The sequence below is a fragment of the Podarcis tiliguerta genome (assembly GCF_965153285.1).
Source record: "Podarcis tiliguerta genome assembly, chromosome: 1".
Classification (NCBI taxonomy): Eukaryota; Metazoa; Chordata; class Lepidosauria; order Squamata; family Lacertidae; genus Podarcis; species Podarcis tiliguerta.
Window position 1 is genome coordinate 59275637 of NC_139534.1, and position 144179 is coordinate 59419815.

The window sequence follows — 144179 nt, forward strand, 5'->3', positions numbered from 1 at the left end:
TTTGCTGCCACAGTTCTTAGCCACAGTAATAAAATAAAATAAAATAAAACGTTCAGTAGCACCTTAGAGACCAACTAAGTTTGTTCTGGGTATAAGCTTTTGTGTGCATGCACACTTCTTCAGATACTCTTCTATCTGAAGAAACTCAGTTGGTCTGTAAGGTGCTACTGGACAATTTTTAATTTTATTTATTTATTTCGACTGCGTCAGACCAACACTGCTACCTACCTGAATCTAGCCACAGTAAATTAAAGTTCTACATAGGATGGATAAAAATCTTTGATCTGTGGGTCCTGCCCCAACCAGCACACGAGCGCTGCCCGGTGGCGGCAAACCTAGGGGGATGGCAGCCCCCTCAACATTGGGGAGGGCTCAGCCCCCTACCCTACGCACATCATGTCAAGAGAAACCTTGCCGAGTTGTCCAGCAGAGGGCGCACAAGATACCCCGGACCAGCGTGATGTTCGAGGTGTCTTCTGGATAGCTCATGACCAAAGCTTCGTGATTGGCTAATTCGAAATAATCATATGAGGAAGAAATAATGAGCTTCGGACTATATATTTTGGCAGGTGAAGGATTACATATGTCACGGAGGTATTCATTTTTATATTTAAATGCAGGGCGTTATAGTTGACTGATGATCTTAGAATTGCATTTAAGATTTAATAATTTGCTGCAACTGAGCGTAACGTGCAATGCTTGCTAACTGGATTTATTAAACAGCATAGATCTGCAGCACAGTGGCGCCAGTTCTGTATTTGTAAACTATGAGGCTGAAGTCTGATGAAATAATATTAGATGCACTGGGATTAATAGAACTAGTCACGAGGTCTAGATTTATTTTATTTTATTTCCAAGGAAGCAGACTTCCTTCTTTTCGCTTGCAGAGCATGTTTTTGTTTGTTTTTGCTTTGAATTTTCCACAACAAGGGAAAATCATAACCAGCTGTAACATACAACAAGAACATGACTAGCATGAACAATAGCAGTCCCTTCAATCTCTCAATAGAAGGCTATTTCCTACAACTGTAGGCTTGACCATTGATATAGGATTGTTAGAGAGGCTGCAACAATAACTGAGTACTAGAGGACAAGGCAGGCAAAAATGTAACTGGAGAATGCGGGCATCGATCCCGCTACCTCTCGCATGCTAAGCGAGCGCTCTACCATTTGAGCTAATTCCCCCTCATGCTGCAAGCTTTCCTTTCAGCCATTATAGATCATTACTCAACAGTGAGCGTCTGAGCTACGATATAACGTTTTATCCGACTTGTTCTTGCGGGAAAAGAACTTCGTCGCCAAACTTAAGCCTAGTTAAAACAAACGAAAAGCAGAGATAAGTAAGTTCTGTCACCCAGCGAGGAGAAGCCACGCGGGGCTGGCGTGGGGAGAGAGAGAAGGAACGGTCTGTGGGGGAAAAGGACTACATTTCCCATGAAACCTCACAGCGCGCATGCGTAACGTTTTCCTTTAGCTCGCCCGCGCAGGTTCTAGGCCCCGGCGGCGAGTTCCTTCAGAGAGAGAGACGGGGGCGCGTGCGCGTGTGTGGAGCAGCTGCTTCGCATTGTGCGAGGCGGAGACTGTTTGTGCTGCCGCTCCTCTTGGCGCGCGCGGGCGCGCGCACACACACATACAGAGCGGCGGCGGCGGCAGCATCATCCTCTGCCAGAGGAGGATGAAGAGCGTGGCGAAGGAGGAGGAACGGATTCCAGCAGCCGGTTCGGCGCGCGCCCACCGCCCCACCGCTCTGAGGTAAGAAGAGGGGAGCCGGCGCCGCTCACTCGGGGGCGAGCGAGGGAGATGTTTCTGGGTCCTCCTGCCGCCGCCGTCCCTCGCAGAGAGGGGCGCGGGAGCCGCCGTCCCGCGGGCTCCGAGAGAAGGCGACGGGTGTGTGTGGTGTGTGTTGTGTGTGTTCGCCGCTACGAAGGGCGGGCTGTGCGGGGATGAGGGCAGGAGGCGTGCGCGCGGGGTCTGTCGAGGGGAGAAAGGACTTAGCGGGATAAATGCATTATCGTGTGTATGGAAGCGGGAGGGGGTGGTCTTGGTTGACAGGCGAGGGGAGGACTGTGCGGGGCCGGCTGCTCCCTTCCCTGCGCCTGTGTGCGCTATAGGGTGGATGGGGGGGGGGTTGTCATATAATAGTGAACGGTTCTCGTGTTTTAGTTGTGCCCGGCGACCAGAGCGCGTGTTTACGTGTGTGTGTGTGTGTTGTTGGGTGGGGGTGGGGAGTCGGGTGCACGCGAGGCTAGGAGGGTGTGCGCTTCCATAGTGGGAGGATGGAATTTGTGTTATCTGGATGTTGGCGGACTTGGGGAATTGGGTGTGTTGTGCTATTGTGCATGTGGAGCGCAGTCCTGGGGCTTGGAGAGCTTTTGTGGGATTGTGGGTAGGTCTCATCTGGCTTGGGCTGTGGAGAGTGGAAAGAAGCCGGGATTGGGGGTAAAGTGGAAGGAATATAAGTTCATTGTATTGTCCCGGGAGGCTATGAATGGACGAAAGGCAGATGATGTTCAGGGACGAACTGCTCTTTTCTTAAGTAGATGCTTGTGACTACACGCAGCAAGAGCGAGGAGGAGACAGCTAGAAGGACCTATAGTTTTTCCCGTCGAGTTGTGACCTTTTCTGTGCTGTAGTTGGCACATCTAGAAGGGATTGTACTGAGTTTATTAAATTCTTATTACAGGAATGATTTGTCAGGGGTAGATGAGAAAGCAGAAGAATAATCTGCTAATTTTCCCTTGAAGGGAAGGCATGAATGGGGTTTTCAGAGCATAAGAAAAAAGAGACTGCATTCTCTTCTCTGAACACCCAGAAAATAATATGTAGCGACAGTTCCCCTCAAATGTGCAGGGTTCCATGTAAAGCACATTTCTACAGCCATAGGTGAATTGTTATTTGTTACCTTTTTGCAAAGACCAGCAAACTGCAGTGGGTAATCAAACCCTCCTGCTATGTGAGAGGGCTTGGTCCAGGTGTTTGTCTCTGTGCCAGAAAAGTCCAAGCCAGTATGAATACATACATTCAAGCAGTGGAAACTTTAAAATGGCTCATTGTCTATTTCGATGCTTAGTGGGGCTTTCATTTCTTCCTTTGACTAATAGTAGGCTCTGGCTTTAGTTGAGACATTGCTAAGTAATGGAACCTACATTATACAGTTCTTTTTTCTGTGGTTGGAATAGTTGCATAGAAAAACTGTTCACAAATAATGATACTCATCCACTGCAAACCATTTTAATATAGGACACTGTTGCAGTATGGTGTCAAATAGTTCACAATTGTATAAACCAGGGTGGGCAAAGCTTGTAAATTGGAGGGAAAACACACTGAGGACTTTTAAGAGAAGATTTGAGTTGAGGACATCTCACATACTTTATTGTGACTGAGGTCTTTTTGATACATTATTACTTTAATAATGGAATAAGCACTGGAGGTAATGATATGGAATATTTGAGCTCATGAACCAAGGGTTATTTATTAATGAAATCCTTAAAAACATGGAGTACAATACACAGTAATAGGATAGGTACCAAATACTCTGGCATAATCCAGTGAATTTTAGTTGTCCGGATCTGTGAGACAAGTTAAGTGTGAATATCATGCATTGATTTCACACATTTTGAGACTGTGAAGCAGTCCACATGCATACATCTAGCTGTTTGCATTCACACACATCTCTTTGATTACGAGGTCATCAAACATATTTCCTTTCATAACAACATTGCTTTGGGGCTGTGCACTTATTTACCCCAAGCAACTGGATTTTGGTTGGCATTTGTAGCAATTCTCATTAGCCGAAAGTCTACATGTTGCTGAGTGTTCTGCTTTGTGTTTTCTTACCTTGCGTTTTGATAATGGATTCTGCATTTAATCATTTCCCCAACTTCTTAAGTAGTCATCCCTGCTGTGCAAAAGTATTCTTGGCAATTGGTTTTGAAAAATTGTGCAGGCTTCATTCCATTAACATCCTAGCAATCTTTTTGTTCCCTTTTATCTTCCCTCCCTTGTTCATGTGGAAGACCTTATCGATTTATGTGCATATGTTTTTCTTCCAATGCATCAGAGCATTTCCTACATCTTCTTACTTTTATTGTGCATGGTGATAACTATACCTGGGTAATGTTTCTCTGATGTTTTCAAATCACCTAAAATAGCTTTATGTTTAATGAAGCAACTCTTTGAACTCTAAGTAGCCATGAGCACTTTGGATCCATTTTGCTTGGACAATATTGGATTAAGAGGCATTAGGTAATTACTGCATAATATGTGTGTTTTCTGTCACTAGGAGTTCTGAAGTCAAAACCAGTTACATGAATTACTGTAAATGATGAACTGTAAATGTGGCAGGGGACTTTGAAGGGATTAGCTTACTCTTATCATGCTGTTGCCTCTGTACATATATGGCGACTCCTCTGCCTTTGGACTTGCAGCGTCCTTTTGCATTATGTGATGCAGCTTTATAGCCTCTGTTATATGCTTGATTTATATAAAAATGCTGCTTTCTGTAGAAGGAAATGTAATTGGAGGAAAGCAATAATCATTTTGATGTCATAACATTCCTGGTAGACCACTGTCTTGATTAGTTTTACTGTTGGAGACAAGCTGCTTGTTTGTAGAAATTGCCTTTTACATCACAGCATGTGCACATACATGAGTTAAAACATGGATTATTCTGCACAGAGTCCACCCTCTGGACTTCTTTCACAGGTAGGAGTAACAATAAAAGACTGCTACCCTATTGCCAGTCTCTGTTGTTCAAAAATGAATGAATGAGGCTCCTAATCATTAGTGGCTTAGTTAAGAAAAGTGGTCCCAAAGAATGAGGCATTCAAAATGGTTGTGGTGAGGTATCTTGCTGGATCAGCAAAAGCTGGTGAAAGTTTGTTATGTCATTACTAGAAGTTTTATTAAAAGGCATTGTCTTCAATTTTCGTACGAGTTTTGTGTTCATTGTATAGGTCATGGTTATCTTTTTAGGATCCTTCCAAATGAAGGCTTAATACTACAAACAGGCCAGGTTGTTAGCAACTCCCCCCTCCCAACATCAGATTTCCCATTGAAAGGATAAATTGGATTAAACTGGGGGGGGATACAGGTTGACATTTGGGTGACAGTAACGTGTGGATGCTGTAACAATTTACATGCATGAGGAGTGTCATATCCAAGATTCTTGGGAACCTTGGTAAAGGTGCACTCAGTGGGGGTTTTTAATCTCGAAAAGGAAAGCTGTGCCAGCCAAGAATACTCTCATGCTGCTTCCGAATGCTCTTGGTGCACTGTGCACAGGGGATGACTGTCCCATTTTTGCCACATGAGGTGAAACAGAAAGTTGCTGCCGCTTCCCCACTGAAGCCAGGGTGCTGCTGTTGCCTCTCCTTGCTTTGCTGGTGGCGGGGGGGGGGGGGCAGACGGAGGTGCCTGTGGAACTTCAGTGCAGCCATGGGTGCCTCCCACCCTCTCCTGTTGCTGGAGCAACAGCAAGAGCTTGCCACTGCTTCTCCTCCCTTCTCTGGCGATGGCAGTGTGTGAGCTCAGTGGCAGGGAGGCACAGCTGCGGGAACTGCCACCCCTGGACTCCGTTGGGATCCTGCCGCTTGAGGCAATTGCCTCAGTGTGTCTAATGCTGATGCCGGCTCTGGCTGTGCATAATGAGAACAGCAGAGCTCTTGCAATGGTGGACACTTTGTGGCCTTGTGTTTCTGACAAATATATGACATTGCAACTCTCTAGAACTGTCTTTGCTTGGTTCTTGCTGCTCACTGATAGAGGCTTCCTTAGATGAGAAAATTTCAGAGATGTGGAAGCTTCCTTGCCCTCTAATTGTATGGGGTACAATTGTATTTTTTCCTGTTGTGTGATGATCCCTGGCAATAGTAATAATAATGATAGGTGGGTGATATATAGACCTACTCAGAGTTAGACCCATTGGGTTGTATCCAAAGTACTGCTATCGAGAACGTTAGGCCAGCGCAATAATTTCTCCTTATGTGACAGGATGATCTCTCCATCTCTTTCCCCTCACCCTACAAAATCTGTTCTGAAGGTTTTCTAACTCTCCAGAGCAGATTTGGGGATTGTGTGGGGCATGTGCAGGGAGAGGAAAGTGAGGAAATCCTGGTGCTATTCCTTGTTCTAACACAACTATTTAGATGAATACTGTACCATGTATTGCAATAAATGGATTTCACCCTATAATATATATATAAATCAGTATCTTGGGAGGCAGTTGAAACCAGAAACAAAGTTATTAAAAGAACTATAAGCACTGCTCCACATAAATCTGTATTCCTAGTGTTACAAGTACGTGTTAGACGGTGGCTCTAGCATCACTGGGGATGAGCAACACACTTCCCACTGTTCCAAGCCCAGCACTGCTTGAAATTTTGTTTTAGTTCAGTAAAGGTTGAACATATTCCTAAAGTTTACTTATTCCTAAAAGTGTAGTAGTGGATTTGGACAGCATGTCTATTTTGTTTCCTTTGTTTCTGCCCTGGTTTTATAACATATTTAAAACTACCCACAAAAATGAGTAATAAGGATATGAGTATAGTTTACACGATTCCAGCAAATATTAGCATGAAGTGCTAAATCTGTACAACAGTTTTTTGTGTGTTTTTTTAAAGTGTCTGCTAATTCTATTAATGGCACTGTAGTCTGAATGATACAAGACTTATTTCCAGGATGAAGTTAATATTTGGACTCAAAGTGAAATTATCTGCCTGCTTGTGGTCTGGTGTTAATAGAGGATAACCGAGAGCTCTTTTCTGTGAAGGAATTTGTGAAACCTGATTTTGGGTATAAGTGTTAGCTTTGAAAAAAATGCTGGCATTGAATTTATTGAATTATGAATCCACAGTTCAGTTGACAATTATTTTTAGTAATGAAAAGGAAGGTTTTTCGGAGTTTAATAAATAAAGAAATTAAATACATGAGTGTATTTTACATGACTAGCAGATGTTTAAGGGAAATGGCTTTAAGAAAATAAGCATTGAGAGAATGCCTGATTTGGATTTATTGTGAATGTCCTTATGAATCCAAGATACTATGAAGTCTTGAATTGCATAAATACATAGGGCAATTAGCTAGGTTTTCCCCATAATAAATGGGAGTTAGAGTAACACACAGCACAACTACACATCTTCCCTCTGCACATTTGTAATTGCTAGTCTTTTGTGGCAGTTTGACTATTCCAAAGGAGTTAGGAAATATAAAAATTTAAAAGCATTGTCTTAGTACTGGAAATAAAAGTGGAGCATTCTTCTCTTTGTCAGAATAATTTGATTTAGAATTTTATTCTAGCCCTTTTGCAAACCATTAATAGCTTTCACTCAAATCAAATACTTAGTCTTGACAAGGATGTACACATGAACCATCAGGACCCTCCACTGTTGAGCAGATTAAGCACTCATTCCTTTTAGTGCAGCACAGAGTTTCCCTGTTTTGGAAGTTACTTGGCTTTAATCCAGGGAAATTGTCCTTGAAGCATGTGGTATCCATTGCAAGAGGCCCAAAGGATATATAAATCCCAGATGGAGTTATCGTCTATACAAAATTTCTTCAGACAAAACAAAGGAATATAGTCTTGATTGTGGTTCTGGATGGACAGAACCCAGCCTTATTTTTTGAGCCAGTTTTCCTTGATGTTAACACCATCATTTAATGCAGGTCTAGCTACTGCCAAATATACTCCTGTATAATGTACTGCTCAGTCTAGCTCCCCTCTAGGTTGTTTCTGTCCTGTTGTTTAAAAAGGAAAACTGGTCTCTCTCTCTCTCCCCCACCACCCAGTTTTCCTCTCTTTATATATTAAAAATTATTAATCTATTCCTTAGAAAATCAGGAGGCAAGAGGGACAAAGCCAACTCTACACATAAATTTAAGTCAGCTACTCAACTAATGGGAAATGTGCCCTGCTTTCCAACTGCTGAAGCTCTCTCACTGGGTCTAACTATTGATGTAGTTTGGTATTTCAATTTAGAGCTTGACATGTGGGAATTCTTGAACATTTCCAGTTCTAAAGTACATCAGACTAGAAACTTGTTAAGATCATAGCTCTGGAGCTTGTTATACAAATGTCATGTTCATAGAGCTTCAGGGATAAAGCCAACATGCTGTTCACAGATCATGGGGGGGGGGGGGGAATTCTGACTCTTTCGTTGTGCTAGATAGATGTTGCTCCCACTCCACTGGGTGAATTCTGTAGCTAATATGGTGAAAAAAATACTATATAATTCTGTAATTGATTTATGATTGGACTGGGACTTGGTGCATGAACTCAAGCCACTTCCAGCTCTCTAAGACACAGGCTCTGATGGGAGAGGATGGTGAAGATTGAGGCTGTACTGTGTAATGGATATCAACATCATCTGCTATGCACAGGACTTTTTTTCAGTCATGTGGATCTGTGAACTTCTGAATCTGTCTCCATTGATCTGAAATTATACAAATTCCTTCTTGTTTGTACACTTTTTATTTTTATTATTAAATTCGTATATCTGAAAATCACAGAATAGAAAAATACAGAATGAGAATACAAAATACATAACAAAACAAAAACAAAACCCCCAATAAACCCCTGTGAATATCAGTATACATTCTGATAGCATTTTTTATTTTGATTTTACTGAAACTAGGGAAGTAACAGATGGCTGCAGAGTTGTGCCTGGATGGCTTAACCTCTTCCTTCTTTAGGGAACAACTGTTATCTCCTGTTGTTCTCCCTCAGATCAACCAAGAATGTCCTCTTTGATTATTTCATCTCTGCTGGTTGCGGAGACAGGACTTCTCAGTGGCTTGCTCACAACTACATAACGCCTGTCTCTTAGTTGCTCCCAAAGGCCGGGCTCTAAGAAGTTTGAGATGGCAGCTGGTGAATGTGTTTATGTAGGAGGTTTAGTTTAGTTTTACTTACGTTGAATAATAACATGATCAACAGCGCATGCAATTTCTTAACTTTTCTGAAGGCATGTAATTAAATGTCTTATATTTTCCCTTTGAAACCAGATGTTTTGGAGGAATTAAAACTGCTGCAATGGTTTTCAAGATTTCGATATAAATGTTGCCTGCTTGCTTTCATCTTTCCACATTCATTATTTTGGGGGTTTTTAGTGACTAGAAGCTAGTAACACTGTCCTTTTGGCTATCTAAGCTTGCTGTGTAAATTATCAATATAGACTTGGGAGGTCATAAACCATGACTTGCCAAACTACTATGGTATATGTGGAGTGCAGACAACAGTGAATAACATTTAGTTTTCTGTTCATTCAGTCCTACACGCTTGCAGTGCGTAAGTGCTTCAGGATGAATAGTTTTTGAGCTAGTTTGTCTGCGAATGTTAGGCTCTTGAGTGTAAGGCTTAAATATTGGAGGTGGTTTATGTAACCCAAGTTATTAGTTGCACCTAAATCACATGTTGCATGCTTCATACTAGAGAGGGCTATAGGAAGTGGAAATATTTGGCTACATATCTGATAAAAATAGTTGCAGGAACCGCTACAGCTACATGAACTGCAGCTCTGAAGATGTTTTAGCTTCTCTAAATTTAGCTAGTTCCTCATTTCTTATTTTTTATATGATATCTGACTCTTCTTAACTCCTTTCTGTAGAGTCTCTTTGCTGAATGAAAGGTCCCCACTGACTTGACAGTGCAAAAGGATTAAATTACAAAATCTTGTGACAGGGCACTCTTCATTCTCACAGAATTTAGAGATTCAGGATTGAGGCCAAGCTTGCCAACTGAATTTTCTACAACTAAAGCTGTGTTTTTGATGCTCTCTAAGTTACTGGTACATTTGTGTGTTCAACCAAATTAATTCTTAATAGAGGCTCATCCAGAGGGTGGCTGGAGCCAAATCTTTTCTGCTTGCTTTTTATTAGCATGGAGCTCTTCACTTCTAAGGGCCAGTGGCTCCAACTGTCGTCTTCTTATGGCTGGTTGCATAGGGCAAAATTGTGTGGTGTAGTGGTTAAGAGCGGTAGATTCATAATCTGGGGAACTGGGTTCGCGTCTCCGCTCCTCCACATGCAGCTGCTGGGTGACCTTGGGCTAGTCACACTTCTCTGAAGTCTCTCAGACCCACTCACCTCACAGAGTGTTTGTTGTGGGGGAGGAAGGGAAAGGAGATTGTTAGCTGCTTTGAGACTCCTTGGGGTAGTGATAAAGCGGGATATCAAATCCAAATTCTTCTTCTTCTTATGTGTTTCACTTCCATTAAACGAAAACATTGTGTTTACTTTATTTTGTTATGAAAGCCTGACTTCTGAAATCGGTTTGCTATACATGGGAATTGCCAGTTATGCAGGGGTTCCTTTCCCAGCCACTGCACACATCACTGGGGTGCATGCAAGTGGGGATTCCCCCATTCTGTCCCAACCCTCCCCCCTGTTGGTGCCAAAAACAGCATGCACAAGTCATGTGCATGAGAGAGGAGTTTCCTGAATTCTGATAAATGATCCCACACTGTTTTCAATATTTATACACTTTTTATTGAAATGTTCCTCTGTACATAATGTACACAGTAAATGAAAGAGTAAGAAGTAATGTCAGATATAGTTCAAATGTTAACAGAATTGATCAGTGCTGTGCTTGAAAGTTGGCTTATTTATCTGATCTCTCCCTTCAGAATAAAAGTATCATTTGGCAAGAACTGAATCTAGCTTAGGCAGGCCTCATGATGTTGGTTTTTACTGCTGTTTATTAATTTTGACCCCCTTCCTCTTCCAAGCATGCATAGTATGCTTTTAAAGAAATCCTCCTGACAAACCCGCAGGTAGGGTTAGGGAGCTATTTCTACAAAGTCATTCAATGAGCTTTGCTGCTGAGCAAGGATTGGTGTCTCTCCCCGCCAATGCCCCCAAGTCAAATACCCTAGGGGCCGGACCTCTGTGGTTCTATGAGCCACACAAAGTATATGTAACTTTAGTGCAGCGATGGGAAACCTGTCACTCTCCAAATGATGACAGGCTACAACGTCAACCATCCCTGACTATTGGCTATGTTACCTGTCGCTGATGAGAGCTGGAGTTCAACATCTGGAGGGTCATGAATTAGCCACCCCTGTGTATTAAGACCATTCCTGCCTGAGAAGGTGATTGGTAGCATATTTCAGAGTTACTTGTAAATGGCATTCTGTTGAAAGCTGGGAAGCACTGTATATCTGGCAGTGGCAATCATTGTTGCCTTTTCCACTGTTTCTAAGTGATTCCTCATCTGCTGCAGTAGGGAGAAAGGTTGTGAGATTTATTCTCTTGGTGCTAAAGAACAGTCAAAACTACAACCATGATAACATAAATTACACAATGCAGTACTTAGACCTTCATATTATTGGGTCTTATAAACGTGCAAATATGAGGTACTTAATCATGCCGCAGAGTAATTCCTAGGCTACTTTCACAGAAAATATTGGCAAAGCACATTAAGTACTCATGCAGAAATTATCCAGGCATAATTATTTCATCTCTGTACTGCTCACACACAGAAGAGTGAATACAAATGAAGAAAGAGAAAAGTGTATATATCCATTTGAACAGTGCTTTCCTTCAGTTATCACCAATGGAGATAAAGGGAAGAAGTAGCTTCAGTTCTATGAGCATCTTTGTGAATGGTATCTTGAAGTGGTGTGCACAGAGATTTGTTTGGGTGATTGCCAATAAAGGTGCACGTATATGTAAGAATTGCAAGTAATCTGAGAACAAATGCAATGTTAGAGTAAGAGAGATCAGTGTCAGTGGCGAACATTGGGGTCTCAAATTTCAGCAGTACCCTGTGCAACACCAACATTCGGCCCCCTGCACCCTCCATTCTACATCATAGTTGTGGTGCCCCTGAGGCTCTGTGCTCAGTGCAGCTGAACCAGCTGCTCTCCCCTAAATCTGCCTCTGTCAGGATTATGGTATCAGATTCATGGGGTTGGAATTCCAAGTTCTCATTTTGAAAAGTAACATATTTGCTGTTGTATCATTGTCCTCTGTTATCTAAAAGAACACATGTATCGCCTCAATTTCATTTGGGACTAGAGATATGTACTTTTAGCACCTTTTAAAAAACTGTGTGTCTTATAGAGGTATTTGACAATAATATTTAATACCATTGCAAAAAAACCTATTGAGCAGACTTCCTTCAATGATAATGTCATGAGATTTGTTTAAGAGTCCTATAGAATACAGGTATATAAATCAGAATTCTCTCTGCATAAATAACTTGTGATACTTTCTCCAGGTGACAAGTTTTTGCTACATTATGTGTTAATATTAATCTCTCCCTAGTTCAATAACTATTATGTATAAAGAGCCTTGTGTACTGTGGATGGAAGATTACAGGAGCAGATGTTAAAATCTAGAGGATTTTAATTGAAATTAAAGTTAAGTTAAAAAGTTAGCTGATGTTTTGGGGGAGGGTCAGCTATACAGTGAATTAGTAGAAAGTAAGTTCCCTTCTACTGAAGGGAATATTGTTAGAAAGTGGTATAGGGGAGAAAGAGTTTATGTGGCAGAGAGAGCTAGAATGTACTGCAGTTATTAAACAGTTAATGCAAATCTGTTATTAAAACCCCACCAAAATAACTTCATGATTTTCAGAACCTTTCTTTCTAGCCTGAACCATCTCAGCAGGATTCACCGGTGATGTTTTATAACTGCATCACCTGTGATGCTTGGATTGTGCATTTGATGATGGCAAGGAAATAATAGAATCATAGAGTTGGAAGAGACCATAAGGGCCATCGAGTCCAACCCCCTGCCAAGCAGGAAACACCATCAGAGCACTCCTGACATATGGTTGTCAAGCCTCTGCTTAAAGACCTCCAAAAAAGGAGACTCCACCACACTCCTTGGCAGCAAATTCCACTGTCGAACAGCTCTTACTGTCAGGAAGTTCTTCCTAATGTTTAGGTGGAATCTTCTTTCTTGTAGTTTGGATCCATTGCTCCGTGTCCGCTTCTCTGGAGCAGCAGAAAACAACCTTTCTCCCTCCTCTATGTGACATCCTTTTATATATTTGAACATGGCTATCATATCACCCCTTAACCTCCTCTTCTCCAGGCTAAACATGCCCAGCTCCCTTAGCCGTTCCTCATAAGGCATCGTGAAATGATGTCTTTTCAACCTGCATCTGTGGTACATCCCATTTTATTTAGGTTAATTCACTTCCTAGTTCCCATTATGAGGGCCTATTCCGCTGCAGCAGAGGCACTGCTTCATCTGAAGTTAGATGACAACACTGTGTTATATTCAACAAAGTTGTCCTATTAGGGCAAGGCCTGTGTATTGGACTTCCTCTCCCTCTGTCTTCCCCAACATTTGCTCAGATTGCAGGGTTGCATGGAGAGCGGAGAAAGAGAAGTCCCATTGCTTAGATAGGTATCTTTTCAGTTACAGGACAACCTTTGATGTTACCAAATGTGTTTGAAATTGCAAACCTATACTGTACCTAGTTTCCTGGGTGTTCTGAATAAACATGTATAGGATTGTACTGCAACTTCTTTATGTAGCACCATCTAAGATGAGTACAAAGGACCTAGTGAGATCAATGAAATATTAACACAATGCATTCATTTTGTGGCTTAGAGAGGTAGACTGATGGGCTGTTCATTAATCTTCCATTCTTGATAGTCATTTGGTTTTAAAAATTGGCTTCTTGTACCAGACCATCATGTTCACCTTAGATTCTGACCTCTGTATGCTGGTATGAAGCAGAATCTCCAAACATACCCCAGGAGAAGGGGCTGGACCAAAGTCTTCATCCAGATAACAGGATTAAAGGAAATAAAAAGCTGAAAGCAGAATAATGGACTTGGAGTATATAAAAGGGAAGGTAATAGAGTAGCACGTCATGAACAAAACAGATGGGGGTCCTGCACAGCATTAGCTGCCGCGGATCTGATATAAATGAGGAAAAGGTGAAGAACCACTATGCTCACCTTGATTGGCAATTCTTGTGGCAAGGAGATTGGGTTTTAATCTTTTCCAGTTCTATGAAATAGAGAAGTGGGGGGCGGGGAAGCAACACATTCCTAATAATCAAACTCCTACAGTGTAGTGGCTGACATTGGGGGTAGAGAGAGAAATTGGCATTGTGTCTACAATCATAGTTTCTCAGGTGGAAGGAGTGTTGGGGAATGGAGACAACTGTGTTAGTGCCATGCATTATCCTGAAACAGTTTGAATTGTGCCAATGGATGCCAGACACTTAGATCAGATGCTGCCTAAGAACATATTCCCAGTATCACCCCTGATATTAAACTGTAGAGTGGTGCTATTCTGTGCTCTTAGAAGAACACACTGTGCCATTTGGGGTTGCAATTTAATCCCCCCCCCCCAGCTGTCCATTAAAGGCAAATTCCTGCAATATATGCTTGGCAGGGGGTTGGACTCGATGGCCCTTGTGGTCTCTTCCAACTCTATGATTCTATGATTCTATGATATGTGGATGTGTTAGGAAGGGGACACCATCAAACTATAGTTTCATGTATGAGCCTTGTTTTCAGATTTACTAGTGATGCATAGAGAATCTTCAAGCATTGCAGCTGGTTCTCCAGGTGTAGTTTCAGTTTTAGCAATACCTTTTCTGTTTGTGCCATTTGTTAATGTTAACATCATTAAAGCTCTTGGTTGAATTATATGGGAGGCAGAGGAAATATTAGCAACATTTTATTTCCCTTGGTGGTCACTTTCACTACTTTTTCTTCAACATAATTGGAAATCTGGTCTTTTCGGGACGCAGGAGAAACTTGCACTCAGCTGCATAGTTAGTATTGTTTTAATGTTGGTGCATTAGACAACATACTGTTTTAATGCACCCATTTCCAAAGTGTGGAATGTTTCCACCATTAAGCGTAACATCAATAGAGAGATACTCATTTCACTGACACTAAAGCAAATTGGATTTCTGCAGAAAAAGAAACAATTTGCCACTGAAATGGATTTGTCATCCTATTATTTTCATGTTCACTGTGTGTATATGTGTCTGACTCATTCTCAATAAAGTGATTAGTCTCACTTTGGAGTGTGCAGTCACTTAAGTTTGCACTTAAGTCTTACATGCTGTAGCTTGTGGCTTTCCATACTCCTTCTAATCCACTAGAGAATGATACATTCATGATGTCTACAATATATAAAAGTGTTTTTGTGGGGGGTAGTGTATCTCTGTTGTAAGAATTGGAATAGAATAAGGTTTTCATGTAAACATTTTTGCTTAGATCCTGAGAAGTGTCAGAAGGAGTGGGCAGAGGGTGACTTTCTCATTCTTGCTGAGCATTCTGAAAAATCTGTCCTGAGGGCCAGGGAACCTTCCTGAATAAGGCGGGGTGACTGAGGATCATGGAAAAATATGCAGAGTTATTTTTAGTGAGAAGGCCTCCATTTTTCTTGAGGTAGCCAAGAAGTAGTGGTAGGGGGCATGACCCTTCCATAGGGTTCTAGCAGTTATATAAGAATTGAAATAACCTGACTCTTCTTATGCAACTTTTCTCTGAAGCATTTCAGTTGCTTCCATAACCATGTTTGTCATGTGATAATTACTGCTTTCATGTAACAAATTGATTGGGTTGTATCCAACAGTCATTTTGTTTGCACAAGGACTTTCACCTGTGCAACAGAACTTCCCCAACTTCTCTTCCCCACACGTGCCTCCCAGATTTGTTCTGTGGTTTCCCCCAACCCTTCTGAGCAGATTTGGATGGTGGCATGTGGGGAGAGGGTAAGTTCTGATGTGCAAGCAGAAGTCCTTGTGTGAGTGGGGCAACTTCGCTGGATAACCTGTTTGTAGTGTTAGAAACTGAGATATAAAAGCTAGGAGGTAAATGGCACCTTAAACCTAGGTTATGGGCACCACAATGGAATGTCTAGGCACACTTTTTATAACAAGAATACAAAGCTTAAAATGAATGAACTGCAGCTAAAATCTTATGTTCATTTTTCACATGATCTAGTCCTCATCTGAAGACTGCAAAAAACAAAGCCATGCTTCCCCTGCGTGCCCCCTTGATATTCTTATGAGGGTCCCTCAAACTGCTGCCTTTCTGTAAAGCCAGCTTGGAGGCAGAACCTATCAGCTTGCCTGGTGCTGCAGTGATTTCTTGGAAGTCAAGCAGGCAGGAATTTCTCCTCCCACGCCCTCAGCGTCAGCAGTGGCAGTTTTAATTTGAAATCGTAGGCACAGTACTGCACCCTGAGCTCAGAAATTGCTCACGCTAATGAAATTCCCAGTCGCAAAATGTGCCTAGAACAATGGGAGCTTCGAATGCTGCCTGTTTGTATATAATGGGTCTTGTGGTTGTAACATGAACACTGTTGTCTTCAGAGGTGAAGTCATTGGTTGTAATTGACTTTTGATTCCTACTGTTGTAACCAGGGACAACCCTACCATTAGGCATGGTGAGATAACTTCCTCAGGCAGCTGCTTTTGAATGTCATAAAAAGGCAGCAAATGGATAAATTATTTAATTTGTTGAATTTTTACTGCTAGTGAGGGGGAGATATGATTGTTGGATTTACTGCTTAAAACGCCCAAATAACTTGGCTGGCCACAGGTGCACGTGACTTGTAGCAGCAGCATGTCTTGGTCTGGGCCTGGCCACAACTGGTCATGTACATTTTGGTTTACAGACTTGTGCTTTCCCAGGTTGGCTTTTGCATGTTCCAGCATACAGTGAATGCAAAAGTGTTGGTTCACTTGCATGTTTGCTTGCTTTGCATGTTGTAACACGTGAATGAATCCTGAAGTAGGCAGCTTTTCTATACACATTTACCAGGAAGTAAGCCCCATTGAATTTACTGGAGCTTAATTCTGAGCTGACATTTGTAGGATTGGACTAAAGCAAACGTGCAGATTATGAATACTTTTGTTATGAGGATATTTACATCAATTCAGACATTTGAAAATGTAGCAATCTTGTAGTTGTGGTGGGGCTGGACATAAACTCCGCTTCCCATATGATATTACAAGTATCCCTGCTTCAATTTATTGTTTAGTAACACAGAAATCAGAGGTATGCAAATAATGAGGGTACATGTGTATGTCTCATCTTTCCTGTTACACTGGTACCTCGGGTTACATACGCTTCAGGTTACAGACTCTGCTAACCCAGAAATAGTACCTCGGGTTAAGAACTTTGCTTCAGGATAAGAACAGAAATCGTGCAGCGGCAGCACAGCGGCAGCAGGAGGCCCCATTAGCTAAAGTGGTGCTTCAGGTTAAGAACAGTTTCAGGTTAAGAACAGACCTCCAGAACAAATTAAGTACTTAACCTGAAGTACCACTGTATATTGTGTTGTGGAGTGGAGTGCACACATGGAAATTTGCCATTCACCCATAAGTATGGGATTGCTGTATTTAAAATGTTTGAAGTGGCCCTACATTCCCTCTACTAAACTGCTCTGCCACTTGAAACAGCTTTGTCACGATTTCTTAACACAGTGCAACACTTTGAAGTGTCTCTTTATTTTTCATTTGATAAATGTGTCTTAGCACTCACAAAAGAGTTTTTTTCCCTTGGTTCTTAGCCTCCTGGTTACACTTTTGTGGTTTTGTATACTTTTGAACAGGATGTAGCAACTGAACTTGATGCGGCATCGGATGAAGCCTAGAAGTATCCACAAATAGAACATACTTTTGCAAGCAAAATGTGCAGTGAATAAAAAAGTAAAGTGAAACACATGTTGCAGTTGCTTTGTTTGGAGGTAGCTGGAAATGGTTGCTCCTCAAATGATTGAAAAGTTCAAGTCTCTTTGCACTTGGAGTGAAATTCCTGTTGATTACTGGAAGTCCTTGCCCCAGTTCCACTGAAGCTAGTGGCAAACATTGTTGAAGTTGGTTACTAGCTCCCTGTTCCTTGTTTCTACAATAGTTTGAAACACAGTTCAATCTGAAAACATTAAAAAAGAATTAAAGTTTGCATGTCCCTAAACCCCAGCATCATATTTGGCTGAGGTCCACAATAGATTTTTTTATGCAATCAAAGCTGTTGCAATTGTGCAATGCTGTAGGACAACTTCATATTCATTTTACCAGTATGGTCAGCTTATTAACAAATGCTGCACCAGTGAACTTGTGAAAGAAGATCCATTCAATTTTCTGTATTTGAGGTGAATGGCTTCATGTTGATGAAGAAAAAGGTTCTCATTGACTCCAATTTATGCAACCTGGTTCTTTAATGTTGTATGGAAAAGAATTCCATACAGCGTGGGATACTTCTAATCCTGTATTAATGTTCCCTAAAGGTAGATGATGATGATTAAGTGAAGCAATATTTCTTGTAAACCTGGTTTGGTTAGAAATGGTGTAGGGCACTGAAGTTTGTTTTGTTGCAATTTCTTATGAAGAGTAGGAGCAGGGTGTGTCTGTTCTCACTCAGTTCTAAATGTGGTTCAGTATTCTGTGTCAATCTTGATGTGCTAAGCTTGGGGTTTGTTCTAAGAGCTGAACCAGCAGGAGTCTGAAAACAGTCTGAACCAACACTCCCAGGTAGGTAAGCCCCAAAGAGTGGGGAAGAACACATTTTGTGAGTTATTTGATGTGGATTTAATAGAAATAGTTCAGAATCCACAAGTACATATTTTCCCAGGTGTCAACATCAACTTGAATTTATGTCCAAATTGCATCACTGTTTCATTCGTCCAGTAGCTTTCTTAAGCTACACGGCACAAATTGTTTAGCTGAAATGGCTCTACCAGCGTCAATAAAAAGAATAATTAGGTTTTTAAAAGTTGGCCCTGTACACATTTCTGTTTACCCAAGGTACTGCACCCAAAGTACTCCCAATGCTGGTTTGTAAAGCAGTGTTCGTTTGATGGCCACAATCCATATCTATCCTGTTGCTTCTGATGGAATGCTGCATTTTGATGCATCTCCCCCCCGCATCAATCCATATTGAGAAAAAGTTTGAGCTAGCTGTGTTTTAAAATAGTAATTACACAGCCATACAGTAGATTGATCTACCATGAGTCCTGCAAGACTCATGGTTGCTCAGCTTGTCAGTGGCTGAATTGCTTTACTTTAGTAGTTCTGGCAAGGTGTCCTCTAAAGCAGCTAGAGGTAATTCACGAGAATCTACCAGGGAGTACTGCACAGTCCTCTAGTATACTATGGGGACTAGCTTGAAGAAATGCTGCAAAATATAAAGTATACAATAGCTCTTTAGATAGGCACATTTTATGGTGGTGGAATTAAATCAAGCAAATGGTAGGGTTGGTGAGGGGGAGAAAGGTTTAACATTTGTCATCTGAGATTATAAACCTGTACTATTTACACTTAATTTACAGAGAGAGGAAATACCATAAAATAGCTAGAACACGTAAACTCAAACATGGACTGCTTTGGATATATGGAACATGGGTTGAACGGGAAACCTTGGCTATGGAGGAGACGTTTTATATTTTTCATTTGTAGCTGCCTTGTACCATTCACCTAGGAGTAAGCCACATTGAACTTGATCAGACTTACTCCTGAGTAAATATGAAAAATACTGTAAAAAAAGAGAAACAACAGCATGAAACTTACATATGTTAACTGATGCTTCTTATTAACGTGTCTTCAGTGTAACTTATTTATAACTTCAGACACATATGTGTGTAGAAACTGAAGGAAAAGATAGCTGTGTGCCACTTGTGAATTCCGGTTGCTTTTTTCTCTTTCAGAACATCTGCTAATGCTATTTGCAGTTTCTCTTTTGTGCTATACTACATTACTTGTAATCAAAGCTGTCCTGATATTTGCATGGCTACATATTTGCCACACATTCTTCATAGTGTGCCAGTCAGAAGGATCACCAAGAGACCACTGAAATGTTGGTTGCTGTCAAGACAGGAGAATTCCTACGTGCACCAAGAGTTCACTACTGTTGTCTTGGGGGGGGGGGGGGAATTAGATCATTCCCTTACAGATTACATTTAAATAATGATGCACATAATTTTTGTTAAGCAGGTAAATTACATGATGCCTGTTGGCCAGTCAAGTACAGTCGTACCTCGTTTTGCGGCCAGGATCTGTTCCGGAGCCCCGGCCGCTAGCTGAAAAGGATGCAGGGCAAAGCACTACATCTGTGCGTGGAGCAGTTTGCGCTTCTGCGCATTTGTGATTTAGCACTTTGCACATGCACCAAACCTGGAAGTAACCCATTCCGGTACTTCAGGGTTTGCCGCGGACGTTTGCTGGTATGGACGCTAGACAAGGCGGACGTTTGCGGAGGTATTACTGTAATGGATGTACTGTATGTTTTCAGGACCACATGTGAACAAAACTAAGTGGAAGGCAGGGATTTGGCTACTGCTGTGCTTTAGTCACCAGGATTTAACAGCTCAGCCTTACACAGCTGCAGTGCTAAGTGAATCAAGCATGCTTTGTTCTACATAAAGTGTTGTTAGAATCCAGTTAGCTTAAAAACTGAGCTCCGTGGAATTACCCAGTTATTCCCAAGAATGTGTGTATGTCACTGTATTTTAGGAGGCAGCTGAGGATGAAATTGCACCATTAACAAAAGCAACCAAAAGTATTATATGAGAGACTTTGGGAACAAATGTCTCAATACATACATCAATACCTCGGGTTACATACGCTTCAGGTTACATACGCTTCAGGTTACAGACTCCGCTAACCCAGAAATAGTGCTTCAGGTTAAGAACTTTGCTTCAGGATGAGAACAGAAATCGTGCTCTGGCAGCGCGGCAGCAGCAGGAGGGCCCCATTAGCTAAAGTGGTGCTTCAGGTTAAGAACAGTTTCAGGTTAAGTACGGACCTCCAGAACGAATTAAGTACTTAACCTGAGGTACCACTGTACCATGCTGGGACGCTAATGTGAGAATAAATAGCTATTTCAAAGTCTCACCCCCACCCGCTTCCCAAAGAAACAATGGTCAGTGTTGTCCTGTATTGATATTCCATAATTTATCTTTTCTTCACAGTAGTAATCTTTTCTATAAAGGACAGAGGCACCCATAGAAAGAGTTGCAAGATTCATGTTATGGCAATGTTCTCATGCCAAACACTTCATCGGTAGAGACTTGATAAGGAACGGGAATTCCTGCTCCGTCCTCTTGCATTCAGCTGATGAAAAAGTAAAGAACATTAGGTCCTTCACTTGAAGTTATTCTGCATTTATTACCTTGTTTCTGTAGTGTTCTCCCTCACTCAGGGCCAAATTAAACATTATGCAGAGTTCCATGTGACTTTCCCCTGGCATTTTTTTTTTAATTTATTTTTTTTGGAGGCTGCAACCGGGAGATGAGGAAGAGTAGATGCACTGGCTGTGGAGAGTCAATCCTTTCCTTTTTTGATATTGTTTTTCCTCCCCAGATTACCACCAAATCACCTTTTCTGTTTTTTGGGATAGAAGATAGGTTCGTACAAACTTTGTAGCATGGAAGGGTGAAGAACCCTATGCTCTTTCTCCACTCCTACTTGCAGCCTTTAACAGCTGCTTTACATTTATTTAAAAATGTGGAAACTTACATAGAATTATCAACAAAAGCGTAGTTTAGTTCTATGGACTGCTTCCCTGTTTTTTAATGCTGTGTGTGTCTCCTCGAAAATGGTATTAATTTGTTTCCATAATCTTAGTTCTTTGCAATGTGTCTCCACGTTCTGTCTACAGTTAAATCTACTTCCATAACGTTGCAACCTAGACTGAAATAGCCACCCCTCTCTGGTGACCAGAGTCATTACTTTTCTTTGGTAACCCTCTGTTGTGGACCAGAATATTCAGAAACACATATAAGGAGACTGTGCCCCCTTTGCTTGAATTTGCTTCTTAAAACCAAGAGTAGTTAGTTAAGTTAAAGCTAACTTTAAAGGGTTTTTAGTGAAATAGCTAGGGATGGGAACATGGCTTTACCGTAGATAGAAAGTTCTCTGAAGCAGATGTTAACTTGGTTCCTTGATAGAACCTTTAAGCACTTCCTATTTATGTTATATTTTCCCTGATGTAACCTAAAGGGAAAGACCTGTGTTTCTATCATTCAAGGCAAGTCCTCTGGAATCATGGCATTTTGCTTTATTTATAGGAGTTTTCTAAAGTGCTGTTACAAAAATATGTACAATATAGCATTGCATATCCTTTGACCAATGAGGAACAAACTACATGTGACCATTTAATAGTGTGATTGCCATTAATATCCAGGTTTTTCTTTTTTAAGTTTATAGTAGCAGCAGAATTACAGAGGAGGGGAGCCATTAAACTCTATAACCCTCCTCACATGGTCTTTACAAAAAATTCCTCTCTGAAGCTGCTGTTTACTTTTAGAAGGATTAAGGATTAATGTGTTTCACTTTAAAATGTACATGTAAATTGCACTCATGCAATTAATGTAGCATTTAATTTAGCCCTATAGTTGTATAGAGCCCTTCCTTGCATTGACATGTCTAGCATGAAACTTTATTAATGTATTCTGGATGTGTTGAAGCTCTTTAATTTAATGTCAAACGTTGCAGACTAGATGCATCTGTCTAAAAATGTGTTCAATCAGAGAATGAAAGAAATGTAGAAAATCGCCACAAATGTTTTCAGCTGCTTCCCTGTGGATATGGTCCCTCTATGACCTCTTGATGATTTCACATTCTTGAACCAAAGGCAAGGTTCACAACTGTCTATTTCTTCTTAGAAGCTGAATATGTCATCAGCACTGACTGTTATTGTTTTAAAACACAACTTCCCTCTTCCTACAGTTTCAATAAACTTCCCCCATAGTGTGTTAGAGTCTTCACTGTGGTTTAAAATTTACCAAAACCTGAATCCATGGTATCAAAATGTGACTGTGTGTCAGTTTGTTTGTGTGTCTATACAGTGGTACCTCGGGTTAAGTACTTAATTCGTTCTGGAGGTACGTTCTTAACCTGAAACTGTTCTTAACCTGAAGCACCACTTTAGCTAATGGGGCCTCCTGCTGCCGCCGTGCTGCCAGCGCACAATTTCTGTTCTTATCCTGAAGCAAAGTTCTTAACCCGAGGTACTATTTCTGGGTTAGTGGAGTCTGTAACCTGAAGCGTATGTAACCTGAAGTGTATGTAACCCGAGGTACCACTGTAAATCATTCAATCTAGTAAGTAACGGAATTGGTTCCCAGTGTGAACATAAGTTTTTGCCTTGAGGCTGCCCTTGCCATAACCTCGTTGTGGCTTATCCTCCTTGAATATTGTCACACTCTGCACAGGGAAAGTGTTTTTTTGTACTTTTCCAAGTTGCAGTATGAACTGCAACAAATGGGTCATGGTAGGTTTCAAAAACACATTGCGGGATATTTTGTATATTTGTAATAATTTCTTGCAAGATTACTTCAAGACAAAATACAGATTACAATTAAACTATTTTATTGAATTTTTTGTCTTGATTTTCATAGTGCAGTGATCCCAGAGCGGGTCACATAATAATTTAAAAAATGATGTTATACATAACTGTCATATTACATGAACAAAAATAAAATTCCCAACTGTTCCTCCAACAACACAACCAACACTGGCTGCACTTCCCCACTACAAGTCTAGATAAATTGCTGAGTTTCTAACAGGTGCCTAAAACCAAATAAAGTTAGTGCCAGTTGTACTTGATGGGAAAGGGAATTCCAAACCCTGGGTGCTTCCACTGAAAAGCTCTCTCATCATGTAAGTTTTACCCTTCCTTTCCTCCCTTATGCAACCTCCAAATCTGCTTCTGAGGATCCCACTACCCTCAAATACATTTTGAAGGCACATTGGGGGGGGGGGGTTTGCTAGGGGAGGAAAAGAAGGTGAAGTCCCATTGTAATATCAGATGTCTGGGTCAGTCGCACAGTGACACTTTTGGAGTTTACCTTTTTTTTTTTTACAGAATGCAGAGAAGCAAAATGCATTACTATAATGCCAAGCTATTTTCCACTACTTGTTCTCAAAGAATAAAAGTTGCACTTTTGGTTTGAATATTTTTTTATTTGTATTAAAATGTTCACAAATATAATTTCCAACTCTGTCCTCCTTCTCTTTGCTTTAATGGTAGTTGATCTATCTGGTGCAAAGGTTACTTTGACTGTTCATTTGAACAGTGTGGCTAGATTTTTCCTTCATCAGTCTGATAATCCTCCAGTCCTAGGGGGATTTCTGGATGTTTATTAAAGTAGAAAAAGCAATTTGGGTTCTGGGACGCATTGAACTACTTATGTTAATTAGAAATTCACAAGATGTGAATGAATCCTAAGTGCATACAGCAGTGTGTATGCTGTAATTGGTTACAGAACTGAAACTTTTTCCTCTAGAGTAGTCAGCACTTAAAAGCTCCTCTCATGTCTAATTTCTAGGAAAGAATTCTCTATGCTAATTTCTTGTGTGTTTTGTATTTTGCACATTGCTTTTCGTTTGTGCAATCAAATCCAAGTTTGGTTACCATTATTGAGGCTCAAATATGATGGCACATTGCTAACGGAAAGCATGTTGACATCATACGCACAGCAAAGAGAAGAGGTTTCTCTTCCATTTCTGGTAGATGGGCATTCATCATTTTTCTGTGTTCAGTCTCATTTGGTACAAAGCAGAGATAGAATTGAAGCATGGTGCTAGTGGAGCTGCTTTTTCTTTCGGTCTGAAAGGAGGCAAGAACAGCACAAAAACCATTAATGTTGGCAACATGCACAAATCTCACAGAGTATGCTGGTTATTTCAGCCTTAGGAAAGCTTTATTGTAGAACTTGGGTTGTACAGTGGTACCTCAGGTTAAAGTGTGGAGGCATGTCTGACTACATTCAGCTTTCCCTTGCCTCTGTATCATGAAACCCAAGAGGACATGATCACTTGCTCCTAAGGATTCCAGTACTTCATTTTGTATGTTCAGTTCCTCCGTGCTGGTGAGGTGCAAGATAGACTGTCTCCCTTGTTGCTTCTTCCACCTTCTGGGAAATGAAATTATCAGCAAGACAATGGAGGAATTTGTTGAAATTTGGGACCCCTCCCCATACAATGTTTTACCAACATTGAACTGAGTTTCCTACAAATAGAATTAACAAGTTGTTGGCTGATCAGCTTCCTGCCTTCTAGTGGATATAGGGAGAAATTCAACCTTGCGCTAAGACAATTGTTCTGTCCGGACGAGCATTTCAGCTTGCCAGAGGGAACAATTCTGCCTTTTCTCCCTCTTTAATCATTCTTACTATTAAAAGGGAATCTACTATTAACCTGAAAAACTGTTGTGCTAGATTGGATTACAGATTGAAAAGTGAGACATGTTTAAGTGAACCATCTTTAAATTTTTTTCTTGTCAAATATGTACATGTATATTTGGACCACCATCACATGTATGAGGCCTGCATACTGACATCCCCATAAGAGTCTGAAGTTGTGAAGAGCTTTCTTGTTGTCAGCCCCACTGACTGACAGGGGAAGGGCAGTGGGGAAAGCTTGGGGCCCACTACAGTATTGTCTGAATTGCTGTGTTGTTATTGCTCCCTTTCATACCTACTTAAGAAATAATGATCTAGGGAGTAATATTGTATGCTTTTGTTTTTTAAAAAAACTATATTGACTTGATAGACTGGGAAGTAGCATTTAGCACCTCTGCTCCAAAACTATACTCCTAATTAATTCTTCACCTTGAATAGCAGTAGGTGTAACAAGTGGTTGTAGGGCTGGATAAGAAGGGACCATAACATGTTTCAATAGCATCTGGTGAATGATTTTCATTACACCAGCTGTGCAATGACTACCCTTTAAACTCTGTCATGCCATCTTAATTTCATAAGCAGAACATTGTTCAAAGGAGCATTACTACATCCAGACAAGCTTAATGATCTGCATAGGCTAAAAACTGAGCCCATTTCCTGAATTAAAAATCAAAATGCTTATTACATTTAGGAGACAATTACAGGTTTCCAGCAGAACATATGCTTTTCTTCAAGGAAATATATATATTAAAATCAGAAAGTGGGCATTACTTGGATATTATTACTTGCTGGTTTATATCCTCCCACCCATTTTACTTTAATCAGATTACTTTAGGAAAAATAGTTAACTCTCAGGAGTCTTTTCCATTTGTCTAAAGATTCCATATATATAAAGATTCCACATTATGTTGGGAGGATCCTACATGTGTTTATCTGGAGAGAAGATGCCTCGCTGCCGGAGAAGCTTTCCAGCATTTTGCTTTGCTTTGTATCTGAAATAGTGTATATGTTGTTGTTCAAAAATATTTCTGTTCCACCGTTATATCAATAAGACACCCAAGATGGCAAAAACAAAAACCCATGCACAATCAATAGATCTCTCATAAAATTAGCAATAAACCACAAGCATAAAAAGCCAAAGACATAACAGCAAAATTATTTAAAAGTAAAAAAGGTAGTTGCAGATTGATTATATATGCAGGAGCAACAAGTAGCAGGTCACTAAAGTAACCTGCTACTTTACTTCCGGAGCACCTGTGGAACGTTGGAGACGCAAAGTGATTAAGGGAGTATTAGCGTCTATCGCACCTCCACCTTCAGGTCTTACAAGAAGGCCTGGTGCGATTTCCTGGGCTTCAGGATGGGGTTATCCGGTACCGGACCTAGTGTGCCACCGTCCACCGACGACGTCCTAAGATACCTTTCCCACCTTGATGATCTGGGTCGGGCCCCAAAAACCCTTAAGATTCACGTAGCTGCCATTAGCTTCTTCACCAAAGCCACGTTTTCGTCTGACCCAGGCAGTGACTTCCTAGTTCGCCGAGCCATAGAGGGATGGAGTAGGCTGCAACCTCCAAGGGCCAGGGGCCGTAAGCCTATATCGTATGGCTTACTTTCTCAGATCCGTTTAAAACTGAGGTCCATCTGCTGGTCCAAGTATGAGGCCCGCATGTTCTCCGCAGCATATGCGATTGCATTTTTTGGGGCCCTGCGCGTAGGGGAGGTAGTAGCCGAGGTTAGTGCAAACGGCTCATGGTGCGGCCTTCTAGTGGAAGACGTGCAACTGGGGGATGGGTCCATGTTGGTGCATATACGTCAGTCAAAAACAGACCAGGCGGGTAGGGGAGTGCTGGTGAAGTTGGCAGCATCAGCTGAGAAGGGCCCATGACCGGTAAAGGACACCAGACGGTTCCTCCACCTCCGGCCTCCCGGCCCGGGCCCACTGCTGGTACATGCAGATGGGTCCCCTTTACTCAGACACCAGTTCACGAGGGTGCTACGCAGGGCCATTGGCGCTTGTGGGTTACCATCGCACGATTACGCAGCCCATTCCTTCAGGATCGGCGTCGCAGCAACAGCGGCTCGTCTGGGCTTGCCAGTAGACAGGATTAAGGAGATGGGCCGTTGGAAATCCGATGCGTATAAAGCCTATATCCATTAGATTGCGTTTACCCATTACCCCGACTTACCGTTCCTCTTTTCCTTTTCATCCTCAGCTGCTGTCAAAAAGATCGTGTGGATTTGTGGCCACAGTATAGTTCACTGGGCCCGCGCAAGTGCATGTGGTTCTGGCCTCACCACTAACCTTGGGCTGTATCCTGGAGTACGTTGTTTCTGGTTTTCCAGAAGAGGCATGCGTTGGCAGGAGCTTATGCCGTTGTTGAGGGAGAAAGTGGCCACGTTTGGCCCTCCCGACATCCTTATTATTCAATTGGGGGAGAACGACCTTGTTGATAGAAGAACTGCGGACTTGTCATGGAACATTCGAAATGATTTGAATGAGATTGCTGTCTTGTGTCCCGGAACAATGGTGTTCTGGTCCTCCCTCCTGAAGCGGATTGTTTGGCGCGGAGCTTACAGTTGTATGGCCATTGAGAAAATCAGAAAGACTTTGAACCGGGCCATGTCCCGTTGGGTGCGCTGTCGGAATGGCCAAGTTATTGTGCATGATCGTATTCGGATTGGCAACATGGACTTGTATCGAGATGACGGGGTTCATCTCTCAGACCTGGGGAATGACCTGTGGCTTGACAGCATCATCGGTAGTGTTAGGTTGCAGCTGTGAGGGTATTGGCGGCGAGCCTTCGGCTCGGGTGGCGGTTAGGCATTGGATTATTGCGTGATGGTGTGTTGGAAGGCTAGGTGTGGCCATCGCCTAAGCCTTCAATTTTTGGGTATTCCGTTAAAGGAATTCGGGGGTCGTGTATTCTGTCCGATGCCTGCTTGGCGGGAGGCCATGGCACGACCCCCGTGACGTCAGGGGAGAGCTTTAGTTGTATTATCATCAACAGGCTCCGCCCACTGGTGATTCAACCCCTGTGGTGGACATCCAATGCCTAAGCCAATACCTTTTTCACTGCTGTAACCAATAAAGTTGTGGCCTTTTCCATGCCCATAAACCATATATCACGTGTCCTTGTCTATTCATTTCCACGGCGCGGGGGTTGGGTCCTCGAACCACAACATTATTTTCTTTATACCAGAACGTGAGTAGAGAGGAAAATAAATGGGTCTTCCAAGGCAAAGAATTTTGAATTCCAAGGCAAAGAATTTTGAACTCCTGTGTGGTCATCTGACCCCTCTTTGAGGGCCAAGAAACATGGAGCAAGGCCTCTTATAATGATCTGAGTGATTGGCAAGCTCTTATTTGGGGTCTTTCAGATATCCTAGGCCCAAACCATTTACGACTTAAAAGGCTTGCACGTAGTTACATTCATGTTCTTTTTAAATAAGACCTGCTTAGGCCAAAACCTTTTTTCCACTATAGCCAGGAAGATAGTTGTTAAACTGAGGCATGTTCTCCATAGCTCTTGGCATAACAGCTGGAAGGTTTTAAGGATTTAACTTGTGCTGAATAGGCCAAAATTTGCAACAGTGTAGCTTTAAATAGGAAAAGCAAGTGTTTCCTACTATGCATGTTAACAAAAGGAAGAATAAGACATTGCTATTTTGGAACGATGTTTTTGGAATTCCTTCCAATCCCTTTTGTTATTACCGCTGTGATCACTTGGCATGCACCCTTAGCCCAATATTATTTATGAATGAGTTAAAAAGCATAAATCTTAATACTCACTACATGTATCCTTCCATTGTGAGGATTGCCCATTTCCTCCTAATCTCTGCATCCTGATCAATAAGAGGAACTCTCCTCTAGTTACTACTAAGCTTATTTGACAATCTTTGGTGAAGCACTTTATCAAAAGCTTTTCAAAAAGACAGAGTCTACTAGATCACCTCTATCCACATGCTTACACTTTGCTACCACTTTGGATTACAACAGTTTTGGATTACAACCAATTTGGGGGGGGGGGGAGGCCCCATTGGTGAAAGCACGCCTTGGGTTGCAACCTGTTTTGGTTTACAACCGGACCTCCAGAACGGATTATGGTTGTAAACCAAGGTACCACTGTATGTCTAACCCATTTGAGTTTTTGAGCAATACTAATTCTTCATCATTGGGATGCGGGTGGTGCTGTGGTGTAAACCATTGAGTCCAGGGCTTGCTGATTGGAAGGTCGGCGGTTTGAATCCCCATGACGGGGTGAGCTCCTGTTGTTCGGTCCCAGCTCCTGCCAATCTAGCAATTCTTTTTAAGAATTGGTATTAGATTGGCCACTTTCTGGTCCTCAGGTATGGAGGCTGCTCTTTTCAGTAGTAGCATCCAGGTTATGGAATGCCTTCCTCAGGGAGGCTCACCGGGCTCCTGTCCTGGCTCAAATTTATTTTGGCTCCAGGCAAAACCGTTTTTGTTCCCATGGTTTTAAAAATCTTTCTGTAGCTTTTAAATTAAATATAGCTTTTTATGTTTTATGCTCTGCTCTTCTTTTTTGGTCTTAATTTGGGACTTGTTTTAGTCAAAGTTTAGTTTAGTTTAGATCTGTGTCGATTGTTTTGTATTACTCTTTTTATTGTTGCCTTTTAGCTGCTTTATTTTTATTCTGTAAGGCTCCTGGAGAACCTTTGTTATAAGGCAGCCTCTAAATATAAAAAATAAACAATGCTTTATAGGCATAGTGCCAAGAAATGTGTAGACTTCTCAGCAGTGGCAATAGTTTGTCTGATAAGACCCATATGCTATTTCTTTTCAAAGCTATTGCTAACATGTACATTCTTGGATTTCTATCAACCTACTATAGCTTTTCTGTAAAGTATTCCTATGAAATACTGGTGATGGCTCTTTCAGTCAAAGCAGGTTCATAAGAGTCCAATATACTTACAGGAATAAACCTTTTTATGAGACTGCTTAAAGGCAAAATGCACACATTGAGCACATTACATTTTCATTTTCAAGGGGCAAAGAAGACTGGTTTTTTTTAAATGACACAACATGAAAGCTGATTTTTCTATGCTCTCTTTCATTTTAGCTGCAAGTTCTTTCATCAAAAGGTAAAACCTCTCGTCTGAAACTTTATCACTACCAGACTGCCAAATGTCAGGGGCAATTGATGTTGTAATTAGGGTTTTTAAAAGGCTGTTGTGGAACACTGAAATGTACAGTGAGGTCACTTGTATTTCTAAAGTCTGGTGTCTGGATATCTCCTTTTTGCATGAAACAACTCTAGCAAAATTGTGTGGTCTTCATGTAACATATATTTATAGATCGTATATAATTGAACATCAATCTATTACTGAGAATATTGCCACTGCAGCTGATGGATTGTTGTTGCCTTTAGTGCTGATGAATTATTCTTTTTCCTTGTAATGCAACATAGATCACTGGGAGATTATATAACCTGTCTTACACAAGTTGTAGTGTGTGAGAAGAGGGATATACTGTGTTCAGTGCATGGTGATTTGGGTTGTTAAATCATGCTTTGCAGTGTACGGCAAAGTAAAAACATTCAGAATAAAATTGCAATGGCTTTAATGAAAACACAAAAGCCTCACAAAATTACTAATACTGTCAGTCACAAATAAAATTTCATAATCATGTTGTCTAGCAGTTAACCAGGAAAAGTCTTGCAGAACAAGTAGGTATTATGTTTTTTTCTAAATTCAGGGCCTGTCAGAAGAGCTTCCCTCTTTGTGTTGGACCCAGGCAGTGTTAAACTTCAGTAGATTTTTCTGCAGTACTTCAAATAAAATTTACCAGTGTTGTTTATGTATAATACAATAGATGACAAGTTGAAGGTCAGAATCAGCACCTCAGATTGTGCACAGAAGCAAACCAGTGACCCCTGTAGTTGCCTCCAATATTAATTGAATATGCTTCTACTCCTTATACTAAGTTTGTCAGGCCATGAACTATAGGCAAGGTTTTGCTATTGTTTTATTGCTTGTGTTTGTCTGAAGGAGACAAACTATGAGTCTAGGTTTGGATAGTGCTAAGTGAGACCATGGCTTAGCAGCAGGGCCATTAGAGGAGTGCAGCAACTGTGAACTTCACTCTGGAAGCCCACATTTGCTCACTTGTATGAAGCCATGGTTTGGCTTAGTGTTTTGAGCAAACTGGGTCTTTAAGTTGCTTTAGTCAAACCACCACCTCTTAATCTTAACCCTCACCTGTGGTGCAGGGAAAATCATATTGATCAACCTTTATAATATTGTAAAGGTTACTGAGAAAATGTTTAATGCACTATTTTAAAACTTCTAATAAAAATGGTATTTTAATACTAAACAATGACCACATTGTTACTCAATGCCTCCTGCACCATCCTGTAGACATGGGATGATAAATAGAACCTGACTCTCTATGTAGTAGGAGATATGGGAAAGGCCCTTATTTGAGAATGTGTTTTTCCAGTCACCAGGTACAAAGCCCAGACTTCCAGTATGTTATAGTGCTCTGCCTGGACCCCATGGCTTTAAGATGAGCTGCAGCTTAAATAGGGAAGATACCATGTTAACCTGCAAATATTATTGCTAACATGTATTTTTCCTAAGAAACAATGTTTGTGGGTTTGTTGTTCTAATGGTGTTTGATCCCTTAAGGCTGTACAGTTGAAAGGAGGAACCTGATGACAGCCTAATAAGCATGTAGCAGAGAAAACAGACAGAAAAACACAGGATTCTGAGTCATCACTGAAGTAGCGTGGAAAGCCAGAATGAATTGATATCTTATTTATTTTTATTTTCAATAATGTATATCCTGCTCTTCCTCCCCAAGGAGATCAGAGCACTATATAGTAAAACAGTAAAAGGAATATAAAATGTAAACAAATGATAGAAAACAGTGAAACTTGGACAATCTCAAGAAACAAGGAAGGCTCCAGAGTCTGATTTAAAACAACAATTTGAACAGACCCCCTGAGTGTAAACAGTGAAGGAGACATGCATCACAAGTCCTTTAAGCTGATCTAAATAGTTTAAATGTTTCTAGGAAGGAAGCAAAAAGATAAATTATTTGCAGGTAATTGCATAATTTGAACTTGGACATTAATCCTAGGAACAGGATCCGGAGAGTGGTAGAAAAGGAACACAAATTAACAATTCCAATAAAATGCCTTTATTGGTTGTTTAGCAAAAGCTTTCAAATAACAAAAAACGGGGGGCTGAATTTAGGGTTTGTAACAGCAACTCCATTAATTTAATACTTTAAAAAAAACAAACTCCTATTTTGAGGCATCTTTATAGAGCTTGCGCCATATTGCGGAGGAGGAAAATGAATTGCCTATCCTTTTCTTGACACCCAAAACTTCCCATACCTCTATGCACATGGGAGTGTGTTCTAAGTGCATTGTAGCATACAACGTGTTAAGAAGAGGTACATCTCTGTGGCTCACAGCTCTGGTTGTATATGCAGAGATCCTGGAGAGGACAAGATATGAGTGTGTGGTCTTCTGAAGGCACAATGCTCTCCCATCTATGTGCTATGGATATATTTTAGTATTGCTTTCAACAAGGTCTGTAAACACTGGTGACAGCTCTTGTTCTTTCAGTATGCCAGTGTATGCTACCCCATTAAATATAAATATATAAATAAATTTTTATAGTTCCCTAGTGGTGCAACAATAAAATTGCTAATACATTTGCAATGCAAAGCGCAGGCCATTATGGTTTCAAATTGGTTGGGGGACTGTGTGTTGAGATTCCTGCATTGCAGGGGGTTGGACTAGATGACCATCAGGGTCCCTTCTAACTCTACAATTCTATGATTCCATCAGTGTATCATTCTGTATAAATATATAAAATACATAAAAGGGGGGAAAGGAAGACCGAGATAACTGTTGACCAGTGAGCTTGACATTGATACCAGGAAAGGTCCTAGAATAGATAATCAAACAGCTGGAAAGATTTGGACGAATATGCTAGTTCTTGAGTTTTAGCCCATCTGCTGAAGAGGCTTTGTTCTCGCGAGCAGCTGGTTACTTGCTGAATCTTACTGAAGCAGCTGGGAGAGATTTCTTTTACAGGGCCTCCCCTTTTATTGTCTTCTCCATTTCCGCTTCTTAGCATAGATGGGTGTCCTTTATTCCTACCATAGCAGCATATGGTACAGAGGGTGGAAGTATGAGGCATGCTTGCCAGAAGTGAGTGGTACTGTGTCCCCAGCTTAGAATTTTCTGGCAGTTTGTGCATTCAAAGGCTTTCTTGTATGTGACGCTAATACTTTTAGTAGTGTTTTAGTGGGACAGACTGTGTCTTAGTGCTCTTTGGAATGTATATGGCCTCTATCATAAATTTATGCATAATGGTTAATTGAAATTTCAACTTTGCTTTCAGAAAGCTGTAAAAAACATTCCAGGTACCTGGACAGTGTAGCATTTTCTAATCCCATTTGCTTACTCAGTTATTCTGGAGAAACCAGACAATATTACTTCCATGTTTTCTCTGTTTTCCCGTGTTTTTCTCAAGTGCTCACTTGCCTTGATTTGTGGGACTTTAAATATATTCAAGATTACAGTGTAGACTGGTGTCATTGTCTAACTTTCTACACTGGTGTGGCTGGTGACAGATACATGTATTCTGTATTGCATGCTCCTCTGCCATGTACTTTAAAGCAGTGTAGTCCCTTCTGCCATTGCATTTCCCATTAAAAAAAAATGTCTTTGTGCAGAAGCTCAAAAATCCAACATCAGCAGGGGTGGGGGAACCTGTTAATGCATTAAAATGCAACGGTACAGGGCTGCTTTTGTGCATGTTGCACTTTTCAGGTACCTAGAGGGTTTAGGATATTGCCCATCTGTGTGGAATAGGCCCATCAATACCATGCCACCCACAGTTGTAGTTAAGACTGGCATTGTTAATGAAGATAATAGTGCTATATTTAGCAATGTGTAACGCACTTATAATTCCGTATCCAGCTGATTGCAGCAGAGCAGGACTATATAATGCTAAAAGGCTCTAGTGCAGGCATTCCCAAACTCAGCCCTCCAGATGTTTTGGGACTATAACTCCCATCATCCCTTGCTAACAGGACCAGTGGTCAGGGATGATGGGAACTGTAGTCCCAAACCAGCTAGAGGGTCAGGTTTGGCCATGCATGCGTCTAGTGTAACAAAACTGTACATCCTAAAACTGAGGATTGCAATAGTGCGTTGCTAATAAGTTTGATTTAGCTTTTTCACCTTCACAGTCATTTAAAACAGGCGGTCCCCTAATATTGGCAGTGTATGCTTTTATATTTTAGATATCCTTGCTTGTTTCATGCTGCATGTACTTATTGCAGAGCAATTAGGCTAACAGATGTTCCATGTATTGTCAGGTCATAATTAGTCCTACAGTTCACTGCAAGTTCAGAGCTCTAACACAGACCATCTCTTTTAATTATGTACTTCAAAGAAAGTCAATAGCAGTCATGTATTTTTACATTTTTATCCAGATAACTGTCTGTTCATATGCATTATTGCATTAATTACCATGAATATAAAGAGATAGATAACCTCTCAGGTCGTGTATCCATAGCAGTGACCAGAGGAGGTATGACCACTGGAAGGAATGCAGAGAGAAGAAACACTGTGATGCATCTGTGGCAGCAAAAAACAGATGCCTTCATCTGCCCCAGCTGCAAAAAAACAACAACAACATGTCTCTCTCATATCAGCTTCTACAGCCACAGTAGGCACTGTAACTCTTCAACAGTTTGACTACACCCCCAAAGGTGCACTCCTCCATTGTCTGCTGAGACAGATGGATGCCAACAGGGAACTTTACCCATGTTATTTTCACTTACAATCACCTTCTTGACTTGTTTGCAGTTCTCTTCTCCTGAAATGCAGACTGTAGGATAAAATCTTATTTTTTAGAGACAGTCCTTAATTTGACCATTTATGACCTATTCCATGTTGCTGGAGTTTGGTTCACATCATGGATGTTCCTCAATTGTGATACTGCTGCTGCTGCTGCTGCTGCTGCTACTACTACTACTACTACTACTACTTATACCACCCCCATTCCAAAAAAACTATCATTTTTGAACAGCTGATCTAGTTAACTTTAGCTGGGGTTCAGGGTGGATGGTGCTTGGGGAAAACTGCAGGGGGTTACCAACCAACAATACATTCACTGTGTTGCTAAAGTGGCTTCTAGCAGCATTGAGTGCATGGTAGTCAACTACATTTTTGCTCTAAGGCTAGGGATTCCCTCCTCTCACCCCCCCCCCCCCCCCGTGTACCCTGTGCTGTTCCCAGGTCTGCTCTGGTGGGTTGGGGTATAACCCAGAAAAGATTTTGGAGGTGCACAGTGGGAGAAGAGGAGTAGATTGTTCCATTGTGCAAGGAAAGAATCATTGCACTGATAGAACTCTCTGCTTAGTGCTGCATTGACTACAACCCCTTATGTGTGGACCTTTCCATGTTTCTTAGAGGTGCTGATCCTGACTGGCAGATATTGGGGAGGACTGGACAAAAAACTTTTTGAGACCTAATAGGAACTCTCAAAGAGAGGAGAGAGCCAAAGTTCTGCTTTCTCTCTCCAGGATTATCTGTGTATAGGGTTGCACTTTTAGTTATACAGTGGTACCTCCGGTTACAGACGCTTCAGGTTACATATGCTTCAGATTACAGACTCTGCTAACCCACCCAGAAATAGTACCTCGGGTTAAGAACTTTGCTTCAGGATGAGAACAGAAATCGTGCTCTGGCGGCACAGCAAGAGGCCCCATTAGCTAAAGTGGTGCTTCAGATTAAGAACAGTTTCAGGTTAAGAACGGACCTCTGGAACGAATTAAGTACATAACCAGAGGTACCACTGTAGCAGGGAAAGGCAGCTGGGAGATGGCACAAAAGATTTGGTGAAAAATGTTAATTTTGAGGAGGTATTTGAGCTTCAGTGTGGCTATACCAGTGAAGTGGCTACTGTATCCTATAGCTCCAGCACTGGCATATCTTACCCCTTAAGTCTAATTGAAATGCCACATTCCCTTGTTTACTGCTCTCTGAATGATGGGTGGTGGGTGGTGCCTGGAATTTTCTGAAATGTATGTATTTAAAGTAAACTCTTCCCCATTGGCCAAGTAGCTTTCCGGGGGCTTTTTCATTTTGCTCTAATGTAGTTGTAGTAAGCCTTTTAAAGAATGGCAGACCTTTTGGTACCATGAATCCTGAAAGGATCTCACAGATGCAGTCCACAAAAGGCTTGTCTTTTTTTTTTTAAGCATCAATGTAAATTCAAAAAAAAGATTGTTATCATCTTCTACAGCCAATGTGACTGAAAACACCCCACCGTTAACAGAACAGACAGTTTGCCAGACCTTAACGATAGGTTAAAAAAGAGAGAAGACAACATCTGTTAAGCAGACACAGTTTAGTGGTGTCAGATAATAACTAAAGCTCATCAAAAGGGCTCTATTATCAAGTTACCTGCCAATATGTCAGAATTTTAGACATTGGTCAGCATTGTAAACTATAAAGGGAAGAAAGAAGTGGATGTGTATTGAGAACCTTGCTTGTAGTTGCTGAACTTCTCATGGGTTAAGACAGTGGTTTTCAACCAGTGTGTCGTGGCACCCTGGGGTGCCTTGCATGATGGTCAGGGGTGCCACGGACAACACTGGCCCCTGTCCGTCTTCCCTTCCCTCCCTCCTCTGATGCCCCTCTCACATCTCTGCCTCCCAAAGGCTTGCACAGCTGTTTGTTGCAGCGACTCTGGCTACAAGCTCCCCAGGCAAACAGTGCCTCTGGGGCTGGCCAGGGGGTGCTGGCTGACAGAAGCTGAGATGACCTTAGCAAGCAAGCAAGCAAGCAAGCAAGCAAGCGGGTGAGGGAGCCCAGCTCACCAGCCTGCCAGCCCTTGCTGTTGGGAAAGGACAGACAAGTGGGAGGCTGGGCAGGCAGGCAAGTGTTGCACTGGCCTTTCTTGTGCTTGCTGTGTGCAAGGTCTGCCTGGGAGCTAAGTGCTGGCAGTAAATGCAGTATGTAGCTTAGATTAGAAGCTTCAAGTTTTAAAGGTAGACTTGGTGGGGGTTTTTTAAACAAAGCCATGGTTCGTTCTCTCTCTCTCTCTCTCTCTCTCTCTCTCGTTCTCTCTTTTTAAGAGGACTGTTTGTTCCTGGATAACATACTCATTACTACATAGTAAGCAGAGCAACAACAAAAAACCAACTGTTCATATTGTGTTTCCCCATCCTAGCTATATGGGAGGAAATGAGAGAAGTACAACACTAGTGTTGAAGTATGTGCTAAAACACTGAGTATTCCTTTGAAAGAGAAGTTTGTTTGATCTGCCAGTGTAATAGAGTGCCAGCACATGGGATTTTACTGTACAGGACAGACGGCTTGTATTGGCTCTACTGTCAGCTCTCATTTTCACACAGCTCAGAGACCATAAATAAAACAGACCCCCACTGGCAGGATGTCCTGGTTTTAACAGTTTCAGATGGGAGCAGTGTCTGCCCTGAGGCACTGAGATGCTTTGCATATTGGGCATTTGCTAGATCCTGCTGGGCAGAGGGAATTCCATTGATTCCATTTTAGTGTCCATCCTTTCATGCAACAGTAGAAGCACTTCTGTGTTAATGGTTTGGCATTTATTTATTTCATAAAATTTATATAGCACTTGACTGCTGAAAAAAAAACTCAGAACAGTTTGTAAACTTGTTATTTATTTATTTATAAACATAGTTATATACAACTGTATCATAAAGATACATCACAGCGGTTTATATAAAAACATAAAACCAAATGATTAAATTATAAGAAGTTAAAAACAAGTTAAAAGCAAAAATAAATTAAAAGCTCACATTCATAGACCATTGTGGGAAACGTACTCTTAATTGCCTGCAGGCGTTTAAAAGCTGGCACCTCAGGTGCCCATTGAATGTCTATTGGCGGGGTGTTCCACAGAATTGAGACCATAATCATAATAATATTATAATTTATTATTTATGCCCCACCCATCTGTCTGGGCCACTCTGGGCGGCTTCTAACCGAATATTAAATACAATACAGCATCAAACATTAAAAACTTCCCTAATCAGGGCCGTCTTCAATTGTCTTCTAAATGTCAGATAGTTGTTTATTTCCTTGACATCTGCTGAGAGGGCATTCCACAGGGCAAGTGCCACTACCGTGAAGGCCCTCTGCCTGGTTCCCTGTAACCTTACTTCTCGCAGTGAGGGAACCGCCAGAAGGCCTTTGGTGCTGGACCTTAGTGTTCGGGCTGGATGATGGGGGTGGAGACGGCTCTTCAGGTATACAGGTCCGAGGCAATTTACACTAAAGGCCATGACACTAAAGGCTCAGTTTCTTGCTGTTGTCAAACATGTCTCAGCAACTTGGGGAATGACCAAAGATGCTCCTGCAGATGATCTTGGTGAATGTAAAGGTTTCAGGCTATCCCTGAGGTATCCTGGACCCAAGCTGTTCAATGCTTGTAAATCAATATAAGGTCCTTCAACCTGACTAAGTAGCAGATGGGCAGCCAGTGCAACTGTTTTAACAATGGTGTGATATGTTCTTGACCAGAAGCTCCCATCAGCAAACTCGCCACAGCATTTTGCACCAGCTGGAGCTTCTGAACCAGACCCAAGGGCATCCGCACATAGAGCACATTACAGTAATCTAGCCTTGAAGTTACTAATACTCCAGAGTTTCTCCTGCTCCGGAGGGTAGGACCCAAACCAGTGAATTCAAGTAACAAGAAAGGAGATTCCAGCTAAACATCAGGAGGTGTTTTCTGACAGTAAGAACTGTTTGACAGTGGAATGTCCTTCCCCAGAAGGTGGTGGGCTCTCCTTACTTGGAGGTTTTTAAGCAGAGGTTAGATGGTCATCTGTCATGCCTGATCTCGTTTTCCCCCATTTTTTCTTGTTTTTTTATTTTTAACAATTAATGGAATACAGTGGTACCTCTGGTTAAGAACTTAATTCATTCCGGAGGTCCGTTCTTAACCTGAAACTGTTCTTAACCTGAAGACCACTTTAGCTAATGCGGCCTCCCGCTGCCGCCGCGCGATTTCTGTTCTCATCCTGAAGCAAAGTTCTTAACCCGAGGTACTATTTCTGGGTTAGCGGAGTCTGTAACCTGAAGCCTCTGTAATCTGAAGTGTCTGTAACCTGAGGTACCATTGCAGTTGTAATACTTAATGAATCAATAAAGAGCATTTTTTTTAAGAGAGAGAGAGAGAGAGAGAGAGAGAGAGAGAGAGATTCCTGCATTGCAGGGGTTTTGGCTACATACATTACCCTCGGGGTCCCTTCCAGCTCTATGATTCTATAAATTCTATAAAACGTCCTGACAGTAAGAGCTGTTCGACAGTGGAATTTGCTGCCAAGGAGTGTGGTGGAGTCTCCTTCTTTGGAGGTCTTTAAGCAGAGGCTTGACAACCATATGTCAGGAGTGCTCTGATGGTGTTTCCTGCTTGGCAGGGGGTTGGACTCGATGGCCCTTGTGGTCTCTTCCAACTCTATGATTCTATGAAATGTATGGACTACAGTGGTCAAGACTATCCCTGTCCCAGGAATGGTCATAATTGGTGAATGAGATGAGTCTGGTAAAAGGCACTCCTAGCCACAGAGGACCCTTGGCCCTCTAGTGACAAAGATGTATCCAGAACTGCCCCCAAAATACACACTTGCTCCTTCACGGGGCTTGCAACCCCATCCAGAAGAGGTTACATGGGAAGCACTCACCCACCCAAAGAGGCTCCATCTTCCCAGGATTCAAACACAGTTTATTGGCCCTCATCCAGTCCATTACTGCATCCCCACACCCATTGAGTCCAAGGAAATTCCCTGGTTCAAGCCTGTGTTTTTCTCTAGCCCTTTGCTTCTTGTTTTTGCTGCAGAGACAAACCTCGTGGAAATGAATTTAAGGGCTTTGATCTTTGTGCATTATCCTGAGATACTTGTGTGTAGTCTGGTCCTAAGTGTTAAATAGTAAAGAGGGGTATGATTTCTTGGTTTGGGGGCTGAGGTTTACTCAGTGATGTGGGGTGGGTGGGGGCAGAAATAGTATATTCAATTGACAGACATGTAACTTAGTTTTGTTTGTATGTCAGAAATGAAGTTATGCAAAACTAGCTCCTGAGACTGGCAGAAATTATGAAGATTATCAATTGACATTTTCTGTGATTGAGGTTCTCCACACTTGGCACTTCTTCTTGAAAGTGCACCATGCAAGCTGTTTCTCCAGAAGGAGCCCAGATAAGAGTGTATTAGCACAGAATGGGATATACAGTATTCAGATCCATCGCACTAAAATTAGTTCTTGTGCTAGATTCAAGCAGCTTTTATTGAAGAAATGTGCTAGATCTTTTGTTAAGCACAGTGTATTTGGGTTGCATCCTGCCCTCTACACCAGGGCAAGAGACCTTATATCTATATGGCATAAAGGGAAGGTGTAGTTTGCCTCTACTTCTGTATCACCTACAACTACTGAATGGATAGTTGAATGGATACCCTATACAATAGGGTATAGCTATCACCATGAATTTGCAATCCCTACAGATATCCTGTAGTTTTAGTCTGGTACTTCTTGGATGTTAAATGACATTCTATATACCGTATTTTTCGCCCTATAGGACGCACCTTTCCCCCTCCAAAAATGAAGGGGAAATGTTTGTGCGTCCTATGGGGCAAATGCAGGCTTTCGCTGAAGCCTGGAGAGTGAGAGGGGTCGGTGCGCACGGACCCCTCTCGCTCTCCAGGCTTCAGGAAGCTCTGCGCAAGCCGTGGGAGTTGCACGGGGGCTTCGGGTAGCTCTGTGCAAGCCGCGGGAGCCCTCCCCCGGCTTGCGCAGCGCTGCCTCTTATCCCAAAGCTACCCGTAGCGACTGCTCAGCGCGCTGGGGCTTTGGGATAAGAGGCAGCGCTGCCTCTTATCCCGAAGCCCCGGCGCGCTGAGCAGTCGCGCCGGGGCTTCGGGTAGCTCTGCGCAAGCCGCGGGAGGGCTCCCACGGCTTGCGGAGAGCAGCCTGTTCTGGGGGCTGGACAGGCCCATCTGCTTCCTCCAACCAGGTCTCTGTCACACATGCCAGGTCAAATCCTCCATCCACAATCAGGTCGTGGATGGCAGTGGTTTTATTCATCATTGACCTGGCATTACACAGCAACACCTTCAGGTTATGTGGGTTTCCCCTATTGATTCAGGTATCCATCCAGTCAAGGCCAGACCCGGAGGCAGGGATAGTCTTCAAACAACGACTAAACTTGCCTCCTGGGTAATGACATGGTCTGGTCTTAGCGTAACTCTGCCTCCTGCCCATGATCACCAAGATCGGATGTCCCAGTGCTTCCCCCCCTGTGGAACTTGTCCCAGCCATCGTGTTGGCTTGGGCCCCACTCCCAGGCAGCCCTGATCCCGCCCCTTAAAAACAAAACACAAACTATACAGAACCAATAAAACAACAACAACAGCAAAAAAAAAGGAACGGAACAATTATACTAAAATTAACCCCCAACCAAATATCCATCCCACCCACCCACCCCCAACAAAGGGAAAAAGGAAAAAAAGAAATAAAAATTTAAATTGCCACTGACTGCTTGAGGATATTTTAAAGCACATTAACCACCTGGAACAGGGAAGCAATGGCAGAACACTTCCCACACTTCCCCAAAAGTTTGTTCCAAATAAGGGCCTGGGCCACACCCCCTGGGCCAGTTGGAAAAGGCCCTGGAAGGGAGCAGGCCCTGCAGTCCTCACCCAGCAGATAAGAGCAAATGCCATGCTAGCCTCAATTATCCTGAGTGAAAATTGCAGGCAACAGGGCCCCAAATATGAGAAGAGCACTACAGGGTTGAAGGGGCTCAATTGTTGGGCAGTGGAAGCTAGAATGATGTAAAGTAAGTCTTCATGTGAAGCAACCAGTCATTATGAAAGCCCTGTCTGTCTATGCCCCAGGCTTACTTTCTTCTTTGTGTATGCAGTTTTAATTCACTGCATTTTGTTCAGAACCACTTTATATCAGGTTCTCAGCTTCTTCCTGTATTAGAGCCAATTCACACTACATTTTGATGAATTGAGAATTTGCACATTATCTGATTTGGCCCCCCCAAGCACAGACGTCAACCATGCTTTATAGATCTACAGGGGGTGGGGTGGAATTCGCATTCATTAATTTCTATAAGGATTGCAAGAGCCCAAACTCCTTCATCATAGTCACTTACAAGTTGGCTCTAACCCTCAGATATGTCCTATCTACACCAATAGCACACCAATTTAGTTTGAGTGCATGTGTTTGTGTGTGAGTTTACTGTGTAAAAGAAGCTGCCCCGCTTAATTGGCTGTACTGAAGAAGCAGATTCTGTTGCAGTCAGGTTGGTATCAAATCTGGGCACCTTTTTTCCACATCATCCTTAGAATCCCAATATGTACAGATTAAAAATTAAAAATGAGCTGTATTTTTTTGGTAATCACTTCATAAAATATTGAATGCTTTTACAAAAAACAATTTCCACAATTTACCTTAGGCTGCCAGATCAGTAGTCTGAAGGACTTTCTGAGAACTGTGATCTGTGCAAGCTGTGGTAGCTTTTTATGGTTTGGGATATATTAGGCAAAGTGATGACATAGTGGAAAATCCATCCAGTGTAAGTCAGAGCTAAAGTTCCCACAGGAAACTTAGAGAGGTTCTTAACTAACTGTAAGCAATCTGTAGATGTGTATGTTTCTGCACATATGTATATACACATCTTGAAACTGTGTGGTTGCTTAGCTGCTCTCTTAGGTTTTGGAGGATTGTAGTGAAGGACGATAGACATGGGATACTGTCCTTCTAAAATATTATCCATCCACCAAGTACATGTGGACTTTTGCAAATAATTAACCTTGTGCTGGTACTGGCTTATTTCCCTAAACCATTGTTAACACTAACCACAGTATGTGCAGATTTGCACATAAGAAACCAGGGTGAATTGATAACAAAAGCAAATGCTTCTAGTTTTGCATCCACCTCAGAGAAGGGGGGCAGAATAAGAGCATGAGTCTGGTGCATGTAACATTGAACTTTAGTTTAGCATTACACGCAAGTACAGGAATTGTTTTCTTTTATAAAATGTTGACAAAGATATTTTATTAGAATTGCTTTCATATACTATTTATATTTAAACGAGTGATACATAGTGAATGTAGTGTGCACACACTCAGAGGATGACCTCCAAACTATCCTAAATATCTTTGCAGAAGCTTACGAAAAGCTTGGCCTATCACTCAACATCCAAAAAACTTGTTGCTGCACCAACAAGTACAAAATAACCCCTCTGCAGCGCCACAAATCCAACTCAATGGTGTAACGTTGGAAAATGTTGATCACTTCTCCTACCTAGGCAGTTACCTTTCCACAAGGGCCAACACTGATGCCGAAATCCAGCATCGCCTGAGCTCTGCGAGTGTGTCTTTCTCCCAATTGAAGTGCAGAGTGTTTGAGGACAGGGACATTCGCAGGGAAACCAAAATGCTTGTTTGCAAAGCTATTGTACCACCAACCTTACTATATGCTTGTGAAACATGGACCACGCATAAACACCATCTCCAACTCCTTGAAATATTCCATCAATTGTGTCTCTGAAAAATTTTACACATCACTTGGGAAGACAGGCAAACTAATATCAGTATGCTGGAAGAAGCAAAAATCACCCGTGTTGAAGCAATGATTCTTCAACATCAACTTTGTTGGACTGATCATGTTGTACAGATGCCTGATGATCGTCTTCCAAAGCAACTACTCTATTCCAAACTTAGAAATGGAAAGCGTAATGCTGGTGGTCAACAAAAGAGGTTTAAAGACTGTCTCAAGGCAAATCTAAAAAAAAGTAGTATAAACACTGACAACTGGGAAACACTGGCCTGTGAGCGCTCCAGTTGGAGAACAGCCTTTACCAAAGGTGTCATGGGCTTTGAAGACACTCAAACTCAGGACACAAGGGAGAAACATGCTAAGAGGAAGGCACGCTTGGGAAATCCACAGCGTGATCAACTCCCGCCCAGAAACCAATCTCCCCACTGTGGAAGGACGTGTGGATCCAGAATTGGCCTCCACAGTCACCTATGGACTCATTGTTAAAACCGTGTTTATGGAAGACAATCTTACTCGGCTACGAGTGATCACCAAAGAAAGAAAGTGAATGTGTATGTATAATTCAGAACTTAAACACTATTTTTCATCAACTGTGATGTAGCCCCAAGAGTAATGCTTTCATTTCTGTTTTTAAGGCAAAGCTCAACCTACATCTGTTTCTAACCATTGGCACTATTAATTCTATTCCTTGCCTATCTTATCAATGCTTCTTCTTTTTTTAATAGACATACCAAATTGAGGGGGGAAAGAACAACTTTGGTTTGAAGTGTACTGCTGTTGCATTCAGCTATCACTGGTTCAGAGTGTTCATTCACTAGTGTGTAGTAAAGTAGATTTCCACAACTAGAATTTACTTGCAATATTCAGACTGCACAGCTAGTCACACATGTGTTCAGTCACTGGGCTTTTTGCCTTGCTAATATCAGCTGTCTTCTATGGTGGTTAGTACAGAGAGATTTTGTAGTTGTTGTGGATAGCTCCCTGAAAAGAAGAGCTCAGTGTCATACATTTACCGTACATTGAAAAAAATACCAGAAATGCAGAATAAATCATGCATGAGGTGGTGTGTGGTAGTGTGCTCTGGTCCATTTTTAAAAATGGTTTCCCCATACCCCAAAAGAGCAAGAGAGGAGATCTTTGTGTTCTATCCATCTACAGGAAAACTGTTCCACAGTTGCTAATTTGAAAGGTCTCTAATATGTACTGCAAAGTTAAGGGTGATTTGACTGTGCAGATCTGACCACAGAAGCATTTAAATTAGCTTACTCTGTATCAGGCACATTTGGTGACAAGTAAAGCAAATTATTCCTCTGAGATGCCAACAATGAACTAATGTCTCAGATGAGTTATCTGCATTCAGTGCCTGCTACTGTCTCTGTGTAGATTGTCTGTGCCTCATCCCTTCCCCCAATAATTAATTATAGAATACATTGCTTCTGAGGATCACCAGTCTCTCTCCAGATGCCAAGGCACAAATCCAGCTATTATACCAAAAGTGACACACTTTGATAGCCTAGGGCAGCATTATTGTAGACAATTGCTAAGGGTAATAGTAGCTCATTAACACCTGGCGTGGGTTTCACTTTCTGTCCGTCCCCCCCACCTCCATAAGACAAATAGCTTGTTTAGCTACTTCCTATATTAGAGAATCACAGAGAGAGTCATCAAATACGATACTCACCCACTTCTGTTGCCTGCTATTCTCCTTACGTTTTTAGAGCCCAGTGATAGTGATCTCTCTGGGCATTACTTCTACATGTTTTTAGTAATGGAGAATAGTCATGTATTTTTATGTTACCTAAACTTCTGTATTTGCCTTTTCAGCCAGACACCATGTGCTGCTGGGAAATGCTCTATATTTAGATATGATATTGCAGAGATGAAGAACCTGTAGCCCTCCAGATATGGTTGGATGCAACTTCCATCGTCCCTGGCTACAGGTCATTTTGACTGAAGCTGGTGAGAATTGGAGTCCAGCAACATCTGGAGGATTACAGGTTTCTCATCCCTGATTTGCTGTGGGGTGAGTGTCATTGGCTGCCAATTCATTTCTGGACCCAGTTCAAAGTGCTGGTACTTGATCAGCACTCAGACCCTTACCTTGGAGAACGCCTTTTTCTCTATCTGAGCATCAGGGTCACCTGGAGCTATGTTTGTAGCAAAAATTATTTAGCTTCCTCCTTCCTCTACCTCTGGAGGTTGGTAAAAACATTGCTTTTTCATAAAGCCATTGGGAACTGCTGATAACTGATTGCTGTATTTTTATGATCTGTCTAGAACACATGTCTTGGGTACTTCTTCTAATGTTTTAGTGTTGGATTGAGTGAGAAATGCTTAAAGCTTCCTGCCAAGTTCGCTTTCTGTTCTAAAATAATGTGGATATATTCTAATCCAAAATCAAATGAATGCAAATGAGAAATATGTTTTTCCTTTATGTTTCTATTCCTATTCTCTCTTTCTGATTCCCTATAAAACATTGTACTGTACAACATACTGTAATCTGGCATTAAGTACATGCATTCTGTTGTTTGTTCTTCTGATGTGTTTACAACTAAAATTCTTATTTGAATTACAGTAATCCAAATTACTATATGAAGAGGTGGGGACAGGTCCAACACATATGGAATAAAGTTCATTCTTTTTGTTTGCATCTCCAACATATGTTCGTGTTGTTTTTATATATGTTAGCCAATTTACATGGAGTTATATACCACAGGAATATAATCTTCATGAAGTTTTCTTTTATTAAATAACAGGCCATGAATTTTAAAACTATTTTCCACAATCTTTCCCAATCTTCCATTAGGATTGGGTATCCAAAATCTTGTGCCCATTTAACCATAACCTCCTTCACTTCTTAATCTTGTGAGTTCCCAATATAATAATAATCTATAGGTTTTTGATAATATTTTCTTATTATTTATTAATACTTATCTCTCTAATTTTGATAACTGTGTCTCAAATACATTTTTTGTCTAATTTGAAGATTTCCTTTAATTGGTAATATTGTAGCCAATCCAAATCTAATTGTTTGAGTTCTTCATATTTTTAATTGATTATTTTCCTCTTCTAATATGTCTTTATATGTTGCCTAGTTGCTGTCCATGTTTTTCTTTTTAACCACAATAACCTCCAAGGGTGATAGCCACCAAGGTGTATTTGGTTCTAGTAATTTTTTATATCTTTCCCAAACTGTGTATAATGATTTTCTAATTATATGATTGAAGAAGCCTCTGTCTACCTTTACTTTATTATACCCCAGATATCTGTGCCAGCTGAATCTATTATCCCACCCCTCCATATCCAATATATTAATATTTTTCAAAATCATTCAATCTTTCATCCAACAAATACATATAGACTTATAATATAATTTAAGATCTGGTAATGTAAAACCTCCTCTATCCTTTACCTCGTTAATAATTTATACTTTATTTTTGGTTTATTTCCTTGCCATATAAACTTTGCCAATTCATTTTGCCACTCCTTGAAACAACTTGTCCCACCTATTATTGGAATCATCTGAATTAAAAATAGCATTTTGGGTAGCACGCACATCTTAATGGTCGCGATTCTTCCCCATAATGATAAATTTAATCTACCCCAAATTTCTAAAACTTTTTTTATCTCCCTCCATGCTTTCACATATTCATCATTAAACAAATTTATATGTTTTGTAGTGACCCAAATTCCTAGATATTTGATTTTTTTTTTTACTATTGATAGATAGATTGTATCTCCTGTTTCTCCCGCTCTTCTATATTTTTCACTAATAATTTCGTTTTGTTTTTATTCACTTTAAATCCGCGAGAAAGCAGATTTAAAGTTTGATTGTTTCTCAAGACAGACACACACAGAGAGAGACACACCTTTTTCAACTTATAAAGCAACTTTGGGGGGAGCCAATAACAAACAGAAATGCATCTGAGTGCGTATACGTGAATGCCTTGTTCTCTTCCTGCCCAATGTCATTGAGTTGCCTTTAGTCTGTTTTCCAAATGCATGTTTCAAGGGAGAATCCAAGCTGTGTCTAACAGAAGGTTGTTTCCTAGGAGATGGAGGGAAAATCCAGATGCAGTCAGTAGTAGCATGGAAGAAAAACAGTGGGAGATGGGGTATTACACTCAAAATAGTTACTTGAAAGGGTGTAATGAAATGATTGGTTTGAAGTCTAAATTTCATTGGTGTTTGCTCTATTAGAGCTTGTATGTGATCCCACTGTCTTTTTTCATTAGATTTCAAAATGCACTCAGCTTGTACTTGCTTCCAAATGTGTTTTGAATTAGGCTGTATGTCCCATTGATTTCCATGGGCATTTACTCTAGTGCACTGTGTTGAGCACAGGGATGCCAGGGCTAATTTTACAGTAACACTAGAGCAATTTTCTTTATACTAAACATACTGTAGTATTTACAGTTCATTATGCTTCTTTACAGAAGAAATTGAAATGTGTTGTGTTCTTGTGGCTCATACAAGCTGTTTAGTAACACGGTGCATCCTGAAAAGTCTGTTCTGCTTTCACTGGTACACTGAACCGCAAAGTGCTGCAAGATACTTGAACAAGCTTCTCCTCTAAAAATACCATAAAAGGCTGTGTCCTTAGAAATTGGGCATGGGATTTTTCCCACCCACATTACTTCAGCATGATTCACTTGGCTGCTGAAACAGTTTCTGAGCTCTGGTGGTTGTCCCATTAACATTACTATAAGAATCTATGCTGGTTAATGTGGGTGGAAAGGGAGAAAGAGGGGGAAATAGGAAGAAGTGGTCATAGGCTAGTGAAATGACTTTTATAAAATCCAGCTTTAAAATGACTGTTTTTCTCCATCTAACCCCACCTTGGAATGAAAAACCGCACCTCTTGGCAACAGTTCACAACACAAGACAATAGCTGAATTTAATCTCTACTGTGTGAAATACTAAAAATACCTTCCTTCTTGGAAAATGTAACCATTTCCATTTGAATATGATGCTCAAAGAACACTATCCCCTTTAACTGTCTTTGAATAGTAGTTAACATGAATCTGAATCCTTGTCTGGCTTTTTTCATCCTTTCTCTCACAGCTCACAATATTACAACAGTTAGTGTTAATCAACACACTTAAAATAGACACCTCTTGTCTTTTAAGAATGCCCCTTTGTCTTTGGACTCAGATCAAATGTTTATGATATGCTGTAAGAATCTGAAACTTATCACATACACATGCATTCTGTTTCTATTTGTATGTCTCAATTAGGTTTAGTTTTAGAGGTAGTACTTAGGCATGAAGATTTTGCTGCAGGTGAAGTTTAACCACAGAATTCTGGAGCAGGAGAAAACGCATGCTAATACAATCTTTTTTAAAAAATGAATATTTCACAATGAAATTTGGGGGTGACCTTGGGCTAGTCACACTTCTCTGAAGTCTCTCAGCCCCACTCATCTCACAGAGTGTTTGTTGTGGGGGAGGAAGGGAAAGGAGAATGTTAGCCGCTTTGAGACTCCTTCGGGTAGTGATAAAGCGGGATATCAAATCCAAACTCTTCCTCCTCCTCCTCCTCCTCCTCCTCCTCCTCCTCCTCCTCCTCTTCTTCTGTCTACCACTGTCTCAAATTCCTCTAATATTAAGTAATTTGTAATTGGAATATAGAAAACATTATTTCATCCGGTATGGAATTGCCTTGCTTTTATCACTCACAGTTTGCAGAAACTCCATGTGGTGTCATCATCCACTTCTAATCACCCCACATTTTCCCAGTGCTTCTATCTTTTTTATTATCACAGAAAGTTTGACATCTATCGACTGCTCTTCCAGTCTTCTCAATCACCACACATGTCCTTAGTGCTACTCTTCCATCTTTAAGAGGGGGCGTTTTGAGATACCACAACTTGGCATGCATACACTATAACCTTAGTGGTAGGCATCATTTAATAACATTGTTTAATCTTTCCCTCAAATAACACCCCAAGCACTTACCTGGATAAATCTCTTTTTCACGTATTAAATTTTTAGTAAAATACTTCTTAAATAAGAGTGCTCTACAGTAGTTATATAATGTTATAATATAATGCCAGTTTAAAAAGTAGAGAGAAAACAATCTTTCTGGTTTGCCACTATTTTAGAAATATGCTCTTCCACCTATAAAATCTACACTTTCAGAAAACAAACTTTAAACATGTTTCTTGAAATTTCCTGGGTAGTAATGGGTAACCATGCTTAAATGAGGACAGTAATTTACTTTTTTTATGGATCATTTGGATTCTCTGCCCCCCTCCCCCCATGACTGCTTAGAGGCCTTTCTGATCCCCAGTAGCCATTTCATGCCCACTGATCATAGTGGGATGAACATAAATGAAAAGTGCAATATGTTTATTAGTGTGGAAAATCCACTGCAAATCTGCTGATAGTTCAGTGGAAGAACAGTGATTTAATCATGCTAGGAGCCACCCATCAGGAGCAGCCCAGGATAGCTTGGCTTATGATACAGAACATGTTGGTCTAATGATCGTTTTATTTTCCTTAGCATTCGCATGAATCAATGTGTGTAATTTGATACTGTCACCGGATGTGGGGTAAGCATAAAAAAGGGAACAGGGAAGGGAAAGGGCAAACTAGGGCTTATGACTTATAGCAAAACTGTTGTGCACGTTTCAAATGGAAAGAGGAATGCCTCACAGTTTCTTATCTGGTGGGAAATCTTACCATGTTCCTCAATGCATAATTGTATTTAATTTTTTGTTTATTTAAAATTATGAGCTTTTGGCACTCAAAGCAGTTTACAACAATAATGAAAACTACGCAGCAGTCACTGCAAAAATAGAATACAGTTAAAATCATCTTAATTAAAATTGAGAAAGCAGCTAGACAAGATCATGTATGCCACAGGTTACTACAGCCTCCTCTTGGGCTGTATTGCTTCATTGTGCATTGAAAGCTGCAGATCTGCACTGTATAATTACGTAAGCATTCAGTCATTGGTTTGACTGAATGAGACAGAGGTAGCAGTAGCAGTAGCAATGTAGGTGATGTAATCAACTTCTGTTGATAAAAGTGTGCAAAACTTTATATTTTGGAAGAGTGAGAAGAACGCAATTAAGGACCAAAGACCTTTACATGTTAACTAGTAGAAATTTGTCCTCTTGGGGGTTTACTGTTCCAAATGTATCACTTCATGTATCTGATGAAATGAACTGTATTCCACAAAAACTCCTGCTGTGATAAATTTGATATTCTTTAAGGCGCCATGAATCTTTTTGTTATATTAGTTGTCATCCATATAGAAACATGTAAGCTTGGCCCCTTGACTTTCCTATATAACACGTTATCTGCTTTCTTGTGTCTCCCTCTTCAAATGGTGAACATAAAATATGCTTCTGCTTTTACCTTGTGTTGGATGCAAAGGAGGGTTGTGCCACAGAGTGCTCTAGCTAGCCCTCAGAGAGATAAGTTGGAAGGGACCATGAGGGTCATGTAGTACAACCCCCTGCAGGAATCTTATGCCCAACGTGGGAATCGAACCCATGACCCTGAGATTACAACTGAGCTATCCCAGCTGAGTCACTTCCACATGATCTGCTGAGCATTTATTCTGATGTGTGTATGTGTGTGTCATACAATGACCACATTTTGAGCATTTGTTCTGATTTGTATGTGAGGAAGTTGTGTGTCAAGACCCCAAGGCCTCTCCCCCCCCCCCCATGAAGAATAATGACACATGTACACAGTATATTAGGTTAATGGTTATTGGGCAAAATTTAGGCCACAACTTTATTGGTTACAGAATGTGAGTGGCATTGGCTTAGGCACTGGAAAATGAACAAACTCTATCTGACTCCTGCCCGTCGTGCAGGGAGTCCTGTAAGGGTAAACCACCAATAGGGGGAGCCCCCCCCATGTGCATCGACTCGAACTCCCCCATGGTTCCCAATGGGGTTGTGGCGTGGCCCTAGCCCCTCCATGGACTTCGGACAAGATCCACACCCCCGGACTCCTTTATCGGAATACCCTTCAACATGGAGGGGCAGGTGATTGCCACACTTCCCCTCCCCCAACAGAGTCATACCAATGCCTAACTGCCAAACCTTACAAAGTTGTGATGATTGCTATGTGGTAGGTGAAAACCAAATGGCCAGTGCCAATTTGCCAGATGGAAAAAATTCCTACCAGGCCCCTCAACGGCAACCAACCGCAGTCCATAGCAAGGCCAAAACTGAAAAACCTGGAAAAGGGGAGGGAGGGAGATTCGAGGATATGAGCCAGAGGAAGCTCCCTGGCTCGCGCCGGTGATTAAATGCAGCCGGCCACACACCCTGGCCAGCCGGATTGGCAGCCAGGCAATGATGTGGCTGGGTCCCCCTGATGACGCGGGATGTTCTTCACGTCCCGACGCCAGCAGGCAGCCATGCGGTCAGACTGCAACCCCGCCCTGCTTGGAAGCGGAGCGGATTTGTACAACACCACATCAAGCAATTGTTATGTAACACTTCCCAGTGCATTTTCCTATTGCTTTTCTTACCACAAAAAGTCCAGTTTTTTAAAAATAGCAGGTGGTTGTGCAAGAGTGCCAAATCCACTTCAGTAGCGCAATCTGAATTTGCTTGCATGAGATTGAATCTCACCTGTGACATAGCAGCAGTCTGCAAGTTGCATCGGTTTGCAAGTTGCTGTAGGTGGACAGGTGTGGATGAAAGGAGATGGATATGCCCTTTATACAACATCTGATTCAGGGACCTATATGCCACCCCCTTGCAGCTATAATATCTGTGTTGGAGGGCAGTTTGTATCAGGTCAGTGGAGGGGGTGGTCAGAGTTGATTTTTGCTCCTTGCCCTGCAACCCCAATCCAAATTCCGCTGGTTGCTTTTGAGATAAATACGTTGGGCATTCTGTTCAGTACACTTGTGTACTGGGGCACTCTCATTCTTCCTGTTTAATTTTATGAATATAAATAGGCTTATCAACAAGCCTTTTAAGTTGAGATATTTCCCTGTCTGCATCTGTATTGAAATTGTTCTAACAATGTTTTATTGTTTTATTGCTTGTTTGCTGCCCTGAGCTCCTTTGTGAGGAAGGGTAAGATATACATGTAATAAATATATAAAAAATAGTAGTAGTTGTACTAGTAACAGATTGGGGGTACCGAATGTGGGTGCTAATATCGTATAAAAAATTAAATGGCACTTAAAGTGGATATAGTAAATGAACAAAAATAAATGATCTCAGACTCCATTCATTTGATGTAGACTTGCTCTCCACCCTTTCCTATTACCTTCTGGTTTTTATTCTTATGTTATTTGCTGTCAAACTATGAGCCCTGTTCTTATCAGTCTGTGGTTATTTTACAGGAAATAGTTGTACATCAAACAGAAAAGAAAACCGTGCTTAATAATACAGCTACTCTGCCTCCATATTAACTGCTTGTGTGCTTAATATTATGTATTGTTAAGTTTTCATTAAAGCTCACTCTTGAACAGTGGATCCACTTTCCTAAGAAAGCTGACTTGATGCATATTTGTTATTGAATGGTTATTGACTATGGTTGTTGTTTTTTCTAATAATGGGTTGCCTTTTGTAGCAGAGAAACTTGCAGGTACAGATCCTGCTGCTCTGCAGCATGGTTATAGCTGGCTCAAAGATATACTGCTACTTCTGAGCCCAACAAGATCAGGTGGTCTGAGACACAAATAACATCCCACCTGGTTTTATAGAATGGTCTTGCTCCTTAGTTTGACCAGCCTGCTGTTGAGTATAGGTAAAGCTGCTTACAGTCTTCCTAGAAGCCCTACAGGGACCACTTATGAGGCCTTACTGAAGGGACTTGGAAAAAGTTTGCAGTGTGGCATGGAGATCAGGTTAGCAATGTGGGAAATGTCAGAAATTCTATTGGCATAGCCAAGTCCCTTGCAGGAGCCCAAGCAGTTTTGCAAACTTTGTAGTGTGTATACTAACTCTAAATGTTGCATTTGTTTATTTTGTATGCAAGTCCTCCTGACCTCCTGTTTGTGGTTTCTTAAAAGGAAATAAATAGTTGTGTTTCAAACCAGAAATCTAAACTTAGTAACCTGGATATAGAGTTCCTTTTGCTTTTAAGTGCCTGACTACAAGTGTGCTGTAGAGCAGGCTGTGCCCCCACATGGTTGCTTGGGTTTGGGGAGGAACAGGTGGTAGAAACTATAGCTGCCTCATTGCTGACTGCAGTAGGGAATTTAAAGGTTGTCCACCGATCTCTGGATTGTGACTTAGTAAGCCTAATAAGGCATGAGACCCTTGGTTCTCCTCTCTCCTCACTGCATTGGCAGAGTTAGAGGAAATAGGACAGTATGTTCTGTCCTATTAAACAGCAGGTTCCTGACTCAAAATTCTAATTTTGGTTTTGAGTCGAGAGCTGTATAATGGAGAGATTTCCAATCACACTCTGTGATTGCAGAACACATAATAACCAGTTTGAATGTACCCTGCCCCCCAGCAGCTTATATGTACAGTTCCTTTTTTTTAAAGCTGCTTTTGATTCTGGATGTAATAACACAAGTCCTGCACTTTTTGCAAGACTGGCACTTATTTAAAAGAGGCTCAGATTGCCATGAATGTGTGAGAAGCCATGAAAGTCACACTAGAACTGGTTGTCCAGAGTTCAGCCATGAAGCTCACTTGGAGACAGGCACAGTGTCATAGCCTAAACCACCTCACAGGTTTTTTGTGAGGCAAAGATGGCGAACCATGTGTGCTGCTTGAGCTCCTTGGAGGAAAGGCAGGATATATAACTTAAAGTGAAACAAACAAGTATATGAGTCTGTATCACATCATCACTGATCTGCTGCTACAAATATTGGCTCATTGCTCACCATTCCCCATGTTGGGGAACAAAGCAGCCTGCAGTTGTTTCCCTAGGATGGGAGGAGGTTGGAACTTCAGGGCACTTCCTTTTGCAGGTGCAACAGGAGGGAGAAGAAGAGGTAGAATGGGAGGAAGCAGCTCCCTAGACTACCCACTACTGCTGTGCCGCCACTACTAAAGTACCTCCTGGGATAGAAAGCACCCTGCAGTTGCAACTTCTTCCCTAGTTCTCCCAACAGGAGGAGTGGGGAAGAGCAGAGGAAAGCAAAGAAGCAGCCAGAGAGTGCCTGCTGCATTTCACAGCATTGTATTCACTGGTATACTGTAGATGCACAAACTTTTTTTTTTTAAAAAAAGAGCTAAATGTGTTCACAACGCATTTAAATTTCTCTTGAATATAAGTCTGTCTTGGGTTTAAAAACATTTGAGAATGTCATTTGTGGCACATTTTATGTTTGCTTTTTGATCACTCAGCATCACTGTGCACAACTAGGCTAAAAGCCTTGTCTGTACCAGAAAACTTGCTTTGCCTTTGACATCACCTTTTCTTATTTTTAAAGTACTATGAGATTTTATAACTGTAGCTCTGTTTAGAAGTCTCCTCCAAGCTGATTCTTATTAGTACTAAAAGAACAAAAGGGGTTTTCTTTTTCATTCTCCATGGGTGTTTTCCTGCCTTGATGCTTTCTAATGTGCCTGGAGAACTTAAAAGAAAAACCTGTCCAATCCTAATTCAAAGCTTAGACTCTTTGTTCTTACACAAAGGACAGAGTTTGTCCCCAGCTCTTGGGCCTCATTTTTTTTTTTTTTAAATCCTTTTAGGCTGCCAAGCAAAACCTCACCTATTATCATCAGTAACTTTACTTGTTAGGTAGTTGTTAATAATATAAAGCCTCCTGAAAATAGCAGAATTCCCCTTCATCTGTCTCCAGTCCATGGCAATTGAAGGAGCTTTTTAGGTGACAGGCAGTATGCTATTTTGATACCTTTAGTTCCTGGAAGCTGGCAACAATGTGAATAAACCAAATAGGAAATCTTATTTCATGTCAGAGAGCTACAAACGTAGCCCAGGTGATTGACTCTGCCCTTGGAAATACCTCTCTGGCCAATCTGTTCCAAAATGCTTGAAGAGTAAGGCAAGGAGAAGAGCACTCTTCCCTTCCCTGGTTTCTCCGCACCCCCCTAACAGACGGCTAACTTCAGACATCTGTCTTCAGCTAGAAAAAGCACCTTGATGATTAATTGTTGAATAACATACTGTGTGCAGTTGGAACAGGAAGTCCATACAGATATTCTACAAAGCAAACAATTGTTCCCAATTTGAGACAAGCTAATTTTATTTGAGCAGTACATTTGGAGAAGGGGAGGTATCTGCCTAAAACTCTATGTGTGTGACCACTGCTTGCTGAAAGGCATCATCTTCACCATGGCATGGTGTCCCTGCATTTCATAGTTGGCGTTTTCCTTTTATGATATATTTAGATTGGTCTCAATGCTTGCATTATGGGGCAAAGGGTAGAAGATGTTAAGTAAATCCACAAGCCTCATAATCCCTCAGCAACTCCCACTGTGTTGGATAATTTGTGTTCCCCGTAACTTTGTAAATAGAGCAGTGTGGGTGGTTGGGGGCAGCCTCTTCTGGCCCCCTTCCATTTAAGCTGTGATTTATCCAAATGTTTTAAGTATTTGCCATATTAAACCATAAATGCAGTTGAGTAGTGGTAAGCACAAAGTGATCATGTTCTTTGAACAACAACCACCCTATATTTTCTAACAGCCTCATTTTTACCAGGTTCTATAGTACACAGATATGGGTTTTTTCCATGCTATTTCTGAGAGCACCTTTATAAATTAAGTTTGTTTAAAAGGCAAGTACTATTGTTATGGGTGTTTGCAGGAGTTTCCTAAGGAGGCGTGGATTGGATGATCACCCACCCACCCACATCAAACCACAGAGAAAAGCTCTACAAGTTCTGGCCACTGTGTGATTACCAAGTTTGGGCACCAGATCTATGTGGGTAAACATGGTCTCTGAGTAACTTGTTTCCAGGCCTGTTGTCTCCATAGTTTCTCACTGGGTGAAACTGCTGTTCATATATTAGGAGAACTGGCATCCAGATGACAGACTTTCTACTGCAACAGAAACCCTCAGTTCTTTCCCTGCCTCCCTTCATTTCCTCCTGCTGTTAATTTTCCACAGCTTAACGCTTCAATTTAGGGCCCCATCCATACTTTAGTTGGATTTGAAATCCCGAGAGGATTTTTGTGTGTTTCCTCCTCTTTCCCTGAGAAAACCCGCTGTTTACTGCTGAATCAGAGCAAACGTCTATCCACAGAAAACCTGATTGATGTTTGTTCCAATTCAGCAGTAAACGGCAGGTTTTACTAGGGAAAGTGGCGGGGGGGGGGGATCCCCTCTCAGATCCATGACTTCTTTCCCCTCCCCCTTGGAGTGATCAGGGTTTAATGGTGCTGTCCTGCTAGTTAAAGAAAAGTTCCCCTTACGTTCTGCTCTTCAAAATGTGTAAAGGCATAAGAGATTCATCTGCTGAGTACATGTAGGTGTGGTTATTAAATTATATATGATATATAATTTATTAATAAAGCATAGACATTTATTGTAAATAAAAGATGGCCATACCATTTATCGTTTAGATCAAGCTTCCTCAACCTCAGCCCTCCAGATGTTTTTGGCCTACAACTCCCATGATCCCTAGCTAGCAGGACCAGTGGTCAGGGGTGATGGGAATTGTAGTCTCAAAGCATCAGGAGGGCCGAGGTTGAGGAAGCGTGGTTTAGATAGCAATATCTGCATATCCTGCAATTTTATAAACATGGAATACTTCTTATTATATGTGAATTATTTGGAGTGTGTTAGATTGTGAATATATAAAAGGTTAAATTTTTTCATTCCAAATTAATTAGTATACAGTAGCTGTTACTTTTTTCATACTCATCACTAATATGTTTTATAAGTTTGGTCTTCTTTCTCACACATTTGTTCTAATCTAACTCTCTTTTTATTCATTATATATGTAATATACAGTGATTCATCTGATGCAAAAGCTATGAGAGAATGTGTTTGTGATCGGTAAAATATTTCTTGTCTTCTTCCACCCTTACCAAAGAACTTTTCATGGCATTCTATGACTGGTGCTGTTTGTATGAATAAGTGTGCCTTGCTTTGTGTGGCTGAATTTCTTTCTGATACCAGAACTCTCATTTTTATCCAGTTCTTATGAATATGAGTTACAAAAATTTCAGGGTAAAAAATAATCAAATAAAAATCACTCTATTTTTTACGGTTGTGTTACATATTTAGGGCTATCATGCATATTATACCTATGCCGTGTGTCAATTGTGTGGTTCTTTCTAACAAATCAATTGAGCCCCAGCCAGCTTTTATCCATAATGTGGTATGTCTGTGAACCAGTAGCAGGAAACACAGACCCCAGACAGCTAATGGAAGGAGGGGTTTTAACGGCTGTTTATCCAGATTTTTAGGGGGTGGTGAATTGTGCCTTGACGATCAGTCTAGACTGGGTGTGCATAGCAGGGAAAGCACAGCTACCAAATAAATTTATTATAATAATTAAAAAAAAACCCCTGATGAGTTGACATGGGTTAGGGCAGAGGGAAAATCATGCTATGCATCACTGATGTTGCAGACAATATCCAGGACTACTAAGCCATGTTTTGTCAAGCAAAATATGCTAATGAGAGGCAATATTGCATTTTAGCAAGTTGAAAATGTGGTATTTGTCTTTGCAGAGATGGATGAAATATCTGACTGTTTCTCTCTCTCTCTCTCTCTCTCTCTCTCTCTCTCTCACCCACACACACACACACACACTCCCTCTAACAGCAGAGATGCTAAAGGATGTTTGTCCGCAAGACTCAGTTCAAAGCTGCAACCAGATTATATTCTGGCCAATTTTACTTATGTATGATCAAGTTGATAGAAGTGGGTTTCGGTAAGGAAAGGGACAAAGTCCTGTTTGGCTGTGTAGCTCACTGTAGTTACTTTGAAAAAGACATATATATTTTTAACCAACTTCACAGAATAGTGGGAAGAATAAGAGGTGGTTATTAGACGACATTGTTGAACCACATCACGCTCAGCCCCAGCCTGTATTGCCAATGGTTCAAGCTGATGGGAGTTTTCATCCAACATCATCTGGAGGGCCACAGGTTCCCAATTCCTATTATAACTGGTCCTCAGCCTTTAGGTTAGATGAAAAAGAAAAACCATGTGCCTCATACATGCACAAATATAGGCCAAGCAGAAAGAGCATCAGTGGAAGTTAGCAGGCCATCAAACCTCATGCAGTATGTGTGCTCAGTCAGGGCACGGTGACAGCTAATTTTCTCAGTGCTTCCTGCTGTGAAGAACAGCTCAAGGACTCTCTTGAGCTTCTATTCTCGAGGGTTTGGCTTCGGACAGTCTCGGAACCTCATTATCCCTCAGTTTTATTTAAATACCATTATTGAATAATTGATATCCAGTAAGTGTAGAAAGCATCTCTTCCAGTGTTCAGTGTCCCACAGAAAAGGGGGGAGGGGAGGAAGCATCCCTTCCTTTCATTTAGAAAACAAAACAAAAAACATCTTAGAACATATTTCCAGAATGTGAGTTGTTACTTATAAACATCAGGAAAAAATGCAACTGTTAATGTTAATTGACACACCTCTGGGACATTATGTAAAGTGAATTTAAGGCATAAAACCCCATGAACACAGTGGATTGCAGAGATCTGCAGCCTTATACAAAAGTCATTGCAGGGATTTAAGATACAGTGTTTGTAATATTAAAGTGTGCCTGATGAATTTTTCCAGAATTAGAAGTCATTTCCAGCTTAAATGCAACATACAGGTTATGGGTCTTTTAAGAAGAGGGTTATTGTTTGGTTTGGGCTAAGAAATTATCAGTCAGAACCAACAAGATTTCCCCCTTCTGGCCATGAAATACTAGGTTACGTGCTGTGGCTGCTTAATGTTTAAAACAGAGTGCAGATAGTTAGCAACCATATTTAACCAAGTTCTATGAAAGATTAAGGGACAACAAGATATTACAGCACTGGCCTGGCTTGCACATGACACCAAGCCACAGTTTAACAAACCACAAATCAAGACTGAATTGGCCACAGATGCTTTTCTTCTTAATTTCAGGCGTGTTTAAAGGAACTATTTTAATCAGGTTTAATGGCAAACATGAAAATAAAATGCAGGAGAAAGTGGTTGGCAGTTTTGGAACAGGACATATTTGTGTGTGTACAAAACACTTCCAAAGGCACAGCTGCACGTATTTGATCCTATATGGAACATAAGAATGATTAATTTGTTTGTAAAATCTGTGAGAGAGGGGCTTAAGAAATATTTGCATGCGTCAAAGATTTTTCTTCAGTTTGTCTACTTTTTCTGGTGTGGTCTGTACAATTTAATAATGTATGTGTCAAGTAAAAGGGATTTTTTTTTTTTTTTTTTTTTTTTTTTGTTTTAAGCCAAGACCAAAAAAGAAACTCTTGCTTCTTTAGCTTCCATCATCTGGCAGATGAGTTCTAGGCTGAAGCAAAACAAATGTTTGTCTTAATTATCCTCTGCAAGATCTAAAAATAGCAGATGAAGAATTGCTGTAGAAGTCTTGGAAGAAAATGTTGACACTGAAGAGTTTAGTTTCTATTTAAAGTAGTTTGTCTCCGCCAGTATCACACCTACTTATTAACATCTTGTTTCTTCATTTTAAACTAAAGCAAAGTATGCTTCTAACATGCAGAAGCAACACTAAGCTGTCCATCAAGTCTATAGAAAGTAGGAGTTGGGAGTACAACCTGTCCTATCAAGTCTTTACTGTTCATTACAAAAATATCCTCCCACTTATTTTCTGTCAACTCCTTTTGCTGATACGGCTCATCCACAAGTATATTTTAAACTTATCTGGGTTGGTGGGAAGGGGAGGTCACAGACTCAGAGGTTAATTTAGTTGAACTGGCCTATGCCAAGCCATAGGGTATACCTTTATAACACTAAGCAGAACAGGTTTTATACCAATGTGAAATCAAAGTAGCTGCCATCATTCTGTTACATTTTCTATCAGGCTAGGAAGGTGCCATGTTAACCCTGAAGACATAGCTTGAGCACCGCTCCTAGTTAGCATAGAGATCATAGGAAATCTCATCATTTCCACAGTAAGCATTATAACTACTTCGTTGCTTGACAACGCAAATAGGTTTGACCATTGCATTGTGCTGTTTTACAAGTGATGAGTCAGGGATGCTGGGTCAGGTCGAGTAAGACCGAGTGAAAGCCTGGATTACTGTACAGGTAGTGAATCATCCTGCTGAGAACATGCTTTGAGTGGATGGGGTCATGAGTGGAACAGAGTTATTTCATATGTGCTCTTCATTCTAAAAGTTGAAAAAAATTGTCAATTTCAAGCTGAAATGTCACTTTGTGACAAAATGGCACCAGTCTCATGGAGAAAAAACAAATAGTGTGCTCTGAGTCAGAAGCCTAGCTGGGGGGGGGGGGGCACTGGCTGCCACACTGTGGCATGTGCCGTGTGGCAGTGACACGGTGGCTCAGGCGCCTGCAGGCTCGCAGTGAGGGGCTTGCGCCTGCCTGCCATCTCTTCCTCAGCTGCCGTACAGCTGAGGGGGAGGCAGCGGCAAGGCTCTGTGCCCTGGCTTGCCCCACCCAATAGGAGGCTTGCCCTAACCCCATGGGCAGCTCATCTGGGCGCAGGGCATGTGCACTGCCCTGGGCACCTGGGCGGCTAGCTGTGCCACTGCTCTGAGTGATTCCCAACTGCTATGAAAATAGAATGATCATGTAAATTATAGCAAAATAGTATGAGTGCCTAACATAGCTCCATCCTGTTAGTGGGTGTGGTGATACAATTTAAAATTCTAGTGTTGTGCGGGGATGGGCGGCTGAATGCTGAATACTCCCCTTGCAACTGCTTTTCTCCAGTTGGACTTGCTTTCAGTACTGGAGCCCACTCTTGAGATGAGCTTGGGTGAGTTTAGCACATCTTGCCTGGTCTCCCACTTTTTGTATTCCAAATTGTACCTTGCTTTGCACTTCCTTGGTGCTAAGGATGGAGGAATTTCTCAGTTTCGCATTTTTCTGATATTCAGATCTCCAAATTTCTGCATTCGTTTGTGATTTTCTTTTCTTTCAAAAAGTCCTCATGAAATGTGAACAGAACTGGATTTCCCTTTCTATCCTCTCTTGCAGCAGATCTGCTTTCAGAGACACTGATCTATGGCCATTGCATGTCATTTCGTTTGTTGTCATATAGCTCAATCTCATTGCTCCCTCTTCTCTAATTGAACTGGTTAAAAAGAATCAGTTTAATAACTGGTGTTGTGATTACCATTCTATGCTAGGGTGCTGTGCTGTGCTGTGTGCTACTTCTTTATGTTCTTTCTTAGTTTTTTCCAGAAATCTAGAAATCCAACTCAATCTGTCCCATTAAAGAATACTAACATCTCGTTTCTGCTGACATGAGCAAAGACTTGCTGGGAGGCGGGCAGGGGTTTTGGATGAGTTTTATGGGTATCTGATGCATAGCATTTCTTTGAAGCCTCAATGACCTGAAGATACTGGTGCTGAACACAACTGATTTGGAGAGCCAATCGGCCATGTCAGAAAATGAAAGGCTGATTAAAATCAGATGTTGCCTTTAAACTGAGCTCCCTTACATAAGCAAATTGTCGACAAATGACATCATGCTACTATAGAAATACTAACTCCTGTGCTTCATACTCTCTCACCCTCTCTCTCTCTCATTCATTTTAAAAACTTAATCATGAGTGCCTTGTAAAGTGACAGCAAAATTCCACCCCTAAAAAAAATGCAGTACAGCATGAACAACTATTTACTGTTCAGAATAATTTTTTTTGCTAGCTAAGCAAAAAGTATAACTGGTATCACAAAATACACAATGTTGTTAGATTGGGCTAAATCAGAGGTATCCAAAGTTATGTACTATCTAAAGCATACAGTGTGTTTTGCATAAGGAATAGTTTGTCTCTGTGAACTTGTGTACATATTATCTTATACAAATTCAGCCCCTTCCTGAAATCCCTTAATTGGTGGCATCCCACTGGCAGACCCAGGCTTGAGATTTGTCTGCCCCAAACAAGTCATTAGGAATAAATGAAGGAGAAAGCTCATGGTTATTCTAGAGTGAGATAAGCCATGAGTGCAGGTTCACACATAGTGCTAAACTAGACAATGGTTTTAGCTAGCACAGTGGCCATGATTTTTGCTCTGGGATTTTACATATCTGCTCCCTTACTCTAAGTAATATGAGAACATAGTTTGTGATGAATGCATTTCAATTCTTGGGGGGGGGGGGGTGTCATAGCTTTTGAGGCTTAAAAAGTTATATTTGTTTTTTAATTTTCCCTCAGTCAATCCAGTGGAAGAAGGAGATCATCTGCATAAAAAGGAAAAGCAGTATTTCTTTCAACCTGACCAATGATCATCAGTTGTGTAGAAAAAAGCAGAAAAGTTTTCACTGACTATGGAGTTTGGTGGGCAAGGCTGAGAGGGACCATGCTAAGGGCTGCCTGAAAGTGCCAGCTGCGGACGGAAGAGGTGGATGCAAAGAGGCACATTGAGCACTTGGAATGTTTTCTGTCAGGTAGCATCAAGGAGGGAGAGGCCACCCCAGCCTCAAGACGTGCAGCGTGAGACGTAAGGACCATCTCAGGTAAGGCCTTCCGTGTTTCATCTGCAGCATTCACTGGTTTCATTTCCTGTGAATGCTTATGTGGATTTAGTGCTTTTGACAGAGCAGAATAAATACTGAGGCTAAATAAAGGGTTACCATTATTTAGGGCTTCCAGCTTGTGTACTGACCTAGTTAGTATACTCTAAAGAAAGAAAGGGAGACTCAAAAGGCTGAGACTTCTGCTATTCCTGGACTTTTTCAGTGCAGTTGGAATCTCATGATGAAAGAGACCCAAGTTTTTGCTGCTCTACAGTTTTTCACCCAATTTGCATGCCTTTTTCTGCTGGGGAGGTCTACCCCAGGAGGCTTGAAACCAGTTCTGAAACACCTCCATGTTCTGTGATCAGCTGTCATCCTTCACAATCCTGGCAGCATTTGTACCACACAGAGTTGGCCACCATTTCATAATGTTCTGCTTAACCTATTCCATGGATCAGGTTAGGTGGAAGAACTTACTCCTGATGTTAACTATCTGTTCTTTCCAACCACATAACCAAATTTATTGTGCGTACGGGAGTGTACCTGTCATGAGCCCTACGGAGACCTCTTGGCATGACTAATCAGAAAGACAGGAGAGATAGGATAAGAGGGGCAAGCTTGTTGTTTGGGAGAGGCCCGAGTAGTCTTATCAGAAGACATCCCCACCTCAGTGGTGCCAGACATTCCAACAAAAGATGGAGGTGCATCCACTACCCTCCTTCATGAACCGATGGCAGTCTTGTATTTTAGTATCTGGTTACCATTAAATTCCTGTAAGGTGCACAGGGGGTTTCATAAATGCAGAATAAGTGCTAAAATGTATCTTCAGTACCACCCACCCCTTCAGGGACATTTTTCTTGCCCTAGGTATCCCAAGACTAGAAGTAACCCATGCAAAATGAAAAATAGCCAAAAGAAATGGGCTTAGGACTAAATTTTAGTTGAGAGAGGTGTTCAGCACTCTCCATTCTTCTTTATTTTTAATTGCCCTTCAATCCTGACCTCTGTTTTATGGAATTTGGTGTGGCCTGTATTCTAACACAGTGGTTGTGCTGTCGTCTCATGCAGTTAGACTGGTATAAGTGAACGACAGGATAAATTAACTCTGGTTTTTATCTTGAACCATTCTGGACTGGTAGCTTTCTGTCTCTATTTAAAAAGCATTATCAACATGTTTGATTAGAAGAGTGTCTAGGATTGCAGTTGCATTCCCCTTGTCATCACAAGTATGAGTCACAGTTTCAAGTCAACCCTTTCCTGTTGTTTTATTGCTTTTGTAGTTGCTTTGTGTATCTTATATTTTTGCTATGTTTATTTTATACTGTTGTAAGTGGACTTGACTTGGCATATTATTATATATAATGGAATATAATTTTCATTGTAAATCAATAATACTATATGTATATTCCTATCTGTAGAAAATTTGATAAATGTGATTGAAAACCGGGAAAGATTTTGAAGGTGCTGCTTCTTGCAATAATTACCTTTAGTTGCCTGTCTTTTTCTTGCTGGTGGTGATTCCCCCCTCCAAAAAGCTTGAGTTGTGCAATATGAACTCAGTATATATTTTATTGGGATTTTGCAGCTTAAGCCTGTTATTTAGCTTTATGATAAGGTTTATGGCTTTTAGTTGTAAGCGAAGCCTTTTTCTATTAGCACATTTGCCCCCCACCCCTGCTATGACTGCTGCTTATAATGTCATTGTTTGCCTTTTCCTTTTCTTACAGCCTTTGACATGAAGAAAGATATAGATGCCTTAATAGCAGAGGAAAGGGCAGAAATCATTGCTAAGTATGAGAAGGTAAGAACCTTGCTTTCCTCCCACTTAATATGCTACCAACCAAAGATTTCTTTTGGTTTAACTGTCTACAGAACACAGGAACTTGTAGTAAGTCAACCAGATTCAGAAAATAGCAATATGGGATATTCAATTTTCCCTTGATCAATGCCATCCATCTTCAAATCATCCTTATTATTTGGTTTTTCATACATTTTGGAGGGATGAAGGGACCATGGGGTCCTAGCAAGTGAGGGATTAATTGGCCCCAGTATATTGATTATATACTACGCAGCTTGTTTTCGCTGTGTGCCCTCTGGTTCTGCAGCCAGACATGTATTTCCCCAACATTCTGCAGAAAGCAGAAACTTCAGTAAAGGGTTCAGGGTCTCAAAACACAATGATAAGGAAAGCTATAAGTGCTACATTTTCATTTCCCATCCTTGATCCTTCTTGTCCATGAGGTATAATCTTTTAAATGGTCCCCTCCATTTCATGCTGGGCCACAGGCAAAGAAGAACAGTGATACTGCAGTCATTGTAGAAGTGAGGTACTTGCAACCAAAAACAACATATTTGTGCCCAGTGCATATCATAGGCAAGACAGCTGCCATTGTACAAATATTAGTTCATACCCACCCATCACTTTGCTGACCTGCTTTACGCTTACAACTTATAAAAGACACAAAATCAACCCATGGCTAGTCTTGGATGAGTAAAAATGACGTAAGAACACATGGCATCATAAATTTTCTCCATTTCTTCTCAAAATGATATCATCTGTTAGTCACCATAGTGTAAACTATTGTGCAACCTTCTTTACAGGGAAGGCAGGAAGGAGCTCAGATTGATCCATGGGAAGATGCTGACTTCACTCTCTACAAAGTCACTGATAGATTTGGGTTTTTGCAGTAAGTTCCCCTTTTCTTGTCCTCTTCATTTTGCTGAAACTAGTGCTGAAGGCCGCAGTTGCATCCCTTTCACTGTCATGGTTGGGTCCTCCACCACTGTACCTCAGCCAAGTGCCTTTACTAGTACTTTTGTCCACTTGTGCAAGTCAGAAGCAGAGAGGAAATCACTTTCTGTTGCTTATGAAAACTCCTGCCATGATAAGGTACAGCTAAGCTATGAGAGGGTTTGGTCCTTGGAAATCAATATTTGTGTTTCCTTTATACAGGCAGATTATGTACATAGGATGTAAACAGTTTCTGAAAAGCATGGAAATGCAGCACTGTTTCAGCTTTCTACAGCTGCCCTTTAGAGAGATTCAGGTGTTCAGAGTGCGTAGCATTTTAACCCCTCTTTTTTGCCACCTCTATTATGGTGGTTTATGCAAATTTATAGCTTTTTGTTTTATGTATTGTATCCATCTGTGAACAAGAGCCCAAGGGAGATCTCCCTTCTGACACTGTTTCCACATTTTCTGGGGCCAGGCATCATTGATCAAATGTGAAATAAAGAAATGGTCAAGTTAATAAGAACCTCCTTAGCCAAGTAGTAGACCAGTAATCTGCTATGGGTAGTCTCCACCTAATGCATCCCATCAGTGCAAGAATTTTCACCTATACAGTGGAACTTCCTCCCTTCTTCACTCATACACACCCTGTAGCCTCTCCAAATCTGCTGTGGAGGGTTGGAGGAGCCCCTATAACAGATTTCTGGGCAGTAAAGGGAGAGAAGAGCGGTGAAATGTTCCATTGCAAAAGCAGAAATCCTTGCACTGGTGGAATGAGTCACTTAGTGCTACTTTATATACAATCCTATGTCCCCCCCCCCCCCCAAATCATTTGAAGCATATTGTCAGGCCTCCTTTCTGTACAGGATCACTTTGCTTGTACACTTCTTGCATTATGCATTGGTTCATTTAGAATTTTTCATCTTTCAGTGAGCATGAGCTACCAACCCGCAGTGCTCTGGAGGAGAAGGTAGGAACTGGGAGCTTTTCTTTCTCTAGAGTAATTGGGGGGAGGTGGCAGCTGCTGCTGCTGTGTTTGTTTTTCAGTAGCAAGTGATGAAAGACACTGCAATTATTAACATAAGAATCTTAGCTCTCTGGATAAATAATAATAGCTCTTCATCCCAACATAAACACGCTTGCTTGGAAGCAAGTCCTGCTGATTTCAATTAGACTTCCAGATGACTGTGTTTAGGCCTTAGTCAGCTATGAAGATAATGGAACTTCATCACAAGGAAGGTTTGATTATATTTCCTCTGTAGATTCTAAAATGCAGCACCAAAGCTTCACATGCAAAACTGGGAGGCTGCTTAGCAGCTTAGCTTGACCTGAGGAAGAATGGTCAGCTGCTGAATTCTTGTAAATTTTGCTGGCAATAATTAGAAGGATGGTTGGGCATTATGGATAAATTAGAGGTGAGAAAGTGTGGCACTGTAGTCATTAGATCTGCAAACCTAGTTGAGGGAGTCTAAGCACCTCACTCTGTGATATTCCTGTCTTTTTAAGGGTCAAGTCCATCATCCATCAAATCATTCAGTATCTTGCTTGTGGGTCATATGTGCTGTTGCAGTTGAATGAAAGAGCATTTGCCATGCTCAGAGTAGGTTTATGCAAACCTAGCTGTACAGCATTGTGTTAAGCCATATCATACATTGTACAGTTTGGATGAGATTCAAGATAATAATACTGAAGGAATAGCACAGGAGTGCCTAACCTCAAACTCTCTAGGTCCTGTTGGACTCCAGCTCCCATCCTTTTCAGCCAACATGGCCAATAGTCTAGGATGATGGAAGTTGTAGTCCAGTAATATCTGGAGAACTAATGGTTTTCTACCCCTAAAGTAGCATATGAGCTAAAATTTTATTTGGAACCTTCTACTTTCTAGCATAAGGAATGAATGCAGTTGGGGAAATTCCTTCTTGTCTGTTTAAAGCTAAAATATTTAAAGCTAATGTCTTACATGCACCATATGACTCTATATTCTGATGGCTTGGATATCTAGCTCTCCCTCCTTTCTTGCTCACACAAATTGGAAATAAACCCTCTAAACTACACTTTCAAAATTCTGTTCCAGCAAAAACTTCAGGAAATTGAACGAGTGGACAAATGGCTGAAGATGCTAAGAAAATGGGGAAAATACAGAAACAGTGAAAAGGTGCGGAATTGTAACACATTTTAGTAGCATTACAGTGGTACCTCGGGTTACATACACTTCAGATTACATACGCTTAGGTTACAGACTCCGCTAACCCAGAAATAGTACCTCAGGTTAAGAACTTTGCTTCAGGATGAGAACAGAAATTGTGCAGTGGCAGCGCAGCAGCAGCAGGAGGCCCCATTAGCTAAAGTGGTGCTTCAGGTTAAGAACAGTTTCAGGATAAGAACAGACCTCCAGAACAAATTAAGTACTTAACCCGAGGTACCACTGTATTCTAGCTTTTATTTTAAGAAAATGGAAGACTGAAGAGTGTATTGTGTCCTTTCTTTTCACAATTGTGGTGCCGAAAACTGAGTAGGCCATTGAAGGCTTTGTTTCTGTCCTCTGGCCACTTTCAGCTATGTGAATGAGAAATGTGTGTAAATTTTTCAAGAAGATTGTTTGGGCCTCTGATTACAGCAGTACTTTATCCCAGTTGCTGAGTCTGACTGTTCAGTAACATTCTGTGGTGAATAATGCTCTGTCATACTCAGACTAAGGCATAAGAATAAGCAAAAGGAGACTCCCCAATTGAATTGGAATTTATTAGCAAATTTGGCATTGTGGAATTAGGACTCTGCACATTCTGGGAATGGCTAGCTCACTACAGAAAGAAGCATACTAGACCCAACAGAGCAATTACAGAATGGTGGAGTGTTCATTTTGTGTCATTCACCCTACATATGAAATCTCAAATGCTTAGTGCTACAACCGTCCCATTGTAACTAGTGTTTGGTTGCATTTTAATAATGGTCTTTTCTGTGTTTTTAGCTTGTTCTATTTTATCTGTGTAAGTCTCCTTGACTAGGGAAAAAGCAGGATATAAATATAATAATAATTGTAAAAATGGATCATTTAGTCAACTGTGCCTAAGGCTTAAAAAAGTCCACCAGCCTTAAAGCATTTTATCATGCTGGAAAAGGAGCCCAAATATCAGTGCTCCTAGTCAGAGTTGTTCAACAACGTGTACATTGCACTAGTTTTGCTTGAATTGCAGGTTTCAGAGAAAAGGATGGGAGAGAGAGGCCTGGATTATGATCAGTGGCATTTGGCAAGCAGTTATTTGCAGAGTTGGTTGTACGGTAATTTGAAGAGTGTATGGCCCCTAATCCAAATGAAGAAAAGTTAAAATGCTTCCTTCTTGTAAGCACCTTCTAAGAAGTAGGTGAGCAGCTCTGGAATACCATGTAAAATTATTTAGCTCCCAGAGGTTGGTTTGTTTCAATTTGTTTTCTACATTTTCACCAAATGGTCTCAAACCATTTATCAACAATAAGATAGGAATAAAAAATACGGAATAAAAAAACATATAAAAACATAATAAAATATCCAGAGCAAATCCTTTCAGTTGCCTTTGGAAATCCTTCCTTATTTCAAAACGTTAAGAGTCAGAGAAAAACACTAAGGGAAAGAGGGAATTGCTTTCTCAGGGTGGATTATTGCTTCCTAAAACAGTTTGTTTCAAAGTGAAATGGCTGCCCTTCTGTGATTAGTGATTCTCAGGGCACTGAGGCATTTTACAACTTTGATTTTAAGTGGATGAGAACTTCAGATAGATAAACTAGAGGCAGTTTGTTCATTATAATTTTATCTTGTTGGGCACTTGCTCCCTGCAATGCTCTGAAATGAAATATTGGCAGAGAAGTAGTGCTTGAAGCTATTTACTCTACATGCTGTTGGATTTGCACTAATTAAAAATCTAACTTTTAGAACCATAGCAAAAATATGCTCCTTTCTCTGTAGATTTCTTAATTGTACAAGAAAATGCAGTTACCACTGATCTCTGAAGCAATGTGGAAAAGAATTTAACTAGCCTGGTATGGCCTGGAATCCTGGGTATCATATAATTTTTTGTACTGCCATTGTACCCTGATTTAATGATCTACTGGTATTTATTGTGGCTTAATCTTTCCTCTGCTCATGGAATATTCCTCCCCCTGCCCCAATACCTTTCATTTTCTTTTTCTCATTGAATCAGTACATTCCAGTCCAGTTAGGAATACTGTAGTATTCAGACATCACACTATATAAACATGGAATTTTGTAGTGAGCATGGAATATGGTACCCTAAAAATCTCTCTGTTTGAAAAATGTATAGCTTTTATGGATACACAAATAGGCATGTTAATATCTGAACAAGTTCTGGTGAAATCATAGAAGCTGGGTGATGTGGAATGGGGAGAATAGGATTTCACTGAGCAGTTGGTAAAGGCTTCAGTGGCTTGCGTAGTTCCTCTTTTTCCTGTTCAGAAGTAAAAATAATTTTGTAAAAAGAGGTAATTGTATACATGTCTCAAAGTGCTTCTGTTCCTGATGCAGAATTTGTGTTACATTGCTGCTACATTGTGTGTGTGTGTGCGCATGTGCACACATTTGTGTATTCAGGTGCCTTATTAAAACAATCACGATTCAACAAAGAATATAAGTGAAACTTAATGCACTGGTGCCAGTCATAACAGCACCCATTTATTTCTATGACTGTACTGCAGAGTCTTTCCCACTGCTGGTCTATAATGAAAGAGCCAATGCTGGGTTTTTTTGTTTTTTTGTTTAAAGGTCTGGCCTTCTCTAGAATGCCTTATTCATCTTATTATTCCCTAGAGAACTTGAGGGGAGTGAAATGGAAAGGAGGAATAAGTAAAAAAATGTTTTGCTGAATTGACAGTCACTTGTTTCAAGATTCTTGGAGCTTCTTGAGCAAAAATTAAATAGATCAGTGCCCTTATATATATGTACACACACACACACACACACACACACACGGGCCAGATTCAACTAAGTTGTTGCACTACTTGAAGTCAGCACGATGAGTCCCGCTAGTGCAGTGGGACTTCCTCCCCTCTGCTTCCCCCAAGGGATATCTGACTGGGACATTTTGTTTCAGAATGACTAGATAATCTGTATAAGCACTGCCAACCTGTTACAAGTTTTGTTACATTTGAGACACACACACACACACACACACACACACACAACTGAGCAGTTTGTGCTAATTTACTTTACTTTTCTTTTAAAACTGTGTAGATGTTCCGCAGAGTTTATAAAGGGATTCCCCTCCAGGTGCGAGGCCAAGTCTGGTCACTCCTGCTGGATATTGAAAACATTAAGATGGAGAATGAAGGAAAGTATGAGGTAAGTCATATTTGGTTTCATACAACACAGAAGTTCATGGTATGGTGGGACACTAATGAGCCAACCGCTCAACTGCTCCCCCCCCCTTTCAGTTCAGTAAGTTTTTCAGCTCACTTTTTTCTTCCTCATATTTTAGCACTTTAACTTACTTTAATTCAAAAGTGAAGGAAGGCATTTGACTGTCAGAAATATGGTGTGCACAATGTTCAATGCTTCCCTTCTCTGTTTAAAAAAACATAGAGAGTAAGTGAGCTCTCCCGTGCATAATTGTACAATAGGAGAATGCATACCCTCCAATAAATGAATGAATGAATAAGACAAAAAATGTTTTTAAAAAATGCTTATCAAATGCTAAATTGTCTTAATTAGTTATGTGACCAAAGTTATCCAGCTGATGACCATGATACTTCTGCAATCATATTCTACACAGCAGTGAATCACTCCCAGGAAGAAGAGTATAATTTTCCCAAACACAAGACTTTGCGAAACCTAATGCTGAAAACCTATCATATACCCAATACAAAAGCACAGTCTTGAGGAACACGCAGACTGTATGCGATAAATGAAAAATATGTGTGTGAAAATCTAAGATTGTAAAAGATATCTGTACTTCTGTGAAACAAAGTATATTTGACTGCTAAAAAGCTATTCAAGTCATATTCTTGGGACCAGAGATATCTTGCAGTAACAGAAATTTCCTTGTGCAAGGCAGCCCTACCAAATTATCTTAGTTTTCCTCTATCTTCTTGCAGCCCCTTGAATCGCATTGTGTGCCATTCCAGGGGCTCATTGACCCTATGGAACAGCTTGAGGGCAGGCAAGGGGTAGTAGGAGAGGAACCAGGAAAGCTCTACTGCACGAGCAGAGTTTTGTTTATCTAAGGATTCTATCCATTGATTTCTAGGCTGCGCTTCCTTTTAATAAAAACAGCATCATCTGCATCAATGACCAGTATATTGGGAACTGTGTGCTGCATAATATGGAACTTGTGAAGAGAGACAGAATAATCAGACTAAACATCAACCTTCATTTTATATGTTACTCTTAGTTATCTATCATGTTTTTTTCTGGAGATTTCTCCCATATGTTATTTATGATTTTTAGCCTTTTTTATATACAAAAAATAAATTAAGTAAGTAAATGTCATTTAAACAAAAGTGTATATAACAGGTTACAGGTAGGTAGCCGTGTTGGTCTGCTGTAGTCAAAACAAAATAAAAAAATTCCTTCCAGTAGCACCTTAGAGACCAACTAAGTGCTCATACCAATAACAAACTTAGTTGGTCTCTAAGGTGCTACTGGAAGGATTTTGTTTTGTTTTGTATATAACAGGATTTGCTTTACCAGTATCTCACTACCTGTTTAATCCCAATTTTAGGGATTTTTTCCTTGGTAGCAAGCCCTTGATCAACAATAATTTGTCACTGACATCCCTGTAAGAATTCCACTTCTAAAAGCAGGCTTGTCACAGATGCACGAGATTTCTTGTCCTCTGAAAAATTTGGAGCTGTCCTGTTTTCTCCAAGGTTCTTTCCACAGCCAGTGTTGTGTTTCATAAGATAAAATCCACAAAGGTGCTTCTTTTGAAAGCAGCCAGTTCTGTACTATAAATGAGAGTGGTATTTATTAAGAAAAGCAACAGCATTTTGAGGATTTTTTTTTTTCAAATGGCCCATGTCATTTCCCAAATAATATGCATATGCCACAGTTAGTATGGACCAAAACTTCAGAGAGAACATGTGACTGCCACATGCTCTCTGAAGCCAGAGTGGTCCACAAATAATTCTCTGTAGAACCCTCATCCTCTTTTCCAGGAGTCGTCAGAAATGTTTGATGTGCAATGTTTAATAATTCAGACAGTTTCTTTCCTCAGAACATAAGAAGGAGAAGGACGCTTGTCTGTGGGAATCTGTCAGTTTCTTATTTTGTTGAGCCATTGAGTTCCATAAACAATGTTTTGTCAGCCTATCCATGGAACTTGGAAGTATGGACATATGACTCCAGTTGGTTACAAAAGAGCGTAACAAAATCAGTTCTTTCAAAACATCCAGATAGTTGCAGAGTATAAAGTAATTACATGCTGCCTATGAACACATGACTGGCGTGTCACCGATCCCAACATTTCTCCGGAAACTTCCACTAACTAAAACAGCTGTACTTCTGAGGCAGGGTTATCAAGAGAATTATCTCAACTATTGCCTTTGCATCCTGTTCAGGGGATGTTCCCACCTAGCCATGTCACACAGCAAGTGATTAGAATAAACAAAAGTCACAAGCAGTTTAACTAAGCTCCTGAGGGGTCTGCAATAAACAAGAGACTCACTGTATAATAGGCTTTTCATGAACATAAATCCAGGAAATCGGCTCTTCATAATCCTCCTCATCCTTCGTGCCACCTGAGGCCAGAAATTAGCTCTTCGTGATCTCAAAGAAAGTCGGAGCCAGATTTTCATAAGGGAATGTGAAAGGATTGATTTCCCATAAAATCTATGGGCCTTTGTCGTCCAAACTATTTTAAGCATCTTGCTACTAGAAACAAAGATTCATGCTTGCTTTGGCTACAGCTTCATCTCCAAATCCAGCACGCCTTCATCTATGCAAAATACATTCTATATGCCCCTTTAGATTGGAGTTTATGTGTCTGACCAAAGTGTGGGCACACATACTCTTCCTTCTCTGTCAGCAATCCATTTTGCCAACTCAGGACTATTTCCTTCAGTTTGATTTTTCACAAAGGGCATCTGTGTGTTGCTTCCATCAATGAAAGTGTAATGCATTATCCATGTGCTTCTTTGAGGGCAGACACAGAAGGTTATGTTGAAAAGCAGGAGTGTCTGGCATGCAAGTAGACTGGCTTATATAGAATATGATGAACTTCCCAGCATGTTCCCTTGAGTAAAAATAATAACATAAGTGACCTGCAGTTTGAAAAAGACTCTGGGAAGATTGGGAAGATTTATGGGGTGGGACTTTTGTGGGATATGGCAAAAAGTTACATCAAGACAGTTAGCCTAAGAGATAACTGTAAAGTATTTCAGAATGTTTGTCTGCGTTTGAATATTGCCATAGCTTGATAGCCCCAGATAACTGAACAACATAAAAGACTCTTTTAAGTTATTTGGTTAGTTAGTTGTTATTACACTTATATCCCACATTTCCTCCAAAGAGGTCAAAGTTCTCCCCTTTCCCATTTTATCCTCAAAAACACCTTATGAGGTTGGTTTGGTTGAGATATAGTGATGGGCCCAAAATCACCCAGTTAACAATAGTTGAGTGGAGATTTTAACCCTGATCCTAGTCAAACTCTCTAATCTGACATTCAGAGTTCTGATCTGGCTCTCGGAGCATTTTTTTCTAACTCTCCCAAGACCCCACAAGATATTATTGGTGGCATTAGGAGAAAAAGCGGGGAAATAAAGTAGACACACTAGAGCCCCAGCACCCTAGTAAGGATGCAAATTGCTTCCTCCCTGGCCAAACATTTACAGAGAGCCAAGGGGATGAATAACGCCCCCCTTCAACTGATCTGCACAGATTGGCAGTGTGCTATTTATGGGTTCACTCTCATGTATGTGAGAGTGTGGGCTGGCTACCGCTACAACTGGTATGGAGCCCCCAGAGGGTTACCCAAGGGTGAATATGGTCCTCTGGCTAAAAATGTTAGCCATACCCGCTCTAACAGTTAGTTAAACTGCATACATAAGTAGATTTTCCTTACCAGTAACACCTCTAATCTGACTGCTATATTATTCCAAATTATGTGCATCAACTTCAGTTAGTGTTTTCTGTTGTTTATGTTGTTAAGCCACCCAAAAGCAGAGGTTCAGGTACCTCTAGATGCTTCAAAATATTTTCTTAATGCTTTAACCCATCTTCCTTCATGCAGAAAATGAAAGAACAAGCCAAGAGCTTCTCATCAGAAATCAAGCAGATAGACCTTGATGTCAATCGCACCTTTCGAAACCACATCATGTTCCGGGATCGCTATGGAGTAAAGTGAGTTTCTCATGGATCTTCCCTCCTATTTTAAATATATATTATCTGTGATCCTTTGTCCAGCTGCTTCATGTGCTTAATGAAAGCTTTTAGTTCCTGGAAAATGTCAAGGAAGAGTGTAAAACATAATGAACAGAGATTAAGTCTCCAGGGAGATGATTATGTAAGAGTAATTAAGAAAAAATAGAGTACATTTTGATTCTAAGAAAATTTAAGCAAAGGAAAGAAATGGTAGCAAATAAATATTGCCCCTTGAAAGACTGAAGAACCAGACATCACCCCATTGCTTTCAGAGGGAGGGGGGCACAGCTTTTCTCATTCCAAATCTATTCTCCATTCCTCCCTCTTCCTAAACATGCTTAGGATGTTAAGTTCCAGCCTTCAGTGGATAAGGTGGAAGGCAAGAACTGGCAGACTACTATCTTGATGTTGTTTAGAGATAATGTTTGACAGGAGGACAGAGTCTCCCTCTTGCTAGCGCACCCTTGAGAATATTGCAACCTATTTGTGTGCTCATTGGATTCCACAACCCATTTATTTATTAATTAAATTTCTCTACTGCCCTTCATCCGAAGATCACAGGGCACTTCACAGTATAAAAGCACAAGAATACACACCATAGTAACAAACAAAAACAATACCCCCCGCCCAGTTTAAAGGGCCATATATTGTTTAATTAGCCAAAGTCCTGGGAGAAGAGGAATGTTTTTGCCTGGTGAAGTTGCCAGGCGAGCTTCCTTTGGGAGAGCATCCTCCATATGGGGAGACACACTGCACATGTTACCATTGTGCAGTGTGCCAGTTCTACTGCTTAGTTTCTCATACGGTTACAATATCCTTCTTCTGAAGCACTACAAATAATGAGCACCTTAACTAGTAAAAAAAATAAAAATAAAATACCAAAAAAAAGGGCAGATCCCACTCTTTGTTGTTTTTACTCATCCTTTTCTTCTTTTTTTCTTTAATAGGCAACAAGCCTTGTTTCATGTCCTGTCAGCCTACTCAGTTTACAACACGGTAAGCTGTTAACAGATTCAGCAGGAAACTGAAAAGTGTTATATGGCAATAATGTTTTGTTTAGCTTAGAATAAGAATTTAGTTTCTGTGCTGGCAAAACATACTGCTCTTGTACAAGAAATGAATGTACAGAAAGCATTGAGTGGCATAGAAAAACGATGGGAAAGTGCGCTGAAAATTGTGGGATAACAGCAGGGTCAGATGATGTCACATAACCTCCACACAAACAGATCAGGATGAATGCTCAATAAACAGTGACAGTGTATAACCTCCACACAAATTTGGCAGAAGCAAATGGGGAGGAATGCAAAATGAGGTTATCTTGAAGAGCCCAGGGTCATTAAATACAGAAAAAGTACTTGATTCAATGTATATCGTTTTCTTGGGTGGTATGTTTATAGAATTGCATTAATATCTTTAGCTCCAGGTGCTGCTAGAAACATTCATGATGCTGGAAGCAAAAACCAAAACAATTAATGGGGGTGGGGTGGGGGTTGTTCATGAAACTGGAAATTCTGCAGATTTCAACCATGCTGTGATAGCTCTGTTTTTATACAAAGAAAGACACAGCCGCATATTTGGGCCTTGCTATCATCATATTTTCTGAGTAGCTTTTCTGTGACTCTGACCTACTATTTGAATGGAAGATATTGGTCAATTCTCTTTGTGACTTCTTTTGCTGCATTCAGTGGCAGCTTCACAGCTGAAGACTCCAATTTGTTACAGTCAGTTAAGTCACTTCCAGCCACAGGGCAGAGAAGAGAGAATATGCTTAAATTAGCTACAGAATTTACTGTTTCCATGAACATGGGGAGACTCATCCCCACCCCCTTTAACAGAAGATGCTTATCCTATTCTTTGAATTGGCTATCCAGCAAGAATTTAAAGTGGCATGTGTTGCAGTGCTTCTGTTTCATGCAGGGCTGCCTATAACAGTTGTGATATTATCTGAATTCACTTATAGCAAAAGTAAGGAATTACTTTTATTACTCTGCAAATGCCAAGGCAGATAAAAGTCCATCATTATTATGCCTATAATGCAGGGAGCAGGGCTGTAATAGGGAAAGAGTGAATTACACCAGCCAAGTGTTACATGCATTTTGCTGGGTAGAGGTATAGTGTATGGCAGCCTTGAAGCTTAGTTCATTGAGGCATATTGGGGGTTTTATTGGAGGGGGCAGAGGGGTGCTGTGAAGCTGACTTGAACACCAGTGTAATTGATTAAGGACTGGAATGAGTGAAGTGAGCCAAGGAAAGAATGGAGAATTTCAGTGGTAAATGGGAGTATTTTTGGATGCCTGGTCTACACATGGGCAGATGGCAGGTCTACCCACTGAGAAACAATGAGAGGGGTAGATCTAACATGCAAGCTTCTCAGAGACCAGGTCTACTCAGTCCTCTGCTGCCCAGTCACCAGATCTGCCAGAAGGGCCTGCTGCCCCAGAAAAATTCCTGCAGACTCCCATGTCCAAGGATCACTAGTCACCCCCTTGCCTGAATAGTTTGGATAAAACTTGTGTCCCATTCAATGTACTTATGGGAAAGTTGCCTTTCATTTTTGTGTGTAATGTCTACTCTCCTGTAAAGCCGATCTTGTGTAATGTGTGTCTGCATCTTTGGATCTTTCAGGAAGTGAGCTACTGCCAAGGAATGAGTCAGATTGCAGCTATCCTGCTGATGTACTTAAATGAAGAGGATGCCTTTTGGGCACTGGCACAGCTACTTACCAATCAGAGGCACGCAATGCATGGTAAGGTTCAGCTGAAAACACTCTTACTCTTCCCTGCCACCTTTGCAATATTTTGTTTGTTTATTTCCTTTATCATAAATATTGTAAAAAGGTAAAGATAAAGGAACCCTGACAGTTAAGACTAGTTGCGAAAGACTCTGGGGTTGCGGCACTCATCTCGCTTTACTGGCCGAGGGAGCCAACGTTTGTACCATCCTTCCATCATATTCCCAGGGCACTTTACAATAGGTTCTCATTTGCTAGACTTGGGAATTAGGCTGTCATCACTTTCTTTTTTTCTCACACCTCTCTCATTACCAATATATGCATTTACTACTGGTGTACAGAGAAGTCTCTTAATGGAACGAGGGTAGGCCCTTGTACTTTGATTAATATTTTGTAACTTTGAAATATTGTGAGACCTAGGTACCTACAGGACTTTGCTTTAAATATGTAGCAAAATACAATACTTAACTGCAACTGTTCAAACACATCCAGAAAATGTTGGTCTGTTTGAAACTTGGCCACATTTAAGCTCCTTTATCATGCTGAAGCTTTGGGAAGGAGCAGGGAAGAATAATCTCTGTGCAGACTGTATTTTATTGAAAAAGGGAGGGTAGTTTGTATAATCCTGTAAGTAACAGGAGATTAAAGTTTGAGAGGTCGCTTTGACCAGCGCCTTGATCCCTCTGCGTATGCCTTGGCTTGTAAAGAGGACCAAAAGAGTCCTCCGGCTCTCCTTAAAAAACAACAACTTGGGTTTAAAGGAATCAGCTGAATTTTAGTGATATTAGAAGTTTGTGGTGCCATGTTGCATTCTACTGTTGTAACTAGCAGTAACCCTGTCAGGGATGAACAAGGCCTGGCCCAAAGAAACTCAAATCACAGTCTTAGGAGCCGTCTTGGCTAAGTACAAGGTATTTTTGGAAAATAAAAAATACTCAACCTTTTGGATGTTCTGGTCTGCCACAGCATCCATGGGCAGAGTTCCTTCCAGATCTTGTCCAAATATGAAACTGTAAAACTCTGTTTTATGGACAACACACTAGAGTTTTATATGCACACTTGACATTCACCTTGCTTGGAACTGCTGGTATTTGGACATTTTAGGAAAGGTCCCCATTACTGCACCCAGATCAGATGTTGTGCTGCTCTTTTTCTTTCTAATTCCTTCTGACTCTGTGCTTTTCCTCCCTTTTTCCTTCCAAGGATTTTTCATTCCTGGATTCCCAAAGCTACAGAGATTCCAAGCCCATCATGAGGCAATCTTAAGCAAACTCTTTCCAAAGCTGAAGAAGCACATGGTAAAAATTTCTGTGGTTAAGTGAAAGTTTGCTGTGTGTGTGTGTGGTTATTTGTATACCCTACTCTTTCTCCTAATGGAGCCCAGGGTAACAACCAGCTAAATATAGAGCTATCGAAGTATCATCTTTTGTTCACATATTCACAAGCACATTTTTCATCATGCACCACTTCCTTTTTAAACCTTTATTGCTCCTGTTAATGGAGAATGTGTTATTTATCTCAACAATTTATTCTGCAATTATGGCTGAACAGAATGTGGAACTTTTAAAAATCCGGATAATTTTATAGGAAAGCTAGAAGCAGGCAGCACTTTCAAGGTAAAATGAGAGAGTAATTCAGCCACTGACAGGACATGGCTATCAAATTCAAACATAACTACAGTACATGGTTATTGTGCCATTTAACATTTGAGGGGAAATACAAGGATATTTCAAGCATGCCAGTTTTCAGAGTTAAAAGAAATATTGTTTGCAACCCTTTAACTTGTCTGCTCAGTGAACGTTTTCCTCATTTGTACTCTCCCTTAGGACAAGGAGCAGATGTCTACAGGGATTTATACAACGAAATGGTTTCTTCAGTGCTTCATTGACCGGGTATGGGTCTTGAGGAATGAGGTGTTCAACGTGCTTATGACTTCAGTGTCCTTTTTCCTTGCACCATATAATTTGTGCCTGATCAAAATTAATCTTGTATTCCGCTTGTATTTTCATTAATTAGGATAGTGATCTAAATCAAGATGGGGCTGGTAAGCGAAAAGTCCTGTTTTGCATAGGATTGTCACTTGGACTAATTTGCTCTTTAGCGTTAAAGTGCCCAAATGGGAATCACATCTGTCTGAATTTACTTGCTGGAAAGAAAATTAATACCAAAGTACAAATAGACTTGACTCTGGCTTGAAGATACGTATTGATTTGATAAAGGACACTTTGCTACTGTGGCTGTGCATTGTGGTTTATGTGCAAATGTATAACATCTAAATTTTCTAATATTATAAACAGACCCCATTTACTTTAACTCTGCGGCTATGGGATATCTACATTCTGGAAGGAGAGAGGGTTCTGACAGCCATGGCCTACACTATCCTCAAGTTGCATAAAAGTAAGTTGTTTCTCTCGACTGTTCAGTCTGAATGATGCTAAGAACCTGGGAATGTAACTTTATAAAAAGAGAGCCAATTTTTATGGACAAGAATCCCTCAGTTTCCCAAAATATTTTGTGTTCCTTTCATTGGCTCAAATATAAAAATGGCAATTCTTGGACTTCATATTGCATTTGTTTGTGTTTAAATGGTTAGCCTCTTTACTAAATGTGTATCGTGATAAGTTGCTCATCTGCATCACGGGCTCTGTTAGGGTGCACTTCCACACCAACTCTTGAAGTGCCATTTCGTGATGCATCTTCTAGGCCTTCCTTGAAGCCACAGTGAAAGCAAGTAGGAAAACTAATGACCTAATTCAACTCTTTCTGAGCCTGCAGGAAAGCTCTTCATTTCACCATCCAGTGACTCAAGCTGGATCTGTTAACCAAATATTTACCAACACGGAGCTGAATGCATTGTGGGTCAGATGAACTCAAAACAAGCCGAAACCACGATTCTTTTCTTACATATGTTCCAGAAAATCTTATATACTGTTACAGAACTTACTTTATAAGGGGTAGTACTGGCTTGTTTGGCTGCTCTGCTGCATATTAATCCAACTCTTAGGGCAATTGACCGAGTGCCAAGTGTACCTGGAAGTCACTTATATTATTCCCATGTAGTGACGTTCTCTGTAAGCCACCAAATGGAGATATAGAAACTATACAGCTAGCTAGATGTGCAGCAATCCAATGTGCAGTCTTAGTGTTCTCTTCTCCCACCCATTCCTATGCCACTGCGGATATTTAATCATTTGTAGTTGTGGGGAGGAACTCATCTGATTGATGCAGTGAGCCATTGAAAACAAGTGGGAGATCACAGAGGCATTTACATATGTGGACCCACAGCCTGCTGAGCCCCACCATTGCACTGCTGTGAACAGAGAGGTTTCAGATTAGTTAACCATTTTTGTTTTTATTTTATTTTTTAAAAACTTGTCTATCTGATTTGTTCAACAAAACTTTGCTTTTGCATGTAGGTTGTCTTGTATATAACAGATGAGCACTGCCAACCCTATGAGGAGTCCTCATAGTATGCCTTGCAAATGCATTCTGTGTCTGCTGCACTAAGGAATAAGCTGGAATACCCATATATCTGTGTGAAAACTGTCTGAGTGAACCACAGTTTGGGTGGAGCTCACTTGTGTCTAGACAGTCAATAAAGGTTACCAGATGGCTTTAGCTAGCTGCTACTTTGTGCAAGGGGGGAAAACTGCCTTAAGTCTAGCATCTTGAACATGTTCAAGGGTTAAAAGTAAATTGTGTGCAGAAAACTAAATGTCTGTCCAGAATTTTAAAGGAGACACAATGTAATTTGGTTTTAAGTGGTTTCTTTTTCTTCTAGGACTTATTTTTCTTTTCTTTGTTAGAGCATGCTCATGTGGAAGGAAAAAAGGGAAGGACAATATTGAAATCCTTTTCTGACAAATTCCAGAGGAGGTGTCATTTTAGTCTGTTATAAAACACACACACACACAAAGAAGAGTCTGATGGCACTTTAAAGACCATTGCACTTACTGTAATGCATTGTTAGAAGTTTTTGTAAGTGGCATTCACTTGGTAGGCCACAACCCAGCCTGTTGGTCATGCAAAGAAAGCTATTTGTTCAGAAGTGAAATCCTCAGGACAAGAATATGTGGGCAGTGTGAGCAAGATGGATGGAATAAATGCATTGCACTGTTATAATGTAATCAGTGTTTATATGTAGTATTTCTGTGTATGTATTATAGCAATGTATATGCCAAAAAATTCATTTGCATTGGCCCCAAAGGCGGAATGAAAAGGAACAGATTTCTGCACGCAAATTAAAACTGACATTAGATATGTAAATACAGATGCTTTTCTGTGAAGTTATTCTGAATACATAGAATTTAATTCTTGAGGATTGTGCATTTTCATGACCAAATACATTGTCAGAAGCTGATCTGTTGCAAACAGTACCAGTGCAGCTTTACTCCCCCTAGAGGTGTTATTCTGAATGTGAGTCTGAACCATTCTGCATATGGCTGCAGACAGCAGTGTGCCAGACATTGCTTTATTCAGGCAAGAGGTTCTGATTAATCTAAATACCACAATGATGAAGTTATGCAACACTATAAATTTCCGCCAGGCTAGATCTAAGGGCATTAATTAGAGACAGAGAAAACTGTAAGTATAGAAGGCATGTAAAGGCATACAAGCGGAATGTATCAATGACTCACACTTACTGCAAATTTTACCTTTTTATTGTCTGCATTGATAGTTGTTATTTTGTTGAGATCAGCACTATTCAGTGGAAACTATATGTCTGAACTCTCATGGTATCTTCATTGTGCTGTATTTTCTGCTGCCTGCCAGAGCGCTTGTTGAAAATGACCTTAGAGGATCTAAGGGAATTCCTGCAAGAAAAAATTGCTGGCTCTTTGCATTTTGAAGATGATATTGTAATTGAGCAATTGCAAGCGTCCATGGCTGAACTGCGCAAAATGAAATTTGACCTGCCACCCCCGGGTAAGCAGAATATGTGTAATATTTTTATCATCTGCTATGAACCTAAGCACACTCCCTTCACCTCCCCATCTCTCTATCTGAGCAGAATTCAATTGGACTAGCCTCCAATTCCAGTTAGAATCTAGATGAGGAATGATTAGCACAAACACAAAGCCCTTTCAAAATCCAAGACTGGAGAGGCCGGGTCTGGGGAAGTGTTGCTGTACTCCATTAGAGTTCACTTGCCACCATTGGGAAGCCCCTCTCCTCTCTTGAAGTGGGACTCGGGGGCCTGCATCTGATGTTGGGGCAAAGAGACACAACTAGGGATTCTGTTGGTGTACTGCCCACCCTGACCAAGCCAGCTGAGTTTGTCTTGGGTGTGATGTTGGAGGAACCCAGAACTGTGGTTTTGTGTGACTTCATCCAAGATGATGTTGCCTCAGGTCTGGCTCAGGAGTTCATGGGCCTTCATGGGCCTGTCTCAAATGGTAATGGTCATTGGTCCAACACACCCATGATTTAGTATTTGCTCCGTGTGGGGAAGGGGTGGTATTTGACCTTATCTGTTGATAGTGGGACACGACAAACCATGCATTACATCAAAAGGGTTTGGTGCTGCGGTGGCATGCAATTAGGGGAGTATATATGAGTTCGCACTAGGAACTGTGGTTCTAGAAGAAGCCCAGGAGTTCTAACTAGAGTGCTTGGTGTCAGCAATTCCTAGCCTTTGGGGGGAAGCACTGTCAGGTTATATATACAGTATGAACATGAGCATGATCCAGCAGGGCTCTTCCTAAGGTCCATCTAATAGCCCAGTATCCAGCAGCCAACTAGCTGCCTCTAGGAAGCTCTGAAGCAGAGCATGGAGGCAATGGCCCTCACCTGCAACTGAGTCTACTGATTGGATGACCCTTAGCTCTAGTATTATGAGAGGTAGAGAATTTTATCTCTCCATTTCCTCCACCTCATGCATCATTTTATGAACCTCAATCATGTCCCTCCCTTTAGTCATATTTTCCCCCCTAAACTAAATATCTCCAGATCTCTTGAGTTGTTCCTCATGGCATTGTGTATGTATAAGGCATTCTCACGTATGTCACTGAAAATACATTGAGCCCTACTTGAGCTGTTTGCATATGTGCATGAATGTTAAGGCAGGATTAAAAAAAGAACCCCATTTAAATCAGATGAGGTAAGAGCTGCAAATATCACCATGAATTTTTTTTTTTGGGGGGGGGGGGAATATATATGAATTAGATGCACTAGACTGAGAGGCTGTTGTTCCTTTCCTGACCACTCGTTAAACTGGGCTGCAGAAAGTTTGGGTTCCTTTCAGCTGCCCTTCATTGTTGCACTTGGATTCAAAATAAGAAACTAATGTGTGGCTTTTCATTACAGCAAAATCTGAAGAATTCCCCAAGAAACCTCTGGGGCTGGAGCTCTCCCTCAATCCGGTGTCAGTGAAGCCTAATGTTGCAGCTAACGGCCAGAAAAAGGCGGCCGGCGACCTCAACCATGACAAAGATGTTGTAATGCAACCTTCTCCAGATAAAAGTCCTACTTACTTGAACAAAACAATAGTTAATTCAAATAAGGCAATGCATGAGATAGTCTCTGTTCCACAACCCAATGGACCACCCATCCAAGCTGAACCAGCTGATGTGCACCAAAATCCATTCCAGAATCATCATCAGCCAAGCCAAAAGTTTGAAATGGGAGAGAAACAAGTAGAAGAAAATGCCAATGAAATCCCATTGGAGGATGCTCCTATAATGCTGGATGATATTGAGGTCATTGGAGAAAGTCAGGATGTGGTGATGGTCTGTAAGGTGGCTGAATCATTGGAGAGGTGTAGTTTACAGGAAAATAACCCCTGTCTTTTTATAGATGATATAGACCATGCTGCTCCCCAGCGGCTTCAAGGTGAGACAGATGGATTGCCAATGGACAACTCTCTCTGGGAGGAGTCTCACTTGCAGAGCCAGACTTTAGAAGCAGACCTGTCTATCACCCTCAATAGTACAGAGACAGTATCAGAGTCAGAGATATTCTGCCAAGTGCCATTGCTTCCGTCTCTTGAAGAGAAAAGAACCTCAGAGTTGGCATCATCTGTGTGCAATGATGCAGCTCTTCAAGATGGGAGCATCACCTGCTCCTCTGAGGATTTGTTATCTGAAGATGTTGTGCTGCTTCCAGATCACCTGTACCAGCCTCCAAGTCCAGACTTGTCTTCTGTGGCAGAACATAGCCAGTCCACAACATGTGACTTGTCAGAAAGCACAGCTGCTCCATGTCCGACCAAAGCACTTGCTGCTCTTCTTCTCCCATTTCAGGATGGACAACGGCGACCTTCTAATGCATCTCAGTATGATAACCTGTCTGAAGGCGACAATGGAGAAGAGAAATCTCCTGTACAGGTGCCCGGTTCTAAGAAACTGGCAGTTTTAATACCACAGACTGAGCTCTGTGCTCCTGTGTTAAAGTGTACAGTGCCCAAGTCTGCATCAGTTGGGGAGCTAGAAAATCTGCAGAGGCAAAATTGGGAAACGGTAGATTTGATGCAACAGCCCAACGAATACGGCCAGCCCATTTCATTTGCGGTGCTGCATCCTCACAAGAACCACCCTGGTGGGGGCAGTGTGCCAATCTTATCTGAGCTGGACTCTGAGATGCCGTTGCTGTCAGAAGGCTTCCAAGCCCGGCCCACTTCATCCCCGGTGTTGCAGGAGCAGCACAGCCCCTTCAGAATAGTAAAGACTACCACCCCGCTTCACTTGGCTCATGCTACTGAGCAAGACTTCTCAAGCAAAAAGCAAGTGGCTCTGGCCTTGCCAGAAGCCAGCTGCCATGATGCAGGTGATGCTGACACACTTCCTCCTGTCGCTATGGAAACTCTGGGTGGGGATGCCAGGGACTGTGACCAGAAGTCACGGAACACTTTGAGTGGTTCACCTGCCCTTCAAAGGCCAAAGCCAAAAATCCCACCCAAGGTTTTCAAAACTCATTCAGATAACAATTTCTACCCCGGCTGCCCTCCCATGGTGCAAATGTCTAAGTCAGTCACATTCTAGTAGAGCTGAGAATGAGGAGATTAAGGTTTCACAGCGCTTATTCATGAGAGGTTTGGAATGAGAAAACACAGCCTAAGGAGGCAACTGCATTGCCAGTCATACTGTATACCAATAATTCAGGATGGAGCTTAGAATACAGGCCAGTAGACAATGCCTGTAGATGGATTCTTTACAAATTTGGGTTCTCCTCTTCAGACAGCTCCCAAAGTGCTTTGGAATCCGGCTTTTCATCTCCTCTTTCACACCTGAGTAGATGTCTAACAGATTTAACCTGACAAAACCATTTGAACTATTTCTTTCCAAACCCTTACAGCTGAAAATTTAAGGTGAGCATTAGAACACCAGGGAGGTGGAAGGAATCATTTAAGGAAGCAGGCGGACCACTCAGCTGTAGGTTTGGGCCAGTAGCACATCTTTTCAGTAGCAATAGTGGTGCGGCTCTTCTGTTTCAGTCTAGCAGCCAGTGTAGTCCTGTAAATTAAGCAGTGGATGATTCATGCCAGGAAAGTTAGCTTTTACAGCATCTATGCAATATCCAGCACACATTGTCCATGTGTGTGTTCTCTTGCAGTGAAACCAGGCGACTCAGCATGCCTGTTCTTTAGCTCCCTCACTTGTTTGCACTGATGAGGATTCTCAAAGATTAGTAAAAATATTTCATGCAGAGGAATGCTTTTCTGTTCAGTTGTACTGTGTGATGTGCTGCACATAGAGAGCAAGGGTAGTTTCTGAAAGAAGCCGAGGTGGTGGGCTGGATTCCATGCAACTCACCAGAGATGGGTTCATGTCCTTGGACCACTTGCATCACCAGGAGGGGTGACTGTGGCAGACAGAAGAACTGTAGGAGGGTCTGTCTACCCATCTCTCCCTCTGTATTTTTCCTGTGCAGATTCTGGAAGTGAGCTGGCTCACAACCATGCAGGTGACTCAAAAAAGCTTCTGTAAAGAGGGGCTGTACACTTGTACAAAAACCAGAACTGCTCTGTTATTCTTAGGCTGTTGGCAAACCACAAGAGTCCCGTGGAATTGACACTAAGGATACCATTTCCAGCCTAGCCTTGTGGAAAGCATGTTGGAGATGATAGGAAAGTCACCACAATTCTTGTGAATGTTCACACAGACATAAGCCCACTGATTTCATTGGAGCTTACTGCTAAGTAAGTGTGCATAGGATTGCAGCCTTTACTTTCCTAGATCCTTGATGCCATTCTTTGCCCATTTGTCTGCCAACAAAATGCAAAGTGGCCAAGACAGAAGACATAGCTTTAGAAGATAGCCTTTTCTAGGAACGTAAGGTGTGCTTTAAGAACGCGTATAGTCCTAAAAACTATAGCTTTAGAAGGGAGCTTTCCTAAGGCCTGGTTCTTCAAATACAAGCTTATACTTCATGCCCGACCTTCTTTCCAGAGCTGTTGTCCATCAGTATTTGCCCCCAGCCTTTTCAATGGATTGTCTAGTTTTTACTCCTGGGGCCAAGAAATGCCTCCTTAAACAGATGTCTGGTTTGAAGTGAAGGACTGGATAGTGCACAGTTGCTTGTTTGAATGGTCTATTGCTTTTTAATATTTTTACCTAGAAGTGAGGGAGCAAAGCAAGCAGTCTGCAGCTGGCAATCCTAACTTCCCTTTGCTAACCACAAGGAGAGGTTACTTGTTTAGCCCTGGGAGCCAGGAATTCTTCTAATGTCACAATAGCTTTGTTTATGATTTTAGGGGCTTGTATAACTTCTTGTCTGCCTCTTCCTTTGGTGAGATGGGGAAGAGGGAATAATAATCCTTAATTCTTACCTCATGGGGTGGTGTGAGGCCTAATGATTAGTTAGTTCTTGCAGTGTTCTTGAAGGAAAAGAAGAATGGCGATGGGGGAAGACAAAGATTGTGCTTGTGTGGAATTTTACATTTTACTTCCCTAACTGCTGCACAATTGTCGAAAAATGTTTGTGTATATCAGTCGTTCCAGGATAGTATTTCAAGGGTAAAGACTGATAAGTCTTCATTTTGCTCATTGGCTTCTAGAACAGAAAGAAAAGTGTTGAAAAACTCTTGATATCTAGGTTAGATTTCCCTCAACGCGCACAAGACTCCTGTTTGCTGTAGTTGGAGCAAAGGTTAATAGGAAAAAGATGGGATCCTGTTTAGTCAAATATGTGTTCATTCTACCAGTCTGATCTTCCAATTTCTGTATTATTATTTTTACGTGTACCTCCATTTTCAGTCTAATAAGGTACGATCAGAATTAAGGTCATCATGCAATACATTAGTTTTAAAGGTGCTTATCCAGAAATATTTCACAGCTGTCAAATGCACATCCCAGTTAGCACCTACATGCCTTGAACTTGTGACGCACATTTTCCACAAAAAGAATTGCTAATGGACAATATATGCTCTAGCTAATTGCAGTAGGACAGCCAATAGTTACCTTAAGGAAAGGCGACATTCCAGGCCCCTGCTGAGCTTTAGAGCACTGTGCCCTAGTGGAAACAGCAGATGTTGCCTCAATTAGACCTTTGGCTACCAGACAGCCAGAGAGCAGGACTGTGGCCCAATTAAAGTTTAAGATTATTTTTCAAAAATTATTATTAATGCGTGCCACACTCTTCCTTGTACAACTCCTGGCTTCAAAATGTTCATCTGTTTCCTGGGCCACAGATGTCTGAGCAGTGCTATAACATGTGGTCTCAAAATCAGCTGTTTAATTTCTGGAGCACTATATGGTTCAGTAATAGACTGGTACGATGACAAGCCACAGTGCCTATCTGTGTGCATGTCCTTTTTCATACAGCAGAACCAAGCTGGCTGTTGCTGTTTCGTTGTCCTAGCTTTTTTGTGCCCCTGTCTACTACAGACTCCCAAAGAACTGCACAGGAACCAAGGGACACTTTGAAACAAAATGAACTATAACAGAGCAGGCTCTGGACCAAATATACTCTATGAACTAGTCACGTTCCTCCAGCCCATTGGCTTTCCAGCTGTTTCTTTTGGAGCCTTTCCTTTTCTCTTGATTCATACTGGGGCATTCATGGTCCCTCTGCCCCCCCCGCCCCCCCCCCCGATCATAAGCCCGTGGCAATGAGCTGCTTCTCTTAAGGGCTTCCTTAAGAATCTTGGGTTACTTTTTGCCTTTATATTGATTGCATATGCTGATCAGATTGCTTGCATTCTTCAATTGCAATGCATGTATGACTCACTAAACTGACCTTGCAGGAAAGCTCTAACACTTTCAACTTTTCCTTACAATGGGAGGGAGTACAAATGTGAGTTAAGGGTAAAGGAGTTCTAAAAATGACAGTATCATGGCCTGATTTGCTGTGAACCAAGGAGGACAAGGCATTTTTCTCCATGCAATTGATCAAAAGATGCAGGATTCTTTGCTGGGCTACTCTCCTTGAAACACAGCAAAATCCAATAAATGTCTAGAGTTTTATTTAACCAGCGTGCTCCTTAAAAGGGGCAAATCCCCAAAGAGGAGCAGACTTTGTATCACCTTCTCAAGGCATGACACTTCTCAAGCCAATAACTTGAGCAACCCACAGATCACTGCAAGGGGGGGGGGTGAACCTCTGTGAGGAGTTGCAGCAGACATTAACCATGTGTAAGGTTACTAGGAAAATGTATAAAGCAACTCTCTGGTCCTACCCAAAGTTAGGTAGATACCTAGAGGATAAGACAGGCTATTCACCCATCTTGTTTATGCTTTAGAGGTGTAACTGTCTTATTTACATTAGAAATGTAAAATGTAACTTTACATATAGGAGTTGGTCACAGTGCATATTGTACTTTGAAAAGGCATTCAGATAATAACAGTTGTGCAGGTATTAGTAAAACCTGGATGAAATAGTAATTAATGTTAGATGTATTTAAAATGTACGATTTCCCTAGGCAGTACAGCCACCCAGGTAAAAACTGATAAACAATGCCTACCCAGTAGGATCTCTGATGTTCATATGTGCAACATTCCCTGTGTGCAGCATTCTCATGTTAAAACCCAGGTGGAAGCATTCTCTATCTGCAGTTATTGTCTAAATCTCTTTGTTGAGGGACTTTGTTGTCAAGCTCATACAAACATTCTTCTCTGCCAGTGGCCTGTTCCAATTCTAGTTTGGAAGCGGCTGTTTCAAACTGGAACAGTAGAAAGGAGGGCACGGTACTTTGTTTCCCTTGTTGATTCACTCCCCCCCCCCCAAAACTCCCTCAAATCCGACCAACCTCTCTCTTGGAAATGGCACTGGGACCAAAGCAAATGTGAGAGTGACAAGGGGCATAAGAGAGCTTACCTTGGTGCGCATGCCTGAAATTCTCCACCCTAAATTTTAGTTCAGTGTCACGTGCAGATAGGAAACCAATTTGATTCTGCTCTAACAGCACAATTAAATTTGAGACATTATGGAAGTGGACCAGAATGCTAAAGAATTCAGCCGGGATGCCTGCAGCAAAAAAAGAGGATTAGGTAATGCAAGAGTGTAAAACAGACTCCAAACAGGATGCAAGAGGGACTAGTACAGTGCATCTTACGTGGAAAGGTAAGAGAGGGTATTTAACCGAGATAGTAGTTTTTCATCACACAGTCTGTTTTTCAGGTTCTCTCAGCTGGAGAGGACTAGTGAGGAGTTAGAAAAGGAGCAACTTTTAGTCCAGTATTCTAGCAACATTAGGGATGCCCTTGTACAAACTAGACTGCCATATGCAGAAAGCTACTTGGATTTCAACGGCATCTAGTTTAGGGACTATATTACATGGTGTTTTGTAAGCTTAATGCTTCCTACTTTTGGACAACAATGCATTTATCACCTCTAGTTGCAAAGTGAGCTCTAGAGAGGTTTGCTAGTGGTATTTTTCTTTTGATGCCATTATTTCCTATTCAGGTTTGCCCCCTTTTGCTATAGGAGCGTGCCCACTGTAAGTCAAGACAGGACAAGTACAATATCTCCCTTGAAAATAATGTGTGTGCTTGGTGGGGGCTGTGGAATATTCAGTGCAAAGACGCTTACTTGTGCAAGTAGGCAAACAGCAACCTCGCCTGCTCTATAGCAAACAATGAATGGCTCCTACAGCCTTCCTAAGTAAGGGGAATGGAGCCAGTATTTCTTTAGGAACTCAGGAAAATACTCCCTCCCCCCACCCCAATCCCCAAATGGTGTGCATGTAGCCGAGATGTATTTAGTTTTAATGTTCAGCTAGGGGTTGGATCAGATCCAACACTTTTGAGCAGAAACAGTACAGCCACGTGGCAGAAATTCAGCATGGAGGTTCTGGAAACTCTTCCATTGTTGAAATTTGTAACCTCTGCAGTTCAGTAGATTGGTCCTTTTGTGCACTTTGATCGCTCTGCTGCCATTGTCTTTTTTTATTATTACATTTTAATTGCTATTCTTGTTTACACTTCTTGAGAGCTTCCTCTGTAACTCCGTGTATTGTATTATTGCTTTCATGCCTTTTTATGTATATGCTTTTGGGGGGTGGGGTGGGAGGGCAAAACAAAAACCATTCACTTTTTTTATTCTGATCCAGAAGGACTGTACAGTGTTCAAATGCTGTGTTTTACATGGTTGTAATAACAGTTAAATTTTAGCACAAACGGCTGCAAATTGATTCTGTAATTTGACACGTGTGGATTTATTTCTCACATCCCTTCTTGTGCTGAGCTCTTGGGCTGGGCTGGACTAAGCCACTCAGCTAGAGAGCACCAAGAGTTCCCATGGGCACTGGGCCTCTTCCTATGGCTGCTGGAAGAAGTTAGATGTGGAGAGGAGGGAACTAGAAGTTAATCACCATTGTTCATCCTATGAATCTTACTTAGAATAAATTTGGCCTAACTGTTGCAGCACCAGGTATGCCAAGCCTGAAAGATAATATTTGTAATCAACATAGAACATTGCTAGATCACTGCTTGTCAGCATTATTCCCTTGGCTAAGGATGTATTTTGCTTGGAGACACTCTGTAGTAGCTGGGGAGCAATGATTTCAGGTAATCTTTTGCTGGGATGGTGCCAAAACTTTGAAGTTGCCTTCATGTGGACAGTACTATAAGTTTTTTTTGTGTGTCCCCCCCTGGATGGTTAATATCCTTTCTGGGCTAATGGCAGGCAAATTCTAGTTTTCTGGTTCTATAGTACTTCACGCTAAGAATATGCAATAGTTGTAGGCTGTGGCCTGTGACCCGATAAACTAAAACAATTGTCTGCAAGTGGTGGGTCATGACTCGCTCCTGCATAACAGCCTGACTGAACTTGGGTCACAACAGAACCACATATATATAAGCTTTAAAAATACAAAGGAATGGGCCCCTAAAGCACAATTGAGCTTCTGGTTCTGAAAAGGTAGAATGCTACTTAAAAGTACAGCAATAATTTACAAGGATGGCAATAATTTGCAAATTCTTCAGTTTTACAGATTATTCCCCTCTACTGTGCAGATCAGATGTCAATCACATGCATCTCAGATGGATTTTGTGTTTTCTTCCATAAGCAGCTAATTCCAGCTTTGCTCTTTGTTGCTGATACGCAGAGGTCTATAAAATTATGCATGGCAGGGAGAAAGTAAGTTTTTTCTCCCTTGTTAATACTAGAACATGAGATCATCCAATGAAACGGAATATGGGAAGATTCAAGACAAAAGGACATAAACGGAATCCACTACCGCAAGGTATTGTTAGCAATGGTCAGCAAGACTGATGGCTTAAAAAGGGAGCTGGGCAATTTCATCGAGGATAAAGCTATTAATGCCATGATAGCTGTGTACTATTACCAATATTGGTGATGTTATGCCTCTGAATACTACTTAATGGGGAGCAGCAGTGCGGAGAGTGCTACTGGGTTCCTGTGCTGCTTCTAGGTTTCTTGTAGGCATCTACAAGAGAGCCAGTGTGGTGCAATGGTTAAGAGTGGTAGTCTCGTAATCTGGTGAACCAGGTTCACTTCTCCGCTCTTCCACTTGCAGCTGCTGGGTGACCTTGGGCCAGTCACACTTCTCTGAAGTCTCTCAGCCCCACTCACCTCACAGAGTGTTTGTTGTGGGCGAGGAAGGGAAAGGAGATTATTAGCCGCTTTGAGACTCCTTTGGGTAGTGATAAAACGGGATATCAAATCCAAACTCTTCTTCTTCATCTGGTTGACCATTGCGAGAAGAGGGTGCTGGACTTGATAGTCCTCATGTCTGATATAGCAGGTCTGCTCTCATGTTCTTAGGCAATAGTAGCCAGTGCAAAAGATGTGCATAACATGCCAGGTCCCTGAAGATGCATATTGTGTTATTGGTTGCTATGCTGGTCTCAAACGACGAAAATCAAAATCAGTTCAATAATGCATCTCTTTTCCCCTCAGTTTTAAGTTACTGGAACTGTATGCAAGTGCAGTGGGGAAACAGCAACTGCAATATTTATATTACTGAATGGGCTGTGAAAATCACTGCCATTGCTGCTCTTTTTCTGCAGCTTGATGCAGCGCCTTGTGAACCTTGGAAGGTTGCATATTTCAAGTGCCATCGATGAAGGCTGCTTTTGAAATGCTTTGAGACATTTCTGTGCTCACAGTGTGGGTGTCTTCACACTGTCGCCATTTGTGCTGACAGCTTTTTAAAGTGTGGGTGTGAACCACAGAGGAGGCTCCACAAGCAGGTATTTGCCTCTGAATGGCTTGCTATGTGAGAGAGTAACCACGTGGAAGCAATCTGAGAGGAAGGGCACAGGTGTTTGAAACACACTAAGCTGCTTGGGGAGACTGAAATCTTTTTTGAGAGATTCTCAAAACAGCAATCATCAGATACTTGTGTTGAATGGAATATTTGGTTCTAAGGATAGGGTACTTTAAAAAAATAAATCCTTTGAGTTTAATGTAGGCCTATTTGCCACAACCAACCACTGCTGTGCCTGCAGTTCAGACATAGCAGGTGGTTTAATTCACTGCACAGAATCTAGGAAGTTGGGAAGAAGGCTAGGTTACAATCTTTCCCTCCATCTGTGCAACTTTTTCCTATGGAGGAGTTCCAGCATGTACGTCTGTCTTTGTGGCTGACATGGGATATTCCAGGTGCAGGTTTACTGTCTTAGTTGCCTAAAAAAGGGGGGAAAACTTTGCCACTAAACGTCCAGAGAATGTGTTTAGGTTAACAGAAATATCCTGCTAGTTTAAATGAAAAGATATAACTTAAGAATTCCTGCTGTGCTCACTGAAGGATTTTATGTATCACAGGAGTGTTTTAGCTAGTACTTAATTAGCATTGCTTGCTTAATAAGCTAGCTTCTACTTTTGCAGAACCAGCTGGAAGTGTCGTTACATTCGCCTTCTCTTAATAAGCACCCTGTGTGCCATGACGTTCTCCTACATATCAGCTCCCTTGAAAGCAAGAGGTGCTCCTTACAATTAGTTCCTTTAAGCTTTGAGCAAGAAATGCTCTCACAGGGCTAGGACCAAAGTGCAAATTTAACTTCTCCGTGCCCTGTCAGTCCTCCTCACAAATGTTTACATAGAAAGTGGAACAGGAGACAACTTGCAGAGAGACTTCCCTTACCAAAGGAAGATGAAGGCAGAGACTGCTGCAGCCACAAGAGGGCACTACCCAACCCTGCTTAGACATTTTGGATTTTTAAAATAGTTTTTCCATGTTATGACTTGTCTTCAAGTTCACAATATATTGTTTTCAAGCAAACCAGAACATCTGGAATAAGCATGAGTACACACACCTCTTTTTTTTGGGGGGGGAAGGTGGGGCAGAGAAGTCCTCTCTTCTAGACTAAGCACTACTGAGTTTGAACAAGAGACTTTGGACAACAGCAGCAACATTCTGAACTGGTTCAGAGGGAAAGTTCTAACTGCACTGGAGGCCCTTAAGACTTGTACATCCATCGTTCACACGAGTTTTGCAACCTGGTGCTCCAATTATTTTTTTTCGTGGTAGCCAATGTTTCCCCCCCACCCTTTGTGAAGAGTTCCTGCCTGTGTTGCTAATCAGTCAATGAGTCAGTCCTGAATAATGGCTGCTAAGTAGGGCCTGGAGTGGACTTAGGCCCAAGCATGGCTCTTTGTCCTATTTTTAACTTAAACGCAACAGCAGGGAAAACAGAACAATAGCGAAGCCTGTTCATCAGCCCAGCTGTAGAACCTATGTTTTTCCTTTAGCTTGGACAATTTCAACCTATCATTAGTCTGTTCTGTTAGATACATTTCTATCATAACAGGCTAGCACTGCATATAGCAAGGAAGAAAAAGTCACAGATGAAGGTTGCGGCTGTTCAAGCCTGTGATTTAGATTTAAATGTGGGTTTTCTCACTCATCTTTTAGGGTTTTTTTTGAAGCTTGGCAGTAACAAATGAGCCAGTTCCCTATGCCAGCTCTTAGGTGGATTTCTCCAGCTTGGTTGAATTCAGGAGCAAGGCAGGCTATCCTTGACAGAAAGGAATTTCTTCTGCTCTCTAAAGGGATCCAGCATCAGTTCCATAAAGAACAAATGTCACTTACTTGGATTCACATGCAGTAACCCCTCTTCCCTAAGTGCGGGGGACTCTCTCACCCTCAAACTTCAATTATGGGTTGGAATAGTACTGTACTAGCAGACCTTTAGAAAACAGGAAGGCACAAGGGCCCTGTCCCATTTGTTGTCTTCAGAATCCTGGTGCCAGCTGCCTGCATGAAGACCACCATCAGGGCAAAACTAACGTTCGCCTTGTCAGATTATTCATGCCTCCTTCTGCACATCTGCTGTGGTGGGACTGTGGTGATATAGCAGTTTAGACAACCTCACATCATGCTTACCTCACTGTAAAAAAGGTATTCAAGGAACCAAAAAAAGTATTCAAGGAACAATAGCAGCTTTGTGCCATATTTACTTCTCCCATCATCACACCCCTCCTACAGGTGCTTGTTTAACAGAGGCTGCCTCTGTCCTCAGCTCTGAATCAGTAGTTGGATATCTAGCCACCATCTGCTGTCCAGGTATGTGTACACACCTATGTGCCCATGTATCTCAGTCTATCAACAGCAGACCTATGTACAAAGATGCTTTCCCCACCAAAAGCCATGCCAAACTGAGATAATGAGAAGTAATTGCAAAGAGCCCCAAAGGAGATCCTGCTCACCATTTCTGCTTTTGTAGTAGCCTCAAGCAAGTGTTCATTTGTAGCCTTGTTAAGGTTGCATGATCCAACAAGCCATGGGGTGAGGAAACTAGCTTTCTCCATGTTGCTGAACTACTTGCTATTGGCCATGCTGATGGGAACTGTAGATGGCCACAAGTTCTCTACCCCTGCTGTAGAGAATAGAAATTATCTACAAAGGTAGGAATAATAATAATTTGTCAAGAGAGTATGCAACTATATTGAGTCATCTTTGTTACCAAGCAACAGCTATCCCTCTCCCAAAGGCAGCCTCGGTTCAAGAAGATCAACCATGGAGGTAGGACTAAGATAGGACAGATTTCTGAGCATTTGTTTTCAAGAGAGCATGTGGTCCTATCTTCAGATGCAGCACAAAAAGGTGACTTAATACTCGGCAAACTTTAGAAAAAAGGCATCAAACCAGCGAGATGCAACATGCAAAGAGTCAACTTCAAAAATAAACACACCTTTGAGAACAACACTTTTTAATGACATTTAAGGCTAGATTTGGGTTCTCATTTACACCTCCAACATTGGATCGACCCCCCCCCCTTTAAAAATCCACACCAGTCACCTAATTATTGGAAGGAACTTGTTTTCCTTAGCTCAGCTAGGGCCGAGCACCTGGCTTGACTATCTTACTGGCAAAACCTTTAACGAAACAGCAAGTATAATTGGTACAGTCACATTAATACAGAGGAGCTGCTACCTGAAGAGCAGGAATTTGAGCTGTGCATGCAGCAGCATAGGCACAGCGGCTGCAAAGGAAAGAAGGGGTCAGAGCAGGAACAAGGAAACACACTCCTGTGCCTCCAGAGACCAGCTGCCCCTCCAGGAAGTTCACAAGATTTGCAACAAGCACATCAATGCAGTCAGCCCCAGCACAGGCAACAAGCATAAAAAACTGCTCAGGAAATGGCCAAACTTACAACAAAGAAGAAAGCCAACAAGTGACCATTTCTTGTCCATTAGGCACCCCTCCCCACCCCTTCATAAGACACAATGGTTCTGGGGGAAGAAAGACAGCACAGCTCCCAATGCCCCCCCCCCCACAAAAGGGACAAGAAAGAGCTGTTCTCCTTCAAACTCCATCAGGTAAATTAATGGATGAAACAGAAGTTGGGCTCAGTGAAACACAGAGACTAAAACGGAGAATCAAACATCCTTCAGTTGCAATCAACAAGCTGCTGTATAGTCATTTATATATTTACACATACACACAAGTCCTCCCAACACCACAGAAGGGGGGGGGGGAGTGACATGCTGCAAAGGAACACCCCCCTTCTCCCCCCACCCCCCACTCCAGGCCTGCAGGGAACTTTCACCAGGCAGTACTACTCTCCGCAGAGAAAACTCACTGGGTTGTTTTAGGACAGGGGAGAATTAACAATTGCCAAGAACAACGAGAAGGAACCGTCTTCCATGTTTACGCCAATGTAAACCAACAGGGGCAAAGGTAAATGAAACCCAACTCTGGGAACAGCAGTTTGAGAATTGGCTTAGAATCCATTCATAAAGGAGGTATGTTTATATGTCTTCCCCCACCTCACCCCCAGAAATGGCTGAGACCAGTAAAGAGTTTCCCTACCACTATAGAATAGCAGAGTGTCAGTGGGTGGAATTTCTTGGCAACGCTTCCTGAAGAGGTATGATCTTCTGCAGGCCACAGCTAACTCTCTTTCTGAGATACAGTGATGGAGCCACTCAACCCACATTTGCTCCCTTTCTGTAAAAGGCTTCTTGAAATAGAAGCAGGCCAGGGCACAGCCACAGCTCCAACTAGGCTTTGGCCCCAGCCAAGGAGGCGAGCTCAAAGAGGCTGAAGCAGCGACCTGCCTGGCTGCTCTGCATGGGCCTCCCCCTCCCCTCTGCCAGTGCCTGCTCCAGAAGAACAGGCAATGCCAGTCAATCCTCGGGAACAGGGACAGAGATGCAGAAACCAGTGTCAAGACCATCATACAATAATTTACTTCCATCTGTGGCTTTGTACAAGTTGCCAGGAGGGGGAGGGAGGCAAGGAGAGGAGAGGAGCGTTTCAAAAATAAAAATAAAAAATAGTTCATTGCAGGCCTTGGTGAAGTTTTGAGACAGTCTGTGCAGAGCTCTCGGGGCCTGCAGACACCATCTCGTCTGTCCCCTTCCCTTGAATCCACTTGATTCTTCTTTCATGTCACCTCTGTCTCTGCACTACACACAGTAGAAATCCCTCCAAGTCACAGTCTGGTCAGCTGGTGAACAGAGAAGACAGATATTAGAACAGCTCACCATTTCCTTAAGCACACATGGTTTCCCAATATATAACACACTTCAGAAACCTTTAAACGCACACTTTGCATTCTTCCTACCACACTGTTTTAAACAATGCCAAAAGACACAGAAAATAACTTTGCAGAATAAGGGAAATCCAGAGGGGGGACAGATTGCTTTGGAGAAAGCAGCTCTATGACACGGTTTTCTCCAGTGTGCTCTTTTCTCAAGGTTTGATGGTGTGGACTCTGTGGCTGCAACAACTCTGAGGCATGTTACAACTCTGAGGCATGTTACCACTCATGGAGTGGCCTTTCTGCAGCAAACAGCTAATGCTTAGAATAAGAAGATGGCGCTCTGTTACAGCTGACTCTTGACAAGCAGAGCAGTAAGTTCATGCAGCTGTTAAAAAGCTACCTATTATACAACAGGGCAAATTGCTTAGTGCCAAGTGCATTTTGGGGTGTTGAACTTAATAGCTACTGAGAATTCTCTCCTCTCCTCTCCCCCCCCCCCCCACGTTTACTGACTAGTTCCTTCCAACTTTTCATGGCATGGTTTGAAAGCACATGACACAGCAACCATGAAGAAGCTAAGAAGGGTTGGGTCAGTGGGATGGGAGAGCAGCAGGGAATCATATGAACACAACCTGAAGTTCACTAAATTTTGCCAGCATTTTAATAGCAATGGCTCTCTTCTGGGAAGAGGTCTGAATTAGTCAGTTTCTTCCTAAACCAGATTTAAGTCCAGATTCCCATGTTCATGTATATAACACGTGGTGTCTTGCCCCTCAATGATTTACAGGCAACTGTGTGAATGGTCTCCCTTGAAAAAGAATAGCATTGGCTGCAGTGGCTTAAAAGCTTCCCATGTGTGACATTCAATAACTGCTGGTGGTGGTGACAGGTTGGCTTAAATATGATGTCACAGTGGAGACTCTTTGTCAGTCAACTTACAACACCAGCTGGCCACATAAAGCATCAAGACTGCTTTAATTTCCAGTCACTTGGCCATGCCTATCTCATCTTTCGCTACCATTGAGCTGTGCTGTTTTAAGAAGCATAGCAAATTTAAAAAAACAGTATAAAAATAGTATCAACACTTAACTAGGAATATGAAGGAAGAAAGTTTGGGTCAGTAATTGTAAAATATTTCGTAATGCTGAACTTCTCATTGAGGTTCCATTTCTTGCAGGAAAAATGGGTGCAGTACTCTTTAGTATCCTCAGGATGATGCTGTGACTCTTAAAGTCCATTTCCCAAGTTCTTTGATTTACCCATCCACTGAGCATACAGTGTTTGCTGCATGTGGATATTGGCCTAGCCATGGGATTCCAATATAGGCAAATCTGGAGAGAATGCATGGCCCAATCTGTGATGCCTTCCATCACGTGCTTTAGCAGTAACAGTACCATCACCTGTTTTTAGTGCATAACACCAGCCTTGTAAATAACTATCCAAAGGATGGACATCGACTGTCTGCTGCTCCCTTCACAGTTACGGCACTGGGAATGGCTCTGCTGTCTCACAGCTACTACTACTTTAATACTAGAAGACAGAAGAAGGCTTTAAGTCCACTATGATCTCAGCTCTGCTTTGTGTTGGGCAATGAAGAGATGAATGCATGTGTGGCTGCCCTCTCGTTTCCTTGAAGTACCACCCTTCTGGAAACTCAGAAGGTGGACTTGAACTCTGCATACACATGGGGCAGCTTGGAATCATAGAACTGAAGAGTTGGAAGGGAAAATTACGATCATCTAGTCCAACCCCTGCTATGCAGGAAATCCTTTTGGCTTGAACCCACGACCCTGAGATTAAGAGTCTCATGCTCTACCAACTGAGCTATCTATGAAGAAGGCTAAGGCCTGCCTATCATAATATATATTCATCCTTCTGGGTCTAACATTCAGTGTTAAGCTGCTTTTCTCAAAGCAGATATAAGATGAGGCTGGACACAGGTCATGCGGACAGAAATGGCTCAAACTCAATTTTTTTTTTTTGGGCCATCATTAGGACAAAGAGGAAGGAAATATAGCCACAGTGCCCAAACACTGTTCCCAGCATTAAACATAATATGCAATTCTAATTATGAAACACTGGAAGATAGGGGATCACAAGATACAAATGCTACATGAGCAGACAGCAGGGCAACCAAAAAAAGGGAATTCACCTTCTGTAAAGATAGGACCTGTGGTGGTGGGATAAAAACTTGCAAGAAGCTTTCTATAGCTGGAAAGCTATTCTTTTGCATGACCCTGTCACTCCACTGCTCCCCTTTTAAGAATCCTAGACATCGCACTTCCTGTAGCTTTACCCCTGCTTATGCAATTCTCCAAAGTCTTATGGGGACAGCTTGCTTTTTCAGAAAGATGCTGTCCAACATAAAGCTGGATCCCATTTGCACTGCAGATAATTACGGGAAAACCAGCTCCCATTTCCTCCACAAAAGAGCCGGGACCACACCTATAAGCATATTGCCAAGTTATGCACTCCTCACTGGCGCAGCTCTCTAGTAACAGAGAGAAAGAGAGGAGTTCAGGAAGGCCAGACCTTGACATTCCACAAACAACGAGGGTAGTGAATGGGGGTGTAGAAATGAACACACATTTGGCAAGAACAGGGCTTTCTCCTCCCCACAAGCTGTTGGCAGTAGCATCTCTCTCAGGGCAGGCAGTTTAAGGAGCGTTTGGGATTCATCTGTGCACTTTCAGCAGCAAAAGAACAGGAAATGGCCCCCCACCCAACCAAACTCACAACCCCGGCCAGAGGAAATGCTCTCAGACATCTGGATTATTTGCACATCTGGAAACCCCCCTTTAAAACAACAATAGCTGCCCTAGGTACAGCTCAAGAATGGGGTCTGCTGGGAGATCCCAACCGACTTGACATCCATTCACTCTTCTGTCATAATTTTTTTCAGGCAGAGTAGAATTAAGTGTCGTTTTTTAATATAAAGCAACACACAAGCTGCTGCTTCCATAGAGAAGGGAAGAGCTCTGCTTACTGCTCAGCTACACAGGAAGGGTAGATTATACATTAAGTTCCATACAGTGAATGTAGATATTCATACTCATCTTTGACAGTAAGCCAGTCTAGTCTGAAGCATCTCCCCCAGTAATTGTGATCAAAACACACTTTTAATTGCTTTAGAACACAGGCTGCAAACTGCACCAGCCACACCCTACACCTTCCAAAATGCTTGAGGGACACCATCTAGTTCAGGCACCCCCAAACTTGGCCCTCCAGATGTTTTGGGACTACAACTCCCACCATCCCTAGCTAATAGAACCAATGGTCAGGGATGATGGGAACTGTAGTCCCGAAACATCTGGAGGGCCGAGTTTGGGGATGCCTGATCTAGTTCATAAATATGAACAACTAAGGGAATCACCCACAAACAAGACTAAGGAACTCAGCACAGTGCCTTTAATGCTCATTGCTTCTGGTTTTGCCCCATTCAGGAGGTAAAAGGAACTCTTCAAGCACTTAAGTTGCAGCCGATGATTTGGGGAAGTGGGCATTTTCCCTACATGCTTTGTTCATTTCCCCACCATCTTACCTTAGTCATGATATCACACATTTACAATTCATGCAGCCTGGGCCACTTTCATCTGGGGGATTCAATTTGCGTAGTTTGTGCTGCCGGATCTCCCGCACTAAAGTATAGAAGGCATCTTCAACTCCCTGTGAGAGAGCAACAAAGTGTCTTGAGAACAAACTCCTCTCTCTCATGCACATACATATTCACCAACACTAAATGCCCATCCAAAAGAGTCGCTGAGAATCCATTTTCTGCTATCAATGGGGTTGGTTCTGAATGCATGGACACTAGTGAAGAAAACAAACACTGCTTCTTTATAGTATAGATGAGTACTTGGAAATATGGATGTTTGATTCCAGAAATTGAGAATACACACAATACCCTGTTGTTGTGAACTAGTAACACACCAGTTCAACCAGCGACTGGTTCACAGATTGACTTAGGTCTTCACACAAACATCTGTACTGCCTGTGGGTCTGTAATCACACGGAGAGAGCCAGGTATAAACTACAGGCCATACAAGGATATGGCAAACTGCTATTTCCCTGTGCTTTTTGCCCCCAGCCAGAACGTACCTCTCAGGTGAGTGCCATTGCCATTGTAAGAGAACAAGAGGTGAGTTGTCACCTCTTTTTCTGGAAAAATAGCACTGGTTATTCCCATGAGCACAGCAGCACTTTCTGTGTATTCTTTATCTGACCTCATGCCTCCATGGCGAGACCATTAACTGAGCATAGGTGCCTAAACTTGGGCAAAGGAAATAGCTTGTGCAGAACAGCACAGTGAGAGTCCCTAGAGAACCACTGCCTCCGGCTGAATCCTTGTCTTCGCTGTCACTTAGAAGACTGCAGCCAGTAGCTGAGCCAGGCTACTTGCCAGCTTTATCCGAGCATCGCCTTAATGGAAAAATCATTCTCAATCCCAGCCTCTGTAATTCACACTTATGTTCCCCAGCGCTCAGGGGCCATCAGCAGAGGCCACACAACCTGCTGCGTAATTAGCAGCTGGAGCACTGGGAGACCGACGGCACATGTGTGGCGTTTGCTCAGTGGAGCTACGTGCCAGCCTCACTGCTGTCAATCATGCGGCAGTCTTTTACAAAGGAAAAGGAAAGCCCAACATCCATCCCTCTGTACAACACGTGAAGGTAAGCAGGCTACCAGGAAGGGAGTGGATGAGAAGGGTGGGGAGACAGGGCTTTCTGCCATTACTAGAACAGCTGGGCAGTTTCTCCCAGCCAGAGAAAGGGCAGAAAAACACTCAAAGCAGGCTTCTAAACTTGGAAGGCTACACTATGAAAGTTGTGCTCTTCCTGAAAATTGGGGCCAAACACTCATTCAGTCTCAATAATTTGACACACCAAATCTGCAACTTGCTGAGATGGGATATGGGGATAGCAGAATCCCCATCTGGTTCACACGCCCAAAGCTTTAGAAATCCTCTACTCAGTTTTCATAGGAGAGAGCTAGAAGAACACACTAAAAGACGATTTCTTGGGAGTACAGGCTGGATTCTTCTCTTCGTTCCAAAGGTGGAAAGTAATTGCACACCTGCCCGCTACGTACCTGTCTAGTCTTGGCCGATGTCTCTATGTAGGGAATCCCATAGCTCCGAGCCAGCTCCTGGGCTTGCCGGGTTTCCACAGTCCGGGCTGGAAGGTCACACTTATTTCCCACCAATACCATCGGGACATCATCAGAGTCCTTCACCCTCTTGATCTGCTCCCTGCAGAGGAGAAAGCAGAAGTTGAGCAAATGAAGGAAAAGCCACCATTTTCTGCATTTTTAAGATCCTGATCAGAGACGATGAAGCAAAGCAGAATGTTGCTATAGACACTCTCTGCCCCCCAATTTTGCAAGTAGGGTTACATATTGTGTTTATTTTATTTAACAAAATTTGTATACCACTTCATCATATAAAATATCTAAGCGGTTTAAATAAAATATGCCTGAAAATTGTTGATAAAAGCCAAAAGTTAAAAAGAAATGGATCAAAACATTTCGAAATGTAAATAAAACCAGGAATTTAAAGTATACTTTAAAAAGCCTCTTAAAACACACCTCAACTTTACATTTCTGGGTAAAAAAGGTAAAGGTAAAGGTACCCCTGACCATTAGGTCCAGTCACGGACGACTCTGGGGTTGCGTGCTCCAGCCTTGCCTAAATAAACCAGTTTTTAGCAAGCACCAAAAACAGTACAGTGAAGATATATAGGTTTCAATCTGTGTCCTGCCCCTTTTGAAAAGTTATAGGCTAAATAAACTCAAATTCTCCACACAGAAGGAAGTTTATCAAGGCCAAGGTTCGCACTGGCCATTTACTACAACATCTCTTCCACAGTAGCGATGACACTTCAACAGTGTTTGTTCAGCATTAAGGCATCTTGCTACTACTGGAAGAGCCTCATGTCCCAAGGGAAATATGTCTTGCATAATTTAATTTAGCACAATATTTGTTTATGCAGAACTTGGTGGCGTTTGAGCAAACACTGAAGTGGTAGAAGGTGAGAACTCGCAGAACCGCAGATTTGAAAAACACCAGAAGGCAGCTCAAGTCTAATCCCTCCCCACCCCTCAAAGAATGCCAGGAACATTACCAATCCACACACATCTGCCAACAGATTAAAACCCATGGTCTTGATGGGTGGGGGGGAGGAACAGGCCTATCACAGGAAGGTGTGGGGCTTCGGAACAAAATGGAGGGACAGGAGGCAAATGAAACAGGGGCCAGGACACAACAGCAAGGGAGCTATACTAGAGGTCTCCCGGTATCAACCCAAGCGCAGAACCACTGCCAAACATCCTGATGCTTGGGGTTCTGAGCTTTCAGTGGACACAAACAGCCAATAACAATAATGATAATAATTTACAAACAGAAGCATAGCTTTGTTAACCTACTGGGGGAGTGGGGAATATGCAGGATGATGTCTATAAAATATTTGTCCAAACAGAAGTGAATATTTCACTGTATTTTTCTTATGGTCAAAAATGACTCAAGGTATCACTGTTTTTCTGATGTTCAGCACTGAGAATTGAGCAAGAAGTTAGTGCTTATGTGCGTGTGCACGTAGCGTTTCTTGAAGGAAAGCTTTGTAGCAAACACATCAGGAATCTGAGGATAGAGTGATTTGGAAAAGCCGTCCTGCATCTCTTGAGTCAATGTCCCTCAGTGTTTACATCTTTTGAAGTAGGGAGTTGAGCAGTCATCTGTTTGAGTAACAGAGGCCTGGCTCTTTCCCTAGGGACACATGGAAACATCCTGCACCTGGACAGCAGCCTGGTGGCTTGGGGAGATGTATGGCCCTGAGCCTGGGTGTAGCCTGTTGTTGACAAAGGGTCTGTGCTCACACCCTGAGCGATGTTCTTCCTGCTCAGCACAGTGGGACCCTGTTTGCCACTCCACAGTCACAGCTCTCAAACACTGCCATAGCAGAGTCTTTCCAGATCAAGAAAAAGAGATCCTCTGAGCCGTTTCAAATACAAGGCAGAAGAGAAGCCCTTATAGTTGCATAAATATGCTTAAATATATATAGGCAATGCCATCTGAAATCTTGAAACCTAGAGAAAGAGCAGGTTACCTTTTTAACAGAAGCTGGGAACAGAACTTCATTGCTCAGGAATTCCTTGTCCTACCCCAAGTCTAGTAAGAAAGGGGGAAGCAGAATAAATTGTGCAAACTAATGTGCTTAATTTGCACAGTTCATGTGGGAACCAGGTTTTCTAGTGCAAAATCTGCATTGTCTGAACAATATATATATTGTATATATATATATACCCGTGAAAATCTACGAAAGCATATATATATATATATATATATATATATATATAGCAGGCCTGAAAGAAAAAACATGGATCTCAAGGAAAGACACCACAACATCCCTTTCACGAAAACTACTGCTCCATTAATTAGCAGAGAAGCTGCTTCTCCTTTTAAACCCCCAGAAACATTAAAATGTTACATTACTGAGCTCTCACCCTGGCCCATCAGCAGTCTCCTTGGGATAATAACAACTGCTATTAGCCAGCTGCTGAACTTGATCATCGGGTAAAAGCTCCATTTTTCGGGTGGTGGAATTGTAGCACAGCATAATCTGAAAGTGGAGTCAGCATGGTCCCTCCCCTCCAGGTCTTCCTTTTCGAAAGGAAGATGATACAATGCCCTCTGCTGCTCAGCTCACTTCTACTGACCTGTACTGATGAATGTCTTCAAAGGACTTGGTGTTGTTAATAGCAAAGACACAAAGGAAGCCTTCTCCTGTCCGCATGTACTGGTCTCGCATGGCACTGTACTCTTCTTGGCCTGCTGTGTCCAAGATGTCTAACAAACAGGTCTCTCCATCAATGACGACTTGCTTTCTGTAGGAATCCTGCAGGGCCATAGGGGAATTAAGAGGGATTAGAAGAGGAGCAATCAAGAAAGGGCCAGCGTATCTCCTCTATCAGTATTTCATTTACTTCGCCTATGGCAATCCTGAATCCTACCTTTTTGTTTTCCTTCTGCTCCCCTCCTTAGTGACGGAACCAATGGAAGAGTAGCATGCCCTGGTCTCCTTGCTCTACTGCCAACCCGACCCCCTCCCCTCCAGCTGCTTAACTTGCTTGTTACCTTGACTTGATGTTTTCATCACTGGGCTGAGACATCATCTCAGCTGGGGTCCTCCCTTGCTCGTGGATGTATAGTCCTAGCTTACTTTCCCTAGTTACTGATGGAGCCAATTAGATTAGAAGGCACTCATCTGAAAAACACAACTGAGATGCTGCTCAACTGCTGGACTCACCCAAATCTAGTGAGTAGGAATTTTAAAGAGGGGTGAATTTGGGACAGTTTAGCTCTCTCTTCATCTTGCCACTGCCACCTCCTCCTCCAGGTTCCTACACAAGACTCATTTCTTGAATCTGATGCTCACTCCTGTGCCATCAAATCTATCCATTGTTAAGTCCATGCTGCGTCTGCCTAATGACCACGCTAAGCCCTTCTGCATATGGACACTTCTGTGCAGCACTGGACACCCTGTTTTGGGGCAGGAGCTCTGTTTCCACTTAAAATTCAATTCATGAATTGCTGTGGAAGAGGATGCTCAAATGTCCCAGGGAATGCAAGACATATTCTGTTAGCCTGCCAGCACCAGTTCCTTCAATAATAAAGAGAATCACACGGTAAGAAAGGGGAAATTGGCAGAAAGGGAGGACTTTATTGAACATAATACTATAGCCATTATGTTCTTTTCCTCCAAAGGAACCATCTCACAGGTCTAAGGTTGTTGGTGGGCCTGGCTTTAAACTTCCTGGTGGCAGGAGGGGGGGGGCGGGTATGGACTTTTTATCTAGCAAAAAGCAATTCTTACACTTTAATTTAAAGAGCAGGGGGGGTGTTAACAGGTCAGGAAGCCGTCTCAGTCTGAGTGGATTTCGATTCAATTACCCTGCTGGTTAAAGCCAGTCTCTTAAAATGGAAAGAGGAACATTTGAAGAGGTGACACCTCTGGTGCCAGAGTAGTAACTAATACAGCCAAGGCCCTGTTCTTGGAACTGACAGGGCTGCCTCAGGACAGACAAGGTATGCCTTTGACACCAGAGCTGCCCAGCCTTAACACACCTATTTTCTTAGCTGTATTTAGTGTATACTAATCCTTCTAAAAGCAGCTTTGCTCAAGGGAGAGTCACAATCATCTCCTGTGGTCACACCACATACAGGCCAGTGAGTAAATATACCGTGGGCAAGCACTGAATGGAGTTCATGTGCAGCATAAGCATTTTCTGTGTGCCTATATCCACAATACAGCACATCATGACTAAGTCACACCTATGAGAACACCCAATAGGTCTATTCTAGCATTCCATTCTGCATGGCTATAAAATACACTGACTGGAAAGGCTTCCTTCCATTCCCAAAGGCCAAGAACCCATTTTCTCTCAAATTCTGAGAGAATTGTCCCTAAAATCCCCAACAGTTTTAACAATCCCAACTCATTTGTGGCATTAGCTGTTCTGAGAAAGACTTCTAAATGGGATATAGTAATTTGCCAGGTACTTCTGTGATGACAACTTTTGAAGGGCTATGGACTCCCTGGAAAAGTGAGTTCACACACAGTTCATCCGCCCTTATCTTCCACAGTGAAGTCAGAGGCAAATAAATTCATTCAGCTTCTATGCAATCTCCTTTTCCTCCTTTAGTACACTACCTTGGAGGTTCTGGTTTTCAACTTTCTGCCTAAGTGAAACTGTGCTTGCTAGAACTGAGGGAAGAAGGCAACACCGGGAAGAAGGCACATGTACACTTCCACCATATGCCTCGCTACCCCAGAACTATCTGAATAGTGTACACTGTGCATAGCTGCCCCTTGCTCCTGGAGGAAAACCAAGGGGCAAGGAAGTGAACGGCTTGACCTCCAAAAAGAGCCAAACATTAAGAAGGGGCCTCCAAATTCCTTTGGAAACCAGAAGCAGGCGTATTAATCCAGTAGAGTGTTACTGTTCTGACACAAACAAAGGTATATATATATATATAATCAGCTGCTGAATCCCACAGTCCACTCTTTAAATATTCAGAAACTGCCCAGACTACTACCAATGCAAGTCTAAGATATGCCTCACTGTGACCATCCTAGTAACTAACTCTCCAAGGGGGACCTTGGGAGACAGAACAATAACTGAAAAGCCCAAGAACATTGAGTGATTGCTTGGCTTGGTGCCAGCTGCTTTCAAGGTGACTGGCATCTCACTCTTTCATGAGAGAGGGGGAGAGAGAGAGGCATTTATATAACCCCATCAATAATGTATCAGCTGCCTCCCCAATGGCTTTTCAGAAGCGTAATGGAAATGGTCTCTTTGGTTGCTCCAGCACTGTGTTCTCATCTTTGTACACAGATGCAGCTTGCTTCAGTGTGGCTCAGTCCGAGGGTACATCTACTTTGGAGGGAGGGGAGGAAACCTCTCCAAAAGAATACCCCAATCCCCACAATCAAAGGATATTAAATTAGATCACAGTATAGAAACCTTCACAGACCCTTTCTGGCTTCTAAGGGCAAGTTCCCACCTGCACATTCATCTGTCAACTGGTTTAGTACCTAATGATGTGTTCATGTGAAACTTTTTCTAACACAGATTACACACACCACATAAAACAGTTTACACATTTAGCTCCCAGTCATTGCACAACCAGCCCTTAATCTGTAAGCAGGCTAAATGAGCATGTTTTCAAAGCATTCTTCACAACCAAAAGGCTAGAAATGTGGTCTTTTTTTAATTAAGTAAAGGTTCTCAGGATTCTGCAGCTGCACCTGAAATATTCAATTCTACAATGCACAAGACAATCATTTGCAGACATATCCCATATTACTAGATCGCTAATTACATGATAGTCTTATCCTGTTAATTGTTTCCGTAGATGTTTGCATTTACATCATAATTTAATTGCATAATTCACATCATAATGTAATTGCATAATAATTGCATGTTTGCATTTACATCAACTTCTCACAAGGAAAACAGAACCAATGCATATACAGATCCTTAGCACTGCACTTTGCAATTCCAAAAATAACTGAGTAAGGCTGCAATCCTATGCAGTTACCTGGGAGTATGTATCAATTCACAAAAAGGGACTTATTTTTTTAGTAAATATGCACACGTATCCAGTTTGTCCATTTTGTCATTATTAGCCAGATCCATTTGGATTGTCTTCTCAGCCAGCTCAGTTCTTCTCAGCCACCATTTTTGCAGTTAAAAGACTAACTGGGATTCAGCATGGTAGGAGAATCCTGCCTTGGAATCCTGCGACTGATTAGACTGCTTGGAAGCGCAGCAAGAGCACAGATGTTTTAAAACAAACCAAAAGGGAACATCAGCTCACGCTAGTCAAGGAGCTCATAAGGAAGAGAAGATCCCTGAGGGAAGCTCCGATCTGCAAAAGTAATCAGGCCCACAAGGTAGTTTTGGCCAAGTCACACCCCCAGGCCTTACACCAGATGTTATATTCTGAGACCACCAGGCCTCCCCAATTTGGGCCATGAGGTTGCTTTGGTCAAACCACAACCACCTGCCCTACACTTGGGTGGGAGAAGTAAAGACACAACTGGGCCAAAGGAGCGCTTGCAAGCGTGGCCAATCAACTGACAGTTGGGGCCTGCACAGCTCCAAGGGAGGTGCTTTGCAAGCCCAGACAATCAGCTGCTAACCCACACATGCAAAAACATGTCACCTGATGTTAAACTTGGCCCCCAGGGGAGATAAAGGTTCAGCCCACCAGCTGGATCCCGTTTCCCAACGCTGCTGTGACACCGGAACTTAAAGCAACATAGTCAGCGACTGTGTCACAGTGCCCACCCCATTCCCTCCCTCCTTCCCCTAATCAAAATGCCTGATGCTAGGCAGTGGTTGGGGTTATATGAAGAAGCTTTACTCAGCACCTTTTCATTGCACTGGAAGAACTGCAAGTAGTAAATAAAAGCAAATTAAGAGAAGAGAAAGCTAAACTGGGAGACACAGAGGAAGCAAAACCAACTCCCTACCAAAAAGAATTTTAATGTTTCTCTTAGTCAAAAAGCAAACTTTAATAATGCTCTGACAGCTAAAGAAAGTTCCAAGTTCAGAAATCCGAAGAAAAAAATACACCCCCCCACCCCAACAACAAAAGGACCAAAGGTTGTAAAGAATGGAAAGTCTGCTGATGAGATCATCTCTGAGATGGTCTATATAAATCAGTTCTGTAAGTACAAATTCTGAAAATGTGCTGCTTTACACTATTGATATCAACACCTCATTAAATGAACAATTAGAACCTTAAAAATGCTGATGAGGTCTCAGGTTTTGAGGACCATATTTAAGGTCTGGGAAATGAAGAGAAAAACCGAAAAACTTAACAGACAAAATAAATCTAATTGCGTATATGGGAAGGAAGTTGTCTGGGCTTATTGCTAACTCCAAGTCGATACAACAGAAAACTCACTCTATTTGTTCTCATCTGCTTAGCTTTGAAAGTTAAGCACAGGCATAGGCAAACTCCGGCCCTCCAGATGTTCCCATTATCATCCCTGACCATTGGTCCTGCTAGCTAGGGATGATGGGAGTTGTAGTCCCAAACATCTGGAGGGCTGGAGTCTGCTTATGCCTGGTTAAGCACCTTTGGAATCCTTAAATGCTGGTGGAATGACCTTAGCAAATGTGAATGAATGCAAGAGGCCTCAAACAAGTAACCAATTCTCACTTAATTCTTTGTTCCCATTTTATTGTACCCCCAATGGTTCTTCCCCAGACAACCTATGGAGGGGGGGGGGAGGAGAAAAAGAGCTTCTGGGTTATATGACACTTTAGCCCCTCAAGGCTATGGAGGGAAACATTCTGTAGCAGGGTGATGCAAAAGCAATCTTTCAACTTCTCTCTTTGCAAGGAAAATCAGGGACAGACGCCACATGAGATTGCTGAAGGAAGCCCAAAGGTTATATGCAGGTGTGCACACATGTATGTGGCATACACATGTACATGTGTGTGTGTAGAGTTTGGAGGTGTGAGTGGGTGTGTATATTAAAATGTATTTATTTAAGCTATTTATATTCCACCTAAGTAGGTGTGGGTATGTATCTCATAAAACCGTAGAATTGGAAGGGACTCTGAGTCCAACTGCCTGCAATGCAAGAATCTCAACTAAGGCATCCATGACAGATGGCCATCCAACCTCTGCTTAAAAACCTCCAAGGAAGGAGAGCCCACCATCTCTCGTGGGATGCTGTTCCACTGTCGAATAGCTCTTGCCATCGGAAAGTTCTTCCTGATGTTTAGTTGGAATCTCCTTTCTTACAACTTGAAGCCATCGGTATAGCTTCTCTAATCTGTTCAGGTCATCTTGAATCCCAATTCTGTCTTTTGTGGCATTGGCTACCCCTCCCAGTTTGGCATCATCTGCAAATCTGATTGAGCATCCCCTCAATTATATAACTTCATCCAAGTCGTTTATAAAGACATTGAACAACACCAGGCCCAGGATAGAACCCTGAGGCAGAACCCCACTTGTCACTTTTTTCCAGGATGAGCACTCTTTGGGTTTGGTCAACCAACCAACCATATGTGTTTTATGAACAGCATGCCAAGAGCAATGGCTGCAGGTGAAAGGGACAATCACAATACCCGCCACTGCAAACACACACACACACACATACACACCTCTCCCTGATTTCCCACATGCAGAGATTTTTCCCATGGAGACCATTAAAAAACTCTTGCAATCTCCCACTGGCAACCTGGAGTTGTACTGTTTCAGAATGACTGTCTTGTGAATTTATGGAATGTGTAGATTAACATACAAAACTTGCACCAGAGGTAACTCAGGTTTGCAAACTCTCTGGCTAGTGCCTTATCCACAAGGAGAAAGCATGGCAATAATTAAAGTCGCTACAAGCTCAAAAAGTGGTGGAGCTCATGGTGGCTTGTAAATATTTTTTTTACCAGTCACTCTCTTTCAAGTAGGATTGATTTCAAATTGACTTTGTGTCTCCTCCACAGCATCTCTCCTACTGTGCTTATTATTCCATTGAGGGCCTGCCACTGTGCAAGGAAAGAGAGCTTTTGCTTTTCTTCTATAAATTGCTTCTGAAGTTGGGTTAAGCTTTGTATTTGACCGCTTTCGTAGGAGCCCATGATGGATGCAAAGACAACCAAGCCTAAAGGGGGAGGGAGATTAAAAGTAAATGTCTATGGGTTAGTTTTGAACACGAGCAGGTGCTTACCTCTATCGTGGGATCATACTCATCAACAAAATGGTTCTGGATAAGCTGAATGGTCAAAGCACTTTTCCCTACGCCTCCTGCCCCAACTACCACCAGCTTGTACTCGGTCATCTTCTGGTCAACCCCGGTTCAGGGTTCCCTCAAAACACAGCGGCCTGAAAGAGAAGAGAATTGGATATAAACCACATGAATATTGGATGAACTCCTCAGCCCCACCCTTAACACAACTATTTGCCATTAATGCTACTTGACACCATGGCACAGTTAACAGCATCACAGCATGACGACGCAAGAGCCTCTGGAGCAAAGCAAAAGCAGCTACAGCAAAGGCACCTGGTAGTCAAGGTCAACGGTCTATTCAGGTTCTTCTGCTGATACAAGACCCAGCTAGTTGCAGATTGCTGCCATTACAGGAATGCGGACAGCCCTCAACACCCACCCAGAAGCCCTGAAGGGGATTAAAGCCCTCTTATTAGAGCCCTTTTAAGGAATTATGTAAACAATGAGCAGGCAAAGTGAAGCACGGGCACGAAGGAAGAAATGGATATTCATTATTCAGGCCCAGTTAAATCAATGCTTAGTAGTTTGCTTTAAAATACATTGTCAGAACAGTGCAGATGATGAAGAGTGTAGTTTGGACAGGCTTCAAACCCCACCCCTCCCTGTCTTGACTAACTTAGCCCTTCACATGGCCAATGCAAAAAAAGACAAAATTAGATAAACACTTTGCACACGAAAAAATGGGCTACTACTAGCAGCACAGAATGCCTGCTTTGCTCTTTCGTGCGTTATGATGAAATTCTCTCTCTCAACAATGAAGAATGATTATCAATGTTGAAAATTAACTGTCATTGCCGGGCAATTTCATAGACATTTAGGGGGCCAATTCACATTACTCACATATTACCCAGTTATTTGAGAGACCATCTTACCCCTTGTATTCTCAGAAGGTCACTGCGTTCTGCAGGAGAGTTTCTCCCGGAAGATTCTAATTTTTTAGAAGCCTGCTCTATAGTTACTTGGAGCAGGGCTTTCAACATGGCTGCCTTAGGTTTAAAAACAATACAGAACACACATACCTATCTTCAGTTATCAGTTTTTGCATTGTTTTTAAAGCTATTTTTTATTTTAATGGTCTAGAGACTAACAAGGAAGGAGATTCATAAAATACTTTTTTGATGCTGCTGCTACAAGTCCTGATCACTTCTTATATGCATACAGACATAATTTTATTTGTATGCTGCCTTTCCATAGGCCAAACCACACTTAAGGAGGCTTATAACAGGGGGGAAAATACATAATTACAGCATAACAAAAGTAGTCACAAATAGTAAACAAAATATAAAAAATATACAACCAAGGTGAACTATTTCCACATAAATCATAAGATCTAAAATAAAGATACTAAAAATTAACATCAATAACAGCAACAACCGCCCCCCACCAGTCATGCAAATGTAACACAATGTAGAAAGGGGGTAAATCATGGAGAGAATTAGCAGCAATTCCTACAACCATAGTGACTGAAATAAGTGCTGCCATAATTAAGGGACCTGGTGCCAGCTGTATGATCACACAATATGCTTGTCCATTGCAAGCATGTGGCTGGAGATGATTCTGACTGCTCATATGTAGATAAGATATGTTCTGTGAACTGGTCCTTATTCGTAACAGCTTCCATTTTCTCCAGCTCTTTTTCATGTCATATTTTTGAGAGGAATTGCCTTTAAATTTGCAGTACGTTTCCGAACACAATTCAAAGTGTTGGTGTTGACCTTTAAAGCCCTAAACGGCCTCTGCCCAGTATACCTGAAGGAGCATTTCCACCCCCATCGTTCTGCCCGGATACTGAGGTCGAGCGCCGAGGGCCTTCTTGCGGTTCCTTCACTGCGAGAAGCTAAGCTACAAGGAACCAGGCAGAGGGCCTTCTCGGTAGTGGCGCCCGCCCTGTGGAACGCCCTCCCATCAGATGTCAAAGAGATAAACAACTACCTGACATTTAGAAGACATCTGAAGGCAGCCCTGTTCAGGGAAGTTTTTAATGTGTGACATTTTAATGCATTTTTAATCTTTGTTGGGCGGGGTACAAATAATAAATTACTATTACTATTACTTTAACGCTACGGGAATTGCATACATTTTCCATGGGCAGAAAAAAAACAATTTAATTTTTCTTTTGATACTCTGCATTATGCCTTTTGATGGCAAGTTTCCATTAATGGCATTAAGATCAGACACAGGCACTCAGTAGCAGAACTGAAAAACAGCAGCAAAGTGCCTTTTATCCCATTTCTCCTTTATCATTTATTATACTGATACCCCCGCCATATGGCCCCAGAGTGCCCTCAGGGCGGCTTATGTAACTTGATAACAAAAATGTAGGAACAGCACAAATATCAATTTAACTTACTAAAACTACAGACGCAACAGAGAAGCAGAAACAATTAAGAGGTCCAGTCTTAAATAAATAAAGTAGAGGGCTTGCTCACATTGGGCGGCACCCCTCTTCCAGAACATTCTCAATGAAAATTCTCAGGGGTTCCAAAGACAAAAGCCCCTCATATTTCCTACCAGAAATTCCAAATGCCATGGGGATGCAACAGTGCTTCTCTGGTTAACTTAAAGCAGAGATGGGAAACGTACAAGCTGCAGCAATACTTGGAAGGCCACAACTCCCATCATCCCTGGCCACTAGTCATGTTGGCTGAGGCTGACAGGAGCTGTAGTTCAACAGCATCTGTTTATGGTCCATTTGGGAAAGGGCCACACCTCAGTGGCACAGCATCTTCTGTGTATATGGAAGGTCCTAGTCTTAATCCCTGGCAACTTCAGGCAAGGATGAGGGAGATCTTAGTCAGAAATTCTGGAGCAGTTGCTGGTCAGTGTAAACAACACTGAGTTAGATGGACCAAAGGTCTCACTCAGCATAAGGCAGTTTCCTATGCTCGTCTTCTTCCTAACCTCCACATCCCTGACGCAAGGCTTCAGTGGGGCCCCATCCCTGCTCCTTCTGCCTACTCTCCTCAGCCTCAGCTCAATTCTCACAGAAGAGTGAGCAACACGGAACTAATTAATTCTCCACGGGATACTCCCCAATTTCAGAATGAGAGACATTGTAATGAGGAGCCCCCCATGCCAGCTGGAAGAAGCTGACAGTCAACCAAAAATGCACTAGGCATGGCTATCCGCAACCTCTGCTGTGTATCTGGGGGAGGGAGAAGCAGAAAGTGCTTTTCAAATTTGCTCTGCCATTATCAGCAGGATTCCACCCCCAAGCTTTAGCTACTTCACAATACTTCTATGGAAAAAAGAACAGTCATGTCTAAGCAGATGGAGGGAGGGAACCCCTAAAACCCTGAGTATTGAAAAAAGAAAAGCAGCCCATCATCATCCCTAGCTTCTGCCTGCCAGAAGCCAACAAAAAGGGTCAAATGCTAATGATCTGAAACTGTGTGTGCCTGTTGCACGGCTGCTTCCATTTCCTCTCACTGGTTGGAACTGCTCACAGGGAGGAGCTGGTCCTGTTTTCATCTTCGTTCAGGCTCAGCAAAAATATATGACCAGTGGCCCCTGGCCTAGAAGCATAGGCATCAAGATCCCACAGACTTTCCATTATGTATGGTACTTTGATCTTAGGTTGTTGTGGTTGTTGTTGTTGTTGTTAATCTTAGCTTAATTTTTTACCAAGTCTTTTGGATAGATAGATATAACAGAAGAGGTTCCCTTGCCTTTTCAGCTTCAGGAAAACTTCCAAGGCCTACTGGAATGTTTCTACTACAAAAGTTGCTACCTACAAAACACAAGCTTGTTACTTATTCAGGGTCCTTTTCTCTGGGATGCTACCTCTGCACACAGGTTCATTGTTATAGGACAAGGTCAGGCTTCTACAACTGCTTTGCCTCCTACTGCTGTGCATAGATCTAATGGACTGAGAAGGCAAATCAGGGTGGAGGGAGCCATCAAATCTTAAAAAATCTCAGAGTAGAGGATCACACCTCTTGACAGTCACTAACAAAATCTTTTTGCCGAAGTCTGAGCTGACTCCTGTTATGATAGTTAACGTTTACATTGCACTTTAAATTTTCCAAAAGCTTCATAAACACTAGCTCCATAATCCTTACAACAGCTCCGTAAGGCAGGCTTGTATCCATTCCCACAAGGCGAGTGCTGACTGCAAGAGGCAGGCCAAGGCAGCCTCTTGAAAGAGCTGATTTGTGGATTTCACACCCTCAGCTACCACACCACTTCTGAACAGCTACCTTCTAACATGTGGTGGCAATGTTTTATTTCAGTTTACGATATATGTATACACCACTTGTTAATAAGAAAACGGTTAAAACGCAAATACATGCAAAATCAAAGAAATGGTAAAAACAGGCAGTCAGCTGAAAAACTAAAAGCAATACAGCAATAACAACATACGTCAGAATAGGCGAAAGGTACGTCTGGCCTGCAAAATAGAAAAGCCTTTGCCATATTGGAAGTCCAATAGAGAGAGGAGGCAAGATTCCCTGAATGGGAGGGGGGGATTTAGATATGTGAAATAACATTGCAGAACAGTTTCATCCCAGTATGCAGCACACAATTCCTAAGGACTTGTAAGCCGCAGCTTCTCATGCACCAATGTTGATCTTGAAACTGATAAGCATGGTTCAGGTAGGCTTAAGCCCTGGCATCAATGTTTTTACAAATTCATATTGGCCTCATCTTTCCACCACAGCATGGTAATGCCCCCTCTCACTGCTCTAGACTGCCTCATGCCATTTCCTCTTTTTTTTGGGGGGGGGGAGAAAAAATCATGTGAAATCATGCACAGCTGTAAAATTAAAAATAATGACCTGTATTAGAACTTCCAAGTGGTGCTTTTATTTCAAACATATGCACACCCACCAATATAAGAGGATATACACATATGCAAGGTTCTTGCCCATCCCTATTACAAAACATTTTTGATCAAGTGTAGCCTGTTGTTCCTAAGTATCTTAACACTGGATGGTGTAATTAGTTTTGGGTAGGGGACAAGAACATGAGCTGACTACTCTTTGCATGTTTTGAGAGATAAAAAGGTTGTGAGCCCTTCCTACACACAAAAATACCCTCCTAAACAACCTTCGCCAAAGCCCCACATGGCAACATTTTGCAATTCACTAATTCTCTATTATTTCCAGGATGTGACCACTTCTGATTTCAATATGTGGGAACCTGTCTCTTGTGCAGGTGTAACATCACTCGTTCTCATCATGGTTAGGAGATTGGAAGATTCCCCTTTGCTCCTGGGTCAATTCCCCCCATGGATTATTTTAACCACAATGAAGTGGTTATGCGGACGGAGTGTTACATCAGTGGCAACCAGGTTTTGTTTCAACCTGAAACCCACTTCAAACTTTGGTTTTAACTCTGCTGTGAGTCAGCAATTAATTTCATTCACGCAGATTAAGTACTGATCAGCATTAGAGGCAACTGGCACAGCGGTACCTATACTCCCATAACCGTCTCCTTTATGCAGAGGAAAACGGTCACATTAATGGCCTAATTAGTGGCACACAGAGGAAGACTTTAGGATCCCGAATTCTCTGTTGATGTTCATCCATGCTGTACACACAGCCGTCTCTGCACAAAAAGGCCCCACATATGCACGGAAAGCGGTTTGTTTCTGTCTCCTCGGAACCCACAGCATCCCTATGGTGCTAAGCTTCCCTCTCCGATGGAGGTAACACAATGCCCATGCTGAGGATAAGCCCACTGCTCTCCAATTATTCCAATCAGATCATCACCTTGTCACAAAGGGAAAAGAAGCAAGCCTTACAAGCAGGCAAGCACAGGGGACTAGCGCTACAACTCAAGAAATAAGGAGCAGCAAGAAAAATATGTGGTACAGCAGGGGCTCCCAAAGTGGGGGGTACAGCTGCCTGGGGAGCAGCGGGGTTACGGGTGGGGGCACTAAGAGGCAAGGGGGTGACAGAAGCTGCTGGAGGTGTGAATGACTATCAGATTTTGAAAAGCTGGTATCATTAGATCAAGTTCATCACTTTTGTTGAATTAATTAAACTAAATAATTTGAATACGATTTTGATTTACATGTGCAATTAATTGCTACTGTTGAATTTTATTGTGTTATTATTTTCCTTAGTGGGTCATACAAAGCACTTTTCTGAATAATGCCTTTTTATAAGGTAGGGTAGGGGGCACAGGGAATGAGTTTATGGAACTAAGGGGGAGGGGGGCCATGTGGTGGGAGAAATACACAAGCTAGAAGCAACTCATTTGCTTTTAGAATCAGAAGCTATAACCAACAAAACAACCAACGGAACATCCAATAGACATATAAAACTGGGGAAACAACAATATTCTAATAATATTCCAACATAGAATCATAGAGTTGGAAGAGACCACAAGGGCCATCGAGTCCAACCCCCTGCCAAGCAGGAAACACAATCAGAGCACTCCTGACATATGGTTGTCAAGCCTCTGCTTAAAGACCTCCAAAGAAGGAGACTCCACCACACTCCTTGGCAGCAAATTCCACTGTCGAACAGCTCTTACTGTCAGGAAGTTCTTCCTAATGTTTAGGTGGAATCTTCTTTCTTGTAGTTTGCATCCATTGCTCCGTGTACATATAATCAGTACTTCTTACAGTTTATTTTCAGTTACAAAAGTCTGATATCTAGTGGCGGAGATCCATTCCTGCCCAAAGAATACAAAGAATGTGGGAGAAGAAGAGGTCAGTTTTCCATTTCATACCATACTTTAGATATACTAAGTACAGTGATACCTTGGTTTTTGAACTTAATCTGTTCTGGAAGTCCGTTCTTAAACCAAGGAACACTTTCCCTGATGAGGCCTCTCGCCGCCGGTGCCCTTCCACCATTCGGCTTCCATTCTTAAACTGAGGTAAAATTCGAAAACCGGGACACTACTTCCGGTTTTGCGGAGTTCATAAACTGAATAGTTCGTAAACAGGGCTGTTCTTAAACCGAGGTACCACTGTAGTGATGAAACAAAATTGAATGGTTTCCAAGTATCGTCAAAGTGTGGTGCAAAGTGAGGCTGAACCCTCCCCTTCCTTTGAATTCTCCTCTTAGAGGAGGAATAGAATCTGTTTCTCCCACCTAGCAGGATGGGAGACTCCTCCCCCTCAGAGTTTTCCATGATGCATGGGAGAAACTGAGGCTGGGTTCTTCCACTTTATGCTGGGCTCCTTGCTAGAGATAATCACCATAAATGTTCATGGCTGTTGCCAACAAGCCAGCAACTATCCAACTGATTTCAGACCATGGCAGGGGATGGGGGGCAGACCAGCTATTCTGCAGGGAGTGATCTTCAATGCAGTCTGGTCCATTTTGACAGATGTGCTCAAGCACAGGAAAAAGTGTTCTTTTAAAAGAAAATCTCTGAAAAGGAGTGGGTGATTATAAAGAGTCATTCCTCATTATTAGTAATACTGTGTGCATATGCAGAAAACTGGCACCTGTGACCCTCCTGCAACCAGATTTCAGGTAGCAATAGCAGCCTTGATGTACAAAATATTTCCCAAGCGCTTGAACTACCACAAGATATCTCCACAACTGCAGCTCATCCTTGAAGAAAGCAAGACAGACTATGTGGAAAATGAGAAACAAAAGGTACATTTATTATGTAGTAAGCCAGCTGTGCCAAATTGCCTCAGAACATCCTCCACTGCTGTGACCCATCACCCCATGGCAGATTGCAGAAGTAACAAAGTAAATTTCAAAAACACACCCAGGGCATAATGCAGCCAAAATTAAGCAGCTTTAAAATTCCACTGATATCAACAAGAGTTAAACACATGTTCAACTCTCCCACTGAAATATTGAAACTTGATGTGCCTTAAATCACATTACAGTGGTACCTCGGGTTAAGTACTTAATTCGTTCTGGAGGTCCGTTCTTAACCAGAAACTGTTCTTAACCTGAAGCACGACTTTAGCTAATGGGGCCTCCTGCTGCCGCCGTGCCGCCAGAGCACGATTTCTGTTCTCATCCTGAAGCAAAGTTCTTAACCTGAAGCACTATTTCTGGGTTAGCGGAGTCTGTAACCTGAAGCGTATGCAACCCGAGGTACCACTGTATTTAAATAGTCAGACCTGGTTCCTACCCTTTCTTCAAGAAACTGTGGGCTGCAAACATGTCATTATTCTGTTTTATCCTCAAAACCCTGAAAGGCAGATTAGTCCACAAGATATCAACTTCACTTGCTAAAAGTCACCCTGTGAACTTCATGGCTTAGAATTGAACCTAGGTCTCTGGAGCAGAGACCTATATGCTCCACCACAATCTTTCACATCATGCAAGGTAATAAATGTTTTAATAATCAGTGACCTTCTAAGGCTTTTAATGCACAAATATTAATGTACTCCCTCTGGCACTGCAACAGTCAATGTGGTGCCCTCCAGATGTTGTTGGATCACAACATCAGCCTCAACTAACAGGATCAGCAGTCAGGGATGATGGGAACTGAAGTCTAAGGACATATTGGCTACTCTTGCTCTAATATCTGCTAGGATACTCCGTCTAATCCGGTTGGCCATTCTCCATTCATTCCGCCTCTTTCAGACTTCACTTCAGGAACAGAGATGGTCAAAACCACCACCTTCTAGATTTGCACTAGTGAACAGAATTCAAGCCTGATAGTCAGAGAACATGAAGCGATGCTATATTGTCTGCTGAAAACTGACCAGTGCTCGATAAGAGAAACATACATTCGAATTAACCCTTTCTCTCAGCAAAGCAAACTCAGACTGTGTGTGCACCATATTTTTAAAGCACATTATTTCCCCCAAATAATCCTTGGAACTGTAGTTTGTTGGTGGTGCTGAGAATTGTAGCTTTGGGGGTAAATTATAATTCCCAAGATTCTTGGGGGGCGGGAAGAATGTACTACAAATGTATGGTGTGTACGCAGTCTCATTTTCAGAAGTTTTAGTTCCATTCTGTATATAGCCTTTTTGACTTAACATGCAACTTCTTCATGGAAGGGAGTAAGATGTGTTTTTCCAAAGTGGAAGCTATTCAAAGGTTATTGTGATTTATTTTTTTTTTTTAAAAAAGAATAAATATTTTAGTCATTAAAAATATATTCTGAAAGGTATAAAAAAACTGCTGTAGACAATTACTTTTTATTAGTATCTTGCAATATTTTATATGAAAGTACAGTCTATAAACATTTAAATACATAAATATAATTTTGCAAGAATCAATCTAGGGTTTTCTTTCTCAGTGGGAAAAAATATTAAAGTAAGAAAGGTAGTATGGGCTTTCAGCCGGGTCTAATCACACAGGTGCAAAGCCACCCTTTGCCCTGACATCTCTCAACTACAGAATGAGACTTTGGGGAGCGTTAAGGAGTTTGTCTATGTATATATATTGCCTTCTGTGCAGAATAAGATATAAATCTGGGTGGCAACTCACTCTGTTGACAAGCTAAGCTAGCCTGAATCCTTTGGAAATGACACAGTCCCCCTCAAAAGCAAGAGATAATATAAACTACAAAGGAACAGAACTGTTGGCATTATCTGACATGAAACACACACACACCATTCTTACATGAACACTTCTTGAATCATGACATTTTAGGTCAATTTTATCTGTCAGTTAGCTAAATGTTTACATGCAATCCTTCTTGCATTCAGGATACATCAGCTTTGTCACCATCCTTCTGATGGGCCCACCAGCAACCCAGAAACTGTGGATACGACTTCTCCTATCTGCAGCAGTAGAAAGTATCAAGTTGCACCCAGAACCATCTGCACTTGTAGGAAACCTCAGGAGTATGTGACTACGAGCAACTTAAAAAGAGCAACCACTAAACTAAGGAGCCCGTCCTTACATAGTTTCATTTGACAGAGTTACAGTTCTGCCTATATCGATGAAGGGGGAAAAAATCCTTTAATACGTCCTCATTTGCCTAGTCTGATAAATGCAGAGCCAACACATCTGGAGAAATTATGTTTCTTTATACATATATAAGGAAAATGCAATGCTATCAATGGAAGCGTTCCACTTCTTTTACTACACAATGTGCATTCATTGGGGAAGGAACCACCAAATAATTAAATATATTTATCACCTTGTTTTCCTATGAAAATTGACTGTGTAAGTTCAGTCTCATAAAAATATGAGTTAGTGAAAAATATGGGTTAGTGAGAGATTTTTGGAAAACAGCAAAGCTTGGTATAAGGTAGGGGTCCTCAAACCTTTTCAGCAGGGAGCCTGTCCACACTCCCTCAGACCTTGTGGGGGGCCAGACCATATTTTGGAGGAAAAAAATGAATGAGGGATGATGAGCGGCACGCGAAACGGCTCCGGAGAAGGGCTGCTTTAAATGGCGGCCGCTTGAGAGGAACGCTCAGCCCACCGTGGCTCCTGTGTCTTCCAAGTGGCAGGGACTGGGATGGCGGAGGGATGATGAGCGGTGAACGAAAGGGCTCCGGAGGGGGGCTGGCGCCAACAAAGCCCAGGCCCCTTCCTCCTCTAAGCAGTGCGGGGAGAAGCCAGGAGGAGGAAGGGGATGGCACCGCCATGTGAGGGGGAGAGAGGGAGAGAGAAAGAAAGCGTGTGCTGGCGATTCACACACTGGCGAACCATGCAGCGATTCCCGGACCATCCGCAGGCCAGATTTAGAAGGCAATTAGGCCTAATCTGACCCACAGGCCTTAGTTTGCCGACCCATGGTATAAGGGGTTCATCTCTTAGCCATAGCTACTTTTTCTTTTCTTGCCGGCTGGAGCACAAACTTCCAGGGTAAGCACACAGAAAGAGAAATACCTGGATATGCTAAAGATGCTCCCAAACTGCAACCCAGCTAATGTCTGCTTATATGCAGCATTAGCAGAGGCATGGGTTAATTAATCTGGCAACAAGGCAATAAATTAAGCAGAATCTGATATGCTGAACTTAAGGGCTGTACTTTAAATCTTTAAATTCATAGGCAGGTTTTTGTCTGTGCAGCAGGGCTGGAGCCATTGTGGCCCCATCTCAGATTCAGCCTCTAGACTCCTTGACTGCATTTGTTTACATCCTGAGCTGTCCTTTCCGTACACAGCAGAGCATCCAGGATCTCAGAAAGAGCTACAGCAAGTCTATGAGCCAGCACACTTCATTTGAGTGGAAAGTGATCTTAATAGCTCACTCATCCGTGAGCCATTCTCAGAGCTCCATCTCCCTCCCCCAAACTGGGCATTGTGAGAAATCTTCAAGACTGAGATCAGCCAATGAACAAGGGACAGCTTGCAACTCTGATTTTTCTCATGTTAGAAAAATAACAGGGGTGGTTGTTGTTTAGTCGTGTCCGACTCTTCGTGACCCCATGGACCAGAGCACGCCAGGCACTTCTGTCTTCCACTGCCTCCCACAGTTTGGTCAAACTCATGCTTGTAGCTTCGAGAACACTGTCTAACCATCTCGTCCTCTGTAGTCCCCTTCTCATTGTGCCCTTCCATCTTTCCCAACATCAGGGTCTTTTCCAGGGAGTCTTCTCTTCTCATGAGGTGGCCAAAGTATTGGAGCCTCAGCTTCACGATCTGTCCTTCCAGTGAGTACTCAGGGCTGATTTCCTTCAGAATGGAGAGGTCTGATCTTCTTGCAAGGGGGGGGGGGGGCTCAAATATTTTATTGGGGGGGTAGAGGGACCTCAGCCTCTCCTATAAAAATACATTTACATTTCAAAATGCTCTTTTTCCTAGAGCATCCATCTAAATTTAATGTTTCCTGCAAAACAATATTAAGCACTTCTTAGAAAAGAAGGCATACTGGATGCTTGCCTGTTTTGCATGCTTTCTTTTGCTGAAAAACATAACTGGACACTAAGTAGCAGATTTGCAAAGACACTTTTTGTACTAAAGGAATGATATGGGCATTCAGGACAGAGAGGAGGGACAGGAAGTCGTGCAGAAAGCAAACAGTTCCAAAACTTATGTGTATGCAAGAATCAACAGTTCTTGAGTGTTAACATGAACTTGCCACACAAACTGAGCCACCAGCACATTCCAGTTCTATCATGCTCCTGATGCTGCTCCAATCTGAGTCCTCCTTTTCTCTGCTTCTTCCTTCAGGCAAATTCAGTAAGAGACACATCTCATATGTCTACCCTCAGAGGGTTGCATTAGGATAACATGGATGGGGATGGAGAGAGAACCATGCTCCTTGGAAAGGGGGAGCTGTAGGAACCGCAGGGACTGCAAAACATTGGCAGATAAACCTTAGGAGATGCACTGATAATCCTTAAACATTTCACATGATAATAAAGTGTAACATCATGACATAATTAAAACCCCTATCATTTACTTTCCACGAAGTAAAAACGATCTCGCCTTATGAAAAAGGTGTGTGTGTATGCATGTGCTAACATGCAACAGCATTCCAGGCGGGCAAAAGGACAAAGTGTGCCTCAGGGCACATTTAATGTGCACGCCATCATGAGTAAAGACATTTCACTTCCTTGCCTGCTTCTCTACTGATCAAAAAAACCTCTGTACAACCAGACTCTATATAGTTATCATACCATCACTATACTACTTGGAACTCTAGAGCACAGCACTTCCTCAACCCCAACCCCAGTTTAAAAACCTATGTTTCAGTTTTCTCTAAAGCTACCCCCATATAGAGTGAGACACTGTCCTACATTCCAAATCCTGAAGTTTACAGCCTTCAACATTTTTGCAAAATATGACAATCTGATTAGAAAAACAAGGTGCTTCCAGACAACCGTGATGGTTAGAGTATTAGCAATGTGGCCAAGAGCAGACATAACACTGCCAACCTCTGCTGGAAAGAAGTGGGAGCATTATAGCGACACACTGTCCATTAGGTGTGGAAATTTGGGGTCAGAGATTTTAGTGTCACAATTTAATACCACCCTCAATAAGATGCTGGTGCTCTTTTCAGCATAAGCTATAAAGAAACATTGGTTCAATGTGATTCCCCAGGTTTCTTTTCCTGCTTCTCCTTCCTAGCATAGCTCTTTGACCCCTGAAATATATTAAATGTTGGATTATAGATAACTTTCTAAGTTCCATCTTTATTGAATGGCAGGAGAATCGTGCATCTGGGATATTCTGAGTGTCAGGCTTCTACAATTTCAGGCACTGTGGAAAGTGTTTGGACTATTCAGATTTTAAGTACCCAAACTTGGTATCAAAGTCATATGGCAAAGCAGAGTATGATATTAGCCATCCTTCAGTACAGTTGTACTTCACAAAGTGTTTTATTGGGAACAACACATTTGCTAAGCAACGACTCGCCTCATGATTCAAAATTTCAGCATCATTTATTTCCTCTCCCAACGAATTATCACCATCTGTGCTCAATGATAGCATTTCAGCAAGAGACTCTCCTACAACACTTATGACAAATACCTTTCTGATTATGGTAGCGCAGGACCAAAGTCTTGATTAAGAAATGAGATCTTCTCCAACAACTTTATCTACTGAATGATTTTTAAATATTACCCACCCCCAAGAAGCTGTTCACCAAGGCAGAAGTTAAAACCAGGGCTGGGCTGGTTTTCAGTACCACAATAAATCACCAGCTAAGGGTCTAAAACTGATAAATGATGTTATTATCAATCACTTCATGGGTACTTTCAGCAGCAGGTAAGCCAAAATGCATCCCAACAGGACTTTTGGTTTTGGGCTTGGATACCAAAGGGTGGTATTCCAGACAATCCAAAGTATGGCGATGAGTCACAATGCATACAAATAATCTGGGACTGCCAGCAGGCCTGCTAGGCAGCAGAAGTGGCAGCAGCCTGGTGGTGGTAGGATCAACAACAGCTGGGGGGTGGGGGGCAGAAGCAGCAGCAGCCTGGCACAATAATCAGCAGCGTGCGAAGCCTCGCCACAGCAGTGGCAGGCGGCAGTAGAAGTGGTGGCAGCCTGCAAGGCCTTGTTGTGGTGGCAGCAGGAATGGCAGCCTCCGAGGCCTTGCGGTGATGGCAGGAGACAGTGGCAGAACCAGAGGTGGCCTGCAAGGCCTTGCTGAGGCAGGCTGCCACAGCTTCTACCATCTCCCACTACTGCCAGGACTTGCAGGCGCCACCACTTCTTGCCACCATGGCGAGGCCTTGCAAGCCCCATTGTTTGTGTCGCCAAGAGGCCTCGCAAGCTGCCACCACCTCCCATCGCCACCACAAGGCCTCGCAGAATTCCGCTACTGCCGTCACTTCCTGTCACTGCCATGAGTCCCCGCAGGCCACCGCAGCTTCTGCTGCCAAATCCTGTCACTACTGCGAGGTCTCGCAGGCCTATGCCATTACTGCTGCCATTTTGAGTCGCTGCCGCGAGGCTTCACAATCCACTGCCGCCACTCTCTGTCATTGCTGTGAGTTGTTGCCATTATTGCCACCACCTCCCATTACTGCTGCCGTGAGACCTTGCAGGCCTCCGCTGCTACTGCCGCCACCTCCTGCCAAGCTCCAATCAAGAGGACCTAAGCCTATAGCCAGCTGGTGCACATGTTTCTGTCTCTCTTTAACTTATCAATGCTCCACTTCACTTAAAAGAATAAAAAAGCAGCCTGAGTTCCTCTAAAAAAAATCAATATAACCAAATAAACTTTTAGAAGCTATAAAGGCTTCCATTCCCTTTTGAGTGCTCTCCAGGCAAAAAGATTTATTGTAATTATGTATTGGGCAAGAACCAGTGTTCAAAACTCCCATTGTTCTAGGCGCATTTTGTGACAGGGAATTTCATTAGCACAAGCAGTTTCTGAGCTCTGGGCGCCGTACTGCACCTAAGATTTCAGATTAAAACTGCGGAATGGAAGGAAAGGAGGACTTTTTTCTACCTCCAGCTACTCTCAGAAGACTGGAGAACAGACCCTCTTAAGAATATTAGGGGGTGGGCAGGGGAAGGACTAGACTATGTGAAAAATGAACATAATATTCTAGCTGCAGCTCATTCATTTTCAGCTTTGGATTCTTGTTATAAAAAAAGTACACCTAGACATCCCACTGTTGCACCCGTAACCTAGGATTAAGGTGCCATTTAGCTCCTAGCTTTCATATCTGTTTCTAACACTGGCAAGAACATACTTCCTCCTCTCTGATTCAGTATTTCTCGATCTCAGGTTTTTTTTTATTGTGTTTCCTTGTTTTAATTCAGCTGTTTTTCCTTCTGGTTCTGTCTCAATGTTTGCGGATGCACAGGTAAACTTTTTTTAAAAAAATTAATAACTCTTTTTAGCGGATTTATTTCAAGACTTGTACACGTGTTGCTATTAATGACAATGTAATGTGTGCACACTCAGAGGATGACCTCCGAACCATCCTAAATATCTTCACAGAAGCTTATGAAAAACTTGGCCTATCACTCAATATCCCAAAAACCAAAGTGCTGCACCAACAAGAAAAAACAACCCTTCTGCAGCACCACAAATCCAACTTAATGGTGAAATGTTGGAAAGTGTCAATCACTTTTCCAATCTTTCCACAAGGGCCGACACCAATGCCGAAATCTAGCATTACCTGAACTCTGCAAGTGCAGCTTTCTTCCAACTGAAGCGCAGAGTGTTTGAGGACCAGGACATGTGCAGGGAAACCAAAATGCTTGTTTACAAAGCTACTGTACTACCAACTTTACTTTATGCTTGTGAAACATGGACCACTTATAAACTCCATTTCCAACTCCTTGAAAGATTCCATCAATGGTGTCTCTGAAATTTTTTACACATCACTTGGGAAGAGAGGTGAATTAATGTCAGTGTACTGGAAGAAGCAAAGATCACCAGTGACAAAGCAATGATTCTTCAACATCAACTTTGCTGGACTGGTCATGTTGTTCAGATGCCTCATTATCGTCTTTCAAAGCAACTACTCTATTCCCAACTCAAGAATGGAAAGTGAAATACTGGTGGACAACAAAAGAGGTTTAAATATGCTCTCAAGGCAAATTTTAAAAAAAAGTAACACAAGCACTGATAACTGGGAAACTCTGGCCTGCGAGCACTCCAATTGGAAAACATGGACTCTAAAGAAGCATGAACTCAGGGCAAAAAGGAGAAAAGAGCTAAGAGGAAGGCATGCCTGGCAAACCCTCACTGTGATCAACTGCCACCCAGAAACCTATGTCTTCACTGTGGAAGGACGTGTGGATCCAGAATTGGCATCCACAGTCACTTATGGACTCACTGTTAAGACCGTGGTCATGGAAGAGAATCTTACTCAGATACAAGTGGTCGCCAAAGAAGAAGAATATTAATAAGATTTGGCTTCAACTACAAAAGCAAAATATGAAACCTACTCCTCAGTTATTCTGCATATTTGCCATAAAGATCAGGAATGTTAAGCATTCAACAACCAGTATGGATCTTCTGCCATATTGTAGTCCTATCTTCTGGTAGAATGTTTATGTATTGGGCATATGGTTATTTCAAGTATTATACTGATTATGTAAATCACTTTGTGTTTCTGTTATCCAGGAAAATGGATCCAAAAAGAATGTAATAATAAAAAAAGAGTTTGTAGCAAAATAGGCCAGATGTTGGTAACTATGGGATGGTGCCATTCCAATGAGAATTTGCACACACTTGGAATCCTGGTGCCTTAAATCTTGCTTACAGCAGTAATGGTTTATAAACAGTGCCATAGAGCAAATCCATATAGGCTATCATGCGCAGAAGCCGGCAACTCCTGCACTAGGTTAACATATATTTAAGAGGTTCCAAAACCTCACTGATTTCCTTAATACAACATGTTTAGTAAAAAGACACACATACAAAGAGAGATCATTGTTTTGCTTCATTCAATTGCTCCCCACCCAACAAGTTTCATGGCTGAACAGGATCTCTCCAGTTCAAGTCCAACATACTCTCACACCTCTTGTTCACTCTTCGTAGTTCCATGATATCAATGAGGTGCCCAAAAGAGGGTGTCTTATTAAAAACCCGCAGGAATGCATTTAGAAATTGCTATGCTAGTGAAGCTAATTTGCTCAGACTTGTTCACAAGGAAAAACATCAATGCAGGTGGCAGAGTCTTCCAAGGATCTTCTCCTACCGCAACAGCAAAAGGAAGTGTAGCAGGAGAGGGAAACACACTGGTTTGCAAGTGTGCACAACAACTGGCAAACATGAAGAAGAATAACCAAAAAAAGCCAACAAACCCCAAAACTTGCTAGACTTTACACCTATATTTAAGACCTCAGCACCACCCCCTGGATCTTCCCATAGTGACACCAATTAGAGGTTTCATAACTAGTCTAGGATGGGTAGGTTCTCAATACAATGATACAGAACATGAAGATGGCACAATATCATAATCCCTATCTGTGTTACAGCTATGAAATTTTGATATTGTAGCTATTTCCTTTTATGAAGGGTTGGGAAATTCTTTCAGTTGAAGGGCTGCATTTCCTTCTGGGCAACCTCCAGGGGCTCCATGCAAAAGTGAGCAGTGAAACACATGCAGATTTTACCTCTCAAAAATAGGTTACTTTTGACAAAGGCTCACACACCCTTGTCAATCCTCCATTCAAGCAAGCAGGAGTTATTATCAGTGTTCAGTGATACTTTCCAGTCATGCAAACATGCAATGATGGTGAAAAATAGGACTGGTAAGGGGTGAAACCTGGGAAATGTGACTTGGCCAGGGAGAATCCCAAGAAAATAGAGAGGCCTGGAGGACTGCATTCAGCCCCAGGGCCCAAGGTTCCCCATCCTTGTCTTATAGCATAGGTACGTTTGTCTTCCATCTCATTGCTTTGAGAGCATGAGGTGCAGCTACTGCTGTACAGTTTCATCGCCCTAAGATGGATTCTGTTTCATAAAATGGCTCCTGCGCACTGGCTTAGGGCTGGTTCCAGACACTACAACTGTGTGGATAAATTAATAGGTTGGTAACTTTTCAGGTTTTGGGAAGAAAAACCAAAACGAGCCAGACACAAAGCAAGCCAGCAGCAGATCCTTCCAATGGGGCACCTGTCTCCAACTTAAAGACTGAAAGCAGCATCAATACTATTTCAGATTTGTACAGAAACAAGTCCAGGAACAGACAAGCTGGAGATGGGGGAAGAAAAAGGACATTAGTTTGGACATCAGAACAAGAAGATCCCAGAAAGGAGTCTGTGGAAGAGGCTTCATGAAAGTCCACATCCAACTATCACAGCTGTAGAGGCTCGCTATTGGAAAAGGCTGGAGCAGTGTTAGAAACTGAGATAAGAATGCTAGGAGCCATTGTAGGCACCAAAACAAAATGTCTAGGCAATGAATCAAGGGGTCTGCAACGTAGTGTGGTACTGTTCTACCGCACCAACACCTGATTCACCTGTCAGTGCAGCAGCAGCAAAAAAAAAAAAAAGACTCGTCTTTTGCTGCTGGGCAAATCAGGTATTTGACAGGGATAGAGGATCCATCAGACAGGACCCGTCAGACCAGCTGGCTACAGCCAGGCAGGTGGAGATGTGACTGGACTGGCGCCCAGTAATTTCAAATGCTGGTTGGAGTTACCTGTGCCTACAGAGTTTCTCCTTTTACTTTTGGCAGCAGTCTCACCCAACCCTGTATGACATAAGAGGGCTATAGACAGAGCTATACAGAGCTGTAACCAAAGCAGCCTGTCCCATCCTCAACATATATGGGTTGACATCATTTTATAAGTGAAGAGAATGCACACCAGTTAGCATTAACTGTGGTCAACATCAACCCAGCTGTATCATATGTAATGCCACTGTGGGGAGGACAGGCAAAATTCACACACTATAAGAGAGGTACAATTATGATTAAGTACTGTGGGTATTTAATGGGACGCGGGTGGCGCTGTGGGTAAAAACCTCAGTGCCTAGGACTTGCCGATCGTATGGTCGGCAGTTCGAATCCCCGTGACGGGGTGAGCTCCCGTCGTTCGGTCCCAGCTCCTGCCCACCTAGCAGTTCGAAAGCACTCTTAAGTGCAAGTAGATAAATAGGTACCACTTTATAGCGGGAAGGTAAACGGCGTTTCCGTGTGCTGCGCTGGTGCTGGCTCGCCAGAGCAGCTTCGTCACGCTGGCCATGTGACCCGGAAGTGTCTCTGGACAGCGCTGGCCCCCGGCCTCTTAAGTGAGATGGGCGCACAACCCTAGAGTCGGACACGACTGGTCTGTACGGGAAGGGGTACCTTTACCTTTTACTGGGCGTATTAAGTGTATATCCACCCTTTAAGTCTTTTAACTAGACACTGAGCAAAAAGTGGGCATCAAAACTCTTTTCACCTTTAGGTCTTTGCATTCAATTAATGTATTACAGCCCCTTCTATAAAGCAGCTTGCCAGTTTCTCACAAACCTAGCACAGCAAGTAGAAATTTTATGAGTGCTCAAATGTACTGAAAGACGTGCAAAGCTATGGGGGCAGGATTATGCTGTGGAAAGATGTTGGCTGTTGGCCTGGGTGTGCTCTGTATGTGCTGAAGTCTGTGATTAGTCATGCTTCACAAAAGCTTCAGGGATTGCTGTTCTCATCCTACAGACTATTAGCCAACTGTGGGGGTTGAAGAAGAGGAATGGCAGGATTATCCAGATTCAACAGCTACCTGCTAGTAACATATTCCAATTACTTGCCCAGGCCCCACGATGTGAATTTTCTGCAAGATTTTAAACTTACTTCTATGTCTAAGGACTGAACTCTGTATTTTTTACAATCCAGCCCTCTGTCTGCTTACACTCAACAGTCCTAACAGGTGAATCTGGGCTTGTTCTACAGTGTGTGTATGGTTGCAGTACTACTGAAATGAACTTAAGATTCTAGCAAAGATGCCTAGCAGTAGATGCATAGTGAGATCAGTCCCAAGATACCAAAGGCAAATTTGAGGGCACATGACTAACAAAAAAGACTGCTCATCCATACTTAGCAACTGCAGTTGCCATTTATTTATTTATCCAATATTAAGCTCACCTCAAAAGTTAAGCGTAGGGCATGTGAATGTCTAATAATTTTATTATTATTATTTATCATTTATACCTCGCCCATCTGGCTGGGTTTCCCCAGCCACTCTGGGCAGCTCCCAATAGAAAATTAAAAACAAGATAAATACAGCAAACATTAAAACCTTCCCTAAACAGGGCTGCCTTCAGATGCTTTCTAAAAGTCAGGTAGTTGTTTATTTCCTTGACATCTGATGGGAGGGCATTCCAGAGGGCAGGTGCCACTACCGAGAAGGCCCTCTGCCTGGTTCCCTGCAACCTCACTTCTCATGGTGAGGGAACCGCCAGAAGGCCCTCGGCACTGGACCTCATGAATATGGGAATAGCTGATTGGCATACCTGCAATGCAGAATGCCTGTATTCTCACAGGAGCAACACTGAAGTACCCTAACTAGTTGTATTCAAGCCTATTAATCATTCGCTTAAATGATAAATCTTTGAAGAGATTATAAAAAATCCTTTTGTCCAAAGAGCAGAGAACTGACAAATCATTAGCAAACACGCTCTTCCATATCTTTCCCTTGCATCGTCACTCTGTCTAAAGTGATAGTTCACTTGAAAGAAGAGTCACATTGATTAAAAAGTTTGTGCTCTGGAGTAAATAAGGCGTCCTTTGCTGATGCTAGAGAGCTTCCAAACCACCAGTTTTTTAAAAAAGAAACTTCCACTCTTAAGGTCTTTGCCCTGGGCAGCATCTCAGCCATTGGGCTCTCTTCCTTGATCTACTCTGGACAACTGTTAATAACACCCTGTTTATGAATATACATGCCAGTTTCCCCCCTCAGCTATTCTGTGGTCTTATCCTTCACACTGTGCTCATCAACTCCCTTTTTCCATCCAACTCAACTGTCAAAATCCCATCTAGCTAAACCCGACTGCCTTTCTTTGACAAATGACTGCAGCCTCCAGCCAGTTGGAGTCTTGCTCTCATCCAGGCCAATCCGAGTGAATTTACCTGTTCTAAGCTCCGCCTAATAAAATCTCAAAGTGGTAGTCTCACTCTTCTCTGTCAGAACTTGTTACCAAGGTCTATTGCTACACAGGTTTGCAATATCATAACGGTACAAAGCCTCAAACTGTTCCAGAACATTGCAGACACACACATTTACAGACATTTACACACAGAGAGAGAGAATTTCGTCACATTCCCCAACTCCAATATCCATTGTGCAATCATCCAACAGCACCAAGTCCACAAAGTAATCAAAGTCCCTCAGAGATGTTATGTATTGGGTCAACTTGCAGAGGCCAGACAGCTGTTTCTGCTCAGGTTTGATGGCAGACCAGCTGCTTTTAAGCAATGACTGAGTTCACGCAATGGATTACATCACACATATTCTGATAGTTCCTGTGCCAGGCCCTGGTTAGGTGACCGAAGTTCTAACTTGGAGTAGTAGTGTGGGTAAATGCACAACTCTGAGTAAATACAGCAAGTGGGAGACAATGAGAACCGGACCATGACACATCCTAGCAGTACCGACAACCTGGATTCAATGCAAAATTTTCCCAAAAAACCCCTTCCCATCACCAACCTTCAAGGCCAATAATGAATATAGCACAGGTTGATATAGTACACTGCTAGCAGCAAATATCTAAACAGACAAAATGTGACTACACCAATGTAAAGTGGTACCTCGGGTTAAGCACTTAATTCGTTCCGAAGGTTCGTTCTTAACCTGAAACTGTTCTTAACTTGAAGCACCACTTTAGCTAATAGGGCCTCCCGCTGCCGCCGGAGCATGATTTCTGTTCTCATCCTGAAGCAAAGTTCTTAACCTGAAGCACTATTTCTGGGTTAGCGGAGTCTGTAACCTGAAGCGTATGTAACCTGAAGCGTATGTAACCCGAGGTACCACTGTATTGTTTACAGTGATGCCGCAACATGGCTATAATGCTCATACAGATCAAACACTTATTTTATGCTTGAAGTAGATTGAAGCCAAGACTGACAGCATGATAGAATCAATCATACCATTTCTCCCAGGTGAAAGGAGAAGAGGAGATATTGTTTAAAGTCTACGTAACCAGATTTAAGATATGTGCTACTTGCCTCTAACATTTTCACCCCCTACAGCACCTTGGCATCCTTACAGAAAGCAGAAATAAAGGTTCTAGGAGTAGAGCAACTTCACACGTAGGTCTCCATTTTGAAAGGGTTTATTGTTTTTTTCATCACTACTGATCTTTGCCAAGAGGAAAAAGAGGGTCAATACTTTTTTGCCTATATTATTAAAACACTGTGAGCCCAACAAACAGCATAAATTACCACTGCCATCCCCAACAAGCAAAGTTCAAAAGCTTTGCAACTAAGCAGCAGGAAGGACTTAAGAAAACCATCTATCATCCACCATGCCTTTATGGGAGTAAACTCAACCCAGAGAAAGACATAATTTCCATGAGCAGAAATTGTTCAGCTTACAGTATATGGGAATAGACAAAGTGATAGACACTTTGGCCATTTTCACACGAGGCTTAAAAGAGTTTATGCTCAAGTCTGCAAGTGTGAAACCTACATTGGGTAGAATGTACATTTACTTGCTCTTCAGAACTCTATTCTGCAGTAACAACATTCAGACGCAACAGAAAACAGACCAAGAGGGGTTAAAATGTGCTTTTTTAGAGTTGTAAAATATCACTCTACGTGTTTACATAGAATCAAGTTCTAACAAGTTAAATAGGACTTGGTTCCTAGTTAACTATACTGTATTTACTTATGCAGCCCGAGAGAAAATGTCGCAAGACAAAATAATTTTTATGTGTTCCAATGATGCTCACAGATTGAAGATAACAGAAATGCCTAGAGTTTCGCAAAAGCAAAACAAAAACTTAAGGACTGATACTTCACTACAGTGATACTTAAGATTTCTGTCCCCTGGTCCCAGTTGTTATGCCTTCTCTTTAATCTGATTTTATACATTGAAGACTGCTTCTCAAATAATGTCTTGGAGAACCCATGGTTGCCACCCAGTAGACACTCAATGGACTGGTTCACACACATGTGCATGAACTAGTAAGAGGCTAAGCTAAGTCTCAGGCTTATACACTCCCCCTCCTCTCTTTGTTTATGGCTAGAAGAACTTCACTAGTATCTAGCTTCCATTTATACTAATCCTGGCCAGCCCTTAGGTAACTCATCAGTTTCAAAACAAGTCCAGCTTTACACAATGGGTTATGAAGTTGATGGTATGAGGCATCTCTCCCTTCACTCCACTCCCAATGTATTGTGGGACTCCAACTACCTTTGTTCCAGGACTTTGGCCCTGCTAGCTCAGGTTGAAGGGAGTTAAACATCTATTGGGTCATAGCTTCCCCATTCACTGTTGAAACCAGGAGTGCAAATTCAACAAGATTCTTATCAACATCCAATACATTCTCCAATAATAATTGGGAAACAATCATGTTAACAAAGGTCTGATGGATTCCACACAACTAACTTGGAAAACTCTAACAAACTGAACAACATGCATGAAATGAATCCACCCCAGTCCATCACCATTTTATACCCATACCAAGGTAAACTTTCTCTGACTCTGTTGTACCTGGAGGAAATGCCATGTAATTATTAAAAATATATGATTTTTAAAAGCAAAGGAAGTAAATAAAGGAAAGAGGTTTTCAAGAAACACTAAAGGAAAGAAGAGAGAAAGCACACAAGAGCAATAAAAATTACAATGTGAGGAAGATGGAGGTTACCAGAATATGAGAGAATAGTCACCCAAACCTGTAATTTAATATGACATATTCTCACTGGAAAAAACACAATTATCCTCCACTGTTAACTATACTGTAACAAAACAGGATGGTATTCTACATATTACTGGATCATATAAAGGAGACAAAATAGGTTTGCAACTTTCAATATTCTCTGAAAGTTTATCAAAATGCCATTTTACAAGGATCAGTGTATTAAAGCAAGTGAAATTTAAATATGCTTGACTTTTCTCCCATTTTTATCTAACCACAGTTTTAAAACCGACATGCACATAAGTATTGGATATACAATATACATTTCATGTTAACAGTGCCCCTGCCATCCAAAGCATTCATTGTTTACCACTCAAACATCCATCTCATTCACTAGAATTCTTGTTGGGAACATGTGAAACTATGGAATATTTTATCACCTACAAAGCTATTAACTGCACTGCCTGCAATCCTATGGACACTTATCAGGAAGTAAGTCCCACTAAAAACACTGTGTGGCTTACTTCCAAATAGACATGCCTAGAAGTAGCCTGTATTTGCAAAAAGGCAACATCATACCTAAGATTGGGGGTGGGAGGAGGGGAGAACACATGGCTATGACAAGGAATAGACATTCGAGATACATGTAGCTTCCCAACACTCCTTCAGTTTTCAAATATAAAGTTCTATTGTGTAAAAACTAGCATATGATGTCATCTCTCTGAATACACAATAGTATAGATTCCAAAGATACCATTCCATGGCTGCATCAACTTGCATTTTAATGCAAATGCTAAATGTATTAGAAACCACAAATCTTTTTTTAAAAAAGTACTTACACAAGTATATATGCAGTACACATAACCATAAGCAATAGCAAAAACAAATATAGCAGTGTTCTTCCCGACAGCGTTGTTCAGGGTGATAAAATCATGTTTAAAAACCAAATAGTCAGGGCCTCATCTGAAGGAACAAAAGATGAGAGAAGGGGTGGGGCAGGCCATTGCCCATCAGGCTGCAAATGACTTTTATTTCCTATGCATTATGCTAATCAAGTCAGTCATTTCCACCTGACTGTTTTCTCCCACCCCCAGAAACACACCCTACAACCATTGTTCTTGCAGCCAGGATTCCCTTTCCGTCTCTTGTAACAACAGGCTATGCAGGAGGCCAGGAATCAAAGCTTTCCAAAGGCAGAGATTTATCATCCATCAGTCCTTCTATTTGCTCCCGTGACTGTCTCTGCCTTTGGAGAGACTCATCACTGTACTTTGGATTGTCCTGAATACTGCCCTTTGGTAGCCAAGCCCCATGCCAAAAGTCCTGTTGGGATGCATTTTGGCTTGCCTGCTGGTGAAACTGAGTGCGTGATGATTGATAACATTGTCATTTATCTGTTTTAGACCTCTAAGTAGTAGCCATTGCCAGAACATTGTCCTGTTCGCCTCTGTACAGTTCCATACTTATTTCAGACATCGTGGTAGATTGCAATGTTTATCTGGTGATAACATTGCAGTGTTTAGCTGGTACGTTATCACGGTTGAAAACCAGATATTGCCTAGCCCTTACACACATTGTGATTCGTGATATATTGCCAGCTCAAATATTATGAAACAATTAACATGATGTGAACTTCAAACCGGTTTTGGAAGATATATCAATATATTGCCCAGCCCTACTTCCTTCCAGAGTGAGGGGGCATGACAAAGGCTTCCTCCCAAGGACAGGGGGTGTGATCTAGGCAAGCCTGAGAGGACTTGAACTATGATCTTAACCATGCACTAACTAGCTGTCATGCATAGTTCTTTTTGACTGCAATTTCCCACACTTCCTTACTGCATAAATTCATTTCTTAAGAGAATCACATGAGGATTACAATTTGATGGACACCTCCGGAATTTACCCTATGTATAATAGTGGCACTCCATTTATCATTAAATAAGTATGTAATTCAGTGGCATTAGGGTTAAATAAGTTAAGAAGCATGGAGAAAATATTATGTCTGAGGAGAAACTAAGTACTGTAAAGGAAGGCAGAAGGGGGGCTTTTGTTTGGATTTCTATGAGGCAGTTTGAAAATTGGAGGCGCTTTCAAAATCTAAACTGTCCTTAACTTATGTGATAGGGCTGCCTATTGCTGGTTTAAAGATGTATAAAGGCGAACAATATAAAATTAAAACATTCTAATGGTGTTCCTGAAAGTAGTGTTCTACAAAGCTCTTCCAAGTGTTTATTTATTCCACACATAGACACACCCCTCCACATTTTGACAAGGCCCTCAAAAAGGTAAGGAATCAGAGACAGAAAATACTTTGAAATTCCATTCATGGACAAATCAAATTTAGACTGAAAAAGAGGAAAAAGTAAAGGAATCAAACAGAAACAAAGAATGAAAGGGGGGGGAGGAGGATGAATTTCTAAATCAAATGTCTAGATTACTCGTCAGAGATTGTGATCTTTTCCAGACCTGTATCATGCCAGTCTAGGACACTGCTTTCACAATTTGCCAGCATGTAAAACTGTCAAATGCTACTGATAATATTACTGCAGCAACAACTGACTAAACATAGCTAGCAAACAGCCCTCCTCTGTTGCTTGCACCCCAACAACTAGTGCTTAGAGCCATGTCTGATGTTTAATTACCAACTAGAAAGTTCACTTCAGGCCACTGTCCTAAAAAAATATTATGCACACCCCTATGTTTTAAAATGCACAAGAAAGCAGCAAGGAAGGGTTGCAAACATGACCACTTGTCAACAACGCTTACTATAAATACCTCCATCTTTTCTTTTTTAGGAAATTAAAGTTCTTTGTTCTTTCCCAGTACCGTACACAGTTCCATGCAGCCATATTTTTAACAAATAAACTACCCATAAAACCCTATTTATATTAACATTGCTCAAAATGTAACAAACCCTGTTTTACCTAAGCAGTGGGACAATGTTTTAGCTTCTGTAACAAATGTGTCATTAGATTATAAATTACATTTTATACAACATTTGTATAGAACGGGACTACCTACGTCGACAAGATGCTGCTGGAGACGTAATAAGGGAAATGCTTCTTTGAAGCACATGTTTATGAAATGTCTGACACTTACAAATTGTGGAGGAAAGTACTAGGATGCATAAATACTACATTAGGAAAATATTTAAAACTGACTGATGATAATATTACTTGAAACTATATACCAACTATAAGGGATTTGATAATGGGCCATATTGTAATCACATTTTAAAGTATTTTTTATTTCCCCTCTTTTTTCCTTTCACTTTACTTCCTCACTGAAAACTTGCAATAAAGTATGAACATAGAACATATGCTTATTCATTACTCATATGCAAACAGATCTTACTAACATATCTTCAATAACATGTTTTTTATTGAAAGATTTTCATGGATAACAAACGTACAGATGGTGCCTATATTTTCAGTTCATAGAATCTTTTCTATAGGTCAGTTACATTCTTAATAACATATTTAACAATAGGTGCAGTCTTAGATACAGGACACAAGAACCTGAATGTAAGAATTTTTATGTCACTTTGGGAAAATGTTTTTAGCAGTAATGCTACCAACAAGATAAACCAAGAGTCAAGGAGAATATTTCTATCACTTTCAATTGCTGCCCAGATTCATAATTGCAGCTCCACAACTCTGATGAAAAAAATATGAGCAAGTGAAAGAATGATGGTGCAATCCTTAAGCATATCTACTCAGAAGGAAGTCCAACTGGGAGTTGTTACCTAGTAAATGCACTCAGTAGTGCAGGCTAAAAGAAGTGAAACCCTACGTATCTAGGCAAATACCAAGACCTCATTAAATTTCAGGAGACTCCTGGACTGATTCAAAGAAAGGACACTGAGTAAATAACCCCAATCCCTTTGTTCATTAATAATAATCCTATATGACAAACCTGTATAATAATAATAATAAAATATCGTATTCTATTTCAACATGAAATTATCATTAAGTAATGAGTTGTTTGAAAGTTACCTGGATTGAGCCTTCCATAAAAGTTCCTCTTTATTAAAGATTTTGTATCTTGTCATGAACTCTCTATATATTCACACACTCACACTTAACCACTGTTTATGTTTGTGCATGCATGATGTATCATGTCCACCTTGGTGAAGAAACATTTTCCAAGCCTTGAGTAAAAACCTTTTAGATGCCAGCAAAGAGTGACAAATTCATTTCTTTCCCTATTACACCACAAGTGCACACCCCCATATTTTCCACATTTATATATCTGGGAAGCAGTCCTCAAAGTAGTTTCAATGCACAAATTTATTAGAATAAAATGCTTTCCCCAACTCAACTCCAACCCCACCTACCACCCCCCCCCCATTAAAAAGTCTTGTTCCATTTGTATTTTTCAGTCCTGTTTACCAAAGGTAGAACTTCCACTGCCTGTGCAGGACTTAATTTGAGCCAGGGCTCAGAGAGAGAGAACCAGCTTGGTCATACCAGGACCATCATACAACAACATCCAGATAAAGAGTCATGAATAAAAAGGTGTTGGTTCACATCTGAGAAACTACAGCTAGTATTCACCACCTAGAAATAAGAGGTAAATTTTTGAGGGCAGAGGACTTGGTTTCCAGATAGATTTGAGAGCCAGCTTCTCTCTTTTAAATAAGCCACTATGCCCAGGCAAAGTTCTAACTTTGTGATGCTGAGCAATTTGTCACCAGAACCACTTGACAGCATCAGGAGGAATTACTGATTTGCCAGTGATTTAAATTATTTCAGTCACCAAGCAGAAAGCCATGATTTGAACTGTTTATTTTCAACCATTTTCCCATGAATCAGTTATTTTGAAGAGAAAAGATTGTCCTAAGCAGAGAGGACTTTCCCCCCCAAATTAACACACGTGCTAGACTAGATTCAAACACAATCCGATGCACGTTTTCTTAAAAGTCCCACTTGGTCCAAGAAGAGTGCACAGGGGTGCAGCATCAGTCCATCTCCAACAAGAAGCTGCAATAAGAGACACATGCTTTTGAGCCATTAGTGTAGCTTACATTCTCTCCACCCCCTGCTAGTATGATAAATCATTGTTGATTCCCCAATATTAGTAGGCCCCCACCAACAGGATCACCTGACTGATGGGAATGATATTAAGTCAAGTGTTCAGAGAGAACAACAAGGCACAAGGGAGCAGTGCCTTCCGCTTCCATGGGTGGAGTTCACAGGTGGGTTCTGAGTAGCTCCCACAGGGAGCTACTACACACTTAGTCAGTGGCCAGATCTCACTGTCTGGAATGACTTTTGTCTTTAACAACAGGATGTGAACCTCTCCCACCCTGCTTCTAGAGGGAATAAACTCATTCCGACTATAGCTCAGTACAGGCTGACATTACTGTTTAGCCCAAGCAAGGACAGAAACATGCTTAAAATGATTTGGCAGTGGCCAATTTCAAAATCTGGCTGCCAGTGTTTAGCACAGGGCTCCCCCCCCTTCTTTTTTTTGGTGGTGAGGAATGGGGGGGGGTGTCACATTCCTAGGCACACAGCATGGAATTTCTAAGATCCTGGGCCATCAGGCTCCTGGGATTTTGCCCACCATTAACTCGGAGAGCCAGAGTCCCCCAGCAACTATTCTCAAGTGACAGCTTGCAGCACTGGGAGTGGCATAAACTAGCAAGGAAGGAAGCCATGTTAACCCCTCCTCAATCAGTGCACAGTCATACTAGGAGGCTACTACAGGCTAGAAAGCAACACAGGATCAAAGGGAAGGATTAGGGGTCCCAAGGGGGTAAGGATATAAAGCATTCATCGTTCTATGCAAAAAAACAAACCTCACTGCTGCCGCCTCCACGACCCTCCTCCCCATAAGCCTTTCAAAACTATAACAAGGGAATCAGGGGCACTGCTATTCTATGCACTTGCCAAAAGAACAGCAGCCACCTAGATCTGTGGCTGTGAACAAACTTACTTCATATCATCTCCGACCACTCCCTAAATTGCAGATGGATGCCAGAAGAGTAAGCGAGAACAAACACAGAGGTACTCAGAGTCCTGGCAAAATAAATAAATAAGCAAGCCATAGAGCAAAAGACTCTGGAAGGAGGAAACAAGCAGGCAAAGGAAGAGTCAGAGCAGGCTTTGGGTTTTGTTTTTTTCTGGAAGATGCGACGCCCCTCCCATATCCCCCTTTGCTTGGCTGGCAGGAAGTGTTTACAGAAAGCAGAGACCACGTAAACCTAGGCAGGGAGGCAGGCAGGCAAGCAGGTGATTCTTAACCCTCCATTAGCCCCAAACACTGTCAGACTGGAGGACAACAAACACACTGTGCTTGGGGGGGGGGGGAGCGAAGAGAGAAAGAGATCACATAGTCAGCCTACTTCCTTGTGTGCAAACAAGATGTGCAGGTCCACAGCTTTTAGAGCTTGTGGTATGAGGTGGCTACTAGACTAGGACAGGGGGTGACAGTATTGCCCCGTTACCCCTTCATCTGCACCATGCACCTGCAAATCTCTATGCGGGGATCCCTAAAGCATGGATACGCAAGCATCTTTACGAAAGGTTCAGCTTGTAACAAGTGAAGGACTAACAACAAAGGGGAGGAGTCAGAAACCTCAGAATGAAGAATACAGCCACATGCCTGGAGAATACAAGAGGCTACACCCCTCACCCTCGAACGTAGTGCTGTCACCCCTGCCCTCCCCGTCTACATGGAGACAGGCGCACCCCACTGCAGGCTGATATTCTGTGTGTGTGTGTGTGTGTGTGTGAGAGAGAGAGAGAGAGAGAGAGAGAGACGCACACGAGGCCATTTTCCCAATACACACACACACATCCACTGTTGCTTCCTTGTCAGAATGTATGACCTCACGCTTCCCTCAAGGCTCTTCTTTCCAAGGGACGCCTCCCAAACTTACCGTCAACAACCCACCCCGACACACACACACACACACACACACTTATGTCCCTGACCGACTCTCTTATACTTGGGCGTTTAAAATGTTACCGTCGGGAGGGGGGGGGGGCAGAACTGGACTTCCCCGCTCACTTTGGAAACTCGGATTACAGCTGCAGCAGCTTCAGCTGCGTTCCAGGAAGAGAGCGCGTCCATGGCAGGCGAGCCCGCCTTTTTGTTGGCCGGCAAAGCCCAGCTCTGCGACGCCAGGCTGCAGCTCTCCCCGCTGTCCCCACACATGCTCCCTGGGACACGCCGCCGGAGCCACTGCAGTGCTTGCTGCTGCGAACTACACCCATTGCTTGGAACGTCTCCTGAGCAGGCTACGAGGAGAGACGGGCGACGCTCGCCCCACAGACCACTCGGTTGCCTTTCCTGTTCTTTTGCTGCTGCTAACAAATTACTTTTCCAAGGAAGAAGGCTCTGGGAATGCACTGCTCCCGCCCACCCACAAAACAGCAACATAAATCGGGGCGGGAAGGGGTTTTACTCACCGTCTGCTGTTCCCCCCACCACGAGGCTACTTTCCTTGCAAAGGCAGTAGAGTAAAGCTGTGCTTTTCTCAGGGGAGTCAGTGGGGCTTCTTTTTTTTTTAAAGGCAGCGTGGGGAGTAATGCAAAGTTTGCATGGGGGGAGGATCAGCCCCCGGGATAGATCCACAGATCCTTGTGTCCCTTTGCCTGCAGGCGGCTGGCTGCTCCAAGTCAGTTCCCCGCTGGCCCGATGCAGTGGTGAACTTTCCACCTAGGCGGCGGCGGCGGAGCCCCCTTCTTGCAGCGCCCTCCCCGCATTGGCACCCAGCATCCAGGCGCTCTCAGTGCTGCGGGAGGGCGGGGAGCGGCGGCTGCTACGGCGTCGGCGTCGTCAGCCTGGACAATGTGTGTGTGCGCGCGAGGCGAGCCCCAGGCAGCGAGCAGCACACGCCCAAACTCCGCTCGCTCCCCGCCCCCTCGTCACTCACAGCCTCCTCCCGGAGCAGCCGATAGGCGCTTGGGCTGAACCTCGGCACCCCCTGCCGCGGCCTCTCCGCT

At 42.0% G+C, this 144179-nt stretch overlaps 2 protein-coding genes across 6 annotated transcripts in view; one reads left to right on the plus strand and one right to left on the minus strand.

Moving 5' to 3' along the window:
* Nucleotides 1-526: 526 nt before the first annotated feature.
* On the plus strand, nucleotides 527-91611 carry LOC310671529 (uncharacterized protein). 3 transcript variants are annotated; one of them, XM_083427762.1, is made up of 15 exons: nucleotides 527-594; nucleotides 62949-63250; nucleotides 64978-65051; nucleotides 65852-65937; nucleotides 66912-66951; nucleotides 68056-68136; nucleotides 71203-71310; nucleotides 75197-75306; nucleotides 76275-76323; nucleotides 77953-78073; nucleotides 79262-79356; nucleotides 79885-79950; nucleotides 80356-80455; nucleotides 82832-82984; nucleotides 84365-91611. In XM_083427762.1, exons 3-15 carry the CDS (start codon nucleotides 64986-64988, stop codon nucleotides 86035-86037), a joined length of 2748 nt encoding a protein of 915 aa, XP_083283888.1. In that variant the 5' UTR covers nucleotides 527-594; nucleotides 62949-63250; nucleotides 64978-64985; the 3' UTR covers nucleotides 86038-91611. The 3 variants fall into 3 exon arrangements, with proteins under 3 accessions (XP_083283888.1, XP_083283889.1, XP_083283887.1); XM_083427763.1 differs by lacking the exon at nucleotides 527-594 and adding an exon at nucleotides 1210-1340; XM_083427761.1 differs by lacking the exon at nucleotides 527-594 and adding an exon at nucleotides 1516-1752.
* Nucleotides 91612-96592: 4981 nt separating this feature from the next.
* HRAS (HRas proto-oncogene, GTPase) overlaps nucleotides 96593-144179 on the minus strand; it is a 64773-nt gene continuing 17186 nt past the window's right edge. Inside the window, exons 1-6 of one of the 3 annotated variants that reach the window (XM_083428451.1) lie at nucleotides 143643-144179; nucleotides 112632-112786; nucleotides 106099-106277; nucleotides 103477-103636; nucleotides 101930-102054; nucleotides 96593-98352 (exon numbers count right to left, since the gene is read on the minus strand). The exon at nucleotides 143643-144179 is cut by the window's right edge and continues 512 nt beyond it. In XM_083428451.1, the coding sequence (XP_083284577.1) occupies nucleotides 101935-102054; nucleotides 103477-103636; nucleotides 106099-106277; nucleotides 112632-112742 (570 nt within the window). In that variant the 5' untranslated portion in view covers nucleotides 112743-112786; nucleotides 143643-144179 and the 3' untranslated portion in view covers nucleotides 96593-98352; nucleotides 101930-101934. Of the gene's footprint in view, nucleotides 98353-101929; nucleotides 102055-103476; nucleotides 103637-106098; nucleotides 106278-112631; nucleotides 112787-142164; nucleotides 142310-143642 lie in introns of those variants that run through there. The other 2 variants (XM_083428452.1, XM_083428453.1) reach the window with 2 other exon arrangements.

Coding starts and splice junctions, on each gene's coding strand:
- LOC310671529 (XM_083427762.1), top strand. CDS start 64,986: ATGAAGAAAGATATAGATGCCTTAATAGCAGAGGAAAGGGCAGAAATC. Junction 65,938..66,911: donor GATAGATTTGGGTTTTTGCA/GTAAGTTCCCCT, acceptor TTCATCTTTCAG/TGAGCATGAGCTACCAACCC. Junction 68,137..71,202: donor AATACAGAAACAGTGAAAAG/GTGCGGAATTGT, acceptor AAAACTGTGTAG/ATGTTCCGCAGAGTTTATAA.